The sequence below is a fragment of the Calonectris borealis genome, chromosome 18 (genome assembly GCF_964195595.1).
Source record: "Calonectris borealis chromosome 18, bCalBor7.hap1.2, whole genome shotgun sequence".
Lineage (NCBI taxonomy): Eukaryota > Metazoa > Chordata > Aves > Procellariiformes > Procellariidae > Calonectris > Calonectris borealis.
Genome location: NC_134329.1, coordinates 17040104 through 17184282, shown reverse-complemented (window position 1 = coordinate 17184282; position 144179 = coordinate 17040104). Strand labels below are relative to the sequence as shown.

Sequence of the window (144179 nt, the reverse complement as noted above, 5' to 3'; positions counted from 1 at the left end):
GCGGGAGGGGAGTGGGGATGGGAGGTGGCCGCACACCCCATGGAGCCAGTTGGCTTCGCTCCACTGCTGTGGTTCCTCCATACGTGTAAGCAAAACCATCTTCTCCGTGGTTCAACGGACATGGCAAGTTTGGGGTCCAGCTCTGAGCGTCAGGCTTCTTCCCTGTTACTTTGCACACGTGGTCTCTGTTTTTTCGGGCTTTCTTCTCTCGCTCTGAAATCTTGTAGTTGTGTGTGTCCCAGCAGTCCCGGTGTCCCTGCAAGCTGCCCCGCAAGTCAGCCTCTAACTATTTTCTTTTCTTTTGTCACTTCTCATTAGCTGATTTTCTTCCTATATCCTTGAAGCCCAGCTCCTTTTAATGCTAACTAGAAATGGCCTATCATCTCGAAATTTCTTGGACCTTGATTATGATTATTCTTCTTTTTAGACACTATAATTTTGGGCAATATGTGGACTGGGAGACTTGTTCTAGCACTGACTGTTGATTTTGAGAAGTTTGCTTGGCCTTAAGAAGCCCATCCTAAGACAATAGCGATTAACAGAAAACAAACCAAAAATGTGAATCACATCAAAACTAAACTTTGCAAGAACAATGTTCATCGAGCTATTTGAATTCTGTGCAGCAAGAGCAGGCCTGAAAGGCACTTGGATGCATTTTCCTGCCGTAAACCAAACAGGTTGTCAACTTGAAAGGTACTTGGTTATTGCTGATAAAAGACGTGGCCAGTAAAAGGCAGGAAGATACACTGGGAATAAATAACCTAGACTATAAACAATTGGTATTTGTTATATGTCTTTGTAATGCAGTGTTTTTGCAGACAAGTGTACTGAAATTTCAACTTATCAGATTAAAACAAAAAAAAGGTAAATAAATTCTGCTTGGGATGGGTGAGATAGTGTTCTGCAGGGTAATCGCTCTCCTCCCAAAGCGCTGTGGGAATATGTGAGTGTGAAGTATGGCTAAGCTCAGAGCAGCCCTGAGCTGCCGAGGGGCTGTGCTGGATCTGGCCGGGTGCCTGCAGCGCAGCCCTGTGCCTGGTGGCGTTGAGACCCTGCCCAAGGCTATCTGCCACTGGGAGGACCCATAGCAGCACGGGGACTGGGGCAGCAACAACTGGTTTGAATTGGTGTAGGGCGTACACGGAGCCTCCTTCAGAGGGGTGTGCTTGTGGCCATGTGGCTGTGACTGTGTGATGTGGTGATGGACAGCGCATCGTCCCAGGAAGCACTAATGGAGCAGCAGAAGTCCCCTTTGCTTTTGGTAACCCAGACATCAGCACTGCTTATAATTACCCCCACCCGCCTTTTCAGGATCTGGCTTTTAGCAGCTTTTAACTCTTATGGTAGTTAATCATTTGGGCTGGAACGATCCATGGGCGGAGAGATTGCTACTGAATTATGAAACGTCTCTCCCTGCCTTCACCATGGATTTGATGTGCGGTGCCAAGGAAATCAGTGCAGCCCACGCTGCCACGGGGATCTCTGGTTGCCTTTCCTTGTTCTCTGGCGTTCCATTTCGGCAGTCCCAATTTGCAGGCAAGCTGAGAGGCACCCTTGGAAGTGAAGCGCAAAGCAGCTGTGATCTGAACACATGCTGTTGTGCATTGGAAGTAGAGAGCTGGGTTTGAGGCACCCGAAATCATGTGCCTGGGATGGTGGATGAGGTTTTGGGCTTTTGCCTTGTTCCAGCTGTGGAGTTGAGCAGAAGCCTCACTCAGAGCTGTGTAAGGAAGATCCAATAAGGTTAGCTGAGCTCTGGGATGCAATGTGGTGAAAGCAAAGCAATGAAGAAATCAGCTGCCTTGTGCTCAGGGCAGCCCGAACAATGTGCTGGAAACAAAGCACTGACGGGCGAGGAGCGAGCGAAGCAGTGACTTGCAGCTCCCTGAGTGAGCACCCGATTTGCCTCACCCTGAGCGAGGTTGGTGGAAAAAGTCTTTAATTGTATCTAGACTGTACCATAATGTGAAGCCAAGCAGCTGTGCAGCCCTCGGCCATGTCCTCCCGTTGGAGCTGTGACAACCCCTGGTGCTCCCATCCCCAACATGGTTGTACAGGGAACCCTAATTTGTAAAGTTTTTGATGGCTGACTTACGTAACCTTAAGGTTGTTTGGTTTGGTGTGTTTTTTTCATTTTTTTTGTTTGTTTGTTTTTGTTAAATGTCACCTTGTGTATAATAATGGTGCAGCCTTAATTTAGGAGCAAAAGCTGCCCTGCAATAGAGTGAGAGTCCTGGATCGATGTCAGGTTTTTCAGTGCAGCATCTGCACACGATTGTATCTGCCATTCATTTGCACTTTGGCATGATCCAGCAGTGTCTGAAATGAATGCCAGAAGGAGAAGTCGGCGCATGGTTCTCCTTTTTTATTTTTAACTGATATTTACATACAAGGAGGATTTCACAGATCCCCCTGGCGGTATAGCAGCCTTGCAGAAAATAATCTGCTCTGTAGCGTGTGTTGTCTTTGGAGAGCTGCAGAGGAGCAATGAAGCCACATGTCCGTGTGGAGGGGCTGGTAAGCAGAAAAAAATCTGTGTAGGCTCCTGCATGTGGGACATGAGATGCGTCTTCATTTTTATTTCAAACTTTTGGGGTAGAGCGGGACGGGAGGAGAGGAGAACCAAGTGACTCATGTTCAAAATGCTCTTCAATGTTGATAGAAAAAGCAAGGTTGTGTGATGGTGCATGAGGCATTGAGAGTGACTGATGAAGCACTTGGGCCAATATATCCTGCCTCTTTTTTTTTCTTCTTTTTTCAAGAGATGATCTCGCTTCTGTTTTCTGACCTCATTGGGTATTAGGAACCATCCATCTCACTGGTTCCCACTCTGTTGCTGTTCTGAGTTTAGTCCTAGGTCAAAAAGTCCCAAGAACTCTGGCAAGAGTGGAAGGCAGAAGGGGAAAAAGCACTCTCACGTTCCCAACATACAGCTTAGCCATGTTTTGCCATGCGGCGTTGTTAAAAAGTGGATATGCTTTAACAACATACACAATGCTGAAGCCCCAGTTTAATTGCTAGTTACAGATGCTGCTTTTGATCAAAGCTAAACTTCTGAGCCAAGCTGAAGTTCTTACAGAGAAGAGTTTGTGAAATTCTAAAGAGGAGGAAATCAGCATTAAAATAGCGTTTGTAGAGAATCTTAAGCAAAATGTGCACTTTCAGTAAAGGCCTTTGCATCATAAATTAGCAACATCTGTCCTCCTATTCTATATGTTATTTCCTCTCCAAATCCCCTCCAGAATCTGCCATTTTTCAGAAGTATTCTTGGATACATTGAACTGTGGTTGAAGATGCTTCATAAAATATGCATAAGCACTTGTCGCTTGGATAATGCTTCTTGCCATTTTGCTGTATTTTAACAAATTAACCCACCAAACATGACTGATAGCCATGGTGAATATGGGTTGGGTTTCTCAAGGGCTTGGTACCCACCATGGGTGGCAAAAAGCTGTTGAATTAGTCCCCTCCTTTGTGGTGGCTGTGGACTGTTTTTCAGAGGACTCTTAGCCCTTGCATGTGCCACCATTCTGAAAACCTGCCTGGGCTTGTTTCTTTCTCTGGTGTGCTGGCTGAGAGCCCCTAAAAATCTGGTGGCAAGGGCCAAATCTGACTCGCAGCTGTGTTAGTACCAGGTCCTGGTAGCTACAGTTGGAGAGAGTCAGGGCCAAAACTCACAGGTTTTCTGCAATCTGCTGGAAGGGCAAGGACGCTTTTGCTATATCGTGCATTGGAGAAGTAACAAGGGGAGGAATTTTGGTGCAAAACTCATCAGGTTGTAGCAGTGTAGGGGTTGAGTTTAGAAAAAAACTTAAACCCCTTTTAAAAAAAAAAAAAAGCAGCTTGTGTGTGACCACAAGGGAATGTGTCCCATGGCAGAGGGGTTGAATGGTGTGGGCTCAGCTCTGTCTTGTGAAGTATTGAATCAACCTGAGCCTTGACTCGAGGAGAGCAGGGTTCATTTCTTCTGCGGGGTCAGAAGGAGGGTTGTATCCATGTTATCTCTCTGCCTGTGGATGTCTGACTGTAGGTAAAGTTATCTGGAAGGCACTCCAGGTTTCGTCATCTGTGGTCAAAGTGGTTAGTGAAAAAGAGGTGTGTCATCGGGGCGTCATCAGGCAGCACCTTCCCACAGTAAATCCAGCCTTTAAAGGTGCAGGAAGTCCAAGAGCCGATGTGCCACACTGCACTGATGCGCACAGTGAACCACGCTGACCTTGCAAGAGTTGCAGGTGGCATGGGTCTCCTGCTCAACATTTTTCTCCCCTTTGCCCGTAGGCAAAGACTGCACTATTATCTCCTGTCCCATCTCTCTCTGCGAGGGAATGGCAGTGCTGTTGCATTTTGTAACTGCACATTAGACTGCTGCATTTAATAACACTTTAGTAGCCAATTTTAGAAGTTGGTCATTTTGTCATAATAGAGTCTCAGAACTGTGCATGGGTAAATAGGTGTACATGTATTTCCAGTCTTGAGTGAACAGGCCAGTATCAGGAGAAGACTATATTGGACTCAGGAAATACTGTTGTAGATGTGTGTTCAGTTCTGAAAACTTGCTGCTCTTTTTGTACAATATATTGTGGTGACTGGTAAGATCTGAGAAATTCAGAGTATGATTTACAGATAAGCTCTGAGATAACTTTCTTGGTTGTTTCAGGTGCAGAGGGGGCTTGACTGCTCATAGAGAAATAGGGCTGGAGGGAACATGAAGGGTCGTCTAGTCCATGCCTGTGTCCCAAGGAAAGCTCAGCTCTACCTATGAAATTCCTTGCAGATAGCCTGTCCTTATGGACTCTCAGTGATGAACACCCGGTAGTGCTCCCAGGCAATCTGTTCCAGTGTTTCACTGTTCAGTGGATAATATTGAAGAATAAAGTTCAATCTTGGAAAGCTTCTAAGTGTGAATGAAAACATTTAAAAATCAATACTGTGCTTTACAAGGAGAAAATAGGTGTGCAGTGACACTGGAGAGAGATACCAGGCTGATTTAATGCCTGATCCTGGAGTCCTTACTTAAGCAGAAGTTTCATTTTATTCCTAAATTCTTTTATTTCTGCTTTACTGACTTAATGGCCGCATACATCCATTAGTGGCACATCCAGTGTTTTGGGCCACACTGAGGCCAGTTTTAGGGTGGACTGACTGGTGTTTGGGCTATTTGTTATGAAACCACCAGTGAGTATCCCTTGCTTTGAGTATTTGAGTAGGATGGAAAACTGTCATCGTCTCAGGGGCGAGCAGGACAGGGACTGCGCATCCTCAGTCCGTGCAGAGATAGTCTTTCTCGGTAACCACCGACTCCCTGTGTTTCCACATACCCTCACGTGTGGCCAGGCTTTGCTTGCCTCTGTTCTGCAGGTGGAAATAGCTTGGAGGTGTCTTTGTGCTTCCCTGATCCTTTGGCCCCGCTGGACTAGGCAGGCATGATCAGGAATTACATGACAGAAGGGAGAAGCCAGCTCTGAGCTTCACTGAAAATCCGGGCTTTGCTTTTTGGAAAACGCATTACAACTACTGCAAATCAAAGAAGAGAAGGCAGAAAACATGAAGTGTGTAATGTGTGCTACACTAGTCACTGAAAGGTCAGCTTGCTTCATGCGCATTAGTAACATGCATAAAAAATTAATGAGTCTCACTAATTGGCTTGTTGTGGTGGAATTTTATTAACAAGACACAATTGATTTTTAGTTTATGCTAAAAACATAATGAGGTGCAGTGAAAGCTGGTCTTCACACATTTCTGGTTCTCATTGATAAAATGACAAGGTTTGAAGCTGGTGTGGGCTACGCTGTTGGAGGCATCATAGGCACAGTCCCAGAGGTGGGGATTACGCAGGTCTGTGGTAGGGCACGAATTCAACCTTCACTGCCTCCGTTCCCCACTGCTACTCCAATCGCCCGAGCACCTTGATGCTTGCTCCAACAGCAGTACTGTCAGGAGCCCAGACTTCCCAGGACTTAATTTCCTGCTGTTGTGGGATATCTTTACATTCAGAAGGTGAAGATTGGCTTATTTGCTTTACAGGTTTTGTAACGCTTCTTGCTTTTGGAAAATTAACTAGTTTGGGTCTTTGTTGCAAGCTGTATATGCTGGAAACGTGATTAAACATTCAGGAAAGGGTAAGATAAGGCTGTTGATCAGTTAAAATTGTATTTTTCCTTTTTACTCCTACACTTAGAAGAAGGAACGGATATTTTTGTTTTTATTACAATCTATCCAATTAACTGCATGAATAAATACACTGCATTTCTGAAAACTAACACTCCTGAAGAAAACTGCAAACACATTCTGTTTAAAATATGATAATCTCTTGCGAATCCTGCACTTATTTATGTTCAGACAACAGGCCTCAAAGACACTAGTGTTACGGGGAAGACAGGGTGAGCTCTAGGGCTGTATGGGTGTAAATAAATTGGTTGAGACAAAACCTACTTGTAGTCCATGTCAGGGGTCCAGTTAAACATCTGCACCCCTCCTGGTGTGAAGAGATGAAACCCAATAAATCCAGACATGCGCCAAGAAGAAGAGGAAGAATGATACCTCTTCTGGGCTATCATCCATACCCTCACAGATGCCTCCAGTTTCTGTGGACATGTCCTGGAGAGCTCCCTACCATATGGACCTTGCATTCCTGGATTGAGTTGCTTTAAATTTGATGCTTTCCGAACTATGCTGTAGAGCCTCTCTCAGAGTGTGTTCGACAGCCTGGTGTTCTTGGAGCTTGGGGTGAGGGAAGACACAGGATCTCTGCATGTGCGGTCTTGTGCCCTGGTGAGATGTGGTTATGTGAGAAGTGCTCTATTTTTTGGAGAAACGATGTGCCAGGCACATAGGGGAGCATTGTGGAGCCTGTATCTGTATTAATCCTTTGTACTGTAATTTTTCTTCTCCATAACTTACTTGGAACTTGTTGAGAATTCTTTTGGTTACAGACTTTGGGAAGCCTTGATGGTTGCCTAGCAGACAGGTGCATTTTTCCTTGCTGAGTTTCAGAAAGACTTCTGCAGCATCCTTGTTCTTCAAAGCAGGCTGCTGACAAGCAGTCAAAGTGCCACATTATGACGGGTGGTCACTGCTGAGGTTAAACCGGAGTTTTGTTGTGGTCTTGCATTAGCAGCTTTGATTGACAAGTTCCCCCTCTTGAGCTAATTCACCCTCCGTCTTCATGTTTCTGTCTCGCCCAGCCTTGAACTGAAGGCTAGGACGGTGATATCAAAAGGGAGGTTCATTTATAATCTGGTGCCTATAAATATTTGGCTCTAAGTTTCATCTAAAATTCAGTGGAGATGGCGAGGTTCAAAGGGTGTGTTTGAAAGGTAGGGGCTAGGATTTTTGCTTTTTATTAAGTCTTTATTTTTCTACTCTTGCTTTTTCAAACCTTGCAGCAAGTTTCTATAAGAATTCTTAAAAGTAGTGGCTCTCAGAAGGGACTCTTGGCAGATTTTTGGGGTCTGGTGATCGAATTTTCCATGTCAGGCAACAAAGGGTGCTGGTCTGAAGCCCACTGTACAGAGCGGTATTTTCTTTTGTTTGCAGTTCTTACAAATTTTCTGTATGAATAAGAGTGGCAGAGCATTCCTTGAAGATTAGCCAGGAATAGATCTGGAATAGGCTGCTTTTGGGACGCAGTGCTTCCTGTTGAGTAATTTAGCATCCCACCTTGGTGATCCAAATGTACTTGGTGTGTATGAGATGTTGGGTGAGTAAAAATGGCAAAATAAGTTTTTTTGCCAACAAATGGATTTGCAGTGCAGGATGCATCTGGGGCTGTTATTCCATATCCAGCATTTGTATGTAGAGGCAGAAATGCCTGTGGCTTGGTACGTAAGCCTTGTTTCTGTACTCTCACGACAGGACAACCGAGTCATTCAACTCCTTACCCTGCGCTGAAACGTGGAGACGAGACCGTGTAGGTGGTGAGGGTGCCTGCATGGCCACGCTGCTTGGGGTGGGACTGTAGAAGTGGGGGTCTTGGTGGGGATTTCCCTACCTGGGGGGTTTGGTGTTCGTTCTTCTTGTCCCAAATTAAGTTTTTGTGTCTTATCTCTTCGCTGATGCATCTGACTGGCAGAACAGTGGTATGGATCAGGCAGTGGTTGTGCTTCAGGGCTGAACACAACATGGTCCCCGTGTAGTGATGGGAGAGTGTGTCCTCTTCTTCTCTTGTTGTTCCATGCCTGGTTTCTCACTCTGGCTGAGATCTGTGCTTGTGCCTCAAGTGGGAAGCAGGGGAGAGACTCGGACTTCTTGCCATGAAGTCCAAGTCCATCAGAATAAGGGTAATAAAGTTTGCAGAAGACAGTCTCCACCCAACTGGCATGATGTTTGCCATCAGTCAGGTGTTGATTTTTATGCTCAGGCAGATGTTGAAGCCAGCAGATAAAAATGCTGCCTGAGAAGTTATCTAAATAAATTTTCTAGATCAAGGCACTGTGCAGGAGAGGAACCAAGAATAATTAATCTCAGCATGCCTGGGAGAAGCAGCTGTTCTCCCAAAGCAGGGGGAGAAGCAGAGGTGGAAAGGGAGGTGAGGATGGTCCCAGGTGAACTGGTGTAAATAGTGCTCAAGACTGGCGTTCTCTGAGGAGCTTTAGCTCCCGGGGAGGATGCTGTGCTGGTGGGACCTCCGAGGCAGGAAAGCCTTTCTCCCTACCTGACCCAGGTGGGTTAAGGGCAGAACATCTTCATCCCAGGGAGAAGGGAAAGGCTTCAAAGTGGCTTTTAGCTTTTTGGACCAATGATTGTTGGTTATTTTTGTTTGTTGGATTTGTTTTTTTTTTTTTTTATTGGAAATAGCAAGTTTTCGATCTTTGTATAGTCAAGCTTCATTCCTGTTCCTGCTGCCTCCTCTTTGCTCACTGCTCTTCCCGTCGTGCTCTCCTGGACTGTTGCCTCCTGCTTTTCCTCAGGACTCTTCTCCCCACCTGCTGCTGTCTCTTTTCTCCCTGTGCTGATTCACAAGCCCAAACCTGTCAGCCTTGAAGAGTGTATGAGCTCGGGCTGTGTGTTGTGCCTCTCCTGCTATTGGCACATTCCCCCTAGAAAAGCATCCTGCTGCAGTTGGGCACTTGGCCTCACTTCACCTATGGGTGTCTAAAAGGAGTGGGCCCTTTCCTTGGCATACAAGTCAAGCCCACCCCAATTAGGAGAATTGGGAAGCATCTGCATTTCCTTTAATGTCAGTGGGGGCTGCAGGTATTCAGGCCCTTTTGAGAGCAGGGAACTTCTAAATGTGTGCAGAAGTATTGGATTTAATTTGGTTTTTGAAGTACTGGCATTTGAAATTTCTGGTCTTGCTGCCATGTATTTGTCAGCACAAGTAAATATAGCTGGGAACTTGTATGAGACCAGTTTCCCACCGAGCTTGGGAGTGTCTGGCTTTATGGATCCCAGCCTCCCAGCACGGCCCATGGCAGTTGCTGAAGGCTTGTTAATTCTGAGAACCAATCTTGAACGAAATCCTAGACTAGTATTTGACTGCATCCCTTTAAAGATTCAACATCTCGTGTTGCGTTAGTAGATTCCTGGCAGTTGCTTCTGATATAAATTTGAAATGCTGATGTTACAAATGAGCTCTGATCCAAAGTGCTCATCCTGCAGGTGAAAGTTTTAGCTCATAAATTCATTAATTGTCAGATCATTATCAAAATCAATATTAGTCTACCATTTTTTGCATGTTTATCTTAACAGTTGCTCCAGATTTACATTTCTGATCCATTGTGGGTGTTGTCTATATTTTAAATCCACATACTACAGCGAGGTTCCTATCCCAGCTCCGAAGGAAAATATAGGACCAATTTTAGTGACAATGTACAATTGTACTGACATGTCCCAAAGCCTGGGGAAACCTGTCTGTTAAAAATTAATGGAGTAGGAAGTCCTGGCATAAAGTAAAGCCTTGAGTGAAATTCCATGGCTTCATGGACTGTTAATTCTTTATTAGGTTTTCCTAAGACTGAGATAAAAGGCATTTTATCTTTTTTAAGGTTTGCATTAACATGTCATTGAGTTTTATAGATACATTGATCTTCATTTGGCTAATCCAGAAAGGGTAATAGAAATGTGTGTTACGTGCTAAAGCAAAGATAACTTCATAATGCTTCAGATTTTTTTGTTATTTTTATTTATTAAGTTTTCTTCAGAAACAGAACTGTGGTCAGTGTCCGGAGTTGTGAAATTCGCTCACTGTTTATTTTTATTGGCTATCCTGTCTAAGTTTCTCTCTTTCCTTTTTCTTGATTTTTTTTAACTACCTTTACTTTCTAGCTAATTTGGCAGTAAGGTTGATGTGTCTTCACTGAAAACTAGCAAAGAGGTTTGGCAGTATTTTTTTAAAATACTGTCTGTGTCTGTGATGGATTCTTGGCTTTCTTGGCTACCTGACTGTTTTTTTTTTAAAGTGTATTCCAGTCTGAGATGGAGCAATGAAGTGTGTCTTTGGATTCAGAGGAAGGACCTGAATCTGACTGATGTCAATAGTTTTTTTGCTGCTGCTGCCCATGAGCAAAGATTAAGCACTGGGTCTGCGAATTTCCAGAAAAACGTACCATGCGATAGGACATAGCTGGGACAACGGAGGCGGCATACGGAGCATCTGGGAAGATAAAGCCAATTCTTATCCCCTTACTCTAACAGTGAAATCTCGGCTTGGTAGAAGTCGGAGGGACTTGGCAAGTCAGGGATTTATCTGTGCTCTTTCGGTTAGCAGCCCTTGGTGATGGTTACTGCCTCGTGCAGCTCGGGAGGCTGCGTCTTCCTGCCGGGGGCTTTTAATTGCGCCTGTCTTCAAGAGAAATGAATCATCCTCACCAGAGTCACTATGTGCATTTATTAAGGAAGCCTCTATGGAGAAAACTTTATTAATAGCTGTCGTTATTAATGAAGATTGTGCAGTGGTCGGTGTATTAGCGCTATCTATAAAGATGTGTGAAAGGGGAACAAAATGACAAATGATTTTTGGCTTCTCTGTGTTGAAACTCTACATCCTTTCATCAGTTCTGCATGTGCATAAAGTAGGGCCAGAGGAAAAAAAGGGGGTGGCTGTGGATCTCTGCAGCTGGAGAGAGCTCAACCCCGGGTTGGATGCTTGTTCCCAGCCTCGTCAGATCTCTGCACCTTGACAAACAGGGGACGAATCAAGCACTGAATTAAGTCCCCTGTGCAGCACTGCGTGACCTTCCTGCTTGTTAGCTCTTGTTAGGTGGGAAATCTTCCCTTCCTCCACGCTGGATGGACTGTGAGGGCTACATTCACAGCGAAAGGGCACAGGTTGGTTGATTTTGGAGATGGTCCCCTTCATATCAGGGATTTATTTGATCCTTTCCTTGCCAACCAGTCTTGCCAAGCCAAAGCGTCAGAGCAGCTTAGATCTCACTCACTTCTCATCTTCGGCTGCCACTCTTGCAGCCTCTAGCAAATGCTTATTTTAGCACCAGCTGGCTGTGATCCCTTTGAACTCTCTAATATGAGATTAAATGTTAATTTATTATATATCATTATAGGATTATATGTTATCTGTAGGATAATGGAATCCAAATGTTAGAATAGCATGTTTGAGATTTAGTGCTTGCACACATTTTCCTCCGCTCAGGAAACAAGAATAGTTGAAGGTAGAAGACTGAAAAAGAGGTGAATTAATCTGACTGATTACAGCTAGCCAAGAGCTGAAGCCCTGGAAGAATGTAGCCAGAGGTTCATAATCTTTTTGTAGAGTTCAGAAGAAGCGGAGAAGTTGTTGACTGAATTTTCTAAAAAATAAATAAGTATGAAGAAATTGTTATCTGCTTTGGGTGTTCCATGGGCTAAATCCCATGGATAAATTATGCAGTGTGAATTATGTGCTCAGCTGTAGTTATAAACGCCAGACAAAGCTGAGTGCTGAAGTGACCTGTATGCTGAGTTTCTGCAGAATTTTATTCTCTAGGCTATAGGTAGGTGAGCAGTACTGGATATAATAAGATATGACTTGAACTTGAATTGACTCAAACTTGAACTGCACTTGTGATGTTTCCACACAAAGGTTTATAGGAGATGCCACTAAGCAGAAGGTGAACATGGCTTTTTTGCTGCTCCCTCTCACTGCCTGTTATGGCAGCTTTGGCTGGGTAAATGCTGACATAGAGCTGTGGTGGAGCTGCATCCTCAGCATGCACAAATGCTGGGCTGTTCCCATGCGTGACTGCTGTCTGTCACACATGTGCAAAACCCTGGGCTGGCTCCCTGGTGAGCTGAGGCAGTTGTAGGTGTGAGTTTGCAGCGTCTGGGGTGGCAGCAATCCTGCTGTCTTTGGCAGGAGCGAGACAGGCTCTGCGTTCAGAGGCACATAGATGAGACTGGGGTTGATGAGGTCACACTGGATTTATGGGGTCTTACTCCAGCCAGAAACTGGGCCTGCGGACTTGTGTTAATGTAAGAAGTGGCCCAGAGGAGCAGGGGGCAGCTGTTTGTATTTCTAACCTCTGCACTAAATTATTACTGGTCTAAATTCAGTTCCTGTTTCTTAAATGGCTCATTTTCCCTGAAGTAACTGACAACTGCTACTACAGGCTAGCCCTATGCATAAACACTCCTGGTGTGGAAAGGTTGTTCCCAGACTTTCCAGATATCTCAATCCTCAGTCTTCTTCCCAAGCTGCTACAGATTGCTATCAGTGAATTGTTTCAATTTGGAGGTAATAGGGCAAGTTGAGAAATACTGCTATAAATTAGTGTGCATCCAATTCACGCCCTTGGGGTAGTTTATCCTGGTAGGTAAGCGCTTTCTGCTCTGGTCGAGGCACTGGCCTAAACTAATCCTAAACTAATCATCATCCTAAACTAATCATCATGTTGATGATCTGAGTATACTAACTAGCATGCAGGGTTAGGCTATGATAGTGATGTCCTGTGACTCTTTCTCAATTTTGTAATTGCCCTATCATTGAGAAAAGAATTAGATCCAGCTTTTTGCCTTCTCAGGCAATCTCAAATCTGATCTAATTTACTTTTCTTGACTCTTCAAGAGTTTGAAAATGCTGTCAGCTAATGCTCATTATCTTTTATTGCCTTAATATATTAACACAAGTGAACCACACAGCAAGTATGACCTCATCCAACTTTGGTTTTTTGCTTGAGAGTTTTTATTCTTTGCCTATAAGTTAATAATTGTCTGTGAGCAAGATAACTGTATTTGGTGCATCGCAGTATGAAAGCCATAATAAGGTTTCACTTCACACACCAATATTTTGACAAGATCTCCTTGAACTGCCTCCTCCAGAGCTATTGGGAATTTTCCTTATGCTTAGAAAACTGAACTCTAAATTGCTAATCGGCAACAGACAGAGAAACAAACACCCAAGAAGTCCTGCGTGAGGCTGCAGGCTCCTTCTCCTCTCCCCAAGCGGAGCCGTTCTTCACGTGTGAATGACAAGCTGCAGCCTTTGATCATTGTAGTAAGAGAAGAGCGGTACCGAGGGATGGTTATTTTGTCCTTTCTGACAGCATCTGCCATGAATTTGTAAAATATATCAAATGTGTATTCATAACGTAAAATAATGCCTTCAAGCGTGAAAAATTACGCTTTGTTCTGATACCGGGATGTGCTTGAGCAGGACTGTTTCAATAAGCAAGGGAGCAGGGGGGGAGGTCAGCAATCACCCCAGGAATGCAAAGCTCTTTTACTCCGTTACAAATTAATGGAGTTGCTCGAGGCTGTTGTCATTCCAAAAATAAAATGTTGAATTAAGTAAAGGAATCTGAGAGAAGACAGAAGCTTTTGTTCTGCATGTTTTGGGTGGGGGGCAAAAAAAAAGCTGTTATTAGAAAGGAAGGATTCATGTTTTCATGTGCTGTTCCCTGAGAGGCAGCTATAAATTGATAACTTAATGATGTCTGAACTGGAGAACTAGGCCTGTGTGGTTGCTCCTATGAGAGTTGGAGAGCACATATTGCTTTGGGAGTCTGGTTAGTGTAATATTGGTTGCTTGTGAGAGCAATGCAAAGTGCAGGTTAAAGATTGGGTTCAGAGAAAAAAGGCGCAGATACCCCTGAACTAATAGTGGTGAATCTGTAAAGCCATGGAGCTTTTTCTGAAGCAGCTAAAAGGCCGGGTGGCCTCACACGTCTCTGTCCTGAAACTTTGCGGCTTGTGCTTAAATTTCGCCATGGGAAAACTCCCTGACTTAGTGAGACTGCACACACACTTGAAATGATATATGTTCATGCGTGTTTGCAGGATGGGGACACAAATCTTGCTGGAGGCAACAGCCTGCACCTCTGGAGTTCAGTGGGGAAACCTAAGTGAAAGCTGACTTCTTCCCACAGACCTAAACACTGCAAAGACTTAACCAGGACTTTAACTATCTACATTGCTAATGGTCCCAAAAATCAGCATGTGTAGTCAGGGTTGCTATCCAGGTGGGAAATCCAACAGTAATGGGGAGTGAAATGAGAACTGCTCCCAGTGCTCAGGCAGAGCTGTGGGGCTGGTGCCAGACCCAGGATTTTGCTTTGCGTGCCTCTGCATCCTGTTTTGTTTTATCGCAGTCCTCCAGCGGGGCCGTGCATGGCGTATGCTCTTCCTTGGATTACAGTCACAGTGGGATATGGATGAGTGCTGGTAAGACAGAGGATTTTCTGTGCATTCAAGACATATCTGTGTTCTTAATAACTTTACAGGGGTTTTATTGTAAGCTGCTTTTGTGGTTTCCCGCGGCTGTTTGGGCCCATAGGTTTGGAGCTCGTTTCCTCCAAGAGCTTTGAAACAACAGGATGGAGAATCCAGTGAAAGCCCATTGCTCTGGAGAAAGGCTTTGGACCAACCTTACCTCCTTCTGACAATGCCTTTGGAGAATCTGCTGCCAGCGTTTTAATATCCTGTAATTTCTGGCTCATGCAAGGAATTTTTCAATATCGCCAAAGGCAGAAGCTTCTGTGGGGAGGATCAGAAGTGCTATAAAATGACATACCTGTGTAAGGATGCAGGAATGTAGAAAGTCTGTAGTATGCAGAAGTTGCTTTGCTTCATTTTGTCTTTAGGTGTAATACTCGAGGCCATTGACTGCAGTCACAAGCTGGGGTTTGCAAGGGGAAATGCAGCCAAGATCCGGGTCCTCCAGGAGCCAAGGGAGAGCTGCCAGGGAAGGGTCAGCCCAAACTGGGGCAGGAGACTGGATCAAAGCTACTACTGCTTAGAGGCAAAATTGAAAATGCTGAAGCAGATTTAGGGGAAGGATCCTTTTCAAATGGCATTTTTTTGCTCCTTAAAATGGGAATGCAAGCAATGCAGTCAGCACAGTGTTTCTCTGTATTGTTTTAATGGTGAACTCAATCTGGGAGTAATGGCAACCTGCGTTAGTGATTTGGGGAGTAAAATAGTCTTCCTGAAAATTTGGAAAGTGGAGTTGAGGGGGACGTTCTGGTTCCTGGAAGGCAGCGTGTCATTGCGTCGCGGGATGCTGTTTATACCGGTGCCCCTTGTTCCCTGCCCGCTTCCTTTTGGGGTGCCACTTGCTGGGGTTGTGAGGGCATTTACCCCAGTCCTTTACTGCTGTACCAGTGAGTAACTTTGTGAGAGATGGGGATGCACTTTGCTATTCAACCTTAGCTGCTTAGATCAATATCTGCAGCGGGAGAGTGATTTTAATAAAAGGACTCTCTCTCAGCTTTCCTATCTCCATGACAGATAGACCCCAGCTAACATAAATCCTGGCCTTTTTCCTGTCAGTCTCTTCGCTTTGTGTGACATAGATGTTTTGACACTGAATACAAATATTTCACAGTTGGCTAATACTTTAGAGCATATATTTAGGAGATTTACTTTTGCAATCACCTGGTGCCTTTAGTGAACGTGTTTGCCTTGTAAGGCCTTTCTGTTGTTTGGAGAATATATCCACACACTCCCATACATGTATTCATTTTCTGTTGTTTATGAAATATCACTGAGGGAAAATGAGTTTTGCTTCGGATTACAGTAGTAGGAAGCCCTCTCCTAACCTCCTCTTTAGCAGTGAGAACCTCCAGTAGCTGTGACAAACCTTATTTATCAGGTCTCGGGAGGGATGCGCAGGGGTTTGCAATGCTGGCAGCTGGAAGTACCAACTCTGCACTGGGGTAAGGAGCAATGCCAGGACCAGTGCCGTGCGGTGGGGAGCTGGGCAAGAGGTCCGGCAGCCCTGCTGTGGCCCCTGGGACTGTCATCCGACTTAGCTTCACCCGAGGTGGCTGTGCCTCTCGACTTCCTCCACAGCAAAGGTGTGCTGCCCGGGTGTGCAAATCACCCTTCCTGAGTTGGTGGTGCCCAGGTTTTCAGGGTTGGTTTTGGCATCTCCACCTCCGGCCGAGAAGAGCTGAGGAGTGTCTGGAAGGGAGAAGAAGGTTTTAGGAAATCCTAACGCTGCTCACACATGGGGGAGCGGCAGCTTGAGGCAGGCTGTGGTGTTCATGGTTTGTGTTTATGGGGTTTCTGCCCACCAAGCGGCAGGTCGTGCAAAACCTCTGTGTGTGTGTGCATGGGTTTAGCAGTCGTCTCTCCCCTCCAGGTAACCAGAATAGAAACCCTCCTTGGTTAATCAGGTGTTTTTAAACTTCAGTTTAGCTTGCAATAGTGACTCTGTCATTCAGTTCTTTCAGCTGATGAATTTGTGACCTTTAGTCACTGTGCTAATGCCTCTAATTGTAACTGGCAGGACAATTTCCCTGTTGCTGTTGTAGGAGACATGCAGAGAAACTCGCCAAGAGCAGCCTGTGACTTTTAACTGCCATATCAACACCCCTGATTGAAACTAAAATGGCAAGTTAGGGCAGTGATCAGCCCAGCAGAGCAACCTGAAAGATTGCAATAGCAACATTAAATGAGAAAACTCATGGGGGATTTCCTCTCTTGGGCACCCTCCCTACATTGACGTTTGGGCAGTTAAAGCAGCTTTGTCAGTTACCTGCACTGAGGTGGCCTTGGCTGTGCCGAGTGTGATACGGAGGAAAACTCCCTTCTAGCACTCAGGGAATGAGTCTGGGCTGGAAAACCTGTATTGCCCCTCTCAGAGGAGGCGGGAGCTGGAGACGGCTGATGAAGACTTGAAGGAGAGACCCTGTGAATGTCTCATGTCATTTCTGCTTGGTTTTTGGAGAGGGAATGTTCAGTGTCTCTGTGCTCTCTTCATGCTCACACTTTCTCTATATAGGTTCACCCTCAGTATTTGTTCTGTGTCCTTCACCCATTGGTGACCCCTTCTCCTTAATGGAAGGAATATTTTACACCCAAGAGATTTGAGCAAGACCTCACTGGCCCTGGGAGGCCATGAACACCTGGCTTAGGAACACCGTTATCCTGTGCTTTGTACCATGTTTCCCGCTGTACAGGATTCAGAGGGAGCAATAAAAGCTTCTAAAACTTACCTGAAATAGCCTTCCTACAGTTACAGATGTCACAGGTTTAATGTCCTGTATCTCAGGTCCTTCCAGGCCTTGACATGATGGTAGCATTTGGAGGAAAGGGGATATCTCTTCTCCCTGGTGGAATAAAATTTCTACTTTATAACCTATAGAGATGCTGGATCTTTGGCTTAGAAGCTCTGATAAATTTAACTATAACAGCCCATGTTAATGATTCAGGAGGAATTTGCACTCCTCAGGCTTGGACAGCATAATTTTGGGCAATTTCATATTTGGGCAGGAATTGTGCTCAAGTCTGGTAGTTCTCAAAAAGAAATGATGGTGTTGGGGCAGCAGAAGGGTGTCTAAGAAGGTGAATGTAAGTTGTTATAGTGGTGTAGTGCATTACATACATAGTCTTATTTCATCCATAGATACTCTTATTTCGTACTAAAAAAAATTTTCTTTGGTTTCAGACTGTGTCACCTTTAAGCTAAAAGAACTTCAGTCTTTGGAAATAAACATACCTGCTTGGACAACCATTCTGCTGTAATGATAATGGTTCAGCTGTAGCTTTATACCTGATAAAATCTTCTTATGCAGGCAAATCCAATGTCTGCATAAGCTAGCACGGAAATCAGAGGAGGAAGCACAGTAGTTTTATTGCTTGGGTTGCATGCTGTTCCCTGGCTAGGATAAATATTTGGTCTACTTTGATAAACAAGCCTGAACTCCTCCTTCCCTGTTGTTAACAATCATCTTCCCTGAGAATGGCAAATAATGAGGTAGTGGCTTAACAAGGTAGTTCCTCAATCTTTTCAAGTAGAGCTTCGTTTCCTTGAAAAAAAAAAAAATCTCTAATCTACTGGGTATAGTGCTGCTATAAGGGTTTTTATTTTCACTAAGTGAAAAAATCAGGGTAAACTTTGTGTATTTGTTTGATGCATTTGATGTGCTTGCATCTGCTTGTGTAACATTGTGTCTTCTTGTTTTGCAGTTGCTTTAGGGATCACCTCTGAGGTGTTGCAGATGAGGGGGCGCAGATTAAGAATGGCCGTACCAGGTCAGAGCACAGATCCATCTGGCCCAGCAGTCCATTCTGATAGCACCCAAAAGCAGATACTCAGTAGGAAAGAGTAGGATCAGGCATGCACAGAGTATGTTTCCCTTAAACACGCTCTCAGCAGCCCGTGGCAGAGGTCCTGTCTTTGTATAACGCTGATTTAGGGAGTGCAGCAAGCAGTATTCTCTCTGGAGTCCAACACTTCACATGCGTTCCTTGCCAGACTAATGGCAGTTTTGAGCCTTTTTGCTTTTCCCCAGTTTTCCAAACTTTTGCTGATAGAGAACCCTGAATTAATCTTCAAGCCTTTTGGGTATTGGATTACACTCTGCCTCACTCCTTTCTGTGCCAGCAGTGCTGGAACTGGCATGGGATGCTAATCCTGCCGTGCCTATTCACTCAGTCGTAGAAGAAAATGTATGAAAACAAATTGCTAGTCCAAGCTAAATTTAGATTTATTCAGTTGGAGTTAATTATAATCTTTATTTAGTCCCAATTGATGCCTTCTTATCATACACTTATTATAGCTGAGAAAATTAATTTTTATTCTGCCATAAAGGTGAATGTAATAATCTGGGTTCAGGGAAGGGATTACTTTAATAAGATTTATAGGCAGCCTTTCAGACAGTACGGTTTTATTACTATCTGTAGGTGGCCTTGCTGTACGTATGTCTTTCAGTATGGGTGACTGTGCAAAATGCATGCAAGCTAAAAACTGTAGTAAGCACCAGCTCAGAAACTTCCACATCCAACTTAGTTTTTTGGCAACGGTAAGCAGGCAAAGCACTTGACTTGCTTTAGAACACAATAATACAATTTATTACTGAATTTGTGGCCTGATCAGGGGTTTCATTCATATGCATGGTTTAATTTTGCACTGAAAAATGTTTTTTAGTAGACAAAAGTTTTATGAGGCCTGAGAGGTTGCTTTCAGGCTTTTTGGAAGCAGAGCGATGGGCAAACATAGACATGCGGTGTGGGAAGAGAAGCTTTCACAAAGAGTGAGCCATCAGATCTGACGGGACAGGACTCCTTTGCCCATAGACATCCAAACCTCCAGCATGCAGGTCTGCACTGGCCACCTTTAGCAATCGAGTTAAGGGATAGAAATAGGCTCCTCCCAAGGGTCATTTATCACCCCTAAGATGTAAGTGTCTAGGAGAGGATGAATGAATTCTGGAGATACCCTTTTCTGTGATTTACTGAAAGAGAAGGCTGGAGTTTGGGCTTAGATACCTATCTAAAATGAGATGGGCTGGCTCCCGCGGAGGGTGGCCAGAACGTGTAGCTGCAGTGAAGTTTGAGTAACAGAAGTTTGACTGAGGCATTTGAAGATAAGTATGTGAGACATTGTCCCAAGCCTACAAAAGTTAATTAACCTCCCTTCAGTTTTAGATGTTTGGATTAAATAGACTTTTTTTTTAAATTGCATCCTTTTTCTTGGCTTTCAAAACAAGCTGCCCGACTAGCAATGTTTTGCAAAGCGAATCTCTGTCTCCACAAATGTGTAATCAAGATTGAACATAAGGACTGTAAACTGGTTGTGAGTCCTACATCAAGTCCTATCCTTATATCAAACTAGGATAAGAAGAAGAGAGAATGAGAAAAGCTTAAAGGGATCCTATCATTTTTTTTCATGCTACAATTTTTTATATGTTGACAGCTTCTGGGCTGACTTTAATTTAATGTTAAGAAAGTATTGGAAACTCTTCTTAGCTCTTTCTTGCTGTGTCATTTATATCTTCAAATTATTCTGTTACAGCTGAAAAGACTGTTTGTTATTATGTTTTTTTTTCTGTGCCAGTGTGGCTCACTGTATAACTGTATTACTACCTAAAGGAGTAAGGTTTGTTTTTGAATGGTGGGTGATGGAAGTTGTTCCTCAGTGGGACTATGGAGGGTTTTTCTCCTCCTTTTTCCTCCCTGTAAAACTGAGAAGGAGAGTCACAGGATGGACTCTGAATATGGGAAGTAAACTGTGACATCCTCCTTTTGTGGTTATTTTATTAAATTTTGCATGAGTCGGGGAGAGCACGAGGGTGTTCAGCTCCTTAAATCCTCGCACAACCCAAACTTATCCTACTCATAGTGCTCAAATGAGGTCTAAACTCGTGGTAGATTTTCACACTGTAATCATCCTCCTCATTTTCTTGCTGCCAGGATTAAGAGTCAGAGTTTCCTCAGCTGTAGCCAGGCCAAATCACCTTGCCTAACTTCTCACGGCTGGGGTCCCTGAACAGCATCAGGTCTTATCCCTTGCACGTATGAGAGAAAGTGACCTATACAGCTGGTCCAGAATTAATTATTCTCCTATAATTTATCAGTTCCAGAATAGCTTTCCTTGTGTAGACACCCTATACTGGGATACAGTGTGTTTTTATTCAAGGATAATGCCTGCATTTCCAGAGCAAAATAATTATTATGAATAGAGCCATTTTTATAGTGGAATAATGTACATGTGTAGTTTGGTCTTTATGGTCTTTAGTGAGGGCTGGTGGGAAGGGCTGGTGATTTTTCTCCTACACAGACAAGCCATTGATTGCCTCTGTATGAGTCACGGATAACATCATAGTACTTACTGGCACCACATTACTTGAAATTATTCCTCTTTTACAAAGAGGAGTGTCTGTATGATCTCATGCTACAATTCTGATGATGCTGCAGGAAAGATGAATTTTAACATTTTCACAGTTTTTCCACAGGTGCAGGATTGGTTTTCTTGTTTGTTTTCAGAGAAAAAGGGTATTGAAAAAGTTGCAATTTTAAACACTTCTTGTTCCTCGCACCTCCAACTTCAGAATTACTGAGGGCTTATGGAAGACTTGGCTTCTGTTAAGTAGCTAGCTAAAGTAGAGGGAAGATTTAGATGTGAAATTTGGATTTATGCTCCAACAGGAATTATTTTCCTTTTAGTTACAAAATGATTAATTTTAAAGACTTGCCTCTTACTACAGCTTAACATAGATGCATTAGTTTCTAATGCTGACCTGCCACTGCCACCACTACCTTCTAGTAGGATACTTGGTTTGCTTCTTATTAAAATGAAATCTAAGAAATGTAGCTTTGATGAAATCTTGAGTTACACGAGTGGCAGATTTTTACTGCACAGTGTGACCTACAGCTATGGCTTTGCATGTGCCTTAGTCCTGTGCTGCTTTTTGTGGCATCGGTCCAGGGTCAAGTGAGATTAAAAATAAAAGCGATGAATAATTTTATGGTTAAATAAAAAATTATCAAGACAACAGACAGGAAGATTCGTTTGAGGTCTGAGCTGGTCAAAGTAAAGACCAGGAAGGGGCATCTCCCTGATGCACAGCATTGCATGGTTGGTTTTGTGCATGGTGGCTTCCTCTCTCTCTCTGCTCTTCAGAAACATCAGAAGGGTGTTCCTTTCCATCTGCACTCTCAGAGTTTGCAGGATGAACTGGGTAATGAGGCTATTGCCCAACTCTGGAGAGAGGGGTTTTGGCATAAAATGGGAGCGATGAGATTTTACAAGTTGACCTGTTGCTCTAGGGGTCTTGGTATTTGGCTAGTCCAAATCAGTGTTTTAAAAGGGCAAAAGCACCTGCTGAAAAACTGTTACAAGGTAAAAGTTATTTTAGAAATTCAAGCTGAATATCTCAAGTCATGTCCAACAACGTGTTATTTCCATACATCTCTCAACGTCCCCAATGCCACAGCCATCTGAGAAACAGGCTGTGTCACTGGGCTCTGGGGATGCTCGTTTGACCTCCATTTACTTTTCTTCAACACTTGCTCTCTTTTGTTACATAATTAGGATTAACCCACGTTTTGATCTGATGTTCTGCCCTCTTTTGATCTTGCTGGAGTGCTTATTAAAAGAGCAGGTGATTTATTAGTTGCTTTGTTGCTCACCAGAAAGCTGGAAATGTATCCTGTTCCTGATTGTTACTGTAAGGAGATTGATGCTGTGGTGCTGACGTGCCGAATTAAAAAGGCGGGGTGTTGGCCTGCCATTGTATGAAGTATTTCTTTTTAGATGTTCCTACAGCATCATAAAATGCTGCTAAATTCAGCTATCATATTTTGTTGCAGGCTGGTTCTAGGACAAAGCCCAGCCCTGTCTACTGGTGTTTATGGCTTCCCATATAAGCTTTCAGCCAAAATTTGTGTCTCATTTTGTTTGAGTTACAGCAGGCTGATATCCTAGTCCTCGTACCAGTTCTGAGAAGAGGCACTGAACGTTGCCACTGTAATGAAATGGAGGAAATGGAAAAACATACCTTTTAAACTTCCTGTAAATCACTGCTTGAGAGAGATAAAATATCTGCATAAAGAATGGGGGGCAGGGGGAAAGTCCTATAATGTAAACACAAATGCATTTAAGCCTTGCCTCGGTTTTGGTTCCTCTTTAGGCTCAGGAACTATGTCAGTGTTTAACTCTTCTCTGCAATCTGGCGTGTTTAGGGAGAAGGCAAATTTAGGTCTTCTCCCAGAAATCAGAGGGTACTCTTGCTGCTGTCTGTCCTTTGCTTGTATGTACAGCTGCACAATTTTTATGATAAATGCAACTTCTCAGAAGTATTGCTTTCAAATGTAGTTCGATTTATCTACAATTAATCCAGGAACGTGCTCGTCTGCATTTGACTTCTCAGTGAAGAAACAACACCCTGTCTCCCCTCGCTGCCTCGGCTTTCACAGGAGCAAAGTTCACTTTCAGCGACCGAGTTGTACAATTGCACAACGGCACAGCAAGCCATGCTGTGTCAAGGTGCTCTATAAATAGCAGAGCAGTAATGGAGCTGCTAAAACATCCCTTGGTGACTTTGGTTCTAGAATTGGCATTGATCTTCTCCTTTCTCCCGTCTCCTCCTGCTATGAGCAGGACGAGGTTTGACCCGCAGCGTGTTTCCCGAGCGCTTTGTTATTCAGTGGTGGGATAAAAGCGTTGGGGCTCCCACAGAGCAGCACCGCAAGCAGTAGTGGGGCATTGCCTGACCCCTGCTAAACGGTGGTCACCAGTCTCTGCTCTTTGCCTCCATCCCTGTTGTAGGTTGCTGTGGGTTCCTTGCCTTGTGCAGCCTCCTGTGCCCGGTGCTAATGGGCAGTGGTGTTCATCTCTGCTACACAGCACCTACTGCTTTCCATGGTGTCTGTCTCACCTGCCTCCTGCCTCTTACACTGCTTGTAGCTTGGTTAGCCTCTCGTCTGGAGAGACTACCTCTGTCTTCTTCCAGAATTGCTTATTACTGCTCGCACCCTATGACTTCCCACAGAGAATTGGGGTCTTCAGTTTCTGCGTGCTGTAGGGAGTGCGCCAGCTGCCCATTGTTCACATCTGAATGAAGGGAAGGGCTAAAGTCAATTTTCTCCACTGGAAAATCGGTCGTCCCCTATGATACCACAGCAAGCTGACCCAGGTCAGTGCTCACACGGGGAAGGGAGGAGAAAGTTTCTTGTCATCTGGGTTCCTGCATTTCAGCTGGGTGCCCAGGTCTGTGGCTGTGTGCAGCCGGGGGAAGGTGTTTGCTGCGCTGGTGTGTTATGAGAGATGGAGTGTTTATGCATGGGCATAAGAAATGAGAGGACACCCCAGTGGGGCGATTGCATGGCAGCTGCTCTGCAATTGCATTTGCTTGTGGAGCTGAGAGGAAACCCTGATCTGATCCCCATGTGGAGTAGGGAGAGAGGAGACTGTTAATACTGTTTCCTGCTGAGAATTTTTTTATGCTTTTGTATATTTTTGCATATTTACTCGTTCCCACAAAGAATACTCCAATGGCTGTGGAAAAACCTTGGCACAATTAAATATACAGCAATAGTAAAGGCAGAAGTATTGTGATGAAATGAGCAGCATTTAAACAAGTGTAGATAATATCAAGCCATCGAAAATAAATGAGCAGAATTTCAACTGAGAAAAGAGCGGAGCAAAGTCAAATGGATGAGATTTGCCCTAGAATCTGTCTTCGATAAGTGTAGGCTTTAAAAATACACAACCTGAAAAAGTAGCTTAAATATTAGAACTTTTATCCGTGCTAAATTGTGGCTGCAAGTATCCGAGTTATCTGGCTTGTAACAGATGTAATGGTTTGTGCGGTTGTCGCGTTGTGTATCTGCTCTCCCCAGTCCTGACAAACAGTAAAATTGCTGCTAAGCTTCAGTGAGAGACAACAAGAGCTTTGACCTTAGGATCTGTCATTGTTCCTTTATTATCTCTGTGCATTATGGAACAGCTTCATTTTAATTCATTTGGTTTCTGTTTATTTCTTCTGTGGCAGTCCCGGGAGCTTGCATTCACCGGCTTTTTGTCGGAGCGTATGAATTGTTAGTTTGAAAGACCCACCGTTTCTTTCTGGTAGAATCGCAGCCCAGATTGAATATATCTCACTATTAATTAGAGATCGGCCCAAACCAAAGATGTCTGTTTGATCCCTCCCTCCCTCTGGAATCTTTTCTTGCCTGGGAAAAATTGCTCAGCGCTGGCTGGAGGATTGACCATTGTGTTGTAGAGAAACTTTTGTGGTTTCCAAATGTGTTTCATTCTCCTCTGGAATTAAACCAAAAAAATCCTTCTAAGCATCTGCGAACCTTCTGCATGTAAAGGATTTCTCTCCTTCTCTCAAGTTCACTCTTGCCTATAAATCCATCCCACTGAGACCTCTATCAAACTCTGTATTTTTTTGTGTGAAAAGTTTTGGTTTCAAGACACAAAGCTTTTATCAGTTTGCCGCTAACTTCCAAACTGCTGACCTGGCAAAAGTGGATTGGGAGTGATGCAGATTTGCAAACCCCCATTGCATTGTGTGTTAGACTAAAGAAAATGGTCTGGTTTACTGCCTACTAATATTCAATATGCCAGTTTCTCACTTACATTGAAACACAGATGAGAAAAAGTTGTAAGTTTTATCTGGCAATAAAAGAACAAAAACCAACCAGTAAGAAGTTCTGGAACTTAGATTGGGATCTGGCTAATCGATCTCCTCCTTGTTTTGTCTGATACTTGATTAAAGGCTTTCAAGTAGATATTAGATTGGGGAAGGTGGAAAGGGAGCTGTACAGCTGATGCAATGGGATGTTTCCAGTGCATGAGCTTTGAGCCAACAGTGTTATTCCATGGTACCTGTGTCAGATTGTTTTGTAATTGTGGCTAACAGTATTCATCTCTGGTAATACATTGCTTTTGAGAAAAACTGAGGGGCATGATAAGCAAACATTAGAGTTGTCTTTCTGTTTCCTTTTATCTTTGGCCTGCAGTGGTGGAGAGCCGAGGAGGGATCATGGACAGCATACAGAGATTTTCAAACCTGCCAACGTATCTCCCCGCGAGCTATCACATCTGCAATGCTGATGTTTTCTTCTTCCTCAAAGAAGCCAACCAGGATATCATGCGTAACTCCAGTTTGCAGTCTAGGGTGGATTCATTCTTTATATACAAAGCCAAACTGCCACCTGTCCTAAATGCCACGTATGGACCCTTTTCTGTTGAACAGGCTGTTCCCTTGGACCTCATGCTGACTTCTGCATCTTTTGGTTTCACAAATAAGTTCACTTTTAATTGGAAATTAAAATCTCACATAATCGACAGCTCGATCTATTCCAACAAACCTAAAATACAAACTTTGTTCTATATTGCGGGGAAGGACTGGGATGACTATAATTCTGCAGAGAGGTTGCCTTGCGTGAAGATGTTTGCTTTCCTGGAGTCTAGAGAAGTTGTGGCCAGCTGTCGATTGACAGGTCATCTAGGATTATGTGTTGCGGAGCTGGAATTATCTTCTAGCTGGTTCAGCTCCCCTCCACCCCTGGTTTCAGAGGAAACAGCCTCCCTGGAAGGGATTACTGTGGAGCTCTTCTATAACATTTATACAGAAGATGGGGAGTGTTCTCCAGAGGATGAAAAATGGGAAAACAATATCCATGCAGGTCAAGATAATGAACACAAGGCTTTGCCAGCTATGGAGAGGATTGGTAGCATCATTGTTTACCCAAATCAAGACAAATTAAAACAGTCTTCACTGAGGCTAGATGAGAATGTCGTTATCCGCTTACCACTCAACCCGGTCAGAGAAGGTGACGTTGTGACCTTTCATATTTCCCTGGCTGATGACTCTCTAGCAGACCAGTTTGTATTAAGGTAAGAGAATTTTTGAAGTGCTGTATGCTAAACAGTCTACAAATAGGGACAAATTGATGTCAGGTGTAATTTCTTTGGTTACATTCAGTGTTTTCCTGAGAGAACTTAAGCATTTCCCCTCCAACTGAGGAGAACTATAAATAGTCTTGAATTATGTGTGTGGATGACACTTTTTGGAACATGGGAATTGATTTTAAAGTATGAGCTATAAATGTTTGTATGATTATTTTTTCTTTTAATTCTATTTGCTTCTCATCATAATTCTGCCTCTTAAATTATGCCTCTGTAAGTCAGCCAGGGTAACTGCTGCGATCCATTTTGCTACACCATTTGCAGGAGAGTTTTCTATTTCTTTGTTGAAGCTTCCTTTCTTATAAATTTTCTTACCATCTTTCCAAAGTTCATGGGATACATCTTGTGCAGGTCATATGTGGTGAGGAACTATTTTGTTGCATTGTACAGAGGGTAGCTGAGAGGCAAGAAAATGAGTGGTTCAGCTTGCGTAGGAAGTCTTTGGCAGAGCCAGGATTTGGATCCAAACTTTGCAAGTCGTCTTCGGTTTTTCTGTGAGACAGCCCATCCTGCTTCCTCAAGCTTTTGTCTGCTTGTTGCATGGCCCATTTTTGTTTTAAGTTTTGAGACTTTCTGGTGACCTTTACTTGTGAATCTGCCTGTAATAGGAGAATTCGGGCATTTCTAACCACCCCGAGGGTTAGTGCTGCATATTTGTTATGTCCTTAACTGTCAGACTCTGGGTTCAGAGCTGCATAGAGACCAAATGCAGAGAGAAATGTGAGCCAGACTGCGGGAATAAAAGGGCCAAAAGGTAATTGGAAAGTGTCATATGCTGTGAGAATGGGAGACGCTTGGGAAAGGAGGAGTTGCAGCTTGTGCTAACAAACCTCAAAACAGATTCGTGCCTTACTTCTAACTTTTTGATCCGAGAACGATGGGAGCAGAACATGACAGAAGTGCACTTTGGGGACAGATGTTGAGAAAACAGACAGCAAAACTTATGCAGCACTTTCAAATCATTCAACTTTTGTGAAGTAGCACATGCATATTAATAAACTTACGGATTGCGGCATGAATCAGGACAAGTGGTTCATAGCACAGTGCACAGGCAGAGGGAAAGAAATGGTCCGCAATATCCCAAGCACTTCCATCTACTCAGGGTGGGGGGAAATATGTGAGAAATATCATAAGGTTTAACCAGACTTTAAAAGGTTTGGGTCAGGAAGCGTCTTCCTGTAAACCCAACCTATTCTTGCCTTTACCTGGGTTTACTGGTTTTTCTTCGTTAAATGTAGTTTTGGCCAGCAGCCACTGTCAGTAGATGGACCAACCTCATGGAGCAGTCAGGTTTCGGCAGTTGTGCATTGATCCTTAGTGCTATAGCAGAGAGATTATGGAATTTGCCTAAGGCTCTGCAAGGATTTAACATCAGCTCTTAATTCTCAGTTTTTTGTTTTCTTTGCCACACCATAGATAAAATTCCCTTGGTATTAGAGACAACCTAAGATGAGGATGTTTTCTTTCCATTGGAATTTCTAAAATAACATTTACCTTGTAACAAACGGTGCAAGGGTAGAGGTTTGATATTTCTGCTGGCCAGGAAAGCACCAAAAACTTCTTGCAGAGAGAGTTTTGAAATGCTGTCTTTCAAAAGCAAAATAGTTTTTGGAAGCACTGAGCACAGTAACTAACCTGGGGTTTCAAGGAAGTAGAAACCGAGGGAGTTGAGAGCCTCCAAAGTGAGGAGCCCCAGGATGAGCCTCAAAAGCCTGGCTACCGCCAAGACCCTTGTCTTCTCCCGCAGGCCCCCATGACTTGCATGTCTCCAGCCCACAGGCAGGAGTCACTTTGCTCTGCTCTCCTGGCACGTGGAGTGTGCATCTCGGTGCTCCCAAGCTGCTGGGAAGGCAGTCATGTTTCCATGGGGATTTCCTTCTTTGAAAATTGTGTGGAATCAGTTCATCTCCAGGAGATGTTTCTGTTGCAAAAAATCAGCATGTTTTACGTGCCCAGAAATATTTCCTTGGAAAATTCACTATCTGCTCTATGTAGTCTAGCCTGTCTGGTCTTTTATTTGCTTGCATTGTGCTTTTCATCAGAGTAACTGAAAGTATTTTTATTTAACCTTCAGTTGAATGCTGAAAGTAAGAGGCAAAATGCAATTCTGCTGATGGTTCACCCGTCCTTCAGGATGGAGAGAGCACCAGCAACTGTTGCTATGATTATTTTGAATGACATATGTGGAGCCCAAGGAGAGATTATTCAGCTGAAGTTTACACTGTAGGCAGGGAATTACGTCGAGGGAAATACAACCACTATAGCGCCTGCATCTAATTTATGCAGTTTCCCTCACAGGCTTTCCCTGTTTTTCAGCTCAATGCTAATGTCCATAAAAACCCAGAAGGTTTTTATATACATAGAATTTCTGTGTGTTATAGCCAGAAAAAAATACATTGAAGTGAATGTTTGCCTTGGGAAGTATATTTTTGCCTAATATAACTGATTGTTTTTAATGATATCTGTTACAAGTGTAGCGGGGTGAATTGCAGTCTGGCTCATATGAGACGATAGATCAAAATCAAGTCATTCTCAACACAGCGTTTGATGCCAACCTCGAGCTCTGACGGTATGCAAAAGAACAGATATGCTCAATTTTATGCACCTCTTTACTATTTCATGCTGTGTTATGTAGTATTTTATTTTATGTTGGATTTTGTTCTAGCAAAACTGACTTCAGCTCTCATACGAGAGCAGATTCTTCCTCGTTTTGGTAAAATTTGGGATTCTTAACCAGGCTCAGAAACTGTGAAAAGCAATTGGAAACTGTTTCTTGATTCAGCGATGTGCTGTGTTGAAAGATACTCACTTGTTAAACCCCCGTCCTTCCAGTAATGACACTTACAGAGCGATGCTGCAGGTTATATGTGAAGCTCCAGCTATCGCTTCCAGTCCAAACTGGTTTTGCTCTGCTTAAGCTTGGTTGTTTGTTTTCATTCAATAACTAGAATTTAAGATTGAGTTGGAGCTCTAGTTGTGCTGTGGTCCGGGGGATTTTCTTTTCATGCTGCAATCCAGCCAGAGCGGCTTGGTGTAATTGAAGGATCCAGATATGTCAAGGGGCAGAATTTGGAGGCTAAGCGTGCATTTAGTGCTTTTGCTGTGCCTGACAGTCATATTGCTCACTTTGTTGCCAGATGATCTATACATGTGTGCAATGAAATTCTTATGACACTGGAGATTAATTTGTGGCCTTGCCGGTTTGGTCTGTACTGTAAAATTTACCATCTGTGAACATAAATTTTGCCCATTATGTTAGGTGGGTTGCCACTAAACATAGTTGAACCATAAAGATAGGTGAAATGGGCTATGTTGCCATGATTAAACTTTTTTATGCGTTACCTAGTTTAAAAAAAAAAAAGGAGAAATGAAGCACAGCTTTGAGATTCCAGCAGGACTAATACGTGCATCAGTGTCACAAATTTTCAGGCACTTTTTGTCTTCTGATGCACAGGCTTATCTCTGTTACCTTCTTTACTGATAAACTTAAACGAAACATAGTTAATGAGGGAAGATGGACTAAAGAAGGGGTAACACCAGCTTTTGTACTATTTACTAAACAGAAGTCGTCTCCTGATATACATGGAGGAGTTGTAAAAGAGACAGGAGAAGACAACTCTTGCTTAACTGGAAAGTCGGCAATCTCATCCAATAGCACTGGGAATGGCTTGCATTTCTCTTGTGGTGTATGTTATTATTTAACTCCATCTTGAGACTCAAAGGGTGTATTTAAAAGAAAAATGGGAGTCATTTTGTACAGCAGGAAAACATGTAATGGAATAAATGGATAATTGCCCCTTGGTTATAGGAAAGAAACCAGGACACTCTCTTTATAAAAAAATGGCAGAATTTTGTCCCGTTTTCCAAGTCTCCCCATTTAAACTGTCAGCGAGGATGTGCTGGTAATGAAGGCTAATAGCAATTTGTCGAGTCACAGACAAAAAGTGGGTTTGTTGGCATTCATTACATGTCCCTAACACGAACGACCCATCCTTCTTTTATGCCCAATCGGAATAGAAACAGAGATTGGAGATATTCCAGGAATAATAGTAAGGGGCTGAAACAAGGTAATGAATCCCATGCTAGAGAAATGAAAGCGGCTGCGGTCGGGATGCGGTCCTCTGTCTGGAGGGGAACGGCGGGACTGTGCAAAGAAACCTCGCTGTCGTTCGGTGCCTAGGCAACCTCAGGGAAAAAGATTATCCGCTTCTCTCTGCCATGCTCCACATATTGCAGGGCAAAGATTACTTTTTGATTTTTGGAGGAACCACTACAAGGTGTAGTACACACTGGTTGGCTTTTACTGATTATTCTCACTAGGAAAAATGATATTAAGGATTTATATTAATAAACATATATCCATATGGAGGAGGTTATGTCTCCTGCTAAGGAATAAAAATTGCACAGGCCATTAAAACTGACTTACAAAGCTTCTGTGTTAATAATGAAAGATCTGTAGAAGTCTGAGCAGTCGTCTAGAAGGCCAGAAAAAGATCATTAAGAGGATGTCTCCTGCCAATAGCTGCCAAGAGCAAACAAGGGAAAGAAAACAGAAGGTTTTAGATCTGAAAATGCAGAAAAAATGAGAGCATACAGACTGTGGAGAATGCAGCCTGGGTGCATGTGAGGAGGCGGCTCTGTGTGGCCTTCATCGCTTGTAACCAAGCTGGTATGAATGGGGAGGCAGGGCGGATTATTACTGGTGGGAGAAATAAATAATTAACTGAAGCATCATTTTAGGATGAAAATTCAGCAGAAGTGAAAGTGTTGAGAAAGGGAAAAATATACTCCTGAAATTAATCAGAAATGCTAGTTCAGATTTAGAAATAATTACAGAATTAAAGCATTACTGGTGACTTGGGTAAAAAACAAAGATTGGTTTTTACCCAAAGATTTTAATAAACCCAGAATGAATGTTTAAATTTGTTATTTCTTTCTTTTCTCTGAATGTACCTTGAACAAAATATAAAATATGAAATAGTAATATGTAATATTAATAAAAAAATATAAAGCACTGCAAAATCTGGAAATGCCAGAGATGTCTGTGCAACCTTAACTCAGTCTTCATGTATATACGCATTATATCATATTCCTCAAAGACAAATTCACACTATTTTTTTGCAGATCTCCTGCTTCATTCGATGAGTACATTGTCTTGCTCCCACTGTTCTCTTTTCTTTTTGTCACTGAATGGGAAAGGGAGTAACTTCCTTTCAGGACCCTCTTGCAAAGCCTGGGGGAGCTGTCACCAGAATTTTTTTTAGCTTGGATAAACCATTTCTATAAATTCTCTCTCAGAAAGGGTTGAACCATTCTTTCACTTTTCTTATTTTTGTTTGAGACAGGTATGTGGCTCAGAAAAAGTGGCTTCAGCTGATGAAAGCCTGGCATGATGGTATGGAGTTACAAAATTCAAAAGGAATGTTGTATGATGTAGTTAGACATGAATCTGTGTTGACTGAGGAGAAAAAGACATCCTCCCTGGGTATCTGCAGGCAGTGCATGGCTGCGCTGCGCCCACGTGCACGAGCCAGCCCACCCTGGAAGCAGTCTTACCACACTGCCAGGTTTTTTCTCCTTTTTACGTGCTGTAAGATAACCTTCTCTGCCCTAGGCACACTGGAGAGGGAGAAGAAAAGAAACCAATCCCTCATACAGTCTTAAAAACAGTTAAAAATGACAAAAAAAAAAGCTTTTTCCTAGAGCTCGAGCAGTCCTAAAAGCTTAAAAACCGATGGATATCCGACAGTGAATAAATGACCCAGTGAATCCTGAAAGACCCCGCAAGACTACAGTCAATAAAGCTTTTTAATGGAATTTTAGATAAAGGTCAACTATCTGCTACAATAATCAGCTGTCCGCGATCACTCTTCACAGGAATAAAACAGGCAGAGCAGCAGCCCCACGCGACAGCGAGAAGCTCTTGTTAGTTGTTGGATATTGGCTTTGAAGCACTTCCAGATGGGATTGCAGTGTTGTGGTGATAAAACGCTCTTTTTTTTATTGAGACGTTTTCTGACGGCGACTTCTCTTGCCCTGCAAAAGGGGTCCTGAACGTGCCGCTTTGTCCAGAAACACAGCTGCTCGTTACTGCGGCGTTTTTAAGGTGTTGTTGAGGTAAAGGAGGTTGAGACAGTGATGGGAGGCTGTGGTGCTGATCTTGGGTGACCGTGGCAAGTGTCCCCGCTGTCTTGCCCCTTCCCTCGCCCCCCCGCAGCCCTGGCTTAGGGATGCTCCCTTCTCCCATGGGAACGGGGAAATGTTCGTAAGAGTTGGAAGGGAGGGGTTGACCAAAATGCATAATTAGATTAATTAAAAATATTTAGCCTGCATGTGTATTTCACCACTGTTTTTCACTGAGAAGCTGAATAGTTTGACTGCTAGTTATTTTTAATTTTGACAGTTTGGGAATATGTCACGTGTATGGTGGGGGAACACTGAGTACAGCTGGAATGAAACAAGGACCCACTTTCCATTGGAAAAGGTGTTTGGTTTGCCTTTTTTGGTTTGCCTACTTTTTCTTCTATTCAAGTCCCGCCAGCAGCACAGCTATCTCATTCATCTGCCCATCTGCATCTATGAGCGCTAAGGGATGTGGCAATGTTATGTAAATTAATTTGCTGTATCTCGTATTTGGAACCATAAAGTGGAAAAAAAGAGAGTTAGTTATGTTGATTTTAAGTCAGTTGGTGTGTGAGCCGGCATCTCGTCTCTGCAGTACTGAACTACAAGTGAGTAAGCAGTGCTGTGTGTAACTGGTGGCAGTGCATCTTGTTTGACACATCAGATTGTTTTGCACGTGTGTGACAAATACGGTTTATAATAGGAGCCCCGACAACCTCTTGTCTGCCAGTGTGTTAGCAGACACTGCTATACGCTGAAAACAGAGATGATATGAAAAGCGTTTCCCGTGGATTTGGAAGGTGCCAGTACGCCATGTGACTTGACACAAACTCAGCCTTGTTGATGGTAATGGAAAGAGATTTTACATTTTTAAATGGTTCAGGTTCTACAAGCTTGTTCCTAGGCTGATCTCCGTCTCCGAAAGCTTTGACATGACAGTTCCTGCTCATTAACTCCAGGCAGCTCCTGCACAACTCAGTGCTTGCTTTGGGGCCGGGTGCGGATCTGTAGAGCACTGTCAGCAGATGTGGCACGGTTGCACCAAGAGCAAGGTACTAGCTGTGGTTAAAATGCTTGTGACGCAGAGCGTGCCTGGGAAGGAGAATTTTGGAGGAGACCTCTGTAAAAGGATGCCCTTGGTTTGTTGCATCTGCTCAGACTCCTTCTATGCAACGTGAAGGTGTGCTGGGTAGTATCCGTCTTGGATGAGGAGCTGCATCTAAGGGGCTGCCGAAGGTTCAGCCTCTCCAGTCTGCACAGGGCATTGCCAGCTCTTCTCCAAGTCTTTCTTTTGCTGGGGGCTATCCTGTCTGTAGTTATTGCCTTGCAGGAAGGGACAGATGATTTACCCCTGCTGTGATTGACATTGGTGCAGATATGAAATGGGAAGGGAAAGCCACTGAAGACAGATTAGGAGTTGAGTTTTGCCTGTGAGCATCTGGCTCTGAGTTCATTTACCTCTGTTAATGAATGCAAAACTGCCTTCAGGTGCAAAAGTGCTTAAATACACAATATCACAAAGGGTAATTTAAGGAAGACAGCTGCAAGATAAATATTTTCTTCATCCATTTCTTTTTGCACCTTGTACTCAGATTGGGAACACAGGTCAGAAAAGGTTCCTGTCTTTGAGTGATCATTTCAAGTTTGGGGACACGCTGTGGCTTTTTGCAAACTGTGTGTCCTAGTGAGCGAGTCCCTGGCGGGGAGCTTGCGGGGGGGTGTCTTTGTTTTGGACAATATGCTGAGTGGTCCCTGCTTTGTGCTGCCAGACAATGATGGCATTGATCAGCTTCTTGTACGGCTCTTCATTAGCTGGCAGCGCAGTAAATCACGGTCTTGTTTAAACAAGTCAGACACAACAGTGATTCGGTCGTTGATGCAGTTACTTCTAGTATGTAATGAATAGTATTAAAAGAAAAGTATAAAAATGTGTCTACTTTGAAATGTACTTTCTTCCCGAGATAAATGTTTTGGGCCGTGCGTTGCTGTCATTTTATCCTGCTAAAAAACAGATTACTATCCCATGAAGCTGATGAAGTATTGCTTTGAGTGAGCACATTGATCTCAATTTCTTCATATTCCTGCTGATGCAACAGAGTTGCTTTCGTCCTTGTGTTTACCTGTAAGTTTTTGCATGGTCTGATAGAAGAAGGCCAGGGTGATGGTTAGCAGACAGCTTTGTGGAGGGAGAACTTTCAGAAAGAGCAGGACAGAGAATACTTCAAGACAGTTGTCAATGCATCTTCTTGTTTTGGGTGCTCCTCCTGCCCCCCCATGCAATTTATGTCAATAAAGGACTCATAAGAAATGGTTTTGGACAAAGCAGAGCAGGGACCTGTGCTTTGTGTGAGGTATCTAACGCTTCAGATAGCTGCCACGTGTGCCTTGGATGCTGTACTCGGACAGGGTATGAAAGAAATCATATTAACAAAGTTATTGGATCCCAGATGAATCAAAAGAGCTGCAGGAGAAGAAAACAGTGACAAATGAGTCTGCCATCCCGAGGCACAGCAAATGGTGCTTACAGTTAAAGCTATTTCACTACTTGAACCATTCGGTCGCAAGCCCTCCAACGCTGTGTGGGCAATGGGGAGTGGGACCGTGCGAGGAAGGTGATGCCTCGTGCCAGCAGAAAGCCCCCACGCAGTGGGGCCAGCGTTGCTTCGCATGGGGGTACAGCAGTGGCAGCTCTTCTTGAGCTTCCCAGAGCCCACGAGCTGCTCCTGCGTGGTGGGGTTCATTTCTCATCTCCCCCCAGCTTTCGGTCTGCCGCTTAAAAGCCCCCTGCCCTGAGCAGTGCTGGTGTCAGTGCCCTGTATGGAGCAGTGCTTCATCCTCAGTGTTGAGAGTTACATACAAATACAAAAGAGGAAAATGTCTCTAAAATATATTCTCTTTAGGATCCCTGCAGACATGCTGTGGATATTCCCAGCAGAGGAGGAATTGGCCAGAGTAACAGTATTTCCAAGGGTTTCCCAATGAGGAGGGTGCCGTTCGGAGGGCCGTATTCAAGCAGCCCCATATTTGTGGGGCAAATTTATCACTTTTATCACTCTGAGCCATCAGGCGTGGCTCCAGCAGGTCTCCCTCTGCTCCTGCTGTGCTTTCGTTTAAGTTGCTCACTAGGACCAAAATATACCTTCCCCTCCCCACTACATCCTTTTTTACATTTTCTTGCCAAGTGAACTTTCTTGCTTGCTTTCTTCTCACTGTGTGGCCCAGGCTTTTGTGGTATTAATGAAGGAGTCCTCAAATGCATTTTCATTGAATCCCCATCTCTAATTGCGCTGGTCCTAGAAGACACCAAGTGGGAAAGGAAGAGAAGCAGAAGTATGGGATAGACAGTGCCTTGTTCAGATGCTTTCTAAGCATCTGCTCAAGTTAATGAGGGTCTGGGCAAGAAATGTGCCAAGTGGCCACAGGAAGCACACGTATGAGCGCTTTGATGCAGATCCCTGATGGAAGGTGGTGATAAAATGCACCAAGTGATGCTTGGGGACAGTCTGAAAAGTTTATCCGTCCTGGGAGGTGGCAGAGGGTGAGGGAGAAGCAGTAGCAAACTGTGAGAATCTGGACCGAGATCCAAATGTATTGTGAGTTTTGGGTTGTTTTGGATCTGGGAGTTTGGCTCTGGACCACCTCTAATTTAATTTGCCTGGCCAGAGTCTCTCTCTTACACAGAAAAGTGGGATGATTTAATTGACTTCCGTAGAGTTGCTTAGGATTTGTGCCAGTAAAACTATTTGAATTTGTTGTGTGCAAGGCACGTGTGTGTGGCAGTGTTCTGATAATTACTGGGAAATTTGTTAGGGGCAGTAGTAACCCTCGGTGGGTGGATAGGACACAGATGGATAGGGAATGGTCATGTTTTGGGTACTGTTTTTAATGACACACAGTAACATTAGTAGTACAGTCTTAATTATGGCATTTCCTGCTGTTATCTCCATAATGTGGCATAAGTACCTATGCTCTTCAGCTAAGATGACTTTTGACTCATTTGCCAAAGCTAATAGCCCTTTAAAAATAATTTAAACCTTTTCAGAAGTATTTCACTGATGCTCTTGGGACCACTAGTCCTTTATTTGCTATGGAGCAGATACAGAATGAATAGCAGTACTGTGGACTCCCTCAAACAGCGACCTTATGTGAGATGTAGTGATTACAGCAATTAAATCCTCTTTGCCAAGGCAACCAGGGCTTTATTTCAAACTGAAGTTACGTTTTTTTCCCCCCAAATGAATCTCTTCTGCATGCATTATTAATTTTTCTTCGGAACACTTAGCCTGTACGAGTTGCACGAGCTCAAATTCAGTGTTATTATTTATTAATTATTGCATTGAGGTAACGTCTAGGACAGCCTGCCTCAAGAGGTCAGAGGGTGGAGAGTTCCCCTGTGCAGTCAGAAGCAGAACAAGGCCATAACCCTTGTCTTGGGGTGGGGGTTGAAGACTTAACAGCATTTCTAGAACAACTTGTGAAGAGTTTGCATTTGCTTTTTGCTTGATTCCGTAACCCATGCCAAAGAAGTTTGGGGCATTTCGGTCCAGTGGATGCATACGCCAGTACAGTTTTGACCATACTCTTAAACTTTTTTACTTACGTATTTGAAAAAAAGCAGGTCATGTCAGCTCAGGCTTTCTAAGTCCAACTAAGTTTGGGTGACCTGAACACTGAACTTCTTGTCGCTGTGGCTCTTGCTTGGAGAGGGGAAGGTCAGTGATCCGAAATAATGGTTGAGATGATGGAACATTTTCTTCAAGAATTTTGGAAATTCTAGCTTAGGATGGTTTTTCAATTCCTTTTTCCTCTTTAAAGAAAAAAAAAGTTAAAGAAGTGCCTATAACCCTTGCCTTGAATGTGCGACATCCTCACTTTAAGATTAAATGAGTTCATTGTCTGTTTCTGCTATTATATAAATAGCATCTTGATTGACAAGAAAACTAAAATGATTCTGTTTAAATCTGTACTGCTCTCCTAAGAAATCTACATTCATTATTCCTGGGATGACTGAAAGATTTACAATAGTTTATAATCTGGTATCATTTCATTCTTCTTCTTGGTATTATTAATCACCTTGTCATAAAACGTCAGGAGAACTTTGTTCAGCTTGCATGATTTGGGATAAGAAAGCCATACTTTAATATTAATGTTTCTTAGGAAATTGGGTAGATATCTCTGCATTCTGGGAACCATAAAATGGATGAATGATGTCCTTTGACTAGACATTAGATGCTTGCAGGGTGCTGAAGTTGAAGAATGGTTGAAAGAAACCTGCAGCTGTACCACCTTGGGAAGAAAAATGACCATGCAAAGCAGATCTGGTTCAGGTCAATATTTGGTTGTAGAGGTCTGAAATCACGAGTACAGTGGAGTGTTTGTGGGTGATCCTTCTCCGTGTTAGTGCCGGATGACTGTGGTGGTGTGGCTGTGTTGATGGCGGTGTCTCGTTGGCGACATGAAACCCAGGTCCCAATTATTTGGTCATTTAAAGATTCCGGGTTGCATTTCACAAGCCCAGAGGCAGTCAACTAGGATCCTGGCTGGGTTTCAGCTTCAGTAATTACAACTTGCCAGCGCAGATTCTCTCTGCCTCTTAAATCACATTCGCTATTTTTCACTTCCTTTGCTAAACTGCTGTGTCCCCCATGCTGTTGTTGATGATAATAGTTCTAATGCTTAGCCTATTTATGTAACGTTATTTTATCTGTAACTGCTCACGGTGTTTTTACAAGAAACGTCTGTCATTGCTTTCATTTTACAAATTACTATTTTTATTGCTCGCGTTCCAGTGATACACCTCAAATATGAGATGCTTTCCAAAAGGGGGGAAGGCAATGCCCCTTCTACCCCCGAACTGTTATTTTTGAATGAGGACTGTGGGGCCAAGGGGATGTTCCTGCCCTTTCCTTTAGCTGTCTCATTAGGGCAAATGTATTTGGGATGGCCAAAAGAGTACCCAACTCAAGGGTGGTGAGTTTGGTGGGCAGGGAGGCGCCATCCTGTGCGTGCATTCTGTGCTGCCCCCCGAACGGTGATGCCCAGCCATCTTCCCTGGGGCTCTGTCCCTCCGTCTGTCCCTTGGAGGCCTGGGCTTTTCCCAGCCCACCTGTATCTCCTCCATCCCGGGCCTCCGCACAGGGGAGATTCGGGACGGCTGCACAGGCTTGGATCTGTGTGCAGGCCAGGAGAGGGCAGAGTGGACTTGTGTCTGGCTTGTGTCTGAAGCAGAAAACCCAGGCAAAAGTCAACAGCAGGTTGGGAGGGGAATAATTCTGGGCAAGGGTGTAGCTTGGTGCTGGTGCAGGTGCCTCGGCTGGGATGGGAAGCTACTTCACCGGCTGTGATCCCCCTGAATGGACTCAACGTGTCACCTCAAAAATGTCTCTATGGGGGGAGATTTAGCAACTTGTTCACCCAGTGGTGCAAGCCCTCTGCAAAGGGTCGGAGACCTGGCAGCCTGGAAGGCTCCCCCAGGTGTTATTTCTTACTGAGGAGGAGTAGGTCTCTGCTGGGGTGTCCTCCACACAACCGGGGGTGCGCCCGGGCAGTGGACAATGGCTTATGCTCATGTATGCAATCTTGCTACCCGAAATTGAAATGCATGTAACATGTTTTTTCTTCTTTCTTTTTTCCCCTTCCCTTGATTTCTGAAAGCTGTGCATTTTCTTTTTATGAATGCACTGTGCCCCTTGTGTGTGCTGGACATTGCAAATGCGCTTAATAAAGCAAACTTCTCCGCTGGTGTGTAGGTTAAGAAGCTATAAGTGAGCTGGTCTCTTTGTAGAGCAACTTTCTTTTTGGACTTGAAAAACAATGGAAATGTAGTTAATGTTCAGCCTGACAGAGTCTTAGCAAACATATTAAGGGCTTCATTTAATAAAATCATATTTCACTTTCATAGACATGCAGCAGAATAGAGTTGAGTCTTTTTTAATGAATAAAGTCCTTAGTAAGGCACTTGCAATCTTTCTTTATGCGAGGCTCATTCTCCGTTTTTTTATTTTGGGAGCCAGGGAGATTTAGTGCAGCATTTTCTAAATTGTGTCGTGCTTTCTTTGGAACAAAATGGAAAGGGAAATGTATCTTAATGTTAAACAGACGTGAAACAAAAATGTAGTTTTTCCCAAAAGAAAAGTTAAACATTTGCAAGAAAAATGTTCTTCATGGAAATTTCAATTCTGTTAAAAACACATTTACTGTCAGAAAATAATGGTGCTGGATGAGCTCTAATAATAAACCAATTTGTGTGTACCACGGGAGTGGACTTTTTCAGTCTTTTGTTGTAAGTCATGCTGGAAGGGCTGCCACTGGGCTACAAGAGCACAGATATTTTCACACTGGGATTTGTGTCTACTTGAATTATGTGAATAACTCTATTGAAATACAACTGGGAAAAAATTCATCATGTGACTTATTATGAAAACATTGCTTTTTACTCTATTCAATGATGTTTGAGCAGCTCCATGTATTTTTCTCTCAGATTTTTTTTTTTTTAATTCTTTTTTCTTAAATACCCTCTTTGCACGGTGCCTCAACTGTACTGCACACAGACCATGCGACAGCAGACTCCTGATTTCTGGGTAACTAGACTGCTGCAGCTAAGGAATAACATTAATGGGCTGGGTGTGAGCTGCTTTCCCAGGGCACTGGGGTTGCACAGTGCCCTCCTTTCCTTCATTGATCCAATTTGTTGATATCAGCAGGTGCACCAAAGCATGCAAATTTAAAATTTGCTTTGAGGGAAATTGAGTGGCGTTTTTCCCTGAAACGAGCTGTTTCTCTAAATATGTCTGCTAGCTAGCTTGCTTGGGAGAATACTTGCAGAAATGGAATGCAAAAGTGGTACAAACGCAGCCAAATTGCATACGTTTACAGATGTAAAAGGCTTGGCTTTTTTTAGGCTTGCAAAACTCTTTGGGGTGAGGACTGTCACTTTGTGTAGATTTATAGCGTCTTACATAATAGGTCCCTAAACACATTGGCCTTTGGGTGCCACTGCAGTCTCATGGCTTTAATAATGGTGACAGTGACACCGCTGGTCCCACCCAGCTTATAGACCTGCAGGTTTCTGAGACAGTGCAGATACTTTTTATCCTCTCTGGTTCACAGTCAGTCATGCTTGATAACAGTGTGAAAATTGGATTTGTCAACTAGTAATCCCTCAGTGATCGATAATTAGTTGTAATTATGCGCTGTTTAAGTGCTATGGAGAGAAAATTGAAGTTTGTGGCTGGAGTAGGAAATGAAGAATGGCAGGTACACCAAGCCATTTGGCGTAAGAGAAATTCATTTAAAGAACTGAATTTGCACAAAGAATGGTGAGTTAGGCTGCCTTCTGTAGCCGGGCCATATCACACAGCTGTAGGGGTAGCAGTGTTTAGGCTAAGCAGGCTAATGTAGTCCTTAGTGAGGTTGCTGACCATGAAGCTTCATAACACGAACAACAAGGAGGTTTGCTTTTTATTTGTAGTCTCCCAAAAATGTGCCCAGCGTGAAATGTCATGAACAAGCCCTTATTTGTGAGGAAGTATCCTTTGAAACTTCTGTTGTGTTTATAATCAAAGATCCTCCCCCCATCCTGGTTTAAATTTTTGTCTAAATGGTTTGGTTTCGGATGGAGGAGGAAAGGTCTTCGTTTGCTTCTTTTTGCTTTCTTCTCTGCTCAAAAGAGCCCAACAGACCAGGTTTCCAGATGGACAGAGATGTTATTCCAGCTGTTTCTGTGGAGGTTCTGAAAATCCAGTTGTGTGTGTCCTGGGATTTCTGTACAGACTTTCCAGTTAAATCTGCCAGTGGTAATTGTTCTCAGTCGAGGAGCCAGAGAGGGTCTTTGCTTCTTTATCTGTATACCCATGGGTAATTTCTGCTACCTCATATGCCTGATTGTCATTCTCTAAATAGACATGCAAAATGAAACTGTTTAACTGCAGGAGGTAGGAGTGAAATAGCTGGAGTAGACCAATGGTATGTGAGAAAGAGCCAGCAAAATTTATGGTTTCTGAAGGGCCAGTGTATTTTTAAGCTTCTTGTATTCCTACACTTCACAGCAAGATTAGCAGATTGTTGACAGCTCCATGATATATTTGCCGTAACCTGGCTGGAGTCTGAAGCAAGTGATAAATTTTTAGTTTGAATGAGCTTGTGTGACGTGCAATGACAGATATATTTTTGTTACTACAAGTATGTAGCATGTCCTATGATTGGGGATTTTAGTGCTATTCTTGGTGTGGCCTTGAGTGATTTGCTTGCTTTCCTTGTGCTTCTGTGTCACCATCCAAGGAAAGATGGAGAAAATGACATATTCCTCATATGCTGTGATGGCTCATTCTTTTTCTGCAATGTTGGAGCCTGACACAGGCTCGTATCATTTTCATTGAGTTCAGTAAAGACTGTCTCCTGGCAGGAGGCAGTAAGCGCTCTGCAGAAAAGAATCCAACGTTTCCAGTTGCTATTGCTGAATTCCATGTATCTTGGGTATATGTTGCATGAACTTAGATTCAAAAACTCGGAGTGTTTTTTGAGTGATAATACTATGTTCTGGGAAGATTCCCCTCCCAGAAAACACATTAAATATGGGAGAAGGGACAGTGTGAATCAATTTTGTCCTCACATGACTGAACACCTAGCGGAATTGAATTTGCAGATTTTGGCATGCAGGTAAAACCATAGTGCTACGTATTGGCGAACTCTATTCAAATGAAGAAGAAAGAGAAATGATAGTTTATTGGATTCCCTCATCTTTGTAGTTTGTGGTGTCTAAATTATCTCAACAAAGCGAAATCTGTCTTCCCTAGGGCTTTTAAAAGGTCTCACATATATCAGCATTAATAGGATATAGCTGCGTTGAAGCCGGTATTCTACTGCTTGAGAAATACCTGTGAGACGAACTGGCTTTGCTTGCAGTGGGATAAGGAAGAGAATTACAGTGTTACACCCCAAATCGGGGGCTTCTGTTTGCTGGGGGAGCTGGAGCTGGCTACGGACTGCTCTGGAGAGGTTGTCATCTGTGGCAGATCAGCGAGGGAAATGGTGGCACAAACCATGTACAAAACCACTGCAAAGTGTAGCTGAGAACTGGGAGGTCTGTTTAGGTCTAGAAATTGTCTATCACTTGTAACAGCAGCTTTTATCAGCTTGAAAAACAGGAAGTTTGAAAAGCAAGTAATTATTCTATTCCCTGGAATAGGAACATTGAATTTTCTCACTGAAGACCATTCAGAAATGTATGCACGCTAACTACTTCAGTTCTTCACCTGGAGGATAAAAGCAGCAGTTTCCAAGCCGGTTAATACATGTCTGTTTGATGTGACTGCTGGAAGGAAGCAAGCAGAGAAAAGAAATTCTCTGAGAGGGCTGCTGAGTCTGCTGGGGAAGCGAACGGCCAGAAGTGCAACACTGCAGTGCAAAGGCATTTGAAAGCAATTCTACTTGTGTGTGCAGCACGGGGACTATGGGAAGCCGTCCCTTCCCTTCAGTCACACGGTGAAATGGGGACCCGCTCCTGAGGGTTTACATAGCATATGTGTGGCAAATGGACTCGTGCAGGGCCCCATTAGCTTGTGCTGTCAGCTTTCCATGGCTGGCGTGCTATGGGGGAGCTTGGCAAAGGTTCATTTTGGTGGAAAACAGTGCTCTGTAAAGGGATTTTACAGTACGTGCATATGTGGACTCCCTGGATTGGGCCTGATTAATGGATTTGGCCAGAAAACCGAAGGGAGTAGCCAGTTTGGGAAGTGGCACTGCTGTCTGTGCAAGCCTCCCCGAGAGCTCGAAGCATCTGTGCCCGCCAAACTGCCAAGGAAGGAGCAGCAGCAATCTTACGAAGTGGGTAAAATAAGAAGCTATGCATATACAGTAGGTATATGTGTAAAAGAGCAAAGCCCCCACCAGTACTGGATTGTGTATTCCTGCTGTTCTGGAGAAAGGTTCAAACTGTATCTAGAAATGGGTCTTTCTGAATTTGAGAGCAGTTTAATGGTAGAACGTAGCAAACAAAAAAATGTGAATATGCATAAGTAGAATACATACTTTAAAGTTCATGTCCTGTGGGTTTAGACTGCCTAGACAGTTTTCTGAGGTTTTAAACCCTGGACGCTTCCAGAGAGCAAGAGATTTGGTGCCAAAAGTCCATCATGTTATAGGGCCTATGCCATTTTTACATACCTTCGTGTGAAAGGTACAGGAATTCATAGATTACAGGGATTAATACTGTTTCTTTTAAGTGTAAGTATGCAACGCAAATATATTTGAAACAAAGGAAGTATCCAGGTCCATACACAGTTTACACTGAAACAGCTTAGTTGTTTATGTAAATTATTTTGCCTTTGTGTTGTAAAAATGGAGTTGGAGGGTGGTGCTGGGAAAACCAGAAGAGGACAGAGAAGCAGAATTAGCTTGAAAACACAAATCTTGGGGGGTGGAGACAGAGAAGAGACAGGGAAGCCGGCTCTTTCCATATCAAGGAAATTTTTTGCTTTCATGCAGGCAGAGCAAGGAATTAAGCCTGGGCAAAAAGCTTGAGGATTCTGTCTATTCAGCAGTACCTTGAGAGGTGCCACATGTGGAGCTGGCATCCTCTGTCTTGTTTTAGTGTAGCTATATTTCATTGGGGAGACAAGGGGCAGATGTCCGGCCCAGAAGCACCTCTTGTTCGGGTTTGATTCTGCCTTCGTGGTGGTTCTCTGCTGCCTGCTTCTTGCTCAGCTACACATATGTCCTCCTCCAACAAGGGTAGAGACACTCTCTGAAGCACCTCCAAAACTCTGATGTGTTTAGACATCAAGAACGGAAGGTGTACCTCTCTTGATACAGAGTTGTGGGGATCGCTTGCCTTAGGGGAGAGAGCATATGTACAGCAAATGGACACTTATATAACCCTATTAGCTTATACTGTATGATTTCAACTGTTGGATTGCCACAGGGAGTTGGAGAAGAAGAATTAGGTAATATAAATAGAAAGATGACATCCTCAAAAAGAGCGCCATTCAGCACATATTGCTGGCTGGCCTCATGGTTCAGGGCCGATAAGCAAATTTGGCCTGAATCCTGTTGCAGCATTTTGCGATGGCACCAGCGTAGCAGAAGAATTGGCAATATCAGCAGAGGTGGATGCTGTGGATGTGATTCCTGCCATCCGCTGCCCGCAGCTCTGACTGTGGGAGCCTGCCTCTCGGTGGCAGAAACCTAGGGCCAGATTAATTGTGATTAATTTTGATTACGGACCATTCCCTTTGAAGTAACTCTTGAGATGAATTTGTCCCGTGCGTGCTTTAAATGGCAGGTTGCTCAGAAGTGCTTCTGCTAATGCATCCTCCGGGTTTATTTTAAATATCCCCTCCAGGTTTATTTCAAATATCCTTTTTCTTTCTTTCAGCGATTGGTTCCTGGTACAAATGCAGACACTTTGCATTAATTCACCACAGGGCTTCTATGCCATATTTTTAGGCTTTTGAGTGGCAAACATGAAAGCATTATGGTAATGATCAGGGCCAATTCTTGTGTTCTTTATTCAGATACCAGTTAGGAAAATAATCTGTGATGCTTAATAATGCAAAAATCCTACTAAGAACTCCTTTAAGGGAGGGTTTGAGTGGGGACCTCAAGATTTGGCCCATAGTGCCTGATGGTTTTTAGCAACATCTAGGTAGTGATTAGGTGGAAGAATCTAAGTATAAATGCCTGAAGTGCTGGAGCGAAAAAAGAGTTAATAGTATTGTCCGTTCAACACCACAAGGAGCTGTTGCATATTATTACATTTAAAGAAAAGGAAAGTACAATGAATGCACTTTTAAGCCAATTCCTCCCACTGTTCTTTTCATTTATCTTGTGAATATTCTGTGGAACTGACTGAAGGCTTTGTCTGGTCTAGCAGGAGCCTCTTGGCTGCCTAATAGCAGTGCAGAAGGTATGGCACAGCACCTTTTCTTATTTATTTATTTACTTATAAAAAGGAGTGTTTACAGAAAGCTGTGCTTTCACCCAGGCTTTAAGAAAAGCCACCTGTGCTTTACTCCTTGCAGTCTTCTGAAAGCTCACGTGTTGAGAAGCACTTCTCGCCACGAACAAACTGCCAAATGCATTTGACATGGAAAATTTCTGATTGAAATGGGCATCTCGGAGCTTCCAGCTGCTGGCGACCGTATGGCAAAACAATTGCAACGTTTGCAATTGCTTTGCAGAATCTGCTTATCTAACAATCAGGACAACTTTAAATATTTATTTGAAACTGGTTGGTTTTAAGTACTGAAGAGCACTGCTTTTTTCCACTCTGTCTAATTAAAACAGGGTGAAGGCAGCCAGGGATCCTGTTTACCCACGTCATGAATGCTGAAGATAGGTCATTTCAGGGCCTTACAGGTCTCTGCAGAGAAGGAAAGGAATTTGGAAATGCTTAGGTTCATTTGAGAGCTGTATCTTGAAGACCTTTCTAATCGAATGTGAAAATTTCAGAGGAGGGATCAGGAGCAGAGGAAAACACTGCAGATTTTTTTATCGTAGATTCATAGGCAGAGGTTGAGATCGGGAGGGAGCTGCCCATTGCACGATAGGCAGCAAGCCCCAAGGCTGGGGCACTGGCCAAGGGCTCAAACTTGAATTGAGTTTCTTCTTGTGCCAGTTTTCCTTGTCGTCTTTCCCCATTTTCAGCTAGGGTAGACACTGACCTCTGTTCACCCTCGGGGAGCTATGCTCCCTGCTGTGTCCTCTGTTCACCCTCGAGCTCTGTGGTTGGTAGTTTGTACTTGGGAGACTTTTTGGGTGGAAGGGGTGAAGGAGAGCTTTGCCCCTCACTTGGTCTCCAGCTTCTCTTCCACAGCTTATTCCTGAGTCTCCAGCGAAGCTTTTTCTGACTCCACAACTGCATGTCTCAAATGCAGGACTTTGGAGAAAAAGGTATTGTGCAGCCATCGGGATGGCTGCAGCCAGCTGCCATGTCACAGGCTGATGGCAACTGGGAAGACAGAGGCTGTCCATCTCTGTGTCCCAGAAAGTCCTGCACGTAGGTGGAGAGGCTCTTTGGTGCAAAAAGACCTCTGCCAACTAGCAAATGTGATTTTGAAAGTTATCCTTACAAGTCCTTCTGACAACTGTTCCTATTAGGAACTCAATCAGTACAGCATTGTGAATTCAGTCAACTTTTCCCTTGACATGCAGTGAATGTATTAAGTGATGAAATGTCAGTCAATCAAAGCAAATTTGCACTTATTCCAGAAAGAAATCTGAATATGTAACTGTTGTAGTGGTGATTGGGTGAGCAGAGATTTTCAGTCCTTTTGCTGCATGATGAAAGTCCTGAATAGATGGGTTGACCTCCTGGCTAGTGTAGTGGTAATCCTGCCATAGCCAAATTGTTTCTCATTTCTAACCATTTTTGTCCAAGTTTGAATCACAGTGTTTCTGTCTGGTTGGTCCTGGTTTGCAGCGGAATGATTTAACCTAATAAGGGTCCTGACTCCCCTGTCGTATTTGCATGTACTCTTTGCAGAATTCTCTTCCTGAGCTGTAGAACGTGATCAGGGATGAAAAGGGGGCCTTCTGGCATCCAGCAAATCTCTTATTGTTTAAGCAAACCGCCTCTTGTCTTGAGTCACCTTGAAGAAAGTAAGCTTTTCAGTAAACAAAAGGGAAAATCTGCTTAGTACATTTTTGGTTTTGATTAAGACCGTAACTTCTAGCAGGCTCTGCCGCTAATCTGCCTGATGTAGAAATGGGTACCTTTTAAGAAGCTGCAGCCCAAAATTAATTTCTGCAAACGTATTTGCTCTTTGAAGAAACTCTACTAAGGATTTGAAATCTGGAAATACTGAGGCTGTTGGGAAGCTTGTCCGGCTCAGGAAGAAAGAACTGAGATGTGGTGTGTGTTGGACATGCGGTGGGATTGAGTGTATCGGGGTTGGCTGTGGCAGGCAGACATCACGGCTGAGCTTGCGCTGCTTTCCCCGGCGTGCACCATGGGACCGTGTGCCGGGGTCGCAGGGTGGGCACGGAGCTGAAATGCTGCCTCTCTTCAACCCTCTTCAAGTCCTTTCCTGGCAGGGAGATGACAAACCCATTATCCTCTCCATGCGCTGAGGTCTTCTGGCTGCTGAGCCATCAATAACACATGCCGTCGTTTCCCAGACAAAGCTTTTCTGTTCTTTGTTTTTGTAACACATTTGCATTTGTCGCTGCCACTTCAGCGTAGTGTTGCCCGGCTGTGTGAGCCTTTCGCAACACATTGCTTTGCTCCGCGGTGCTCGACATCGACAGTGTCGAAAAGCAGCTCTATGGCACTGAGGTCTGCTCCTTGGCTTGTTGCAAGCCTGTGCATCCTGAGATTTTTCCACAGTTTTGTTCATGCCAAAGAAAACTTCCATGGAAGGAAGAATCTCAGGATTTGGCTTTATAACCTAAACGCAGCCGACTTTGCTACATAAATACAGGGTGGTTTATCTGAACGAGGGCTGCAGCGTTGGCTCCTTTTAGGGGCTCTTTTCTCCCTCATTCGCCCTCCCCCTCTGCAGTGTATAATGCATTTGGAGCTCTCCGAGGCCATTTCCCTAACGTTGTGATTCATCGATAATTATACTGCTTTAAATCTATTGTTCGTTTACTTTTCATAAAAGTCCCCAGCTTTAAAACCTGCTTTTAAACTTACATTTTGTTCAATTTTATATTGGTCTGCTGAAAAAAAATAAACCTATGCACTTTTATTGTCTTTTAGCATCTGCTTCATTATCCATTACATTTCAATACTTATTTATTCCAATGAAGGAATATAAATGTTGAAAGATTCTGCAGAAAGCTAAATGAACTGCCAGCAGTAAACAGCATTTTTGATCAATTTAATAATTTTCCTTTCTGTTTGCAAATCGATTGTAAATATGCCTCGATTTTTATAACTATGGTTGCTATTTGTTATTATTCTGCAAAGAGATTACTTGAATTGTTTCATACTAGGTGGGCTTGCAGGATTTCATCTGATCAGCTATAAGCTTAGTGGTATTTTTTTTAAGAGTAACTCTTCTGTTTATGTAGCACGCTTTGGCTGGCAGCACGGGCTCTCCTGAGGCATTGGCTTGCACGCTTTCTCTCTCTGGATCAGATTTTAACTAATTTGTAGGAGCTAAATGAATATTAATGACTGTGCTGTTTTATTCCTAACTTTGATAAAATTTCAGCCCTTTGTCCTTGTGTTTGTTTTAAGATTCAAATTCTTGGTCTGCATTCAGATTGCAATTGCTTTTTTCCCCAGTATTTTCTAGCTATTCTTAATGGGTATGACCTGCTGTGTCCATTTATTAGCCTCTTCTTTATAAAAGGTCTTTAATCTAGCACTCTCAAAAGCATGTACAACACAGGAAAACCTGAAAACCCTTCTGCTAAATTTCCCTTCAGATTTCTTTGCCCCATAGAGTAGAGCTGACTTGTGCACAAGTTCTTAAGGTCAGCAAAATTGTTCTTTGTGAGATATTTAATGAAAATGAAATATAAAATCAATGGTCATCTGCTGAGACAGCATCTTTCTAGAAATTTAAGATTTGAACTTACTAGTACTTCATAACTGACATCTTTGTATGATGGTCTTAGGGAATTCAAGGACTTTTGTCCCTTATGCATACTTTCCCCCCTTATGCAATGCTTCACCTGGCTACGTAAAAGTAATCTTACATCAACCGTCATGTTCAGCGTAAATCGAGAATGTGGAGGAGGCTGCACTTTTAAGCCAGTGGCAGGAAATCACATTAAATTCAATGTAATTACATTGTTCTAGAAATGTGATTATGTGTTTCAACTACCAGCCTCCCACTAAATTACTTCAGATCAGTCTCAATCTGTGGAATGAAATCTGCCTGATTTAGATGTAAAAGATGTAATAAATATGAAGGAGTGCATTTTGCATTTATATTTTATATTGACCTGTAACTGTTTATTACATTCTCCAAATCTAGCCTTTCCCAATGCATATATCTCACCTGCTGCACGCAGGGGAATTGAACCTTGACTTCCCTTAATATCATGATTTAGTCTTTGCAGCACCACGTGTATGACATTAGCTACTTAATTTCATGTAAAACTGTGGAGAGATCTTAACTACAGGAATGTTCTGTAAAGAAAAGCCTTCCCCATGTGAAAATAAGATAAAATGTTCCCAGGAGTAAGTACAACCTTGATTGTAATGGTACTGCTGAGGTTTCACAATTCTAAAAAGTAAAGAAGAGGGATAATATTGGTATTTCTGATAGATGAGCTTTAGACTATAGCTTGAAGGTCCACTTTTTGAAGCCTACTGCTATGCTGGCAGGCAGAGTGTTATACCTGAAAATAGTTGTGCCTGAAGTTAATTGAGGATGATAGCTTGACAGTGAAGATTCAAGTCAGGAAGGCAACACCACCAGGAAAGAACGGAACACTTTCTCAACGCCACTTAAAATCAAAGTCATCCATATTCTTAGTGATTTTTTGAATGGTGCCTTTGTAATTTGAGCTCTTCATCAGCAAATCAGATAATTTATAGCCTTACTATCAGATTAGAAAGTAATCTCAGCCCCAGTAATATACTGGCTTTGCTTTTAATATCCACAAGCTATTGATGTTAGTAATTGAGAATAAGGTTTTGTATCAGCAATTACTTGCACAGAAGATATTGTCAGGATTGTCAAGAAGATCTTTAATGCCTTGGTACTTGACTCTAGGATAAGGTCAGATATAGTGACAGTAATTGCTGGAGGAAATAATTACAACCACAACCATGCAGGCATCGACAAACACCACCTTTGCAGGAGACTGGTCTGAAAGCTGAGCTCTAACTTGATGTTAGTGTTGCAATTTGTAGGTGCAAAATTATATCTACAAAAATATAAGGCATGTTTCTTTGCTTTCCCTTCTTCATCCCTTGGTTCTTCTGTAGGAACAAGCAGAGTCACCCAGTCGTCGGAGCAGGCTGCATTTCTCAGCCCTTTAGTCCAAATAGCATCTCCTGTGTGGAAGGCGCCACAAGGATAGGTGACTCTTCGAGGATGGAGAGTTTGATTTACGAATAAATCTTCTCCAACTGTCTCTTTAACTTAAGTACAAGATAACTTTAAGCCTCCCTCCCTCACCTCCTTTCCATACTAAGTCTCAGTGAATGGGACTTCCCCTTAGGTTTAATGAGTCTTTGAATATCTCAGCAGTACAATCAAAAGGACCCTGGAAATAAAAGTCTAGCAGCTGTAGAAGCTGCTCAGATGTGCCATGAAGATGAAATAGGGAGGAGCATAATTAATCTTTCTGTCGTCTTCAAGATGTGTTAAGATCAGACCAGGTCATTTTCTCTGAAGAGCTGGGGAGGAGCTGGAGGGGAAAAAGGGCTTGCCTCCAGGAATTAATCTCCTGGCCTCCAGGATTAGCCTCCTGAAATATGTCTGAAAGTGACGGCTGTAGCGGAACAAGGAATGTTTATTCCATCTTGGTGCATTTTATAAACCATTTCAAATATAATTAAGCTCCCTCTCTCCCCCCTGAATTATTTCCGAGTATTGATGGGCACGTGATGGGTGATTTTATTTAATGAAAAATACTGTCTTTTATTTTTTTCACTGTTCTATTAGATTTTTCATGGCCTGGGAAATATATTTTCTATTAGAGTCAACAAGAAGGCTGGGCTGATGAAACTGCATACAGGGCTTTCTCTAGCCCTGCTATTAAGCCTGGAGTGGAGAGCTGTCCTGCCTGTCCCCATGTCCCCAGCTGAGGAGATAATCTGCTCTTCTGGATACCCTGGGAGAGGAGGACTCCCAAGGGACAGTTCTTCCCTTCCAGGCACAGGGAAGAAGAGCCACGAAGGCAATCGTTTTACTTGTCCCCTTGAAGCAGGAGAGCAGTGGTTGCTGTTTTCCTGCTCAAGCATAACTAGTCATAATTAGTTTAGCCCTGGGTCATTGGTCCTTTGCTCTATTAGATCAAAACAGTGTGTGTGTGGGTGTGTATGTGCACGTTTCTCATAGTTAAGAATTGTGGTGGAAAACCACACTTGCACCACCCTCATTTCAGTCACAGCCATTTTCTGACTGGCCCCAGCTTTACAAGCAGATGTTAAGCGTCCTTAACGCATGAAGATGATTTTGTCCCCCGATGCCAAGCTGTGAGACCATTGCGTGGCACCTCAGAGCCGAGAGCGCAGCATGCTGCCCCTTGTTAAAATGACTTAACAGCTGATTTCCTTTCTTGAAGGTTTGGAATCCCCCCTAAGCACAGCAGATTCCCTTGCTGAATTAGATCATCTTTCTGTGGTTAGAGCCTGTATATCAGAACAATTTCAGTATTCACATCCTCTAAACAAGGCTCATTAATCGCAAATTCATGACTAACAGGGTTAGGGACTAGTTAGAATTGAAATGCGTAGTGGGACACAGTATCTCACTGTAACTGTTTTTCACTGAAAACCACTGAATATGTTATGAAGCACTGTAGCCATTTTATAGGCCCCCCAACTCCCCCAGTGGAAAGCCTGTTTTTAGAATGTTTGTTATTGCAAACACACAGGGTATGCTTTGAAATGCTGAAAGTTTAAGCGACTGTTTAGTAGCTAGGACCTAGGCATGTGTAGCCTTCATGAAACTTGAGTTGTTTCTTCTCCCCCTTTTTTGTTCGTGACCTTTTTGAGACATGATTTTTCATCTGGTTTCTGAGGATGTGTAGGAGCTTGAATCATAAAGGCTGGTCAAGAAAACAGAGGCTAACCAAAATCAAAACTGTGAGAGAGTAGCTCATTCCTATCCTCAAAAGCGCTGTGTGATGTCTCTTGCTATCTGTCTTACTGAAATTCCCCGGGGGCAGTGCTAGGTGTTGGAGCCCGCTGTGCTTGTAAGATTCAGCTCCTGGTGAAGGACCTTTTTCAGTCCTTCACCCTTGACCTGCCAGCTAATGAATGAATGTTGTCTGCCCCTGAACTATTGAAGTAGCTCATTCAACAAGGATGTCGTGACTGAACCATGATGGAGGATCTGCCATCCATACAGGGGCAATGCCAGTACTGCAGGTAAAACCAGAACAGAGCAGTCCTGGTGGCAAAGAGACCAGTTGCAATGAAAAGGAAAAATGCTAAAGGACAAAGGAAGGTTTAGTACTGGTGTTAGGAAGGAAAGGGAAAGCCACAGAAGGAATGATCCTATCAACTCTACTGATGTAGGAAGTGAATTGACCCCCTATACCTCTATACTCTCCTGCATGTATAAACCAAATGCGAGCACCTTCCTGTATCGCTTAGATCAGTTGTCTCCAATTTTTGATTATGGCCTTTTTGTCCTGTTATTTCCCCAACTTTTTGTTACATGCACAGTGCCAGGACCTAGGTCTTCGTTAGAGATTAACAATCTGGAAATGGATTTGGCCCCTGCAAATCTGTAAACTTTTTAAAAAAAGAAGTCAGAAGCACAGTGTGCAGCTGCCTTTCACTCTGTTTTATTGCTGTGCCAGACCTATCTGCCCATGTGCTATATTGTGTTTGAATCCATCCTGAAGCAGGCTGCTGCCTGACTGGTCTTCAGCCCTGCGAACACTAGAGTTTAATTTAAAAATCGCCGCAAGGATTAAAGAATCCTTCCCCAGTCCTGCTGGCCCAGGGTGAGTAATTTCTTTCGACAGGCAAGTAAAATGCCATTAGTTTCTTGCATTACCATCAATCACTGTGGTAAATGGCAAGCAATTTTTGTGCAGTGGCTGGTAAATTTTCCTGACAGCTTTGCAAGGCTGGATAAGCTTCTAAGCTTATTCACAGCAGCACTGTGAGCAACAGACTTTGGAGGGCTGAATCTTCCTGACCTCTTTGCTCATCTCAGGCTTTGGGCCTGCCGGGGTCTGTCGGTCAGGCACCAGCTCACAGAATGATATTTTGGCCACATCTGCAGAGCAAAAGCTGGGACCTGGAGCTTCAGGGTGTCTGGAGGGGAAAAACTGTCTCCTTGTCTTCACGATTAGAAATATTACAGGCAAATCCAGCGAGCCAGTGCTTCGGCACCATCCATTTGTGGGGCTGTCTCTGGACTTTATTGCAGTAGATTATGGACCCCGCCAGCCTCTGCTGCACACCCTTGTCAGCTGTGCTCGGAGGAGAGACAAAGCTTGGGACTTGCAAAATCCTTGCCAAATCTGCTGAGATCCGAAGGGGGATTCAAAGAGTCGTTGGTGAAAGCTCAATCTACCTGCAGAGAGTCTTCAAAAAGCTTCTGAGAAACATCACTCAAAGAAACCAAACTGGGGCTGTCAAAGATACAAGCCTGTTGGGACAGTGGCCAAAGGGCTAACTAGGGCTACCTGAGCACCACAGTGGGATAATTTTATTGTGAAGTGCTTACTCTCTAGGAGAATCTTGGAAAGTTACTGTCTGCAGCTAGGAAAAAATCTTATAGTAAAGAAAGCAGAATGGAAAACAAACCAGGGGAAAAAAGTGTTTGATGTTTTATCCCAGCTGGAGGGCTGGTTCTCATCAGAATTCGCATGTTATTAGCCTGCTTGGTGGTCATTGGTGCCTGGAGTACAAACCACATAATCATAATGCTCACTAAAGTTTTCACTAGCAGCAGAAGAATGCTTTTTTGCTGTAATATATGGTGCCACCTTTTCAAGAAAAGTACTGGTCTGAGCTATACTGGAAATTGAATTCTATCTTGTGGAAAGGGAGATTATTTTCTGAGCTTTCCTTATTCACCATCCTAGCACATACTGCTCAAGGTAAAGGTGCACTCCAAGATGATTGATTGGCAAGCGCGAGAGGACCGCTGTTCCATGTGACAGGGATATAAAGAATGATATTTTTATTTTTTGACAGTGAAGGGAAAATGGCATTACTAGCAATATTCAGCAATGTACTCCGCAGCCCCTGTTAGCTCTGCATATTTTATGGCATCCATTTTCTTTCTTCGATTAAACAACATAAAACCTCATAAAATAATCCAATAAAAACAACAAGTACTAGTTCAGGCAAAGTTCTTGTGGCCTTTTTAATTCTGGAAGGATTTTCATTGCTGTGCTTTTTTTGACTCTTCCCTCTAACTCCATCCCTTGTGCTCAGGCCAATGTCTCCTTGCCACAGCCTAGGTGGAGTTCCTAATAACAACGCTTTCTGTGCTGCTTTTTTATGCAGAGTACTGAGCAAGCGTGGAAAAATGTATGATAGATCCCTTAAAGACCACTTTATGCTGTTAAGCAATTGTTGGATGTGCCAAGGGTTTCAGCAGAAGTTAGAAGTGTATACATGTTTCAAAAATCTGCTCTTTTTAATGTTCTTTTCTTGTTCATTTTTTTACTGGTGCAGTTTTAAGCAATCTTTTAGGTAAAGATGACCATTATCGAGTGTCCTCTTGCTTTTAGCCTCATCTCCTAAGAGGAGGAGACACGTCAACGTGTTGTTGGCTGATCAATCGCACTGCTGGTCTTCTCCCTTCTATTTTTTAAACCATTGAAAGAGGTATATTAGCTGTGTGAAAGTCAAGGTGAGACCCCATTCAGTGCATGCAGACTGCCTCTGTTATGTACTTTTTTGGGCCAGACTGTGCACACTGTCTCAAGACTAGCCACAGACTGGCTACCACTGGGCTCTTCTGGGCATCTGCCAGTTGGGGGATTTGCAGTCACAACCTGCCCTGAGCTGAGGGATTGTGCCACAAACAGTCTGACGAATACAACAGGCTCCACGGTTGACTGTAGTACTCAGCAGCAACCCAGGAAAGTTTTTTTGATCCTAAGTTATATACATTGATGTCTGATAAAAGATAATTAATTATATTAATTAGAATTGTAATTAATAAACTTTTTCCTTAGAGGAAGTGTATGAGTCTTCAAGGTGGTGAGCGAATTTAGCTACAGTGATGGACTATTTTAAATGCTGTAAACCCTCATGCAGTGTTGACCAAGACAGTGCTGTGGAGCTCATTATCTAGTTGTGCAGGGAGAGGGATAGAAAGTTTTTACTTTCTTGTTGTTTAGGTGCTTCCAGAAACTGTGACCTTCAGGGCTTTTTTTTATTTGTAGAGGTAGAAAAATGACCCCTTTATAAAAATTCTTTGTCTCCCAGGAGGCCTGAACTCTATTCAGGCTGCAAACATTTTTGCAGTGCTGATTTCTGAAAGGAGCCTTTCAATAAAAGTAAGTATCTTTGTCTTTGCAGGAGGAAACCTCTGACTTACTTTGATTTTTTCATTATAGTTTTCAAAGCTGTGTTTCTGCATGATTGCAAGAATTCCAAGTTCAAATACTTTGGACACCTTCAGACTTGGTAATGCATTTTCTCCTGTACTTCTAGGCTTTAAGGAAGAGTTTCATCTATTATAGCATTGCATTGGTTTCAAGGTAAAGGACATAGTCTGAGTGTTTTAGATCTTTCAGAGAAAGGTTGAAGAGACTGAGCGGGCTTTGATTTTTGTTCTGTAGACATGTGTTACAGAAAACCACTCCAGCATTTTACCTCTTCTCTCTACAGAGAAGGTATACCACAGGTGGTTGTGTTGGAGAAAAGAGGGCACGTACATCAATTCTTGGAGATGTCTAAGGGTGCATGGCAGCAGGCACTCTTGAGCTCTTTGAATAATGATCAACACATCATAACTCAGCTAACCGAACGGAGGCAGTGGGATAAAGGAAAATTATTTCTCCTCTTTCAGGGGAGGCAGAGGTGTGAGCTGATTGTGCATCCAAATGAGAAAGGAATGTCATGAGTTGTTTGGTAGCACAAGGATCATTTAGAGTTGGAAAAAGACCTGCTGTCTCCTTTTGATCAATAGTAATAATGGTGAGTTCATGTTTATTGGAGACTTTGTAAAGTATCAAGCGAGAGTTAGGAATTGTGTATTTATTTGCAAATTATGGGCAGTGTTTCCTGCCCTCCAGGCAGGCAAAGGACAGAGGACCTGATCTGCTTCCCCGTGATGGTGCACCAGGAGTTGCTGGAGCCATGCTAGTGGGATGCCAGGGTTGGCAACCCACACATTAGACCTGTTCTCCTGGTATGAAGAGTTTGCTGGAATTTAAGAGCTTTCAGCACTATCTAGAGCCACATTTGCTTATACTATGATTAAAGTAATTTGTATGTCAAAGGCACAACAATGTTTTCATGTGGACTCAAATAAATTTTGGCTTTTAGTTTTATTAAGAAAATGCCAATTGCTACAGAACTCTTTGACCCGCAGTTTTAAGTATGTACTGGGGAATTACGGAAATATATTGAAATACAGTATCTGCACGATATTTAAGTATACAAATGCACAGTGTCTCCATAGAAATAGTAATTTTTTTTTCTCCTTGGATGAATTTCTGAGCAAAGGTGAGTAAACATCCTTATTCCCATTTTGAAGTTGCCCAGACAGTTAAATGGTTAATAAACTGCCTTGAGTCATTAGATTTGGACCAGATGTCTCCTGCCCCAGTGCCTGGCAACCCTTTTTCTCCCAGAGGGACAAAATTCCACTGTTGACATATTTCAAAAAAAACAATGTTCACTGTGGGAGATGGCGTTTTCATCTCATATTACATAAAGACTTCAGAACCTCACAGGTTTCCATAGCAGTGTTAGAAACCCATATAAACAGGTCTGGTTTGTGACAGGAATAAATAAGAATAAAAATTAATAGCTTTAATTTCAAGCCAATTAGGATGTCTTTCTGCTATTTTTTTTAAGCTCTATTTGCTTACCTGAGTGAGAGAGAGAGCAGATTGAAAAATGGACTTTCTGCTGGAAGAGGAAGATGAAATCTTAAAATGTCTTCTTTCTTTTTAAAAAAATTGGCAAAAAATGGGAATTTTCCATTGGATATGGAAATACAACATAATGTTAGACTGCTTTGAAGACATTCACATACTCTTTGCTGATTTTATGAGCATAGTCTTATATCTAGAAAATGATTCTGAGACAACTTCCCCTTCCAAAAAATTCATAAGGGGTAACACGTCCTTTTCTGACCTTGCTTCACAGATGTGAAATTTAACTTTTCAGTATTAAAGAATCGCTATAAAATTCCTCAATCTCTGGTGATTTAGACCAGCTGAGGATCTCTCCTAAAATGTTTAGACATCCTTAGGAAAAGTGGGGGGCTCTCGAGAAAATCTGCTGCACTTTTTCAGAGAAGTTATACCTACATTTTGATGAAAAGGAAGAGGGAGGATTTTTGATAAAATATTCTCCCCATCATCATCTCCTATTTTTCATCCTGCCTTATTTTGATCATGCTTCTGTAAAAGCTTCCTCAAAATCATAAGCCATCATACTCAAGGGTAGGTTGTGTTAATTTGTCTTCCCTAATAGTTAATTTATCACATGGAAGGCACTTTACTGTCAGAATCCAAATTAAAATCCTGTTTACTCTTTTCACTATTCAAAATCCGGTATGCTAGGGAGCTTGATGCTTAGCATATTTTGAAACATTTGGTGGGCTGAAAAAAAGAAAAGGTTGATAGCTTCACCTTTTTGGGTAGAAGAGTGGTAATTGTATCATTCTAAATCTTTAGCATTGATCTCCTCCATGATTTCAAAGGGTTTTCTGTTCTCCGAGTTGTTGGGCTTTTTTCATGTTAGCCACCGTGTCTGTTGAGGAACTTTGTTCCTGCCTTGCATTGCGCTGGTCGCTGTGCCTGCTTTGTCCTACCCGGTGCTTTGGCATTGACTTTCTTCCTTGAGCGCGTGTTGGATAGAGGTATTCTGATATACGACAGTAATAACTGCTTTCATAGAAACTGCATCCCCAAATGCTTGACAGGGTTAAGTGAGACAGCTACAAAAGGTTATATAAAAATAACAGCTGCAGAGAGAAATTGAGGTATACCAGAGGGAGGGAAAGGCAAATTTCCTGATACGATGTAAAGGTGAGAGAGTGCTGGGGTCACGAGATGCGGAAAGGGTATTTCCACGGGGTGAGTGGCGGCTGAGGAAGCTTTGGCCCTGCAGTGGGGAGGCGTTTCAGGGGGAAACGGGGCCAAGGCAGGCAGAACACAGCATATCCATGTCTTGTTTTGAAAACAAATTTGGGCCAATTATGCGTTGGACTTGCAATGAAGGGGCAGTCACAGGAATAGTTTTTAGCATGGATGAAATGCGGAGGTCAAATCTTAAGTAAAACTCCAGTTGACTTTGGAAGTTGCTGCCTCTACCTCTAAGTGTTGAGCTGTCTTTATCCCCAAGGGCAAACATGCTTTTTTCTGTCCCACTATGAGTTCCCACCTTGTTTCACTGGTAACACCTATTGCCACTGGGTTTATACCAGGCCATGTTGAGTTTTTTTACCTGCCAGTACCATTTCTCAAACCCTTTTTCTTGGGGTTTCCTGTTCTTTGGTGCATTGCAGTTGCCCTCTGTTCCACATTACCATCTAACTGCCATCTACCTCCACATCTCCACTGGGCTTTGCAGGCCGCTTGTTTTACTTCGCGATAAAGCAGCATATTATTTGTGCTTCTACACTTGTGACCTTTTGGAGACGGCTTGGTTTATCGCAGGATCTTTGTCTATTTTGATGTGTATTTTACATACTTAGAAAAATAGCTTTACTTATAGTGACATTAATATGGAATCGCAGAAACAAACACAGCTGGCCTAGTGTTGCTATTTTAAGGAGAATTTGATGGGGAAGTAGTTTGAACATAAATCTGTGACAAGTCTTTTAAAATATAAAAGAAAAAAGAAATAAAGCTTTTTGAGAAATACTTTGGAAAATAGACACTTGCTTAGCTTATGAAGATTTAGGACCTGATCCCTTGAGTTGTTGTAAATCCGACTTCCATAAGAAGTGAGGGTGCGCAGGATGATTATCTGCTAGGTGGGGCACTCTCATGTCACACGCACTGCAAGCCCACAGCAGCAGAAAGCGTGTTTGCCCACAGGCTGGTCTTGCACGGGCATTGCAGGACACGTTGTCTGTTATTAGTGGGTCTAGAGTAGGAGCAGAAGAGCTGTGTGGGTTTATGGTGAAGATTCCAAAATATTCCTTGGCAGCTCTAGGCATAATTCCTGGTTCTGCCATGTGTTTTCTGGGTGACTTTGCGTCACCTCATTTTCCTCATATTTCTGGATTACCCACAGAGAATTTTGGCCCAGAAGCTTAGAAAGACTCAAAAGAGAGGGATGGTGCCTCTCTTGGAGGGAGGTCTGGTCCCACCTCAGCCCTCCATCTGCTATAACAGTGTTTCCCAAACGGTTTTGCTTTCATACATTCACACCAATGAACTCCTGACTGTCTGTGCCTCCCTCCCAAATGCCATGGAATGCACTTGGATGTGGCAACTATGAATCGCATACCCTCTTCTCCTTATATCTCCCAGCAAACTCCACTTGCTTCCTCCCCCTATACAGAGATGCTTCTATTCCTTCCTATACAGAAACACTGCCCACCTCACCCACGCCCCAAAAGTCCCCAGATGTTATGTCTGAATTCAGTAATTATTTTAAGGTATAGTGCTTGGCTTAATGTATCTTAAAACACACGTATTTTAACTAGGAACTCCCCAGGGACCTCGTTCAGAACTAATTGCTTGCTGTTTGTGCAATTCTTCAAATATGTAAAATGCTCTGCGAGGGCTCGGAATTACTCAGCTCTGCTCTGGTTTGGTCTTTAAGATGGGTAGGGGTGTCTAGCTGAAGTGTAAGCCTGGGAATCAGGATGTATCGACCCTCATTCTGGCTCTGCAGAGACAGTATAATTCTAGGCAAGTTAACTAAACTGGCCTACAGCTTGGATTTCCTGTATGGGAAGGATAATGATTTTATTTTTAATTGGGCTAAAAATACATGTTGAAGGGCTGAATACAGAAATGGTTGGAAATTACAAATGAAATTTATTATCATAACTGTTATTATTAGTACGTCACTGAAAGTGAATTTAGCTCGGATCATGTTTTCCCTCATAATGGGGTGGGGGGAGATAAGAGGATTGCTAAAATAGCTCTGAAAAAGTCTTTTTTTCTCATCATTTTTTTCATCATTTTCTCAGCATTTTCCATCTGCTGTGAGCACATTCCTGTTTCATTTCCTAAATATCTTTTCCTCTGTTTCTATTTTAAAGTTCCTTTTGCCAAGATTTTACTTCCCAATTACTGCTGCCGGGAGTGTTGCTGGGGGTGTGTTGCAAGCAAGCATTTACCTTTCAGATTTTGCAGTTAATTGACTGGGAGGTAGTGGAAGTCCCTGCACCACTTCCGCTAAGTGCTCGGCTCTTTAAATCCCTCTTGCAGCCCTTAAGTTACTTGCCCTGGCGATTACTTGTATCTTCTCCTTTCCTTCTGTTGTGATAACTGAGAGAAGAGGTTTAGGGTGGCTGAATTTATGGGGTCACATACATTTAAGGCTGGGATTGCATGTTAAAATAGTTCCCGGTCGTTCCAAGTTGGCAGGCTGGGGACGCTTCTGCTTCCCTGCTCCATTCAGTCTATCATGTTTCCATCTTTATATTCCACAGTAAATGGAGGACACGCTGTTCAGGGAAAAAACCACTGCCAGGGATACCAAATGTATTCTGCAGTCTAAATTGAAAGCAGCTTCCTGTATTCTGCATTTATAGCTGAAGAAGAGGGCTAAATTCACTCATGAAGCAGTTGTTTCATTGATTCCCTGTTCTGAATAGCTTTGACGCTTCCCCCCTCGTCCCCAGCTACCTCCTCTAAGATCTTATGGGCATAAGTGTCACAAAAGGCAGTGCATGAGGATGTCACATTCCTGTTGGACCTCCTCCACCCCTAAAGAAGAGAGTATCATGAATAAATAGTGATCACCTCATTTGTGATATAGGCTCTGGGTGCAGGCTGTAACGTGGGGGCCCTGTTGCAGGCTAACTTCTGGTGAGCTCATTCAGTATTCCTCTCTCTCATTTACATCTCTGCTAATTGCATTATCAAAATGTCACGTAAGTTGTAATGTTTTAAAGGTGGGCAAGCGCTTTTTAACAGGACAGTTTTCTGTCTGAAAATTCTGCTTTCCAGAACGCAACTATTTCATGGAAATGAAATGTCAGTTTTACCAAATTTCCAACTGGCTCTCGTGTTTTGTTCCTTTTTTCCTTTTTTCCTTTTTTTTTTTTCCCCTTTCTTTCTTCATTTCACAATTATCTTTATAAAAAAGGAATTAAGCCATCTTAGTGGTAACAGTTACTTCTCTGGGTCATGCTTCTGTGAAATACTTCAGTATATTGTTTCCATGTTTTCAAGCCCAGAGATGGCAGAATTTTTGTCAGCTGGTAAATTTAAAGGACATCAGATTTTTCTCAGGCAATTCTATTTATCCTGACAGCTCCCTTTGAGTTGGAAGAGCAGCACTTCCCAGTATTTTATATGTGGGGAAGGGAGGTATAAGAAAACTAAATGATCCACCCAAGCTTATAATTGAAGCCTGGCACAGAGCAGGGCAATAAACCCAGCACCTGGGCTCTCACACTAGCCATTCACCGACCTTTCTCCAGTTAATGTCAGCTCTGGTAGGAATTTCTTATTCTTTTGCAAAGCCTCAATCCCCAACACTTACAATAATTTTTGTGCCTGTGGAGTTTGGGGGCAGATTTAAAGATATGAATCACTTATCTGAAGAATAGTAGGCTCAAACCTCCCATATGTAGGCTGGTTTAATTTGAATTTCTTGACTTTTCCTAAGTGAGAAGCTGAATTCAGTTTCTTCCTTCTTTCAACCTTCCTGGCTCTACCGATATCCAAAAATGCAAAATGACATCTTGTCTCAGCCCACCAGAGCAGATGCATTGCAGGGGATTAGACTGGAAATTTTCCTAAAATGCAGCGTTCTGAGACATTTTTGGAAAATGTAGCTGGGGAGCAAAGTGTGATGTTCACTTGATGCTAACCCAGCAAGGCAGTAGATATGCAGCAAGCAAAAGCTGTAGGCACAGTCAACAAGACAGCATTGCCAAAAACCAGAAGGCCTCCTGTTAAGGGACAGTGCCCTGAAGGAGAAGCCAAGTGGTAAGCCAACAGGACAGGCATCAGGAAAGTCTCATCTGCTGTCCGGACAGGCCAAAAGCATCTCGTAGCTGTGTTCAGACACAAGAGAAGACACAGCAAAGCTCCCTGAGTGAGGGAGGTAGACATAGCTGAGGCATCCCCCAAGAGGGATGCCAGCGTTTTGGGGTGCAGCACGTCTGGAGAGGTTGGAACAGGCAGGCGTGTAGATAGATGTGGATATTTGAGGTTCTTGCACCCTTACCCCTACTGTAAGCTGTATGGGGACCGCTGATGGAGGTAAAGAGGAGCGGCAGCTTCAGCTTCCATGAAGAAGGAGGCTGCACAGGGGTCCTACATGGCTAAAGCCTGCTCAGGTGGGGCAGGGAGTTGTGCCATGTTGCTTTTCATCCTCGCTGGGGTAAACCAACGTGCTAGATTCGGATCAGAGCAGAAGAAAGGAAACGCTGCAGGGTGAAGATATCTGTAGCGCAAAAGCTGTGTAGGAGGACATAACAAGCTTCTGACAGATGGAAAAAGGCTGATGAATCCTGAAATCATGGGCGAAATCCAGCTGTCCTGCCCCTCTTCCCCCCCCTCCTCAGCATCCCCTGCCCTTCAGTTAACCTTTAATTAACCAGGGCTTTGACTTGGGTGGAAAGTTGGCTTAGAGGTTTCCAGACATGTTGTCAAGAAAAAACATGAGAATTTGAGGGGGTGGTGGGGAGGCAAATTTGTTAAAAAATACAATTTTGACTGGGAAAGAGAAAACTTAAAAAGTGGTGTGGCGTGTTGGTTGTTTTGGGTTTTTTTTGCCAGGCCATAATGATTTTTTTTTTTCAAGAGTCGTTGACTAAGTCTAACGAAAAAAAATTACTGAATCCATTGCTAAAGGCCTAATTCTGTATCTCAGGCAGTCTGAAATGAAGCCATGTAGGTGTCTTGCAGGGATGATTGGTCCAGTGTAATTACTACAGAATAAATGAATGTTCCCCTGAAAAAAGAGGAGGAGATGATAAGAAAGGGGCACATAAGCTTTGAGGCATGTTGTTTGGAGATATGAATGTCTGTGGAGAAACATGAAGGAGACAATTAGGAAAATATCAAGTAAAATTCTCTCCTTACAGGAAACATTTTTCATCAGATTGGTTGTGCCAGGCATGGATCTGGTCCATCAAGTCAGTAAAGCCTTACAGGCAAAAATAAGGATATCATAAAAGCAGGATGAATTAATTCTTTCTCAGAGGAAAAGACCACCCATTGAGCCTTGAAGTTACTCTGATCCAAACCCATGAACTCAGCTAGAACTTAAAGGAAATTCTTAGTAGTGTCACGTGGGCACCAACTGGCCATGAGGCATCAGGGCAAATCCGTCACAATTCACTGTTAAGTAACGCTTCAAGTCTCAGCAGTGCTGTTTCATTCCACCATACAACTAAGAGGTCCCTCTTGGCTTTGCTTTTAATTAATTAAGTCACAGTAGTGGCGAACGTGGCGCTACAGCAGTTGCTTTCTGCCTAATTGTTCTCCAGGCATATTTGCAGCACTCCTGTGAAAATCCTAGGCTTGTTTCAGGAGTCAAGCTGCACAAATGAAGTTCCTGCTATTAAAAGCAGTTTGTTTCCTATTTCTTGGCAATCTGTTCCTAACACTAAGCCCCACTGGAGCATGGACTTTTTTTTTTTTTTGAAAAAGCACATTATTTTAAAGCCAAAAAATGGTGACATTTACCAACTACCACACTGCTTTCAGACTCTAGCCATGCTTAGGAAATCAAGGTTTTCCATGTCAGCGTCATACTATTTTCAGCAGCAAGAGTTTGATGTGCCCAGTTTGATAGATCCCAGTACAATGGCATAATTATTTTCATCTCTCAGTCCCGAATCTAGGATAACGTATTCCTTCTCTCTCTCCTTCCTGCAGGGAAACACATTTTTTCCATTCAGATTGCTCTAATATTAAAAGGCACCTTGCTCCCAAAGGTTTGCAAGCAGGAGGATGTATTTTATGTCACAGTGCCCTGATTCTCCATCTTAAACTGGAGGACAGACAGAACAAATTAAATCAACTTATGCTTAGTCACATCTGTTTCATTTGTATCAAACTGGTGCCACTGAAGCAGAAAGCATTCTTACTCTCTCCACATTGTTCAAGCTGAAAATTAACTGGCTTTGCACATAATGAAACTCATACTTCATCTCTTTAAAATGATGGGACCTGTTCTATATTTTTAAAGCAGAGTGACTTACAGTTGCAATGTATCAGTCTATTACTAATGGAAGAGGGAATATTTCCTCCTTCATCTTCCTTGTTTACCTCCCTGGATTTCTTTGTAGGAGATCTGTAACTAAAGCAATCCCTCTTATTCCCCAACAGAATTAGGACAGCCCCAGGTGTGAAGATCATGGACATCAGAGTCAGTGATGCAGACCAGTGGGGGGTTCAAGAAGAGACGGACAGCGCGAGGACCACTGCCACGATCACATGTGTGCACAACGACCCGAACGCAGAGAACAGGTAAGCCGCCATGCGCTTTTGTGCATTAACCCTTGCTAAAATTCTGAGAGAGACGTACAATAGCTTGTCTAATGAGTCGTTTTGCTCTTTTAATAGAAGTATTTTTTCCTCTTCAGCCTCCTTGGAAAAGCTATAGGTGATCTGATGAGAGCTTTTTTCCTTTTGTTTCACTTCTGAGCTTCGGAAGTAGATGATCTAATTAAACTGGAGGCAGCCAAGTAGTCCTGGCTCACATTTGCTTTTCATGCACCTTCAGGGCAGCAAGAGAATTCCTGTTGCCAAAGAGCCAACAGAAAGAAATGGATTAAAGTAGAGAAATATGAAGAATAATTGAGAGCAATATAGGACGATGCTGTCTTCTTTATTTGAAAAGCTATGAAAGTAATAGCTATTAAGTGTTGTTCATTATTGCTGCAAAACACCTATGAGTGTCTATGAACTGTCTCATGAATGCTGTGTATGTTTGTTATGGTAATGCTCCCACAAGCTGTATCAAAGGTAATGAGAAATTTACATTGGTAGTCAGAATTATGTATTTTACAACACAAGCAATTTCTCTTCATTATCATACAGTTACTCTACACTTAAAGTACACTGTGCATAAATTTAGCTTGAAGTTGTATCATCATTAGGAAATCACAAAACTTCCATGTCAGAATTTTTATTTGAGGAGCCTTTTGCATCCATCTTTTTCTGAAAGCTCCTGTAAGGGAGAAAAATGGTTGTTAGTAATTGTTTAGACCAAGGAAGCTTGTTGCCAGAGGTTTGGAGCACAAAAGAGTTTTTACTCTGTTTAGTTTCTGAAGCTGTATTTGAGGAACAAATGAATGCCATCTAGCTCTGGGTACCTGCGATACAAGTGTCGAGGTGAAATCTCTTTATCCATGGGTTTGCTTTTTAGCAACAGGTATAGATAGACACTGTTAAGGTGAGAGTCCTCTTGGATGTGTGAAACAGGCCTGATGAATAGCAAGCGAAAAGTGCCTGTTTCTCTCCAGTAAAGATGCAGAGTGGAGGCGACCGAGTGGGACGCAGACATTTGCATTGTAAACGCGTGAAATGAGGGGAGGTGATTCCCCGCTCAGTGTCTCTAGTTAAGTCAAGCGCTAAAGAGCTTTCTGGCATGAAATGCCAAGGCAAAACTTTCAGTTCATTAGCTGTTTCATGCACTTCCTCCCCATTTAAAAAAGAAAAAAAAAGGGGGGGGAAGTCCCCTCTTGCTTCCTAAGTACATTTGTCAAAGTTTGCAAGTCTGAGGTTGTGATGTAGGAAATTCAAGCCACCTTCCATCATTATTTTGCTGGGGTTTCATGGGCTACTGTACTGATAAAGCAGAGCTCTGGCAGCTGGGTTTGGTGCCCTATGCTTTGTCTCCAAATCCTTTGTCTCTCGGCAAGATTTCCCAGTTCCTCCAAAAGTTGTTAAAGAAGCCAGAGAGTCCCTTTGGGGGGAGAGCTCAGCCAGCAGAGACGCTGGCTCGGAGGGGAACCTTCGCACTTGCTCTGGAGCTGCGCGATGACACACGATGGCTCCAGCAGTGAAATCTCAACCCGAGTTAGCTCAGGCGGCTGATCTGGGTGGTCGTGCAGTATCTGCTGACTGCTGAACGTTGCAGTCAGGTTTTTCACTAAAACAACTGTGACCTCTGTTCTGTTCACAGTAAGGTGGAAAGCCATCAATTTGAAAGTGAAATGCTGAGGTTAAAGGAAAACTTAAGATCGTTTGGTGTTACAGAGGAATCTCTCTATTGAAATGAAATAACTGTTTTTAAAGTTAGACAAAAAATAGGATGAACACTAAAACTTATTGCCTTGTACGTGGTTTCAGTAATCCATGAAATTATACCTGTCACAGTAACCTAGTTTTTACTAAAACTGATTTTTCCATTGTGTTGAACTGTTAAATTGCACAAAAGCAACGAATCTCAAGTTAATTAATACTTTGACCCTTTCCTTTGTGAGATTAGTTTAATATTTTTGGATTAATTAAAGTATGCAAATAGAAACTGCTGAAAGATCGTTTCCAGATTTGCAAGTATTGTAGTGCTTAGAGTAAATATTTAATTTTGATCTTTACTTTAATTTGCCTTTTTGGTCATAATGGTGGCCCTCTTGTTTCTTTTGAAGAATGTTAAGTGCTCATGTGGGGGTTCTGCTGTTTCATTTGAATGAGCAGAGACCTGAACTTGCTTCTGTTAAGGTCAATGTGGCAAAACTTTCACTAGACCCGATTCATCTGTTCCTCCTTTAGGTAATTCAGGGAGCTTCATTAAAGGCAGTTTATGTATGAGTGAGAGTGCAGGATCAATCTCTTTCATTGCAGAGCATTAGCTATTAGTAAACAGAATCGTATCTATCTTGGGGGAGATGTTTTTTTCTCTCTTGGAAGTAACTTCAGTTCTGCTGCTCCTTTGTTCTGGTGTTACATTGGTAGTAGAGAAGTGGGTAAGCCAGGACTGAGCCTCTGAGCCCAGATACTTTTCTCTGAGGAAGAGACAGCCGAGTTTGCTATGGTTTTGCAACCCGCCTTGGGCTTTGTGAGGCGGTGGAAAGCCCCGGCAGCCCTGCAAACCGGCTGGGCTGGCACAGCTCCGGGAGGTTTGGTAGCAAATCACAGCTGCATTTGCCAAAATCTCTGACTATCCTCATTGCCCTTAGCTCAGAGAGAGGTCTGTTCTCCACCGCTTTGCACTTCGGTTGCTCTTTCTTTCCCAGTGTGCAACTCTGATAAGAGCCACTGACAGACACTGCCTGCAAGGAGAACAGTGGCTTTGGACTGTGACATGTTTGTAATCTAGTCTGCATTCCTTTTAGCCAGCGTTATCGGCTGCAGCCTTTTCAAATTTGCTTACTTTTCTAATCTTTCTCCTTCTCCCCGCTGCAGTGTTATCGTTATCATGAGTTTTTCATCTCCGTTTCTCACATTTCCCTACGCAAATTGAGTGTTCATTAAAATGCTTTAAATTAAGACCTTTCCTCCTTTCATGCAGAGTGCATCATGCCTTTTCTGTGCATTACTTAAAAAAAATTTCCTTATCACAATGTTTCAGGCAGTTTACATTATATTCTATTAAAAATCCATTTTGTCCAAGGTTGTCACAATTCATAGATTAAAGCTTTCCAGAGTGTGTTTTGTTAGGAATACATTAATAAATTCACCTCTTTAGTAGTCCCATAAGCTTGTATTTAAAACCTCTTTTTGATAATGTAGTTGAACAAAGAGCATAAAAGAAGAGATTTATTTTAAATATATGCACACAAATATATATGCACGCATCTATTCTGATCTGTGTGGATCCTTGCTTTGCCCTTATTGCTGCCATCTCAAAGGACTTTTTTGGTAGCTCATTGAGCGAGGAGATTGATTGTTGCCATCTGCATTTATTCTCCCTCGTATTCTCTCCTTGGGGCAGAACTCTGTGAATCTCATTTTGGTAGGGGTAGTTGAAGCAGCAGTGTGTTTTGTTTCAAAAAGACAGAGTTTCTACTTAAAGCACAAATACCTCTTGCATTATGCCTGCAGCTGGGACCCAGCACTTCTATAAGAAAGGACCTTTACGGATTTCTGCATTGAGTGCAGACTGCATCTTGCAAGCAGCGGAGGAAGTCAGGGCTGGTGGGCTTAGATAAAAATCAAGCGCTTTCAGCCTCCCATGCAGAATAGCTGTGTTTGTGAAGGACTGGGATCTTACTCTATGGTGTAGGGCTGTGTTTTGAATTATTGCAAAAAATGCTTTTGAAATACAAGGCCAAAATTTAGGAGTCTACCAGACACAAATCCTTCATGGTTTCCAGAAAACTGTTCCTATTTTTGTAAAGACCATGCAGGCTTTTTCCACTGTATTTGCCAAAAGATGGATTGAGCCTTGCAGTTCTTCTGTCCTTTGCACCTCAGAGTTCTCTGGAAGCATCTCAGGAACATGCCACAAATTAGGCTGCAGTAGGACTAGGGCAAGAGGGCTTGAAAAGATGCGCTGAGAGCATAGTCCATCTTTGGCAAGCTATGGTACTTCATCACTCAGCGCTGATATCCAGAGGAATGGGATTTCAGGAACTTTGCCAGAGTGATTTAGCATTTTATAGGATTAGGTTATTTCAAATCATTGGTGAGTAGGAGCTGAGTTTCCATGATCTCATTTGAAAGGCCCCACAATACAACATATTTCATGGTGCTCGGTGTCTCCTTGCTGGAAAGCTGAAGAACAAAAACTTTGTGACCTGGCCTTTGGGTCAGGAGAGGCAAGATGGCACAAACACAAAAACTTAGGCCAGAGCGTTGCAACTCTGCTTTGAGAGGGAGTATATGAAGAGATCATTTTCCTTACTCAGGAAAACTGTCATTAAATTGTATTGGATTATTACCCCGCTGAGGAGAGTCTGATTCTCTGACAAACTAGTATTTTAATGAGAAAAGTTATATTTATATTAACTGGCAAAGTTAATATTTATGCTAACTAGCAAAGTTAATGAAATTGATTTTACCTGCAGTGCTGGGTATAGTGTTATTGAGACCAAACTGGTTCTTCTCACTTAGGGATTATTTTATCTCCATGTCTATAATACAGCTTCCATCTCTCAGGATATCCATCACTGCATAAATTAAACTTGCATGAGGAAGACTCAGAAGTAGGGAGGGTGAAATCCTCAGAGGGATTTTTTTCAAGTGTCCTCAGAAGTATTTATTCAGTTGCCTGGAAATTTATATTTTTTTAATTGATGCAGACCAGCTCAGCTGTCTGGCATTTGACATCATCTATCTTTAAACTTGAATAAAAAATTAAGATTCTATAATGATCCATTTCTTTACCATTTTAAGAGGTGTTCCCAGAATTCAAATAAATTAAATGACTTTATAAAATTATAATTGTAGTGTGTGTGTATCTATATATCTTTAAATCAGGAAAAGCAGTTATTTCATGTATTTATAGGTATGCAAATAGATCCTCCTATTTTAAAATAATTAACTTCTTTTTCTGTGCTTGGGAGTACCCTTTGAACCAGAAATACCACTCAAAAGGAAGATGTAAAATTGGCTGCCAGTTAAGATATGTGCATATATTTATTTAAAGTAAATATGTGTTATTGGAGCTGATGATGAACTGAGCAAAGATGTTGTCTCATTTGTTCTTAAAGCTGTGGATATGTCTCGAAAATAAGAGCTGAGGTTCTCTCCTCTCCCTCCTCACTTTGACAGACAGCTTTGAGACTCTTACCTCTTTATTGTGGGAAATACCATTTTCCCCACTACATGTTCCAGTCCCCACTTTGCTGAGGGCAATACGCAAACACTCCACCTGGAAGCCCCGTGGGTGCTATGAGGCTTCCTGGCTGTACTCAGCACGGGCTCTGCCAGATTTGAGCGCTCTCTCACAGCTTTTTGGAGGTGTTTCTGCGCTGAATTCCCCATCACTCTGCTCCAGAATGACATACTTGGGTCCTGTGTTGCCTCCAAGCTCATATGCCATCAAAAAATGGCAGCGTGGTGCAGAGATTCCCACTGTCTCCAAAACGGAGCCTGCTGCTGTCCTGGTTGTTTGATGAGATGATTTACTGCAGTGACTTGGCCTTCCTGAGGATGCAGCTTGGTTGTGTCTGGAGTGTCGGTGCAGCACAGGGCATGCTGAAGCTATGAACGAGGAGTTTGGTTGCTTCTGTAAGATAAATAAGCCTGTAAAGATGGGTGGCTGCAGCCTGCTGTAGCACACAGCAGTGTGCTGTTAGCCACACTGGGGAAGGCATCAGGACATGCAGTGAAACGCTTACTGATGCGTTTATTGCCAAAGGAACTTGCTTGGCCCCGGGACGCTGAGCATGTAAAGTGCCATCAGCAACCACAGTTGGCTGACAGAAGATCAATTGCCTGTGTTGCTTTACACAAAAGAGCAGTAACTGGTACAGACAGAGAGCCTTGCTCTGTCTTATTTTAGGCCCATGCAAAGGCAGTGGGCTGGATGCCATTAAGTTCCCATAGTACGAAAGTGAATGAGTAAGAGGAGCAGAGGGAGCAAAGAAAGGCAAGGAGATGTGTAAAGCAGACAGGAAAGAATAGAGAAGAGCTGAGGAAAAAAGCCGGGGAGATGGGGAAGGGAAAGCTGATGGCTGTCACTCCCTACCAGGCTGGTCTGATGTAGGTGAAGTAGTCGGACTTCCTTAGGGCCTCTTTCCACTATGAAATCCATACTTCCATGAAGCCATACTTCAGCTACTTTGAAAAGGAAAGTTTTGACTTAAAAAATAAAGGAGCTTAAGGTGTGGGAAGAAGTCATAGACTATGTGGTGCAGTGTACTGGCTTGGGTGTTTCCCTCCTATTCATATGCACTTGCTGCTTTCCTTAGGTCAGAGGTGTCACCGGCAAAGAAATGTGCTTTGAATGTAGAGTGTGCATGGCCTATAGATCCTGCAGGAGTTCGTTCTCTGGCCTTTGGCCAGACCCCAAGACAGCACCGTCTCTTGAGCCATTGATGAAAAGGATTTTATCTTTAATACACCAGTTTTAAGGTTGTGACCTCTGTTATGAGTGATGGAGTCTGTTCTGCTTTGTGTAAAGTGTGTTCCAGTGAGAAGCATCCACACACGTTTTCAAACATAAATGACTCAACAGAGTAACAAAGAAAACCCAAGTTTATAAGAATTTTAACTAACCTTTATTCTTTACATGTATGCCTTTTTGTATAAAAGAACCCAAGCCTGCTTGGAAATGTTTCTGTAAGATAAAAGCACTGACACCTCTCAGTAGCTTAGAGAGGACATAAAAAATGATAGACAAATTAACAGCGCTGGGAAGAACAACTTGCTGTAGAAAACCGTGGTTCTAGGATCAAATAGGAAAGTATTGTTTCTGGAGGTATTTTTTTTTCCTCTCTCTCTCTCTCTTTTTTTTCCTTTTTTTTTTTTTATTCAAGGCCAAGAACAATGAAATTGTCTGTCCATCTCCTGTTGGGAGCCTAATAGCCTGGTAACCATATGAATTCTCTCCTGGCCAGCCAGATCTTCCAGATGGCTGTTTCTTCCTCTTTCTTAGTTAGGCTCACTGCTGCTCTGGTAAAGACTCCAGTAGAGATGGGTCAGAGGGATTATTGACTGGTAGTCCAGATAATTGCTTCCTGGCCCCAGTTCACCAGTCCAAGAAGGTAATGACTTAGTGACTCTTCTTATTCCATCCTTGCTGTGCTGGTATGGTACCTTTATTATGACCCAAGGATATCTTTTTGAACAAATATACCTTCGGTAGTTGGAAAAACCTATTGCGCAGTGCAACAGGGAACCCTGACAAATTAGATATACTGTTGTCTTGAAAATTTGGAAAATGATGAACATCTTGTTGGAAGTATAGTATTCACCTGTATTCAGTAGAGTAAGATGATACAATACAAAGAGAGGCATGAAAATTACTTTGAAAATTAACATTTGATAAAGTTCTCTTAACTTGCCAGACTAGTAGCAAGCTTTGTGTAAATCCCGAGAAATATGCAGAAAATTCCTTCTGACAGCGTTTGTTTAATTGGCATACAGTGAATGGGAAAAATATTTTTTTATCTTCTAAAAGTTGCATCTTGCTTAAAAGGTTTGGTTATGCCTCAAAAAATATGTCTACCTACCCTGCTAGGTAGAATAGCCTCTGATTACAAACTGTCTTTGTCCAGGGTAGGTATGATGTTACATGAGAAGCTTCAAACTTGGGCTATGTGTAGCATATCTTGGTGAGCAAGGGCCTGAGGCATTAAAAGAGTCAGACTGAGGAAAAGAGAAAATTCCTTGGGTGTAGAAGAACGTGTGCTGGGAATTAGCAAGTCCCTTCTTGCATCCCATCCTTTACCTTTTTGGTAGGAATGGGAAGAAAATTATGACAAATAGCAGATTTATCATGAGAAAAAGAACAAGTTTGGCCACCTGGTCATGTTCATGCCCAGTTTTGATCTTCGGCTCAAAAAAGCTAATTCTGATTCCTTGGTCAACTTGCTTGATAGATCAGGCAGTTGTTTGTCAGCTGTGTTTGTGACTGAAGACTTTCTTCCAGAAGTCTGGTTCCTAATTCTAGAAGTGGCTTGACAGGCAAATTTTTAGCTTATAATTTAAGCCCTCTCAATTTTGATCTCCTTTTTCTGTATTGGCAGTTTAGGTGCTATAAGGAAAATGGAAGCAATTTTTTAATACCTGACTTTGCTTTTGTATATAATGTGGGGTTAAAGAGCAAAAAAAATAAATTAGTGAAACTCCCTGATCCTTTGGTCTCTTCCTTGATGCAGCAATGAACACGTAAAGAAGTGGCTTAAATAAACTCTTCACAAGGGTGGTCCACAGAACCTGATCCAAAGCCTATTCTGAGTGAAAGATGAACCAAATAATTCTGAAATGAGTCTTGTTTTTTAATTTGACCTAATTAGCTTCATTTTGGGTATATCATTCCTAGATGTGAAACTTAATATTGATGTAACAGTTGGGAAAGTTTAATTTCAGGGTAGGGTAGTCTGCATAATTAGGACTGCAAGAATATAGCAGAGAGGCTGGAAGCAAATTTCAAATGCATGTTGATGAGTGAATGACTGTTCAAATAGTTTCTCATCCATCGGTGCTTGCATGCTTTTTCCATATTGGATGCCAAAGGGAGTGATGACATATTCAAGAGTCAATAGGCTTCTCTGAGTGTCTACCGGTTTACTGTCTGTTATTTCCTACGCAGTATGTTTTAATGGTCATGTGGATGATTGCACGTGAGTTGCCACAGGAGGTCCATGACAAAAATCTGTACAGTTCTGGAAAATTTCTAAAGCTTTATACAGATCTGTATGCACATTCCAGCCGTGCTTAATTGATAACTTAAGACTAAGTGATAAAGCCCAAGTAAGCATGGCTGCTGAACTCATCACTCTCATAACAGATGTTCTGACTCAAGGAACAAAAGCGAATGTGTGTTGGATTTTGGGGTTTTGTTGCTGTAATTTAATCACCTTTTTTTGCTTCCTTAATAACTTAGACTTGAAGAAGCCTTTTTTTAAGCGTATGCTGATCTGAATATCCAGGAAACACAATTCTTAGTCACAGTTCATCTTATAAATGCGGGATCTGCACATATTTAGGTATCTGTGCAGCACCTTTAGATATCTAACATCACCTTACTGATGGGAGAGTTTCAGTGAGCCTTATGGAGATTACAGAAGGGGGAAGAAAACATGATCAAAACCATTATGCCACAAAAGAATTACCTGATTCTTCTCTAAATATTGTACGTACTCATATAGTCCCAGTTTAAAAACCCATTCTTCTGGCAAACTTAAGTCTAGATTCAGAAGAGCACCTGTATGTAGGGTGCCACTTAAGTACGTACTTGGTTTTAAGTACCTACCTTCGTTCTGTTGATCCAGGTATAACGATAAAGGAGGTACGCAGAGTCAGAATTAGAGACAGCAATATGCAGAAAATGTAAGTCTTGACGGTAAGGCATGTTATATATAATGAGAAGCATTAGTTGTCACACCTGAAAATATTGTGGAAATCAAAAACTGAAATCTTCTGTAGCACAGAAACCTTTCTGAGTATGTTGGAAGTGTTGCTAAGGAATTTATTTTTGGCAACTGTACACAGAGATTTAAGTACCATAATTGGATTGTTCTTTGATATAATAGGACTGGAAAAGATTATTGAATGAATGTGAAATCAGGGAGCTGATATTTGAGATATGTTTAATTCCCACTTTTACCAGTTTATGAGTTTGACTTGTAGTGGAGCCTACTGCACAGATTTGAATTCCATTCGAGATGTGTTGACTTGCTTACTTAACAGCTAGTGCATTAAAGTACAAAAACTAACAACTCATTTATTAGGCATTTAGCCAAAATTTAAACTCATTTTATTGTTAGGAGGTGCTGTTGCTAGACAGGCAAATATTAAGTTTGTTACTCTGATTTATTTGAATCCTCTGTGCCAAATACATTATAAAACATCCCAGCATTAACTTTGCATAAATTATTTTTTGTTTCAGTTAGAATTTTTCACTCATTTTGCCATTGATATTCCTCACCTATGTTTATAATGTAAAAAGTTATAAACTTTTTATAACTTAATTTATAACTTAAAAAGTTATAAACTCTTTTAAAATGAAAAAGTAAAAATTAGCTGATGCTTCTGTCAGTGTCAGCATATGATTTTTGTTTGTTTCTTTTAAACTGCACTGTTTCCTTGAGGAGAATGTTAAGTCAGAGTTAAGCTAAGAGCCTTCACACATTTGTTAGGGTAATGAATCTGTAAACTGAGACTTTTGCAAGATCCCTGGTTCTCCGGGGTGCCCGAAGGATAACCGTGTAGGGGTTATACCGCTCCAGGGGTCAGCTTGTGCCAGTACAGAAGGGCCAGGGATAAAACGGACCTTCCAGGGAGCACTAGTAATTAGGAAAGCTCTGTGGCAAGAGGCAAAATACTCGGGAGCACATTCGACCATGGTAGCTTCCCTGTTGGAGGGAACAGCTTGCGTCAAGACTGTTTACCAGCTCATCTCACTTGGCCTGTAATAGGTGAAGAGTTATGTCCCCCTTGTCACGTGGCTGAAAACGTAGGACACCGTTTTATTATAAACTTGTACATACTGCCTTTGGGAGCTTGCACACAGGTACTTGAAAGCTAGCTGTGTTTGTCCTTTCTATACAATTTGGTCTATGTGGATTTTCCCAGGATACTTGTTAAGGGGTTTGCTGTGAAATATTGCAGTCATTAAGGGAAATCGCTAAACCTTTAGCAAAAAAGCTTTCCTTAAAACCAACTGCCAATAGCTTGATCTCGCAGAAATTCCTTTTTTTTAACTGGCATAATTAATGAACAGGTTTGATTCTTCAGAAGTTCTTGGACTCACTGGGCTCAAAAGCTTGGCACTTAAAAGTCTCGTGAAGAGCTTTGTTGTTGTGGTGTGCTCTTCTGCATGTGTCGTCCGGGTGCTGCATTTTTTGGTTCTTAGCTGTGCCTAGACTGTGAGCAGCCCTGAGCTGGGGACAGGCAAACACAGATCCTCCCTGATGTTTGCTAAGGTTGCGTTAGGCTGGTCTGCAATAGCAGGACCGACAGTGTTGCACTCTTTCTGATACCGTATTTCAGTGCTCCTGCAGCTGCCGGGATGAGACTGAGACTGCCGGGCTCCCCCAGGCAAAGGTCCCTGTTACTGTCAGCTAAGAAGGTGGCTACCTTGCATCACCCACATGCTTAACACGTTTTATCTCTTTAGCCAAGGGAGTACTCAGCATTGCACAATCAAAAAGAATTATTTGGTCTTTTCTCTTAGGATTTTTCAATGCAGAGATTTAACTCTAGAAGTTATTGACCTCAGCAGTGAGTGGATAGTGGAGGTATTTGGACATACGGATTCCTCTTTTCGCTCTTGCTCTTAAAAATTTTTGTCCATGCTGGTTTTCTAAATCTGTGACTGGTCTATCTTTTTGTTACACAAGCACTCTTTTTAATGGTGTACCATTTAATTTCTCTAGTGACAAGAGGAAAAAATAGGTTATTCCTCTTTTAAGAAGAGTGATTTAAGTAGGCAATAATGAATGCAAAATGCTGTCATTAAAAATCAGCAGATAAGCTGATGGATCATCTGTTACTCCGAAGCCTTGCCATAAAGGAAAAGTAGATAATAATTTTTTTAAAAAATAAAAATGGTAATGATGAGTATGGAACATGTTGTCTTTGAATGCCTTCATGATGAAAACTTATTTATTCAGTGAACAGCACCTTGCGACTCCCTGCTGACCAACACATTGTAGGAGAAAATAACTTCTTTCAAGAGCCTTCCGAAAAGGGTGTAGCATGAGAGATGGGATATTCTTGTCTTCTCTGTATTTCACCACTTTTCTTGTGGCAGATATTAATTCTATACAGTAGCAGCATACTAGCATGAAACTGGATTTGCCACAGTATATACTCAACTGTTTTGAGTGGGAATCATGTGTCTATGCTGGAAGAGGCATTTGGGCGCCTGCAGTGGGAGATGCCTAGGTCTGACCTGCCTGCATTCAGGTTCAGTGCTTCCAGGTATGATTCATTTCAAGGGAGGTACCTAAACCAGACCACCAGTAATTGTGCAATAAAAGTGCTTTTTCTCTGCACAGAACATACAGGGATGCTGCTGGGATAGCTTAGATGCATACATCTAAATTAGAGAAATATTAAATGGAGTGAGATCAATCCAAGCCTTTGTTTCCAAGAAACTTTTTGCTTCCCTTTTGATACCATTAAGGAGTTAATAATTTTTGGGATTCCTCAGCTGGGACTGTTATGTGGGATACAACAGCTTTCCCCTTGGCTCAAGACATGGCTTAGCTGAGTGATAGCCCTTGGCAAATATTGACTCTGTTTTGCTCAGTGTGTCCTTATTAACCTACTCTGAGCTACTGAAAATGCATTAATTGGGTTTTCCTGTTTCTTCTATATGAACTTAGTGCTGCTGTAACAATGCAAAAATAGTGACTCGGGTAGTTCACAGGTATGAGGCTGGTCTTCCCACATTATAGGTGAGTGCCTTCACCCTTGGGCTGTTGAGGAGATGGATCTTGTAACCCTGCAGTTTTCAGAAAGACAAGATTTTTACTTGAAGTGAAAAGAATGTATCTCTTAAAAACAATCTTTTAAGGAAAATTGTTTCCATCCTTATTCTCCTTTTCACTTCTGAGATATTCTGAACATTTTCATTTGATTACCAGTTGTCATCCTATTATTGTTGTTTATGAACTGTTTATTAATCAATACTACATTATTCCAAAAAGTCTTTTCCATCTCTGGCATCTGTGTTAGGCACTGAGTGCACGTGTAGGAGGCTGTCTTCAGAAGGTCTCAGTAGACTTGTACTTGGTTCAGGGCCAGGCTTTTGGAGAGTTCATTACAGAGCCTCAGCTGAACTTCACAAAGCCAAAGAGCAGCTGTCCGCTCTGTTTTGTATGCCTTTATTTAGTTTTTTTAATGGGGTGCTCAGCTCCTCCGCAGTGTGGCCAATAATCTAGATATTAGACTGAGAGTTGTTTGGAGTTCAGTAACATTCAAAACTTGCCCCTTATTTACTTGCATGAAATAGGACCTGCCTGTCCCAGCCCAGCGTCTGATTTAGCCACATAACAAGTGCTCTGTTCCTCACTACACACCCTAGAACATCTATTTTTCTCATTCATTACAAGGAGACAGGGGAGGAGAAGTTCAAGCCCTCATCACAGTATATTCTCTATCCCACAAAAGCATTTCTATCGACTGTGTCCAAAGCTTTGTGAAATGATGCTATCATTGGGGTAATATCAGCCCTTGGCCTTTGGGAAGAAGGCTGTCATAGATACAATATAAAAAATACTTTTAGTCTTGCTGGTTGCAACCAACAGCACTTCCCTCCCTGCACGTTCTCAGGTTTCTCAGAATATTCACTCCAGCTGGGTAAAGGTGGTTCACATCACGGCACGTGACGGAGCAGATGTGGTTGGTCTGGCATGGCTGCAGGAACTGCCCTTTCATTTTGCAGGGGTAGCAGCAGAGCAGAACGGGTCAGGTGCAGGCCTGCAGCTCTCTTCCTGTTTGCCAATCCACAATTAGCTCAACTTTTCCAATTACTCATGTTTTACAGGTATTGATGCCCCAAGCCACGTGAACTTATGCATGTTCTGAAAAGACTATGGTGGAGGGAAAAAAATGGCACATGTTCTTGCAGCTAAAAATACCAGCAGATTTCTGTTGATTTGGAGATGCACAGGCATTTGTACCTTTATTCTTTGCACAAGTGTTTAAAAACACTGTAGGGCTCCTTTCTTTGTGTTTTACAGAACAAATTCTCTGATTTTTTTTTTTTTTAATATATAATAACAATATCATAAAGAGCTGGAGAACTGGATGGGTGGGAGCAAGATTTCTATTCACCTAGTTGAATGGAACAAGAAGTTGATCACCTGCAGTGGGACAATTTGTGCTTTTGCCTCTTGTGATTGAGAAGTCGTGAAGCTTTTGGGTTGATGTCAGTTAGTCCTTAAGTTTTACTTTTTTGATGAGGGGATGTCTGCTGGACTTCTTCCCTCCACCTCTTCCTCCACCCCCAAGCTCCAGCGGAGATCAACAGAACTGATGTGGTGGTGTGAGCTGTAATTCTGTTTCAGCCATGATTATATGTCAGTCTGCTGCACACCGTAAGTGGTACTTCTGGATTCCTGCTGTGCGCAGTTGATTAGATTCTAGTACCTTTTATTCTATACATAAGGAATTTTTTTTTTAACAAAGCACAGTAACACACAAAAGCCCCAGTATATTCTTTATTCTCTTTTTTCCACTAATACCTCATGCTTAAATACAAAACTAAAATGTTTTTTGGCGTGCCTGACCTTCCTTAACTCCATTTGTCCTCCCGTTCCAAATAAATTCAATTTAAAGGTTCATGTTGACCCTAAATTGTAGGATAAGTCTGTGACCTAGGTAGAAATTTCCTACAAAATGTGAATCTTAAATTGAATTTTGAACTCTCTCTGACAAAATGAAATGCTAACTACAAGGTTATTTGTAGTCCTGCTTGTTACATTTTTCTTTGTCAGCACAAGCTTTATTCCTCCAAATATATTACTGAATGAAAGAAAGAAGCTATTCTTTTATCTGTTAATGCTGATGCCTGTAATCCATCCTGTTCATTTTCTGTGCTGCTATTTTCTTTGTATGGTTCTTCTCCAGCTTATATAGCAGAGAAAAACGTAATTGCTTAAGTCTGATGTACTTTTCTATTCCTGGCAACAGTGTAGGTTGCTAAACCATTATGTGGGAGATGCCTTCTGGAATATGAAGTGTGTGTTGCAGTTGGGATATGGCAGGGTTAGGGCCTGGTCTAGGAGGAGCCTTTTAATTAGCTTTTTGGATATTTTCTATAGAGCTGCCAGTTAGATTGTCATTTCCTGAGCAGTTTTTGCAAGTGGAAAGTGTTCTTTCTGAAGGTTTAATGTTACAGGACTTTCCTAATGTATGTGGTACCACTTAATTCTCGGAGATCAGGAGTGAAACCCCTGAATTTATATCAGCAGCTGGTGTTTGACAAAAGCCAGGAAACAACGCTTCATCTGATGACATGAGGACAGACCTGTTTCCCTTCATAGCTAATCACTTTTGATTTATTGCCGTTCAAAGTTTTATTTGATTGTTAATATTTGCAAATAATATGCCTGGTGCTGGATAGCACATAACACTGGAGAAGGATTGTGCCCCAAAAGGCTAGGGCTGCTTATGTTTACTCATTTGCACATATACTGTACCTGAGTCTTAATTTTCTTTTAAACAGAGGTTTAATTGGGTCTCTGGTTGAACACTTATTTTCATTTCTGGCCAGGTGCAAAATGGTACCTGTTCAGAAGCCCAGACCCTGAGGTCGGTCAGGATTGAATTATTCCCCAGTCTGCACCTGGCCCTTGGGCAACTGGTTAAACTCCTCTGAAGTTTTCAAAATGCTATAGAGGAATGACTTGTGTGGTACATAGGCTCTTTGTGATTACATGAACGAGGTTAATTTCAGCTGTAGTTCTACTTATTTACCATAAAATACTAGGACAATGCTACTACTCTTATGTACAGAGGAGTCTTATTAACTGGTGATGCTGATGCATATTGACAAGTCTTACAACTTTTATCATGTTTTTTCAAATATTTACATTCTAAGTCACTGACTCCTGGAGTCAAGTGATTTTGAAGAAGGATTCCACTTGCATTTAAACGCAAAAGTGAGATTCTGCTTGTTGTGACTGATGAAAAATCTTGAAAATTTCATGAGACTCAAAAGATGAGAAATTAAAAAAAGAATGCTTAAAAACGTTAGGAATCCTTAGGATGAGCTCATGAATGTGCAGGATCTGATACATGATTTTTGCATGTTGGTGATGCAGAAGAGGGCTGCTCTTAGAGCCCTTGCATTAGGAACAGTTGGACTGCATGCCGTGGTAAGGAGGGCTTCCACGTTTTCTGGCATAAGTTATCTGTCTTCTGAAAGTGGTCATTTGATTTCCTGTCTTGGCAATTAATGATGGAGCAGACAGTAATTTTAAGATGAGCATGGTCAGCCTACTTGTTAATACACCATGAACATAAACACTGTAAGTTCTGAGGATCCCTGCACTGCTAATTAGTATTTCTCTGGTTTCACTAATCGCTTGAACTGGGAACTTGGCCAAAACTAACAGAAGAGACTTCCAGTACAATAAATTGTTTTAATTTTGTGATCTGATCTTATGCATGGCTCAGTGTTTCTGAAGGCAAGGGTAGAATAAAATCTCATTTTGCCTGATAACATATGCAAATCAGAACTTTTTGGTCCCAGATGAAGCTCCGCTTCTATTGACATGGTGCTAGGAAAATGCTGTTAAGAATAAAAAACCACTAAAACTTTATTTTGCCGATAATATTTCATTATTGCTTTGTAAGCTACCTTATCCATAGGGCAAAATCTGCCAGAGAGATAAGATCCCATAACTCCTGTTTGCTTGTATCATTCCCTTTATGATTTATAGAGTGCCGTAGATGCTCATGGCGTTTTGCAGACATATAAAAGATTGACAAGTTCTTGCCTCAAAGAATTTAAAAATTCTGCAGTTTAGCAGCAGTCAGCAGTTCTTCCTATCTGAATTCTACTTTTAATGGCACTGTATAAAATCACTATTACACAGCCACCAAATGAAATGGCATTTTATTTTTAGTTACAAATGCAATGTTTTAAAAATGTTTGCTAAAGGTCCTAGACTGTCTACATGATGGGCTAGAATACTCTATTCCCTGGCCTGAAGACAGAATAGAAAGGGTACAAAATAGCCCCCTATCCTCAGTGACTGCTAGTAAGGGGGCCACATAGCACTAAACATGGTAGGGACGTTTATGATATGGGTAAGACTCACTGCTGAGGAGGTGAAGATTCATAGCTCCTTTCACAGCAGGAGCCAAACTGCGTTCCCGTGGTAATGACTCCCGGCCATCACTGGTTTATGCGAGATTTGAACTAGTGACCGAGCAATGAAACGCTCCGTATCCCGTTATCAACTTCTTGAGTCTCAGAACAGACACTGCAGACTACTAGCAAGGGGCTTGGGATGATTTCTGTAGCTCTTACAGAGGTCAACCAGCTAATTCCTCACAAACTACCCTGAAAATCTTTCCATTAAAGTTTAAGGATCAAGGTGAGTAAAATTTTTGATGTGGATAATACTTACATGTCCCTGTCTGAAAGAGAATACAGTCAGCTGCTCAACTCTTTACTTAATTGTATATAAAACCTTTTCCCACCATTGGCTTGAAACAATTGGATGTCATTTTATTACCAGTATTTGGAATGTCGCTTTGCTATTTGACGCATCTTTATGTTCTGCATTATGTCTTTATAGTAAAATGTGAGTGAAGTTCCGCCTTTATACATCCAATTTTAGGATTTCCAGGCAGTCGTGTAAAGTAAAATCCTTCCATATCCTGCCCAGGTAATTTAACAGAATTATATATATAAACATAACATTAAAAGAATTTTCTGAGCCTCGTGATTACACTGATTTTGTTTGTCACACACCTGCATGTACTGACTTACCATATTCTGTCACTCATAGTAAACTCTGTCCCACAGCATAATGTGACAGATGCTAATGAATATGATACATCATAATTTTTCAAAACAGAGATACTTGGAAGGATCTTACTTTCACTTTACTAAATGCTTTGAAATTTAATTTTATTGAAAATGAAGTAAGATTCTGGGGGCTTTAAAGGGCTGTACGCTTGACTCCAAGCATAAGTGAAATTCACTTAAATTTTATGGATTGCTTTGATGAATTCCAGCCTAAAAGATTTTTGAGCAGCAGACTGGTGGGAGGCTGGAATTATTTGGAGGGGTTTTGTTTCTAAGGAGGTGAGTGAAAAAGCCCCCACTAATTTCAGCGGGAACTCGAGCAAGCTGTTACGCTGTTGTCCAGTTACATTTTCTCAGCGCAAGACAGCAGCAGGGGTGGTTTTGTCTGGATTCTTGGGTATAACATAAGGCACTCGGAGGATCACAAGGTCAAAACTACTCGAGTTTGTCAGACACCCTGCCTTTCTCTTTGAACAAAAGCTCAGCAGAGAGCTCAGTGTAACAGAATTAACAAAATACACGGTTTCAAAGACAATAAACTTTCTTAAGGACTTTGGGAAAGGAGGACTACCGTTGATTCTTCTGTCAGCCTTGAAGTGCAGCACTACACCAGTACAAATATTCTCCCGTGGAAGTATGAGGATAGAGACAGGTATAACAACTCTCTTGTAATTCTCTGATACACAGGTTTTTGTTCCGTATTTGCTGTGGGAGATCAGTGCGTGTGCATTGTGATGGGCAAACACAGGCTCCAAATCTCTCTGCATCCACAGCTCTGCTCTTCCCTTGTTCCAATTTTCTCTCTTTGTATTTCTTTGTTGTTTACCATCTCTGGTTGCCTGCAACAGGTAATCATGCTCTGGTATCAGCTTTTTATGTTTCACTGGGTGGCATCTTCCATTTAGGTTGGTTATCTTTTTCAGCGCAGTGAGTGCTGATCTTGTTATCTGCAGGCTGTGCTGTGCGGTTAGGGAGAACTTGCATGGGGCAGGGCTTGGTTTTTACCCCGTCTCTACGCTGGTGAAACACCTTTTGACTCCTGGTAGCAACTCAAGGTTGCTCAGCTGAGTCCTTAGTTGAGGAAGAAACAGTTGAAATAGGTTTTAATAAACATTTAGCTGCTTGTCGCCTGCTTTAACCAGAAGCGGGGTGGGGTGAGGGGGGCGAGGCGCAGCCGAGGGGCCCTTTTGCCTGAGTGGAAGAGGTGGAACATTCAGGAAACAGGACGCCCTGCTTGCACAGGCTCCCTGTGGCGGGAGTGCCTCCCAGGGACGGCACACCGTGCCCCGCTCTTGCCCCGGGGATTTGGGAAGAAGCACCAAAAAGCGCAGAGGAGGTGCGCGAGGAGGTGTTCACGCTTGGCTGGGCCGACGCACCACCCTGCGCGGCACTGAGGTGGGCGCTGCCGGCACTCCCCTCTGTCGTCCGGGGCGTCTCGCTCGAGGCCGCCATGGTATGAACCAGATCAGTGTCTCTCTGATATGCACAAATGCTTTAAACTACAGGGATTGTCGGCATTTCAGTCACACGCTCTGCTGGGGGGAGTTAATATCCTTCCTGACTGAGTACATTGCCTAGAGGGACCGTTTTGTGTGTAACACTGGTAGAGAGAGCGATACCAGGCGCCGAGCGGCACAGGGTAAAAGACTAATGTGCGCTGTGTTAAATGGTGTCTTGGGTTTTGCTGGGTCCCTATTCATAAAACACAACAAAGTGGCGACAAGGATAAACCTTGTCAGCTAAAGGAGCTGCTGGGAATACCAGAGAGTACTTAGTGACTAAAAGAAATAAAATTTTGAAATCCTCCCTTCCAAAGGAAAGCACAGAGGGGATTGAACAAGAGTATTTGCAGTGAAATGGCAGCGTGCGCGTGAGCGGGGTGGGGGGAGAGGAGGCTCTAGGATTAGCTTGGCCGCACCAGGGCAGAGCGCTCTCTGACGGGGTTGATGTGGTGGCTCCAGCAGGCGCTTCAGAAGGAGGGATGTGGAGAAGAAGGGCTGCCTGGCAGTTGCAGGTGACCATCTTGAGCAGCGAACCCGGGGCCTGGGTTATCGCTGTGCCCTCAGCCCATGCTGTGCTAGTGGCAGTGGCAGTCAGCAGCAGGCACTTTCCAAAACCCTTCTGGATGGTGAGACCCTGCCTGCTCAGTGTAGGGTCCTGCTGTAAGGGGTTAACTGTACATTGTGCGCTGCTACCCTATTTGGGTCTGGGAAGATTCCTTTTTAATTGTAATTAGGCTATCCTTGTGTTCATGGCTTGTTTCCATATGGGAATTGTTCCTGACAGAAGCTGTTCCAGGAGTTTGGCTGCTCGCCTGGCGCTGGGGAGCTGGGCTTCAGCTCTCTGCTAAACCAGATGCTCCCTCTGAGACTCTGGCCAAGTTGCTTAGACTCTCTGTGCCTCAGTTTCTAATCATAAAATGGGAATATTAACATCTACCTGTCTCACAAGGGACTTAGGAACACAGTAATCAGATCAGAGAGAGCGTTGGGGGGAATGGTATATGTTCCTCAGACAGGCAGAGAGCAACACCCATGGATTTGACTCTGGCTTGGACCGTGTCCTTAGTTGAGGCAGGCTAAGGCATTAGTTGCAAGTGTTGACTTCAGTTCCACAGCAAAGCTTCAACTGAACCTTAAGTCTTTGATAGCCGTAGAAAGAGAAGTAATCAAGAGAACACTGTGAAACAGATGCTCTCTTCCTCTGCCTAAAAATGCAGATAAACTTCCTTGGGATTTTCGGAAATACTTTGTATCTAACTCTTGTTGAAGTTTGCCGCAGTATGCAGCAGAAAATCCCACTAGGCCCTTACTGTTTATGTCTTCTGGTACTTATGTCACTCATTTCACCCTTTAGTCAAGGGCTATTTATTTCCTTGCAGTGTTGCCTCATGAGCCTCAGTTGCACCACCATTAGTCACCTCATGGTACTTGACTGAAGAGCCTCTCAGTCCTCTCTGGCAGCCGTTGGTTTGTCCAGCACAGCCCGGTCACTGGTATCCTCGTGCTCTGGAGATGGAACATGCGCTGTGTAGGTTGGGACACTGAAGTCCTGCCAGGGTCAGGCCCTTTCTTTGAATGGGCCACAATGGTGTGTCATTACTTGTGTATCACCCAGTAACCCAGCATGCTGGGCTGAAAGTCAATTTGTATCTTGTTTTGATTTAACCTTTCTTCTCTTTCATTTTTTTCTCTGACCTGTAGCATTGTATCCCCTAAGGACAGGATAGGGCCTTTGCTCTATGACATAGAAAGTTACTGAAAACTTGTGAAAAATTATGTTCCCTTTCACCATTCTCTACTATTGTATTAACTTGTTCAAAGAGCTCCATCAGATAACTGAGTTTTCTCCAGCAGAGACTCTGCTGCCTCAAGCCTATCATGTTAATCTTCCCTTAATTAGATCCATCATTCCATTCTCAGGAACAGATGGGAGGCTCAGGGCTGTGAAATAGTTGGGATCTCCTGAGAGACCTGAAGAGCATCCTCCACGGTCCTCCACCCCGTCACAAATTCAGTCGTCAATACCATCATCCCTGTTGAGGTTTTCTGTGAGGGTCCGTTCAAGGGCAACACGGATATCCTCTCTGCTGCCTGTGGAGTGCTGCAGGCTCACGTTGGCCTTACGGTGTTCCCCTCCCTTCTGCTGCCTCCATCTTTCTGCCTGCACCTCGGCAGCCCTATGGAAGTGGTGGGGTGAGCTGCCCTTCTTTCCTACAAGGATTTCTGATCTTGTAATGGATTTTGGCTTAGCAGAGCGCACACCATTATTTAATCTCCTGCTTTGTTGCCAGGGCAGGTGTCATCTTTTCACATGGCTATGAGAACCGGTTTCTGTCCATTTTCCTTCCTCTCAAAAATGTGCTCTTTCTATACAGTTCCACATCACAGCTTCAATGGGTACTCTAAGATCTTTCTCATGTAACACATACAAAGTCACTGATACTCAGTGGTGCTTGCATCTTCTAGTAATGTCCTAATATCTTCTAAGACCAAGTGGAGAAATCACCTCTCTCATTGCTTTAGCATTTGCTCTACCAGTCAATGTTTTACAGGACTGATAAAATGGGAGTCTTGTACTTTTCTGCCTTGTGCTAGATGTTGATACTCACAAGCCTGTGAATGGGTACCAGGCAAAAAGTAGTAAACCGTGCCTTACTGGGTATACTATATGGCAATGCATAGCCCACATTATTGATGAGAAATCCAATTACCACTGGATTTCATGAGCTTTTCTACATGCTTCTTTGGTATAACATTGGAGTATTCTGCCAGAAATTCATAGCAAGGTGCACCCCTGTCATGTGTCCATAAACTAAGGTGGGTACAGCACAGCTAACAAAAAGGGAATGTTGACAAGGGAGGGAAACTGAAACACAAGAAATCTGACCCCTTTTCTCCTGGATATTATAAAAGAAGATGTACTGCTGTGTGCTCGTGGTGACAGTTATTTTTTGTCATTATTGTAACCTGTTTACTTTCTTAGCTTGTCAGCCAAACATGGGCTAGTCAGCAGTCATCCCTGCCTTTGGATTGGTACTTGCTAGGAGCTGTAGTTTCTCTGATAGAAAACCTGATGTACAGTTTTGTTGGTTTATCCCCTCTTCATTCCTTCCTTGACCTGTCTAAGCCTTTGGTCCAGCTTTGCAGATCCTAAGGGGTTTTAAGTGAAACACCAGTGTGTTTGGATTTTAGTCTGGAACAGAACATGGCAACCATCATTTGGAAACTATGGGAGATGGTTCAGATACTGAGCTCAGCCTGTTAAGGTTGGGTACATAAAGGATGAGGAAGAAGCTGTGAGTGAAACCCCTTACGCGGAGGGGTTTTGATCTGTTTTGTTTGTTGGGCCTTGGAATACAGACAAACCCATTAAAATGAGACCATAAAACAAGCCACTGGTTTTGGTATATGTGCAAGTTTGGCAAGACCCAATGCAGAGGGCAACAAGATTTAAAGCAAGTATCCTTCTGAAATTATAGTTTCGAAAAGGGAGCTCCATGCCAATCGATGGGAGTCTGCTTTTGTTATGGTCACAAAAATCGTGAGTCTGACTCATGCTATTACAGTGATGCACAGTATTGTCAAGGTAATGGATTTGGGCACTTGGCATATACAGGAAGGGTGTAAAAGGCAAGAAGGTATTCTGCAGGCCTCCAGGAGCAAGCTTCATATCAAGGATTTTTTTTTTTATGGCTGAGATAGAGAATACTCAATTTTTGTTGTAAAAGTGAGGGGTTTATGCCCTGGTGTATTGCTGTCGTGCACATCACCCATGGGAATGCTGTTCTTTCTCATACGTAGCAGGGTTTGTGGACTTCTGCTGCCTTGCCTCCTCCTGCTGGTACCTAAGAAGCTTCCCTCCACAGGGCTTAAGTGGAAATTGGAAAGGGGGGGGGAGTAGAGATATCATGCATATTTCAGTTCCTTAGGAAAAGAGCTTGGCTGTAAAGGAGTTGTTGGGCTGAATTCTGAAGAGACTGAGGTAAGGAGTAAGCCTCTAAGGACCATGTTTACAATCTATCAAGGCCTTTTTTCCTTTTCTTTTCTTTTTTTTTTTTCTTTTCTTTTCTTTTTTTTTATACTAGCAACAACATTTTAAAGCACTGTTTAAAGACAAGCTTGACAAGATCAACCAAAAAGGCAAGCGAAGTGGAGGTTCTGTTATCAAAACTTTGCAATCCAGTCAGCCTACTTAATTGTACTTTGATAAAGAAGGAAACTGATAGGTGGAGGGGAAAAAAAAGAGAACAACTACCTGTTAAAAATTATCAAGATGAGGGCTTACTGTCTGTAAAGCTTCTTAGGACAAATCCTTCCTTACATTACTCGTCTTTCTTTCACTAACTTAAATGAAATCAGAAATTGACAGTAAAAGCAAAATGTCTGCACTAATGAGATAATCTGATTTATAAGGACCAATAAGGCAAAAGACGTGTTAAGTACTTGAATAATAGAGCTGAAGACTTGTCTGGAGAAGGGAATGCAACGCGAGAGCAGAGTCAGGGGCTCAGAGGAACAGCAGAGAGTAGTATGTGTTAGTATGTATGCCAAAGTCAGTTCAAGTTGTGGCTGGGAGTAAAGCTGTCCTGACAACAGGTTTTGCCTACTCTGTAGCCTTTTTTTTCTCCTAAAAGAGACAAAGAATGGCAAGGGATAGGAAACCCCGAGAAAGAGAGGAGGGAATCCATCCAGAGGTTTGGAAAAGGAATGTTATCTGTTTTGGAGACTAAAATATATTGACATTAATTGCTAAGAGTAAGTGGCCTGTTTATCCAAACTCTGTGTGTGTTCCTCTTCTGAGGATCCTAATCCAAACCCCAGCAAAGCTGGTGGGAAAGCTTCCACCGATTTTTAGTTGGATCAGGCCTTTGGTGGGAGAAATCTGGAATCATGCTTTGATAAAAGACAGGACTTAAGTGGAAAGGAAGTGTGAGGAAAGCACTTAGGCCTGTGTTTAACTGCAAGCTTACAGTTAATTATCAGGAACATCATGGCTGAGTGTTTATGAGACTTCCTTGAACAGAATCCAAGGTGATGTTTATTTTTATGTGGTACCAACAGCATGCACACAGGTTCTCTAATAGCTTCTGGTTCTGCCTGAGATGGGAGATAGCTAGGGCTAGCATTTGTTGGAGATTTATCTTGTGAGGTGCACTTTCTGCACCTCAAAGTGGATGAATTAATTGCAGTTTGAAATGTCAACCTTTTCCATGAGCGTTTAGGATTCACAAGCACTTTTATATTGTAAAGCCATTTTGGGGAGGTTTGTGTTCTATTTTGGCAACAGAGATGTAGCCACTTCAATCCAATAGCCATTGTGCCTGTTGGTGGTGAGGCTCTGGAATACTTACTGCTCCCTAAGGAATAGTCAACCAACCACTGCTAAAACAGAGCTTTCAAATGGGGTAATACAGCGTGGTAGCCTGTGGTAGCTAGCAAATGGCCTAGATGATTCAGTAAGTCACCTCCCATCCTACTTTGTCCTTTCTTGTGTATTAGGAAATTTTGTAGTCAATTTAGAGTGTCCTGAACTATGTTAGCAGTGACAGCATTTTTACCTTCCAAATCACAACACACAATGAAGTTGGATTATATATGTAGCAATTCACTGAAGCTAAATAAACTGCTGCTTAAAAATAATATGGTGGTGGACATTTAATCATCACAATCTAACTGTAAGATATAGCAGTAATCCTTTTGTTTCAGTAAATTAAGTGCCAACAGGAAAAGCAAAAGGAAGTGAGGCTGAGGCACCATGAGAAACATGGCACAGTACATTAAAAACCAGCTATGGAGAAAGGTGATTCATTAAATTAAATGCCAACTTTGAAAGAATGTAACAACCTATTACTATAAAACAATAGCTTATACATGGTCTTTTGCCATCCCATATTCTGTTATTTCTCCTTTGTTAGGGAATACAGAGATCTGACAGCAGTGATGGAAAAGTTCACAAGGGGCAAACTTTGGATTGTTTGGACAGTGTCAGCATTTGTCAGCTTAAGTAAAGATATTAAAAGTCAGCACGCTATTTTTAGAGGTAAAAGTTTGATGTTCAGGAATCACTCTGAGCTCAAAGTTTAACCAGTGATGCCAAGACTCAGATATGTTGCTAATTAGCTTTGCAGAGCTGCAGGGACCCACTAAGATGTACAGCAATTGTAGGAAGCTACAGATTCTATACGATACTTTTCTGATTTTAATGTTACTTGTGCAGGAAGTCCATTTCTGTTTATCTCAAGACTTGATTTTTTAGGTGAAAATAGTTTCTTTAGCCAAGAAATAAATAAATCCTTAAGCTCTTTACTTATGTTGGAATGTCAACTTCAAAATGTATTTTCTAAGAGGAATGATGGCACACCATAATATCTACATAAAAATGTCTTACAGTTCAGTGTCTTTTATTTTGAAGGATCTCCAAATCCTTTACAAACTCTAATCCACGTTTCCTTCTCTGATCTGCAAAGCGTATTTCACAACTTCTTCTGCTGTGTTCTCTACAGTACTCAGAATGCTATCGATGTTGATTTACCATGAAGATCGTAAGGGCTGAGTTGTATGTATAGGTTGGGTCTCTCATTTCCTTTGCATACCGTATATATATATATATATATATGAGCACATGATAAATACTTATAAAGCATCTCAGTTTCACCAGAACAACATAGAGGGACAGTAATTGGTATACTCTTAGCTTTGTTGAAAAGCAGCCGCTCTTTAATAACAGATAGGAAACTCTGCGATAATCCGGCTGTCATCCCAACGCCTTAGGAAGCAGAATAATGCAGAGTACAACAGGCCAGAAACGCAGCAGATACAAATCGGCATAGTTCAGCTGAAGCTGGGGGAACAAAGTTGACGTGTGTTCCTTTCGGTTGTCGTATTGAGCTAATCAACATAACATTTTACTGCTAGCTGAGATTCTGGCCCAACATCACAGTTTCCAAACCATACTGGACTGAATACAGTGTTTTATTATATGTATGTATGCATAAACACCCAACTTTAAAGAGCTCTTCTCATGAATTTGTTGTGAGGGAGTGAAATGTAATCTCTTGTCCTGGGCAACTAGGTACAAACTACTGATTTAAATGCTAGCAAGTATGAGGAGTCTCTCAGAGAAAACCAATATCCTGTGGAAAGAGTTTTTCTTTCTTTCTTTCTTGAGTCTGTTTTCCCTATCTTGGATGCCTTTATTTCATCACCTTTACTATCACTATATTTGACATATAGTCATAGGCTTTCCAAGGCAATGGAATATTAAATTCATGGTCACATAAGAGAGCTTTTTCCTGATTCATCCTGGGCACATAGAGCATCACGATGAGTCTTTCCTGGCTCTTAGCTAAAAGGGACTGTGGGAATGGCCAGAGGGAAGGGAAAAAAGTCTCTGCTTTGCTGCCAGCAGACAGGCCCTTTCCTTTCTGCCACTGGGAGGAGCATGAAAACAAGAGAAACCTTGTGTTTTCCTCCTTAGGAGCAGAAAGCTGCAACTCCCAGACTGGAAGGACTAAAGTTGACATCTGTATTAAATTTCCTGCTGATATGTGGGAATAAGTGGTCTCATCTTTTGGGATGTCGGTGAATACAATTTTTTTTGGCTTGAATACTGAGATTATTGGGGCATTGTGCTTTTGTTTCCTCTTTCCATCCTTACAAACTGCATAGGGATGTTGGATGTTTAAGTATGCCATTAAAAATGGACTGGTTGTCACTGTTACAGCTCCCGGGCTGGGCTGTAGCTGTAATCCTGCCAGCCTTCTTTTGTTTTGGGGGTTCCAGAACAGGTTTGTGCCTTAAACATGCCCTAAAAACTTCAGAGGTAGAGGGGCGTAGAACGGTTTTAAAAATTTTTTGAATTATTATTACGTGTTGCTCTGTTTTCCTGTCTTTAATTAAATTAGAGGAGCGATGCTGGAAGTGACTGTAGTCCTGCTGTGCTAACATTTATGTTTCTGGACCAAAAAAAAAAAGTCAAATTGCAGGAAGTGAATGAATCCAGACCCTTTTCGGTGCATAGGGGAAACACTAGCTTTCCCTCCCTGTGAAATAAACCCACGCTGATTATTTCAGACCTGCCTGTAAGGTCTGAAGTTTGAATGGCTGCCTTGGATACAAATGCACATGTATATAAGGGAGTGTAATGACTGGTATTCATGATGTGGAAACACAACAGGATAAAATGTCAGTGCAGTACTTTGATGTTCAGTACAGTAACAGGGCAGCACTACAGGGATATGATCCCATAAAATGGAGGTTTAGAAATGACAGCAAGGGTTTCTGCCTGATGCTACAAATTAACAATAAACCTCAGGGGCATGGTGTAATTATTTACTTTGCTAAATAACACAGAGGAACTATGGTTTAATTACAGTAGTTTAGCTATGCAATAGAATTGCAGAGACTGAAGCTTCAGTGCATTGCATTAATGAGCCTTGCTAACGGTTACTTCTAATATTGGATAATGTTTCTTTTGTTTTAAATCATCCTTTTTAAATGAGTTCCATGCAGATGAGAAGGAACCTTTCCAGAGCATCACAATGGATTGTTTTTGTTTCCAAAAGACACAACCCAACAAGGCACTTGATATTACAATTATACTCAGTAAAGCCAGATGCATTTGGCTCTGCTCTTGTGTCATTGATGTCCCTTTTGTACTAGCTTTTGATGAAATTTAAGCGAAAAATGATGTAACTGGGCATCTTCAGATGGCAAGAGTCTGTATTTCTCAATCCTATCATTAATCCAATCAACTCCTTTCATTTAAAGAAGATTGGAAAGGAGAATAATGCACATTAAGTAATAGCTTTTTCTGAACATTTAGGGCATACTAATTAATAAATAGTTCATTACAACTTTAAGGCCCAATTTTATTTTTATTGAAGTCAATGGCCCAGCTCCCTCAGCTGAACAAAAATAGTGTTAGCCATTGCTGTGTAGTGTCCCAGAAAATAGATCCTTCCTCTGTTGTTACTAATCCCTCCTCTTTTCTAGCCTTTTCTCTAGCTTGTCTATCCCGCCTGCTCTAGGATGATCTTTCTCCCAACAATTACAAGCCTGTAGATACTTCTTTAGGTGCTGGTATCCCACTGACAGTCCAAGAAAGTCCCATTTCAGTTAATGACAATTTTGTACTCTGTGGTGGAAGACGCCGTACAACCATTCGTATTGCTGTCACCGTATAATTGTTGAAGGTACTTGTGGTCTTTCCTCCCTTTCTGCAATAATTTGCAGCTCCTTGTTTTTAACTTCCGGCCTCTCTTCTTACTCCGAAAGCTCTGCTTGTCTTTTGTTCTCTGCTCTGAAGAGTCTCTTCTAGATTATCCTGCATCAGTTTGCCATCCTGTACTATTTATTTTTGAGGAAGGAGAGGGTTGTTTTGGTTTTCTTTGTTTTCCCTCTTCATCCCAGCTTTTATTTTCATTATTATCAAACACTTCTTATGAGCCCAGAGCCTCCCTGCATTGTTGCAGCCTGAGAAGTTGTTCTGCTTTTTTAATGATCTGTACTGTACAGAAGATCGTTCTTACCCAGCTGGTTTGAGCTGGAAGCCCTCTTTTTACTGGCCATGATCAAAGCCGTGGTTAGAGCTTGCTGAGGAAGGCTCAGGAAATTGTTCTGTGGAAATGAGAGCAAAATCTTTCCAACTCCAGAAATCAGTCATTACCCTTTAATTAAATTCCTCTAAATTCTAGACCTAAGTGGCATCTTGGGCCACTCTACAACAAATTAAGATTGAACTATGTACAAATAAAAATATTTCTAAAAGACTGTTGCCTTAAGTTCAATTACATGTCCCACAGTTTCTTGTGTTAGGAGGAGGAGTCTGGTTTTTTTATTCATCTATTCGGTGCTATTCCTCATTTTATGTAGTTGTGCCCCATTCTTTCTTTTCCATACCCTCATCAAACTTTTAAGCTGTGACAATATGAAGCATGAATAGTGCATGAATGGAGCGGGAGATCGCATGTCAAGAGCGGTTACCAGTTGGGCAGGATCTGGCACTGATGAATGTCTGCATTTCTCAATCAAGTTGGCTGCCTGGGAGATGTAGGGCCTGGGGGAGTGAAGAGTGTACTTATTTTGAAGATTTTTTTTTTTGTTTTTTAATAGGCTTTTCAATTGCTCTCAGAGGAACAGTTTAGTTGCCTTTCTCATAGGTGTTACAGTGAGGAGCATTTGGAAGAGAGAAGGAGATTATGGTTAGTGCCTGCAATTCACACCTGACAGGCTGTTCATTTCATTTTAGTTATGGATGCTGATCTAAGCTGTGCATCTCAACTATGCATGGTAAATTCATAGTTAGGCAAAATGTGCTTTCTTTTTCCTGCTTTATACCTCTAAAGAGATCGAATGCTTTTCACAGACAAGCTGATAAAATACCTGAAGTGCTTTGTGTTGAGCAAGGTCATATTAACATGGAAATCTAGGTTGTTCACTGATACAGCTGTCCAGGCTTAGTTAAGTTTCATGTACTGGGAGCTGGTAATTCTTCAAACTGTCAATTTTGGGGGTGGATGAGTGACTAAAACAGATATATTAATGTCTGGCAGTTGGAGTACTGTAGCCTGTGGTTATACAGACTAGGTTAGCATCTTGCCAAGATTCAGAAAATAAATGGAATAAATGGTAAAAAGGGGAATGCTATGTACACCAGGAAAAGCTCTGGTGTTTCCTCTCAGGAAGAAAAGGAAATAAAAGACTGGTTTAGTGCTAATTTTTGCTGACGGGTAAAAATAACACTGTAATACTTAGAGATACAAGGGAAGTTGGCATTTGCTTCTCAGAAATGTGGCTGAAAGACCCCGTGTCCTGGCCCAGTTGTGGTTTGGGTAATCACATTTTGGAGATCAAAATTTCCATTGTTGTTTCAATTATCTGAAGCTATTGATTGTTCAAGGTTGTGAAGTTAATTTTCATTTCAAAATGCAAGTGAATGACACAAAATAACTTCTTTATGTTCTTGCTATTGTGGTTGTGAAATTTGGCATGGAAGGAGCATGGCAGGCACTTGGGAACTGCTAAGGTATAATGGGAGCTAGGGAGAAGAAAGAAGTTCTCTAGTCTCGTACCTTGCTTTGTTTCAAAACAAAATAAACAAACCAAAAAATCTCATCCGTTCTCAGTTATCTGTAGTTACTTGTGGAACTGGACAAACATTTATTTGTTCACTGAAAAAAGTGAATCTTTGTGTCAACCAAAATTAGTTATACGTACATACCATTTAGGCTAAAAATGAGAAAAAACATTTGATCCATATTTTCTCTAGACCTTGGAAAAATAGATGGGTTGGGTTTGTTTTTGTTTTTTTTTTTTTAAATATCTTTGTTTTGAATTGTTACTTTCTTTTAAAATTTTCTTACTGTGCCTTTCAATAGGTGCAGGCTCTGACTTTCCAAGAATGAGATAAAATTTTTAATTTTGGTTGATCTGATTTGAAGAAATACTGCAACTTTTTTCTTTTTCAGATTCAGTCACATTAAAAAAAAATCAATTCTTTGCCCAGCTGTATATATTAGGGGCATACAGGTCCACAAGTCTTGTTTTCAGCGAACCTGAGTCTAGGAGCCATCTAGGTAAGACAACAATGGCACAACAGTAAATTGAGCGCTGGTATTTCTGTCAGGTTTGCCTGAAGAAATGCCAAGGGTTGTGTACAAGGAAACCTTGTGCAGACGGGAAGGATGTCTGAATTCACTCTAGCTCAGGAGCAAATACAAGCAACAGCAGGACTGAAAATGCAAATAGCATTCAGACAAGTCTAAAGAAAACTGCAGCAGAAGTGGTTAAACCAGCCTGTTAGTCACCAGGATCCCACTGTATGCCCCATCCATTTCCCATTCTTGTGACCAGCACACTGTATGTTCAGAGTTGCAGAAGTCATGATCCATAAAATGTATAAATATAATAAACTCAGACAGCAGCAGCAGTGTTAGAGAAGCCTCATGCCACAATCTCCTGTGTCCTACTGTTAAAGACGTGTAGCCAGAGCATTGTTGATCTGCCTGGTACAATCAAAGATGTTTGCATGCTGCACTGAACATATGCTCTAGGTACTCTCCACAGGGGCTGGCAGATTGCTTCCTCTGTGCAATCATTTCTGTTGCTGCTGCTGCTATTCTCCTGCCCAAATGCAGGTCTGAAACCAACACAGTAATTTTCAGTTCTGATTTAAGTATTCCTGATGCTGGGACTCTCAGAGGACTGCACTTTGAAAAGGTACTATTTCTGGGCCAGCCCTAAAAAGCAGAAATGCCCAGAGATCTGGGGACTTGTATTTTGAAAGTTTTTTTTCATTATTTTGGGCTAGAATTTTAAGAGTATAGCTTACCAGCTGTTGGAATAAAAATTCAAACTTAGCTCTGGTTTGGCTTTAAATGCGAGTTTTCCTCTAAAACTGATCTTGGCGCTGAAGACAACCCTCTTTATTTAGCTCCCCTATGTGTGATATATGAGCAGCTTATGAAGCGTAGTCTTTGGTAACAGCTTGATGAAAAATTTTGCCTTATATAAATAGTGTCATGAACTCGGTGTGCCATTTTGCCTTTATTAGATGTATGTGGGCTGCTCAGATCTGCAGCATGCACTCTGTGATCCCAGCAGGTCTCGGAGGTCCCGTGTTGTAGGAGGTTGGGCCCAGAGGGGAGAAAGAAAGAAAAAGGAGTTAGAAGAAATTGTTGTGCTGTGTCTGTTCAATTCCCAGCCGCTGTATTGTACAGCAGAATGACAAACTTTACGTTTATACTGCTGAGGTGTTAATCCACTTTCTGCACTGACAATCCCTTTTTGCTTCCAGCAGAAGCAACTCAACATTTTACTCTGCTCCCCCCCCCCCCGCCTTCTTTTTTTCCAGCGGCCATATGGACATTTTGGCTTTGAGTTAAAGCACTGGACACTATGGTGCAAACAAGCAAACTTTGCATATGGGCTGCTGCTTTGTTACGGCAGCTAATGTCTGTTCAGCTGTGAGCAGAAATCTGTTTAAAGAGGCTATGAGATAGCAATACAGCTGGTTAGGCAGAAGTTTCAACTTTAGAAAATTCTTGAGAAACTTCTTAAGAAGAAGAATGGAGTAGGTGCCAGAAGAACAAAAGAATGATCCTAACTGACATTGTGTTATTAGGATAAAATCACTCTCTGGATCCATTCAGGCAATGATGGATGGGATGTGTACACAACATTGATCACTGCACATTTTATTTCCTTAGCCTATTACCTACCAGGAGGGTGTACTACCAGATTCTTAAGCAGTTTCTGCTTATCTGTGAGAGGCCCAAATTTCACCTACACTGAGACTCTTTTCCACTATTTTGGTAGCATGAAAGAATCTCTGTATGGCTGAGAATCAACCCCAAGATCTTTGTGAAGCTCCTTTTCCTTTCCTATCCAGCATCAAGCCAAAATCAGAATGTGTTCTTCTTTTCTTTGTCAAGTGTCGGTATCTGTTGGACCCTGGGGTTAGTCTCCTATCCCTGCTTACTGGGAATGGTAAGGGAGCTTCAAACCACAGAGCCATTGGACAGGCAGGCACGGTAGGGAATGCTGCATCCTACCTGGATGAAACAGATTAGAAGTGGGAGTTTACACAGGGTTTGGGAAATCAGATGAAATAGCAAGAAGTCTCTCGCTCAAACATCCCTCTCGTCCTATTCTGAAAGTTGAGTTTTTTCAGGTAGTTTTTTTGTCTTTTGAAAAATTATTTGTATTTTCCTGTTCCTTTTGGAGGCCTAACCAGTAGTGATCCCAAAGATCACCAGAAATTGTTTCTGCTGGGAACAAGAACGAGCTCTCCCATTAAAGCATGTTTAGAGGTTGGTTTTCTAGGCTATGGGTCAGTTCCTTTTCAAACAGACACTTCTGTGTCTACAGGGGACTATAGGATATCTTTTAATTGATACTGTTGGAATATATTGTAAATTCTCTAGGGAGTGAAGAGCAAATTTTTGGGTACTGTGCTGTGAGCACCACAGAAAATCAATGCCAAACAAATCCAAAATGTGCCAAATCTAGCTGCTTTGCCATTTTTCTGCTTCGGCCGTCTCTATATATAGCACTGCCGCTCGTCACGTGATACTGAAATAATCTATTGAATTTTAAACAAATGCAGAACTTCAGATTGTGGCTCTTGTTCAAACGAAAGCCACAATTATCTCCTCTATTAAATATGCTAATGAAGCCAAAATGAGGTTGGGTGGGGGGCAAAGCCATTGTTTGATTTTAATGAAACATATTTTCTTTTTACATTTTATTTTAATGAGAGACGTCCTATTAAGCTTAATACAGTCAAACTTCTGATAAAAGTGCTTATCAAAAACCATGCCATAGGAAAATAAATTAATTTAATTGTGGCAGCTAAACAAAATGGACCATTTTCTTGGGTTGGAAGTAAAAGGGAATATGATCTAATAACACCACACTTATTAGTATTTCTGATATGTAAATTAAAAGCATTAAGTGAATAGCAAGATGATCCATAGCTTCCCTAGACAGAGTAATAAATGTGAGCCAGTTTTTTTTTACACAGAAAACTGATATAATTAGAAGACTGTTAACTTTTTTTTTAGCTGCGTGAAATGAACAAGCCACAGGAGACCAGTTCGTCATAATAATTAAAGTACGGGAATAGTTTTATATTACCATAAGTGAGATTTGATAGATATCTTTTTAATTTACTGTAAATAGATGCTTCTTGGTTTCTTTTTTTTCCTTGAGAAAACCTTTTTTTTTTTTTTTAAATATATTTTTAACAGAAATATGTCTCATCTTTGGGTGATGATTCTGTTTTGTTTCAGATGCTCCATAGTCTGTTATTTGCCAAGGGCACACATTAAATATCTTCCTAATGTGAGGAACATATGGGTTACCACTTCACAACAGCAAACAGACACAACAATTTCTCTCTCATGCAGAGTACATACTGAGCATGATCATTGGATATTGCTGAATTTCAGAATTTCTTTAAATTCCAAAAGCATTCTTTACAATAAAAGTTTATGAAGTGTTGAGTACGAATTAATGACAAGGAAATGATGTCTGGGCTAGGCATGCTTTGTACTCTTTGGAATTTAATAACATTTACTAATCCTGTTATTTTGGTGTGGCTGGCATGATTTGCGTAGTGCAGTAGGCAAATACGACCATGCAGCACGATGAGACCACGTGTCAGACATGGCCATTCCTCAGCTTGGGCGTTGGATCTGGCCCCACTACGACACATGCTGAACAACAGCCAGCAGAGGAGCTTGTGAAGTTCTTGGGAGAACATTGTAATGAGAGACAGAGGAAATTACATCAAGGCTTTCTGTTTCAAAATGTTACTGTTTTGGGCATTATGAAACCAGCAAGATAGTAGTTTTGGTTCGGTCACTGCAATGAAAAAACCTCTTGCATGGCTCTCATGGTTGTCCCTTTTGAGAAGGGGCAGCATCTGCTCCTCAGATCCTCTGGTGGGTAGGGGGGCAGGATACTGCCCCTTTGGCCCCCTCTCTGCTGACTTCGTTTTCAGGATACGCCTTGAGCTGTACGTCCAAAGAAATGTAAGACTCGTGTCCTAAACCCTGTGTAAAAAACATACCAAAAAGGGAGGATCTCTGAGACAGGAAACCCTTACTAGCTTGAACTTGAATTCAGTCCTTCAGGAGCTGTTAGGGTCTCTGAAAATCCCACCCCAAGTACCCAGCATCCCCATAGCCTGCGAGACTGTGTGATCCTTCTGGCTGGTGCGTGGCCTGCTCTGAAAGTGAAAAGTATCTTTGTGCAGTGCTCATTGGAACACTGGAGGCAAGATAGCTCTTCCATTCTAAAATATGTTGCTTTCTGCACCCCTGGCTCTTAAACCTAGTCCTGTCTTTCCGTATTCAGTCCTAAATCTCTTCTTGATATATTTGCGGGCTTTCTTTAGTTGTTCCTGCATGGATGATTTAAGGCCAGCAAATAACTTTTTCCCAGAGTATGCAAGTGTCTTCTCCAATAAATAAAAACCACATCTCAGATCAGTGGCACCTTGGGACTTGTGTAACAATTCCACTCCTGTTTAGTTCAGATGGTATGGAAGCACAGTCCAATTGTGTTGTATGTCGCAAAGGCCTGCCATTTCAATGCAAGACTGATTTTCCACTTTACTTATAATGGACAATAGGACATCACTGTGTTGGGAGGGAAAAAACAAGAAGCCATTGTAATCTGCTTTAGCTTGTGGCTATTCTGCTCTATATAGGTCTCCAGCAGAGTTTAAGTAACTTTAGTTATGTAGTGCAAGTTGTGCAAGAAGCCAAACCTAGAGTGAAAAGGATTTCTCCACAGTCGTTCAGAGCACATTGGGTGCTGTGAACCCATAGCTATTGTCTATTCCTAAACATTGACATGCGATTTATTTTGGCTTTCGATCATCATTTAGAAAATACATATCTGTGTCAAGAATCCTGTTTTCTCAGTAGTGCCCAGGGACATACATCCGGAAGCACGCGTTACAGACTATAGAAATGGAAGTGGAGTGCAATCTTTCTTCGTGACACTCACAACGCTTTCTAGATGTGAGCTAGTGAACAGCCGTTCTCTAGGAGCTGTATCTCAATAGCGTCTTTTAGCCCTGTTGTGGAATGGAGAGCAAAGAATAGCATAGATGGACCATAAATAAGAGATGTGAGTTAGTATTGCTTAGGAAACGAGCATCTGGAGAAAAGGGTAAATTCAGGAGTCAAAGAAAATATTACTGGCAAACAGAAACTTTATCTGAATGTATTGATTTATCTGTAGATCATAAATAAGCTGGCAGTTTTGATTTCTCCAAGCACTTTAAACTTGTCATGATTACTTTTCCAAATTCCCAGAAGAGGCGTTAAGAATTGGTCAGGGTTAAAACTATAGGGAAAAGTTGAAATTATCTGGATTAAATTCCTGGATCTGTTGTGGACTTAAATGCTACGCTGAGTACGTCACTAAATTATTGCGTTTTGCCTCGATTCTCCATCTCTACAATCAGGGTAACAGGCCTTCCCTGAGATAAAGAGCTGGCACGATAGGAACTGAAGCCATGCTTGCTAGGCTGATAGGAGCTAATTGACAGAAATGTTGAGAAAAATCTCACAAGTTGACTTAATAATGCCTGTCCTCAGTGAGGTAAAGCCAGTAACTCAAGCAAATGTTTGTGGTGAAGTCCCCTCCACTTACTGCAATGGTATTTGTGCTGTTAGTTTAAGTTCTGTCAATGTTGTAGCCCTTGCTATAAAAACAGCTGTAAAATTTTGCTTTACATTAGAACTCCTCATAGAAAGCTGCTGCTTGGGAGCCAGTAGACCTTGATTTCAGTTCTCAGCTTTGAGAAGAGATGAAGCTACAAGGCAGGGTGATAGCCCTTGCCAACTTCCAGGATGATTTCTATGTGTACGTAATCACTGTGCTTTACAGTAATGAAACTTGTGGTGGTGCAGAGCTGCTGCTGGTGCTGCACCCTGATCTTTTTCTGGATGGGACCTAATGGTGGAGGGAAAAAGGATCTGTAGAGAAGCAATTGTCGGTGTGGGGACTTGGGGACTGAATCTTTGAGAGAGCACAGGGGTTTCTGTATGCTCCACAGGACCAGGTTTTCCAAGGGGGCTCAGCACAGTTGTGTTATAGGTTCAGATTTTTCGAAGAAAATTCATAGCCACCATGTTGAGTGATTTTTTTGAAAGCACAGCTCTGGTAATGAGTGCCAGGCTCAATTTCCCGGTAGACCTAGTATTACTGTTAATGCTGCTGCTACCTGATTTGGAGGATGATTGTGAGTTTAAATCTCTTCTTTTCATAAAGACTTGGAAGTTTAGGGATGACAGGTGTTCTACAGTCATAGTTGATGGGATTAAGAAGATACTTTATTGATAAGGATGTATTTGGGGAGGGTAACAATTTACTTCTGAGCTCCCATACAAACTAGCCTTAATTTTCATCTGCCATCTTGAGGCACACTGGGGAGGAGAGTAAATTCCTACAGTCAGACTGGAAAGAGCATTCCTATAATTCTGATTTAGTACCACTTCCTATTAGTCCCAGCCTCTCATCAGCTATACTCAGATGATAATTTATGTTTTAATGGGCAGAGCACTTTACTGCCCACAGGGTTCTAAACCAAGCCAGAATTTATGTCCTACGCCTCTGAAATACCATATATTTATTTCCCTGGCACTCGGGGGTGGTGGAGTTGAATCTGTAAAGAGCCTAGCTCTGTCCCTGTGCTTTGCTGGGAGGGAGCCTCAAATGTGGTTTTCATTTGAAACGAGACACAAGTGGCAGCAGATGCAAGAGAAAGCAGTTTAGTCCTGTAATGAGGATGGAGGAGGAATCATGGAAGGAAGCGCTGTCACAGGATGGTTATGCTGTTTTTACCTCGGCTTACCTGTAAACTTATTCTTTTCTAAAGGTATAGCCTTCTGGCTTTCCTCACGGAGGGCAGGGAATTGCTGCACGCAGCGGCCGTGGGAAGAGGGCCCTCCTGGAGGCACTGTGCTCGGCGCTAGCTGCGAGCCGGGGCGCAGGGTGCTGTGCTGGTGCTCTGTGCTTGCGCCTGCCCTTTGCTTGCATTGCAAGGAGTCCTGGGATGATTTTTCTCAGCACAGGAGTAACAATGTAGCAGAAGGGCTTTTTAAAGAAATAGCAGTATTATGTATATTTAAAGCTATTTATATGTATGCAGGCCAAAATCCCGCGAGAGGCAGAGGCACTGGGAGAAGGCACTGTGCAGTGCTGAAGCAGCGTGAGGGTGAGTGTTGAGAAAGGAGGGAGGCGGTGAAGCCCGCTACATCTCCTGGTTTTTCAGGCCTGTAGCATGCCAGCCCTCTCCATCATGTCAATTTAGAGCATCCAACCAACATTTGGAGCTGGGCTGGGAGTTGGTGCAATTCTCAGAGCACATTTAAGCATTGATTTCTCTTTCCACCTGTTTTAGGGCTCAGCACACCCTGATGGCAGGGATGGGGAAAAGCTAGCCGTATGCCTTGCCTTGGTCTTTGACTCTGCCAGTTTGCTTCTCTCTGTCCTGAACAGAACAGAAAAGTTAATTTTCTTGACTATTCTAAAAGTTGGAGAGGTTTTCCCTTTCCTTCTAGCAAAGAGGTGTTAGGAGGATTCCCATTTTTAGTGCTGAAATTATCATTATTGCTGGAGCAGAGTGAAGGTGAAGCTCTTGCGGCCTGATGCTATCAGGAAGGACAGTTTGCTGATGATTGCAGTGATACCAGTCCTTGACAACTTGTGACGTGTGCCAGTCAGAACTTGGAGCTCTGCAGTTAAAATTGTTTCAAAATTATCTGCAGGCCTGTATTTCCTGAATCTCCAATTCTAGTAAGTCTCAATTAAAACTTCCTACTCAGGCTATCTGACCATTAACTGCTTTCAGTAAATCTTGTTCCGCTAGTTTCCAACTAGTAAACTCTACTGGGCATTTAATTTAAATGTGTCGCGGCCAAATTTCTTTGCTCTAGGTGTGGGGTGGGATTCTTTTATATAACTTACAAAGGTAAGTTATATAAAATCAACAGTGGCAAGTTTGTTCCATTTTATTAGACACAGAAGCTTTTCCCAACATTTGAAATGCTGTCAGGCACTTGGTGACAAGAAATGTGTGTTTGTGTGTGCGCGACATGAAATAATTACTGTTTGTAGTGCAGAAGACTGGTTTCATCTAAAAGAATACACAAATTTTTTTCTTAAGAACATATTACAGCTGAGAAATAGATGAAATTTAGGAAGTTGGAAAGAAAAATAAAAAACAGAAAAAGAAGCCACAAAGGAGAAGGAGATCTATGGTAAAAAAAAAAAAAAAAAAGTATCGTTGGAATTAGTATTTACAGCAGATAGTGATTCCAAACCCTTGGAGAGGTGAGGAATTATAAATGACAGGTGCTGTAGAAACAACAAAATAGTCCCTACTGCTAGACTTTTGTGAACTTGGTGTGCAGCAGAATGAAAGGAGGGGACAAAGCAGGCAAATGGGAAGAGGAAAGGTGTAGGAGTGCTAGGAAAACAAATTACAGCTTGCCACTGACAAATATCAGCAGGGGCTGAATTGCAGTCATCACAACTTGAACTTTTCAGAAGTTTGCAGAAAAACTGGGGTTTTGTTCTTGCTTAAAATGAAGAAGTGCTGATGCTCAAAGTAAGAGGTGTTGGAAAAGCTGACCAAAGCTTCGACAGACTGGACTAATTCTGCAAATCTGAACTTGGTTCTTTCTCTAAATGGCATCATTTATGTGCTGTGATGCACAGCAGAAAACACAAGTTACACCATGTTAGATGCCTTTCTGTTACCCTGAGGACTGGTTGGAGTATCCCCACTTCTCATGGTCTGCTATCCGTTGGCAATCGTGTGTAACAAGTTTTTGCTTTTATTCGTCTGCCTTGTGAGTGCCCGCTATTGTACCGGGCTGGAGGCAGGCAGCTGGCCCTGCCGATGAGATTGACAGTGCTCTGTCACAGTAATTCCTGTGCTGTAGAGGACGTTGACCGATTCTCTCTCACAGACAGGGCATCTCCTGACCTGAGAGATGCTTGAATTAGGAGGTATGGTTATCACTACTTTGTTAAAGGCATTTCAGCCACTGAACATCCCATTACTGTTAGCAGCTCCTGAGGCGATCTATTTAAAACTCAGTAGTTTTGTAGATATATTTTTAACATGTGCAAACATTTTTCTGGCTTTGCCCAGACCCAAATCCCCAGTGTTTGCTTTGTATTTCACCTTAAGTGAAGCCAGTAGCAAGGTTTAAATAGGGAATTCTGGGAAGAATTTTTTGCATTCTAGCAGAAAACCAGTCAGCTGCTTTGTGTTTTACTGGCTCTAAGGCATGGATCAATTGCCTATTGGTATGCAACCCTGTAACATTCAGATGGATATGTGATGCAGGGGAATGAGTCAATCGAAAGCTTGTGGCTAGTTTGCTGTATTTTTTCTGCAGAGAACATTTGGGAGATTGTTTGTGCATAAATAATTGTTAAACCAATCATTAAGACATAGACCTCCCCAGCTAAAACACTGGAGTGCATGATTCATCCTTGCCTCCCCCTGCACCTGACTGCTGCAGCTGGGCCCAGGCAGCCATTCGCTCTGGGGTGAAGGGAGGATGCTATCTCCATTCGCCAAAGACACAGTATAATAGCAACTGACCAACAGAAGGCATTAATGAACTTGGCTCTTTTCTTATCCTTATGTCCTCTTCCCAGCAAGTCCTGTCTACCTTAGGAGCTGTGCTGGCTTGATAGTACCTGTCCTTCCTTGAGGGAGCACTGTGTTGATCTCGCTGTTGATGAGCTTTGGGTTGCTCCTTAGACTCCTTTTTGGGGCTGGATGCTGAGTCTGACCTGTCCTGTGTATGTTACTGTGCTCAACGTAGATGCTTTGAAGCTGGAGTTAAAAGGAAGTCAAACATTTCTTTCCTGACACAGGATCATGCCCTTTTAATAGGAAACCATTTTACATTTATTTAATCACTGCTACCTGGAGGAATTTCTCTGAGCATTTAATACACATTATTGTTGAGAAGCTCTTAAAGAGGTTTAATTCATTTATATTCATTTATGTTATATCACAACAGAACATCCACTTCCCTCTAAAATTACATTGTGCTGAGCACTGGAATTCCTTTCTTGTAACACTTGGTTGAAGGCTTATTCAGTCATACTGTGGTTACAGGTTTCATAATATTTGCAGTCATTGTTACTCCAGGTTTTTGCTGCTGCAGTATGGGACTGGAGATATCTGCCTCTTTTAAAGTATACTAGCTTATTTTAGCAACAGATATCTTTCCTTTTGGGTCCTCCAGTTCTTTGCAAGACACATTGCTTGTTTGTCAAGTCAGCACTGTGTTAGCCTTGCTTTGTATGCTAGTATCTCATCTTCACAATTGCAAAAAATAAAGAGTTTAGCTTTTGAACAGGTAGAAAATCTTTTTCTGCAGGAGGTAATGGTGGCAGTATTGATACAGGTCCTCACTGAGATCAACACAAACTTGGCTGTTTGGAGAGGTGGTTGACGTACCCAAATGCACACATGCTGATAGATAGGGTTCTTGGTAAGTAAAGTCAAAGCTACTCTATTTCCTTAGATGCAAGAGCCATTTAGTTCTCCATCCTTACATGAGGTCCAACAGCATGAGCTGAATTAGCTGAAATTGTTAGGTTGACTGCCTGAAATGCTTCCCTGTAAAATAACATGATACGATGTCTTTTGCGGCCACAGAAAGAACCAACTTTGGAGTGCTTTCTAAATTTGAAAGAAATTATAATTTTTAACCATTTAATTTCCAAGTACCATAATTTCAATTTACTTTGATGGATATCTTTCTAATATTTATTATTTAAAGAAATTTACCTACTTTCTTCAACTGAATTTCTATAAACTGCATTACCGTCAACATACGGGACATTTAGTTATAAAACTAAGGATGCAGAAGGTAATTTCAATTAAGAGCAAAGATAAAAATTAGCAGTTAGGAAGGCAACATCTGTGTTCTTCTGCAGGAAAGGGAATATATCCACTGGCATGAAGATGCCTATCTCGGTGAGAATGAGTCAGGTCTGAAGAAATTGCGTCAGGTGAATAGGGAAATTACTGTCTTTCCCAAAAAAGAATTGGTGACATCACTTGAAACCAGCAGCTGGCAGGTTCAAAATGAAAGGAGGTACTGCTTCACCAACTGCATAACTTGTGGAAGTCCTTGCCAGAGGGTGTTGTAGATTATAAAAGTTTATGTGGGTTTGGAAAGGGAAGGGGCATCTTTACAGAAGAAAAACCCATTCAGTAATTTTTTTTTTTTTTCTTCGGAAAGTCCCTGAGCTGTATGCTGCTGCTGGCTGGCTGAGGGCTTGGGATGTGTGTTGCTGCATGCTTGCCCTGTCCTGACACTCTCTCTTAGACATCCTTCCCCAGGGATCTTTGGGATCATAGTGAGGAGAGAGCTGTGCTTGTGGTCTGACTCGACTCCTAACCAGAACAGTCGCACCAGCACAAAGCTGATGTCAAAGACATCAGGCCTAAGGTAAAAGGAATAGTCCCTATTCCTTCCTCTGTGCAGCACTGCCTGTTTCTTAATTTATGTTGAGATGGTGAAGTGAGCTGGGACTGGGCAGGGATGTGACCTGCTGAACCCACAGTGTTTCTTGTTTTCAGTGCCTCCAGAAAGAAGGAGCAGTTCAGCACATGGGAGAGTCTGCTCCGAGTGGGATGTTTTCTCTTCTTCACCCTCACCTCAGTCTAGCTGAGTAATGGTTATTTATAGTGTGCAGTTCACTGGCCTGCATGTGTCCATTTGGCTGCAGAATCAGGTCTTGTCTTTTAATATGTCCCTTAGCTAGAAACCATCTGATAAACTGCTGATATAGGATTTGAATTTTCCTAAGGCAAAGCCTCTATCTAATTCTAAAACAGAATTAGAGGTGGTGTGAGCATGCCTTGGTCAATGTAAATCCCTAGAAGGAAAGCTTAAACTTTTCTGGTACATTGTCATTGGAAGATGTAGGCTGCAAGCATCGAAATGCAAAGCATCAAAATGATTGCTTGCTTTAAAGCACTTAATGTATAAAGCAGAGACAATGCACTTGAGTGAAACTACTAATTTCCATTCCTGCTCGCCCCCCCTGCATAGCAGGCTGCTATGGAGATAAGCAGGGGTCAGCTTGCCTTTATTTTTGGTTACAGCACACTGCAATCGCATCATTCCTGTTTCCGACACACCCTCTATGGGGCCTTGGTCTTCCACCTGCCACCCAGGGAAACAGTCTGTCAGATCACATCACTGCCATGACTTTGACTTCAAGCTACTCCATTTTCCCCATTAACTCTCTATGTTACACCCTCTTTCAAAGCCTCCCTGCAATTTTCTTCTCTTCTTTTCCCTGGGAGTTAAATCAGCAGATGTTGTATCATCCACTGGAAATTTTAATCTGCCTTTGCTTTCAAGATATCTTGGTCACTTAAGACTGAGTTAAGTAGAAGCAAAGGAGAAGGAAGAAGAGAAGGAGGAGGAAGAGGAGGAGGAAGAAACAGATGGTCACTGGTGTTGCTGAACACTATCATCCATGAAAATCTCAAATTGGCAACCACAAAGCGTGGTGGTGCCAGACTGCAGAAGTACTGACATGGGCTTCAGGCTTTCCATTTACTGTGAAGCTGCACTTGCAACAGTAAAGCCTTAACACTAACCCACAGAGACCGTATGCATCATCCTCAGTAGTGAGAGAGTAAGCCAGAGCGGGCCTTTTTCTGCATGGCATTGTGTGCGTGCTTCAGATGACATTCTGAAGTTTTTATGGTCCTGTTGAAGAAAGGTTAAAACAAATTGAAGGTAGGTGTAGTTTCTGCTTTTGCTCTGCTACAGTTCCTGTGTGATTCTGAGCAAGTCATGAGAGGCCTGATTCTGCAGCCCTTGCACCTCCTGGGAACTGTGTTGGCTTTGATTAGTTGGCCATCCATGTGAACATCAGGTAACGATGGCAATACTGTGCCCGTTTCCCTCAACTCTCTGGAGTGATGCAGTTCCTTCTGCAATCGTGTGCAAATTGTGCGGTCTAGTAGTACCAAGTCATTTCTGGTTTTGATAGTACACATCAAGTACTGATAAATTCCGACCTCTCTGTCTACCAGTACTTCATTCTCTAATTCTGTTCCCACGTAAGTTCCTCCAGTAGTCAACTACTTTTTCTAGATTGTCTGGCTTTTCTCACTGATACCCCCAGTAAAACCTGCAACCTTCTCCTTGTGGTCCTGCTTCAGTCCTGTCAGGAGAGGGATTGGTACAGTTCTGCGCTGTCAAACGTTTCCCATTTGTGGTGCAACCTTTGCACCAGCTTTTTTTTTGGCCTGCTTTCCTAAAGAGATGAGGTGGAGAGGTGTGTGTCCTGTTTTCAGCCAAATTTGGCAAAGGTGGAGTTTTCAAAGATACTGAATTCCTGTAAGTTTCATGAAACAAAAATGCTAGATAGAGAAGAGAGTCTGTATTAGGGCTCCTTCTGACAGAAAAGCCACAGTGTCATCTCCGTGCCAGTTGGACACCAGAGAACCCACCAAGATGTTGCACATGAGTGGTTTTGAGGCAGCTTAAAGAATCACTGGCAAAGATATCAGCAAAAAGTGATTTTAATAGAAATTTGTAAAAGCGCATCTTAACAGAATTTGATGACGAGGTTCACTCTATTACTCATTACATGGATTAAGTATACACAGGGAAAATCATGTCAGAATTGTGTTGGAATGATTTATGCAGAGATTAAGGACAAAAGGGTAAGGAAGACCCTCCCGTTGAGTCACGAGGTTCAGAGAAGACCCGATTAGATTCAATCTTAGTGTCAGACTTGGACAACGGTTTGTGTCTAATACAAAAGGGATAAGGAGACCCTCCCGTTGAGTCATGAGGCTCAGAATAGACCCCCTTGCTTTCTAAACTCCTTCTCAGAGTGAAGTCTAGGGGCGGCTGGATCTACCCCCTAACGTCAGACCTGGTCAATGGTTTATGCCTAAGGAGTTATATGCGTTTAGCAGCAATTTAAAGTGCATTCACAGTTTTAAGATACATCATAAGATTTTGACAGCACTTAATCATTGACTAATTTAACAGTTACAAAGTGAGTTAATCAAGTTTACTACAATTACTAAAGTGACTTGATTACAGATTATGCTTATTACTGGTTATCTAAGTCAATGCACACAAACACACACACACGCAAAAGGTCTAGATTAATTCACACATATAGGCCTAAAGCTAGATAAAGGTACTGTTAAAAATCCCCCTCGAGTCTGTGAAATAATCAGGTTAAATGTCTTGGTGTTTCTCAACGGGCAAAGGGGTGTATCGGCCGAGGAGTGTTTCAGCCCAGGTCCCGGCAGTCCTCCAAATATCACAAACTCGAGAGTTTGTGAACTCTGAGAGGTGTCCCAGTCAGAGGGAGACTCTGGGCGCAGCCCACTGTGGTCCAGGAGAGCTCAAAGGGTCTCGCTTGGGACCGCTGTTTATAGGTTTGCAAGATGATTGGCTTTAGTCATCAGTAAATTTCCATCTTGGCCACTATCCAAGGTGGTCTGGGATAGTAATTATGGTATTGCTCCACGATAACAATGGTATCGTTTCACTTGAGCTATGACCCAGGTAGGAATTGCTTTAGGGCTGTCAGAGATTATGAATTATCCCCTGCTCTTGTTCCCTACTTTGATCAGGTAGCTGGTGTTCCCGGTACGATCGGTGTCGCTCCCCACCTTAGCCATGCAAGAGTGCCTGGTATGGTCAAGGGACGCTCAACCGCCCAACTCGTTACACAATGGCTAAGGCCTAACAGGAGTTTCTGAGATCATAGCGTGGCCCAGGGGAAGGGGGGAAATGCACCACCACACAAGGAGAGCTCCTTTCACATTACGAAAAGCCAGCATCAGGAAATGTCTCACTTAGATCTTAGACCTTGTTAGATCCAAGTCTGAAGCTCAGTTTCATTAGTTTTGCTGCTCCCCGAACCTCTTGGCATTATTGTAGCATATTTTACACAGATATTCCTGAGATGTACCACTTTATGTTTATTTTTCCATGTGGATGGTTATTTAGTGCCTATGTATATCATCTCTTTATGTGCTTTTTTCTGATTCTTTGCCTGGCTAATGTTTGGATTTCCTTCCAATGTAATATTGTACATTTAATATACATTTTTATAGATAAAAAGAAAGAGACTAAAATATATTACGGATCTAACACCAGTCCTGTTTTTTTCCAGAAGCTGAACTAGTTTTTTAAAACTGAGTTAATGAACTGAGCTTGTTTATGCAACTTCTTAAGGGTCTTCTGTTTTAATAATTACATACTAAATGTCCTTACAGTTGATATTTTCTTATAATTTCAATTTGTGTCCCTTTATGGTCTTCAGAAGCATCTTTATTTCAACTGAGTAACAAGCATGTGTCTACCTTTTCTGTTTAAAAAGAGTGGCAGTTTTCCCGACAGTACCTGTTTTATAAGACTGTTTATAGCGATCTATATTTCAAGCAACAGGAATCATGGTCTATATTTCACCCGTGACCTACACCTGCAAACCATATACAATCATTGCTGAATGGAACTCTAAATAGGATACAATCATTCTTCAGCAAAGATTTTTTCTCTGTGCTGTATCATAACAGGTGACAAACCAAAACGTAACAGTGAGTTATTCAACCTAATTTCTTGAGCTGGACGTACAATTTATAGCAAAAGCTTCGTTTTGCTTCTGCTTGTTTTGAATTGCTCACAGGCTGTTTGACCATATTATTTAACATTTGAAATGATTTGCCAAGTAACTTCCACAAATTACTTTATTCTGTAGATTTATGTGCAAGTGAGATACTGTGAGTTTTCTTACTGCGTGCAGTAGTGATCTTGAGCAGGTAAGTTCATGGCCAGTGCCATTGCTTATTGTGGTTCTAAATAAACCGCTTCTTGAAAAGCTTTTCACACCTAGAATATGAAATTCTTGTGAACGTGTTGCACAGGCAGTAAGCGTGGTGAGAAGCTCTCCTGTGGGTAGGAAGGGTCCTGCCCACATAGGGGCATAGGGTCTTACTTGGTGCGCACAGGTTCGTCCGTCTTGCTCATCCGTGTCAGATCTGCTTGTGGCTGAATGGCAGTGATATCTCCTCCTGGCACTGTGATAACTGCTTTTTTGGTTTGCTGGTGACAACTCCAAAGCCATTATTAAAATGGTGATAAGGGGATATGAAGTGACGATAAATAGATTTTGAAGGAGTTGATGCCCAAATAGGCAAAAGTTTCCATTTTTTTAACTGCCAGTGAAGTTGAAATTAAATGGAAACATACTCAATTCAAATAAAAAGATGAAAATGTTTGATTTTTAAAGCATAGGCATTGTTTTAAAACAGAAAAAATGGACTTTTTAATTGATTGGGTTTTTCTTCACTGTAACAACTGAGGTGCAGGCACCTGCAAAATGTGCTGCTGCAGCTGTACTTTTGAGCCCAAACAATTATTTGCTCTACATGGATTTTTCTAGCTTTGAACAAATTTGCGTGCACCTAGCTGAGTAAAATGAAAGCACGTATGCACTGTTGTCCCCTAAATGAAAACTACTACAACATGGTTTAAAGATACATATAGAAGACATGATGAGTTAAAGAGAAAATACCATGAGAGCGTGTTATTTGTAATGTATGCAAATAAATTTACTCTGGCAAAGCGGTGCTAAATTTTTAATTCATGAGTTTGTTAAAGTAGCGAAAGGTAATTATCCTTTTAATTATAACAAAACAGTTTCCAGATTGCCATGGTAATAGTTAAATGTATTTCCCATTAATTTATTACGGTGATTGTAGTGACTATTATCTTTAAATCCTTTTTTTCTTTTTTTTTTCTTTTTAATTACAAAGCATATGATTTTTTTTTTTCTGAAGGTTAAAAACCAGAAGTAAAGGTGCGCGAAGGAAATATGTTATATGTGAGAGAAAAAGTATCATTATGCTACTGATTGTAATACTGATGGTTCAGTTGATAGTAATTGCTCAACTGTTCCAGAACTGGAGCAATGATCTGGATGGATCAAGGACAACTTCCTTATAAATCAGAAGATGAGGGCCTCCTGACTGGTTCTCATACCTATAGGTCTCTAGTATTCTTTGCAGAAACATTGCTATTAGTTCCCATGTCTGATTTGATTGAGTAGGCTCTGTCTCCCTAGACTTTTTTGTATGCTCTGTGGGATACGATTCACTTCCATTCTAAATTTATGTCGACTATCGTAGTGTGGCTGTTATGGGGCTGCTGCCTTCCGTGTTAGCGAGTCCTCTGATGTTTCCATGGCAAACGGAGAATCAAAGTAACAGTGGGCATCAAGACAGAAGACCAGAGCCCACGTGCCTTAAAGTAAATAGCCAAGCCCTGCGGAAGGAGCCACCTCTGTAAGAGCCCTGTGATAGCTAGAACTGCTCAGCAATTTGGTTTTAGAATGGTTTCCTAACAGGAAATTCAGGATATCCTAGCTCTTACGCAAGTGTTTAGTGTTCACCAGGAAACTATTAATGCAATGCCTTATTTCAGGTAAATTTGCTCTGGAGTATTTCATTTTATTGGACGGGTCTGAAATGTTTCAATTGAAATCCATTCAATAAAACCATTAAAAAGCTTGATCCCAGCAGGACATTGCTGTACTTGGTTCCTGTTTTCTCTTCTGGTTCAATAATTCCAGATGCAAAAACCTTTCCCATTGACTTTCTGGGTCACCTTAGAGTCTGCAAGACTTTTAGTTGTAGCTAGTACATCAGCTGGAGGGCCAGAGAGATCTGGTGTTCAGCTATCTGGCCAGGAGTCCCTGCAGAGAGGCCGGTACTGTGCTCTGTACGGCAGAACCGTCTCTTTCCTCCGTGGTCTGAGACGTTGGCACTGCAGGGTGCTGCGGGCGCAGCTTGTATTCATGTAGCATGAGGGCTGCCGCGAGCGTGTGCGGCTGCCGCCCAGCGTGAGCAGGATCAGACCTGCTTTGTTGTACGAGTGGGGTCTCAGAGGATATAACTGGATGGGGACTCAATGTAAAGGAAATAACATTGTGCATGTCTTCAAGAATGAGAATAGCATCGGGCCTTATCTGATTACTCTGCTTTATGGAAAATATCCTGTACCTGCTGGCCTTTGAAGCAGGTGGCCTCGGTTGTTTTTGCTTGGCAGCTAAGGATGTGAGTGCATCTATAGAGACCATTACCAAAGCAGAGGAATCGTTCTGAAGAGATTATTTATGCATTTACCTTCATCAAAAGCAAAACCACTTCATTAAGCACCCAGGGAATGCAAAAGTGAGGGGAAAAGTGGTTTTCTTGATGAGATAAACACATTACAAGTTACTCATTATACATGAAATAATAGCATATACCACATGTTCCAGGGAGTTCAGGCTGGAAGATGTGTCACCATTGCCATGTTCCTCTCATTTCCTGTGTATTCATCTAAAAGGTACTGATTCAGCCTCTGTAATTGGCTTGTTATACACTTTTAAAAAAAAAAGTCCCCCAAATCCACAACAAAACTCTTCAAACTTTTACGCTGAAAGCTGTGCCGTGTGCTTGTATGTGTTTCGATTTGAATATGAATTGGAAGAACAAGAACTTGAATTTTCAGTACTCCAATGGGTAGATGAATAGATGAGTGAAGAGAGAAAAGAGAGTAAATTAAAAAACCCCAAGTAAAATAAAAGGCTTGTAACAAGCCTCAGTTTTGTGCACTGCTCTGGGAGCAGAACCATCTGTCCTTTTGCCTCAGACACCGTCCCTTTTATTCACATGGTCCTCTCAATTTTAAATTAAAAGAAAAAAAAGAAGAGTTTTTAGGGTGCCTCAATATCTGTATTTTCTTTATGGAAACAACTCCCAGTCTAACTTGATGTTTACTTCATTGCTAGTATCTGAGCAGGGCTGGATGGGAAAGCAAGCCTTTTGGATACATTTTGCAGCTTGCTGTTTTAATTAGAGTATTGTCATCTCTTGGCTGCTTGCAGATCTCCAAAGAAACATTGTGGCCTGCTGGGTTATTCGCTAGGCATTTGTGTGATTGATCATCTTGCAGTTTTTTCCTGTCATGATTCTTTCGTTTCTGGAAGTGGGCTTTGGATGCTTGGTAAATAAGACTTGAAATGGAGGGGGGAAAGACATGGTCCTTGCCCAAGTGGATTATTTGTCTTTTCTGTGCCACAGCTGGATCTGGTCAGGGCTTGCGGCCAGGGATCTGGGCTCTGCGTCTCTGCTTCATGCCAGGGAGCTTGGTCTGGTGCTCCTGGGGGCTGACCTGGAGATGAAGCTCTTGTGTCCCACACAGATTGTGTCACTTGTATGGGACATGGACCCCTGTTTTCTTCTGAAAGGAGAGGATGGAGGGAGCTTGTTCTCAGTGAATTCAAAGGGCCCTTTTGAGAGATGCTGCCAAATCCGACATTGCAGCTCACAATATGCTGCTTTTCATCATAGGAAATACTTTGTTTAGGGCAAGGCAATAGAGAAGTAAAGTCTAGGAGATACAGAAAAAAAATGAGGAGACTCCAAGAAAATGAAGGTTCAACCTTAGACTGGTTCCATAAAGACCTTTGTGTTCTCAGTCCCACAAGCCAAATGCAAACAGTTTGTACAGACCAGTATTAAAGGTAGTTTAAAACCAATGTGACTTCAAGTACTGTGTAAGGGAAAAGGGACCTTTATTTTTTTTCTTCTGCTTTGTAGGTCTCCTTGGAACACTTGCATTTTAACTTTCAAATTGAAAATTGTTTTATTTTAAATTAATTTAAAGTAATAGCTCCTGCATTCACTCACAAGTGGTAAAAACCCCTAGTATTAAGACAGTTTGATGAAAACAGGTGTTAGTAAAATGCTCTGTAGACTGCCGTCAAATGTGCTTCCTGATTTTAAAGGTTTTTCTGCTTTTTTGCATTGCCTCTGCTGAAAATGAGATGCAGAAGTACAAGTCTTGCAGCTAAAGCTGATAATCTACACCTACCTCCCACAGTCTGCTTTGTTTATGTGATGCCCTGGTGAGATGTATTTTGAAGGGGTTGGAGTTCTGAAGGCAAAAGGTTTGAATAAAAAGGTCTGCTGGAAAGTACTGATTTCCTTTTTTTTTTTTTTAAAAAAAAAAAGAATAAATTCTAGTCTCTCTTCTCCTTTGATTCTTCACTTGAAAAAAATTTTGCTTGATTTCTGAAATGTCTCATTCTTTTCATAAATTCTTCCCCCTCTCCTCTGATGTTTCAGTATATCAGAATTGCCAGACTTTCTTGATTGTTCCACGGTCCTATGCTAAAGATGTTATTGTTTCACCCCAAAATAAATAATATGGAATTACTTTATTCTTTAAAAGAAGCAGACTTATATGCATGCAATGTCTGCTTCAGTGCCTCCAGTCAAACTGGATAAAACTCATTAACCTGATGTTCCTGTGTTAAAAGCAATTTAAAACCAAATATAACTCAGAAACCTAAGAATGCTGTTTAATACCACGTTGTGAGAAACATGGTAGAGGTTACTTTTCTCTTGTAACCCAGTTTCAATATTCAGCTTATGAACAGAGGAAAATACCCTCAAGGTTTTTTGTCTTTCAGAAGTAATTTTTGAAAATGGAATTATTTTAAAAAGAAACCACTCCTCCTGCTCTTCAGGCCAAATCTATGTCAAAAGTTAAATTTGAGCCATGGTACAAGATTTAGGTGCTGTAAGCAGCTTCACAAAGCAGGTAAAAAACCTATAACTTTTAATGTTTTGTTGTCCATGTTAATTGCACTAATAATAATTCACTTTATGTTTGTGGTCAAGGTGTGGCAGCCAGCACAGCACTTGTGTTTGCTGCTGTCTCTGAAATCATTATTAGAAAGTGAGCTGATAAGGATTACCCTAAATTCTGATATAATATTGAGGATTACTGTTGATTCTTCACCCCGTTTAGCTTATGCAGTTTCTTGTGTTATTAGTGGTGTTTCCCTCTGCGGTTAGGATCCTCCGTATTCTGGGTGATGGTCATTAAGTGTTTCAGAAAGCTGCAATTTGGTAACAGTGATTATCAGTGAGATTGTAGGGGGTGGCGAAGGGGGTCAAGCCAAGGGGACCTGGTGGTGCTGCTGGAGTGGCAAAGAGGTAGCAGGGTGGGGACGACAAGATGGGGTTGGCGTCAGAGGGCTGCCAAATGGCAACAAAAAGGGAAATGGAGGTGAGAGGCCAGGGAAGCAGCAAAGAGAGGGATGCTGCAAGGAACTGTGGGTATCTTGCGGGACAGAGGTGGACTTTAAATGAGCAAGAGCAGAAGAGAAGCAATTCCTGTGCGTTTCTAAGGCTACTGCAAAGGACCAAAACCAGAAGGGATAGATGTCTCCTTCTTTTCCTAGTACGTGTTGGAATCCTTATCAAAGCAGTTTATCAACTGATCTCATTTTCAATTATAACCTGTAGAAGCATTCATATAATTAGAAAACAAAATACGGGCATGGTGCAGCTGATACATTGAAGTAGTAGGGAACAGCTAATATACATTTTAATAAGCAATAAGTCTAAAGTGTGTATCTAATGAAGTCTAATGGTATCTTGTTTTTCTTAAAGGCAGAAGTAAACTTTGAACTTGATATTCTAGCCAGAATTTATTATATTTTGATTATTACTTTTTTTAATTTATGGTCCTCCTCAGGAAAAAGGATCAGATTTAGATGCAAATAGATCTTCGTCTTCTGCCCACTGAAAGCAGCTGTAAAGCTCACACGGACTTCAGAGAGTTAAACTTCCTGTGTGGTCCTTGCCCCGTACATTGAGCATCTACTGTAGGGAGTAATCTCCTAGATACTTCCTGGTCAAATAACTAGTAGATCTTACTTTGGTCGGTGTTCTGACCACAAGAGATTTTACAAGGACCTGGACGCTGAGCTGGGAGGCCATCGATATAATTCAATAAGGGGGGCTCAAAACAATGAGCTGGCAGTGAGACTTGAGCATGCTCTGCAAAAAACCTCCCAGGGAAGGGAGGATGTGGCAGTGTAGAGGGGCCACGGCATGGAGCTGATCACCGGTGGCTGGTGCAGAGATGCGCAGGGGAGCAGGAGCAGGCAGCCAGCTATGGGAGGGCATGGAGGGATCTGCCTGGGGACCGCCAGGTGTGGGGCAGGGTTCGCTGCAGCTCGGGAAGTCTCTAGGTTAGCTGGGACCAAGTGTGGAGGGCCTGCCTGCAGTGACACCATGATCTAGGGGGAGAGCTGGGTATAAGCCTTTTTATTTCTCTTCTGTTTGATCTAGTTGCTTTGAGGTTTCCCTGTTTAATAAGTTACATATTTGAGGTTTATTGTGATGAAATCTGGCTTTGTTTGAGTTACAAAGGCTTTTGGTCTTCTTTAGGGAGCTCATTATGAAGAAAAATAGTAGGCAGTCGATGTCGAAGCTCTGGCTGACCCAGGAGCTTATTATACCTGGTTTTAAAAAAAAAATTTAAAAAGTGGTCACAGCATGAGCTCTCCCTCCTCGTTTTGCAGGGGTTACACAGGAACTGGAATTTCCTTCCTGCATAGAGAATGATCCTGCCTCTTTGGGCATACGCATTCTGAGCTGTTCATGCTGGCTTTATGTCCCTTCTCTCCAGAGATGCTGGGGCATCATGGTTTTCCTTCCAGTGGGAAGAGCTGGACACAACTCCTTCAAAAATCTTGCAGTAAATCCTTTAGTAAATAAATCCTGAGCAAACATCAACACCTAATTTTCCCGCTGTGGGTGGAATGTGAGAACAAGAGCGATGAAAGCTGAGAAACAAATGAATTTCATTCTTCAAACAGTATTATTTGCAGGGCTGTGGGGTGTTTTCCACTCTGTCTCCCTGCCTGGTTCAAATTAGCTGGGAAACATAAGCTGACTGGTTGAGGACCATGCAGGAGGATGCCAGGACCTACGGGGCCACTTCTATGGTACAATCTCCCCGACGATTAATTTACTTTAGGGCTTACCTCTTGGAGTCTGTTAATTCCCATCATCCTTTTTTATCCAGCATGAAGTGTTGGACTGCTCAGCCAGGATGCCAGGTTTGCTTTACAATGGTTTTGTTACTGAAGTGTTTTATGTTCTGTTCTACAATCAGGTTGCCCTTTGGATGATCCCGCGTGGCCCCCCCCCCCCATCTACATTCAGTAAACAACTTCAAGTTGTTCTGTCCTGCTATTTAGCAAAGATAAATTATTTGGGAAACTTAATTCTACTAGTTCAGCTGACTGTCCAGAATAAAATTATAAACACGTGAAATAAGATTAATAATAGCACCAGACTGCTGGGTGGATATTCCCATTACTGTATACAAGCTAGACAACATCCTCCTCCACCAGTTTCCTAATTTGATAAATGCCTTGAGCTGATTTTAAAATGTGTAGGTTATTTTTAACCATGGTAGCAGAGCCATCTGTATTGTATCTGATGAAGTTCTGTGATAGAGCAAATTGATTTATTCTATCTCCTTACAAGTTATACTAAGCTTTATGTTATAAATAAGCTGGTTTGAAGTACATGATGTCATTGAGCTTGAAAGTCTCTAGATAAATTTGTACTTAAAGGGTTTGTGCTTTCTGTATGAATTTAAATTGGTGCAGATTGTTATATCTCTTTTCTGTCTCTGTCTTGCGGGCTGCAAGCTCTGTGGGGTCAGGACTGTCTTTATAGTTGTGTTTGTATGAAATACACAGAGGGCCCAAATCCAAGACTGGTGCTCTCATATGTTACAGCGATAAAGTAAGAGCAATCAACAAAAACAGAACCACACATTTGATGGCAGGATTTTCAGAAGCACTGCAAGGAACTCTGTGCCTAAACCCTAGCATTTGTTGTTGTGAAATACAGGGAATTAACGAGGAGCTCATTTCACTTGAGGTATAAACAGTCCTGGCTATAGCAGGGGCGAGCCTTGTGCCATGGCAAGTCTGAACTGAGGTCAGATTTGAGATCTCTGCTTTGATATCTGTTCCAGGAGGTGAGTGGGGCTGTTGGCGGCACAGACCCGGCACTTCTTCCCTTTGCCTTGCTGAGGTCACTGGGGCTTCTGTGAAAGTCCATGGGAAAGGTGCCCATAGTAGTAAGAAGAGGGAATTAATCAAATGCTGGGAAGAATACAGTAGGTCCTGTCTTAGTTGACTGCTTACAGGACCAGCAAAAGTGGTGGCTTAAATAAGGTAGGACTTATAAAAGAAGTGGACTAGAATCACTGTCCCTGTGTTTAAGGATAGTTTTTGAGAGACATTGAAGACAGGATGTTGCCTAATGAGTACCATGTATGGTGCAGATTTTGCTGTAATTAAAAAGAAAATGAGCAAAGCTTTAATTGAGATCTGGAGATTAAAAGTTGAAAGCTCAGTATCCTCTATTACTTATTGTCAGATAGGAATTACGTTGCATATGTGTAACAAATCATTGCATTTTAAAAATGGAACCATAAAAAAGCTGCTGTAATTTAAAAGCAGCCAATTTACTAGGAGTACAGTTTGCAGCTCTGTCACTTGCTAATCAGTCTGTTAAACATAATAGCCATTCTTGTCTGGAGACAGTTAATCATGTTGTGAATGCACTTATCAGCACGTATTAGAAATACAATACAAGACATTCCGACAGAGGAATGGATGCAATTACTGCAATCAGTATACATTTAGCTACTGTCTTATCATACCATGTTTTTCTTTCCATTTCTTTTTTTTTTTTTCCTTTTAAGTAGTCCAGCAGAGACAGATTTTCTCCTAGAAAAATATAAAGGACACACTTGAAAGTGTTGTTAAACTCAGCAGAGATGCTCAAACGCAACCTGTTGATCTAAATGAGAGATGGCTGCTGGCTGGTTGAACCCTTACTGGACCCAGCAGTGTTGGAAGCTGCTGTCTTTGAGTGTTGTGGTGATGGTTTTCAAGGCCTTTAAGCATTTTCACTGACGGACTGGGAACATGTCTGTGGAGGCTTGTGTTAGGTGGTGGGGAGCTGAAGTTGCTGCATTTGAATTAGACTAAAGGAGCTCAGCATATGGATGAACTCTTTTTTTTTTTTTTTTTTCCTGCACTTCTCTACATCTAAATCAATAGCAGTGAGGGATCTCAAAGTTTCTGAAAGGGGATATTGAAAAAGCATGAAAGCTAATTGCTTCCAGCATGACTACCCACCAGCAATGGGTGTAAATACAGCTGTCTCAATGTCAGGACTCAAGAAAATCTAAGGATTTCAGCTAAACTATTTTCCAGGGCTGAGCATATTCTTGTATGGCGAGGCAGGGAGTTGGGAGGGGGGCAGGAGGAGGGAAGGGATTATGAAATCCTGAAAAGATTCAGAAAAGAGAGGAGTAGAAGGAGGATGATTTTGTAAATTCTGCTTTATATTAACCCTTAACGTTAGGGATATTTTATGCAGCTTAGCGTGATTTGCGGTGCTTGCAGGAACCTGCCTTCTTTTTCTAGAAATCCTTGTATCTGACTCTTTGTTCTTCATGACAGCTGGTATTTTTGCTTAGGTAACATTTTTAATTGTAGCAAGGAAAATGAAAAAGCAAAACAACCCCCAAATTGTGTGGCTATTACAGTGGGTAATCAGGAATCAATATAACATCATATCAACCCCACCAGTATTTTTGTTACTGTTCTTTTTGGGTCACATATTGCTCAGACTCCCTGAGAAAATGCGGGAAGTCCTCACTGCGATGTCTGTAGCGGTGATTCTTCCCAGTGGCGAGCAGCTCAACTTGCTTAGCCCCACTCCAGCTGCAGGTTGTTAAAACCTTCATTGCTAAGGAGATTCATTGAAATGAAGAACTGCGGGGACGTTTTATCATACAAAGAGGGGAGTGGGGAAGGCGGGATGGAACACCACTTCTCCCCTTTCCATTTCTAATTATTCCTTTTCAGAGCCTAAATGAATTAACCTCACTTATTACGCACTTGTGCCTGAACTCGTTTATTCATGGTGTGACCTTAGCTCTGAGCAATATCCCAGCAGCCCCCCAGTGCATCCCGTTAGCTGTCACTACATTTGAATTCATCACGTGTTGGGAAATCATTGTCTTGCAAGTGTGACAAAGTAGTGATTACCCTTTGAAAAGGTGACCTAGAGACATTATGTGGTGACCATTGTGTTGACCTTACTTTCATGCCATTAGAAAGTAATTGTGGAATGATTTTTAAAAAGAGAAATACTCAATCCACCCCTCTGCTTTTTGTTATTTGGAATTATCTTTGCACTTCTAGAGAAATGTGGATTCATTTTTAGGATGAAAATAGGCTTTTAATGGAGTGACATTATAACTGCTTGTTTCTCTCTTGCTTTTAGTTTTGTTGCAAACATCAGGACTTTAAGCTGATCTCAACTAGCAAAGGGTGGAGGTACACAGAATTACTGCAGATGGCTCTTTCTGTTCATGCACTGAATGCAGACCCTGATCCCACCCTGTGTTTACTCAGCTGGATGAATTAATCTTGTTTATTAATTAAAACATGGAAAACTGATGGTTTTATGGCAGTTCGCTTTCACGTTTTTGCTGTCTGTTCAGTGGGTATCAACAGTGAGAGGAAAAGCTTAACTCTTTTTTTAAAACATAATTATCAGCCTATAAAATAAAACAATTTTATGCACACCATGTGTCTCTCGGGGAAGTGGGGAGAGAGGAGGTCCTGTTTGTGGTAATGTTAATGGGCTACACTGATCCCTGCCCTAACTTCTTTGAGGATGTTGTCATGGCCATTTATTTCTTAGCAGAAGTGTGAATTAGCCACAGGACACCCTGCACATTATCTCTGCGTTGAAGAGTACCTTAGATTCGAAGGAGGCTAGGTCTAATTCATTAGATGCTTAACCTTGTTTAAATCTGAAGAGAATGTAGGAGGAATAAAATCATTCTTACCCATGTTCCTATTTTGATTTGTTCTTCAATTATTTCATGCAGGTGGTATTACAGTAGCTTCTACAGCAGACTCATGAATTTGTGCACTCTTAGGAAGGTTTAGAAAGAAAAAAACCTGACTTTTAAAATTTCTCATTGTCCTTGCTAGCTGCTTGGCATTCTGTTATTTACTCATTTACACTGTCTGCCCATTAAGCAAAGAATTACGTTCAAAAGGTGTTGAATTAGGCTTTTTAAATCCTCAGGAGGAGAGCACCATTTGTCACTGTTTTCATGTATCCTCCAGCACATTAGGTATATTCGTGTCACAGTCTGCAGCTTGTCTCCCCTTTCCTTTCATTCATAAACTCAGCGCGTGGGGAGTTTGTATCTTTAGATCCCCTCTGCTTCATTTTTCTCCCCAAGGAGATCCAGCTGTCAGCCTCTGAAATCAAAACAGGAACTGGATTGCTAGTAACTTTCTCCTAGGTCTAGTCGTGTTTTTCTTTTCTGATGCACTTGGTGTATACAAAAGAATCTGATCACTTAATGCTAATGTCAGGCATATAAAAATCATAAGGTGTTTAAAATGCCAAGGAAACATGTTGTTTGAAATGTGGTTTGAGCCATTAGGGTACATCCAGGTTACTTACCCAAGCTCTTGTCTCTGTCTAGGAAGATGAGGAAGCTGCGTACGTATTTGTAAACATAAAATTCAAGAGCTTTACGTAATTGTATGAGTTCAGGAGCCGTCACGTAGAGTCAGTCTTCCTGAGACTCACAATAAATTTAGAAGAGTATACAGGTAAATTAAACTGTTGCACCTCTTCCATTTCATAGTTAGCTGGGGAAGAGCAAGACTCTGAATGAAGCATCTTCAGCTATGCTGAGCTGGTAGCCAGTAACCCAAGTGTGGGGATAGTGGAAGAGCTGAATTGAAGAGTGGCCTTTTCCGACTGGCTAATTACCTGCAAGAAACTAATTTCTTTGGCTATTATGTGGTGGCGTTATAGGCAGACCCAGAGTCTGTCCCATTGCATTGCAGTGTTTCACCAAGGATTTCCAGCAGGTAACTTTTAGGGTATATTCCCTGTCTCCACCATCGAGTCTCTGGATGCCCCTGACCATCCAGTCTGTTTTCTTTGAGTTCAAGTGAAATGTTTGCTGCACTGACTTCACATGCAGCTTGGCTGAAGATGCCCATGCCTTGAGTTATTCAGGTACAGCACAGGCCATGGTAAAAAAGTGCCTCCCAGAGTTGTATTTTTGTTCTTTTAAAGGTCTTTTGAGAGTCTGTGGAGGGAGGGTCTTTGTAAATGAGTTCCTGCACTGCAAAGAAGTTCTTATATCGCTGAATTTATTATCTTGAATTTTCAGTCATTGGTTCTTTAAAAATCCATCTCTGCTTTATAATATATTTCAGCTGCTTGCACAGCAGTGTTGAAAATACACCATGTGATTACGGTATGTAAATATGTAAGAATTTCTGAATAGTTGAAGAAAAATTATAAGCACCATTTAGGCTGTTGATATTTATTAACTGGTTAGGATTCAGCATAAATCTTTCACCATAAAATCATTTCTTATTTTTTAAACAACAATAGCTCCTTCTATATTTGCATCCAACATCAGCTAAACCCTGGCCCCAATTTCTTACTGGATGTGTTTGTTATATTCCCCAGCAAGATGCTTTCTCCTGGCAGAGAAGCTTTATTTTAAGAAGTACACAGCACAGCAATAAAGGGGTTCTAAATAGTAGTCAGAAAAATATTCCAGTGCAATCGAAATGCTTTTTTAAACCCCAAAAGATTACATGCTGTTTCAAAAGGGGAGAGTCATGACAAAGGAACAAATGGAGTCCTAGTGCCCAGCAATACATGTTACCAATGGAGCGCACCAGTTACACCCATATTGAATTTGGCCCTCTTTTGTTAAAGGTTAACTAAAATAGTATCTAAGGACTCTTTTACCAGAAGAATTTCTGTACACTGTCACAAGGGTGGAAGCAAATAAAAATAATTGAAGCAATTGTTTCAGTTGTCTCCAGGGTTGTCATGATGATGTTGATAAAATCAAATAAAGTGGAAGTTATTGCAAGTTGTTAGTGAGCAGCACAGTTGTGAATTGGCAGTGGAAGAAGCTGAAGAGCTTAAAAGGTTTGCTCATTATCCAGATTTATTGTTTTCAGTTGTGGGAAAATGTTGGCTAAGCAAAATAACATGAATAATATCTGGTCTTGGTGGTGTGTTTTGAACAAAAATATTTTTTTCTTGTTTTTATGGCTTTTACTGGATTATTAAAAAGTGCTGTGTCAATCCATACATTATTAGCAGATTTAGCAGCTTGGGTTTATCCTCTGTAGCCATTTACATTGCCCATGCATCTGTGAAGAGCATGGATTTTTACGGCAGTGAAAGAAAAACAAGATCAGGCACCAAGAAATGTTTTGAAAAAGCTTGTAGTTGATACAAAGTAAACGTGACAACAGAGCAAGTTCTCTGTTAGACAACAGAGCAAATTGTAAATTGTGATTTTTAAATGCAGACTTTTTCCATCCCTGCAGATTTACTTGCAACCTGCCATCCATCCTGTCTTTGTTCTATGTTTGGGACTTCTGCCTTGCACTTCTGTGCTGTGGCATGGAAGAAGAGTGAGCAGGGCTTTTTTCAAGTGTTTGTGCCTGCCTTGTACGCTCAGCTGTCCAGTTTCCCTCAGCAAAACAAAAACCTCTGGGGGCTACACAGTAAGGGACAGTGGCCCTGTGTCATCTGAACGTTTTCGCATTGATGCAAAAGCTTGCAGAAATACTCAGGACGTGCAGGTAGTTTGCCCTGGCTTCTGGGGACATTCATCCACACTGCAACACTCGACAAGGATACCTGCGCTTATTTATGCAGGGCTCCAGCCAGGCCCATCTCCAGGGCTCCTCAGGATGAGGCCCTTTCCCAGCAAACTACTGTGGGAGAGCAGTGTGAGTAGCTTGTATACAGCTTTGTGTCCTAATGAAAATGATACATGGTGGGAGAAAAGGGGTTAGGCTAGCAGGTTTTAGCATCCATTATCATCAAGTCAAACTTCGTATGTAACACGAGGTGTAGCCATTCCGCCCCAGTAAGTTGTTCTCTAGTAGGATCTGTGCTTAAGGATGTTGTAGCTGCTAGAAGACATCCTGGCTTTAAAGGCGTTAGCTGCTGCCAGTTCCTGTTACCCAGTGCCTGCATTCAGGAAGGTGGCACTCAGCAAAGTGTAAGGGCTGACAGTATGCAAATCTTTGTAATCCAGAAACTATATGCTGCTCTGTTAGTAGGTATTTACTCTCACTTCCTTCATCTTGGGCTGCTGGAATCTTAATTTCCTTAGGGGAAGAAGGTCAGGACCTTTAATCTGGACCTTTTCCCCAAGAGGTCCTGGCCGTCTGCTGCTTCATTTGACTTCAGCAGGAAATTAGGGTCTTGAGCACTTCCAATCAGTCATTGAAAAGCTTCCTCTTGTAAGTGTTTGCTCTTCAGTAAACCATACTTATGAAATTAATCCTCGTGAGATCAAAGGAGTGAGACCTGTATTACTGAAATATTTTATAAACTAATGTACCTTGCTTATATAATCCTGTTCCCATTGAATTTGGTGACAATTTGTCAGAGGGAGTAAGAATTGACCATTATTAACCTTGAAAAGATTTTCAAGCAACATGATACCAGACATTTTATTATTTGCAATTACCTAGTATCTGCTCTATTTTTTTAGAGTTTTGTTTACCCTGCTGTGGGTCTCATAAACAGATTGCCATTTATGGAAAACATTATTTTATGAATGAATGAAACTCGTGATTTCCTGTAATAGCCAACTGCACTAATAGAAGGGTCTGACTTTTATTGACTAAATTGTTGATGAATCGGCAGTGGGAGCCAGCAAACCCTCCGTGCGCCAGTGGCACACCCAGCTGAATGCACCACAAAGTGCCCTGCACTGTCATCTTTCACTGTGGCGTTCTGCATATTTCATTCTCTCTAAAAATACATAGGGCAGGCTCTTCAGTTTGGTTAGCAATGTAAATCTTTCTTAATAGCTAATAATAGGCATTTGTTTATTTAAGGTAACTACTAACTATTTAGACTGTCACTGCCATCATAACATCAATCACTGTGTATCATTCCAGTACTTAATTCAATAATTCCATGTTTTGCTTAGAGAAAAATTAGGAATAAATTAAATTCAGTAATATTTCAATGCCAGGTGATTTTGTAGTACTTACTAGAACCTCTAACATTAGCGCTATGGTGGACCTTCACAGTAATCTATTATTTTGAGAAAAAAAGCCTATGCAGTTCCATGTAAGTACTTAATAAGGTAATAAATACAGAGAAACAAAATCTAATATTGGATTTTTTTTCGATTCAGATTTAAAATATATATATTTTTCCTACTGTTTGCATATACCAGCAGATTCAGGAAGAAAATCAATCAGAATATATGTAACAAGGTAACGTGATAGATAGCCCTCCAACAACAGTGTGAATCTTTACAAAACATCTGAATGCAATAATGCAAGAGTTCTCTACGGTGCTTAGGAGCACTTGAAGCCCAAGCTTTATTTTTATAGTGGTTTGTGCAGTGATTTGTTCCACTGGGAGAGTTTTCTTAACTGAGGAGAGGCTCTGCCTCTGGGTGGAATGCTCACTCCTTTGTGGAGGAGGACTATGTACATTCAGAGGAAATACTTCAGGTTCAGCTTGGCAAGCCGAGCAAGGCAGTCGGGCTTTGCATGCCTGCAGCCGCCCGCCTGGATGTGTCCATTGCAGGACATGAGTCCAGTTCTGGGACACGTAGCAACATTTTCCTGTCCTGATTAACTCTTCTGATTCTGGGGTTGGTTGGAGCTACAGTTGGCTTTACTTGGCATGGATTTACCATTCTGTGCTAAAACTCTTTACACATGGATCACAACCGTGCCTACTAATGCTGTGTACAGAAGGAAGACTGTATGTTAGAGAGCTTGACAGGGCTGTTGGGGACCTGGTTTGAATGCGTTAGATATATATGAGGCTAGACAACACGAAGTTGTGCAGAAATCTCAAGGTTTTGGGTGTTCTTCTAGCACCTAGCAGAGGCAGTATTGTGAAAGTACACAAATAAGACTATAAATTGCAATTTGAAGAAGAGGGCCTACTTACTGGAGTTTGCGAGAGGAAATAAATCCAAGCCTGTGGTTTCTTTTTCTCCTCTCACCAGAAAGAAAAATGTGTAATGAATGTCTCATGTCTGAAACACTGGGCTGGATTCATCAAAGGGAGTTAGTAATTACCAAATTGAGAAAATCATGAAGCGCTTTTCTAAATTTGAAAGGCTCATCAAGAATAGATCAGGAGCAGGCAAAATTAATAGTTATGAACTCATTTCCATAGAAATGGACTTATTAGCAAGCATGCCAGCTGCCTAAAATTATAAGGTCTTTTCCTTGTGCTTGCAGGAAATAATCTTTTTTTATCAAAGGAATTTTGACTTTTTATTTTTTATTGCTCCTCTAAACTAGGGTTTGGCAAAATCCTTCTAAACAGGGACAAGACTTCACTGGACAATAGAAATATTTAAATAAAAAGAGAAGAAGGATGTGGAAAGGAGAAGTGATTTATAGTCCTTGGATTCCATCATACTCTTCCCAACAGCGCAAACTTATTTAAGAGAAAAATGGAATACGTCTCAAGAAAAAGCTGAAAAATCTTTATACGATAAAGTTTGGGTTAGCAGGATTTAATGGCTGATAACAGCATGAGTTACAGTCACTGTCTTCTCTGCTAGTGGATTTTTCCACTGGTACCGTTTTGTCTTCACCAGGCAGTTGCAGATTGACAGTGACTACAAAGACCAACATATTGGCCACCAGCTACAAATCAGACTAAAAGCAGATTTGCCATGGCAGGGTGGAATGACTCCTTTTAAAAAAGGTTATAGTGTAATGCTGCATAGCCAGGAGAGAAGTTTAGATACAGGTGTTGCGATGTGGATTTATCAGCTAATGGAGCTGACATAAGTAAATGCTAACCTTTAAGGTCTTGATTATGGTTTAATTTATCTCTGGTTTTACTTTAGCAACCTCCATCAATTTCAGTGGAAAAAGGCAGTGGTCTCCCACACGGTATTACAGAGGATGGTTAATAAATTGCAAGAATTATGAATATAGTACCAATCTTCCCGCTAGGAAAGAAGCCCCTATAAGATAAGAGATACAGTGGCCAGTAGGAAGGCACTAGTCCGAGCAAGAAAGAAATTCACTTTTCAGGTTTTATCATGGGTTCGTTATAGTTGTAACCTGGTAAGAGACTTAGAACAAAAAGAGTGGATTAGTCCATGGGGTACTCTGTGTCCCAGATACTGTAACACTTGGCATTGCTTGAAGGCTGAATCTTCGTCCTAAAGAGGAAGAAAGGGAGACCATAATTTTAGAGAAAATTCATTGACCTGCTGTTCCAAAGGTAACTGGAAACCTGCTGGTGAATAAAGGAGTCCAGAAAGTTGAATACTCGTTTGCTAGAGCTATACACTCAGTGGAGAAACTCTGTAAGTGGAAGATGATTAGATACAGTAACTCCATCTCTTTCAGCAAAAGTCCAAATGAAAAGAAGGGGATCCTTCGGTAATCAATATTAATATGTCATGTACATGATTTGCTTCTGAGACAAAGCAGAAAACATTTGACAAGCCACGTTGTTTTTCCAGGTGATGACAAGGATTTTCTTTGGAACCAGGACCTAGGAAGTCAGCTTTGCTTTAGTTTGTACGTTAATATTAGTTAGATCTGGGGAAGGTTTATGTATGTGAGTTGCTGCTCTTTTCTAGATGCACAGAGACTCATTTCTAATCCAGCAGTGTATAACTATGTCTGCCTTTAAATGAAACTTAGGTCTTTTATAGTTATACAGCCATGCTAAGGATGCAGTGAAGGTCTTTGCATATTTACAGGCACAAGAGTTGTTTTACTCCCTGGCAATTACTTCAGCTTGCTATATAGGCAAGACACACACATGCTTTTCTTAGGCAGGTCTGAGTCCCAGTCCGTCTTAAAAATATAAACCCACTATTATGGTTACTTCTTGGATGTGTAAAAAGAAAAACAGGAAAGGAGTAATTGAAGGCATGATAGACCGAGCTCAGAGAAGTGCCAGTCAGTGGGACACGTGGAATGGATTTATCAGTGCAGACTAACCTGACATAATATTTCAGTGGTGAATCTAAAGCAAAATCCTCCATCAGTGGTTTTGTTCCAAACTGAAACCACTCGTGGGTGTTTTTGTGAGTGGCAACTATTGGCTCGAACAGACTGAACTTAAATTGCAGATCTAAACATACCTTGAGAGGCCCTATATCTAGATCCATAGTTAGTGTAAAGCTCATCTCTAAATTTTATTTCTGTGTTGTGAGCAGATTAATTTTATGTAATTTAGATAAAACAAACTGCCAGAAGTGATATGCAGAAAACTATGAAGTTGAGTGCCCACAGTGGTTATGTTTTTGACACAAATGGTTTAATTACATCCCTAGCATTGTGTAATAATATTTGTCTTAAAAGGTTTTTGCTGATTGTCTGGTTGGCCACGCAAAAGACGCCTTAATAGCTTCTGGTTTTGCCTGGAGGTGGATATTATCTTCTGTCAGCATGGAAAATATTTATCCTCCAGGCATTGAAGCATATGTTTGTGGTGTTTGGTGTCAGAAAGAAAACATGAAAATCAATAATTCCTGTTCAGATTTTTTTCCTTTAAAATGCGCCTTCAAAAACACATGGCAAAAACAGATTCTGCCTCTGTGCAGTTGGGAAGCGGAAAAGGATGTTTTGAGCCTGTTCTTTGTAGCAGCAGGCTAAAACTTTCTATGAACACAGCTCTTGGAGTCTCTACTTTAGGGTAAGGGCACACAAACAATGTACTGCAGGACAGGATAGAGGGTGAAATTACAGGGGGGGGGGTCATTACTGAGGGGTGCCTGCATGCACAGGGCACATCCCTAGATCGGGAACAAGCTACCTCACGCTCGCAGTAAAAGCACATTCACGTCATTACAGAATGGCCTAACATGCTGCAAATTCAGATTTTAACCTGTTTTATGAGCACGTACCCTGAAAGTTCAGTAGTACTGGTAATATCGGTTGTCTCTTCAATGGAATATGATTGAGCAATTGGGTCTGCAGTCAGGTTAGCTGCCCTTCCATCCCGCCTCCGTGTTTTGTAAGCTGCGTCAGGTCTCCACACTGCAGGTGTCTGTCTGAGAAATTGGGGCAGGAACTTGTATGCTGCTTTGGAAAGTACCTTAATTTTTGTGGAAGCAAAGCGCTGGATGAGCAAAGGTCTGTTTTCTAAATAGATCCCTGCTGTGAATATGCCGAGTGCTATTGATGAAATCTTGGTGTCTGTTTTTTCCTCTGTGACATGAAGATAAGATCTGTCTTTCTAACCTGAGGATTAATTATTAATATTTACACAGTGTTGGACCAGAGGAGAGTGCTAAGTGTTGTTGTTAACAAAAGAAGCAGAAGTAATTTTTAAATACAGTTCTGAATGCTATGCATTTACATCCATTTCTTTACCTTTAAACTTTTATTTCCAGATGAGAAATATATAACGATCGCCATATAATTACAAGTCTGCCCCACTGACGAGAAGAATGTTTTCATGAATTGAAAATAAGGATAACCTACCCCCCATTTTTTGTCATGTATAATTTCTGCAAATCCTTTTTTTCACTGAGATAAAGACAAGTTTGGTTTGAAAGACTTCCCACCACACCCCCCCCCAGGAGCTCATTTCTGATACAGCATGAGGAATGGCCAAGTATTCTGTCATTTCGGAGCATCAGTATTTGCAGCAACAAAATTATAATAATGCTATATTAAATAATTTAGCAACATCTGTGCAATGCAGTTCCCAGGGTTTGGGGCTTATTCTGTAAGTTCATTGTGATTACGGAGTATGAATGCCTGAGTTTAATGGGAGAAATGCTTCCATTTCAGGAAACTAAAAGATACAGTGTCGCCTTATCTATACGGTGTAGCTGTTGCCCAGTGTGTAGTTTGGTTTAGCTTTCTGTCAGTGTCTTCAAGTCTGCATGTTGAATTTAATGGTAAATCTTCTGGTGAATAGAAAAGAGAAATCAAAATATATTTTGTTATTAACATCCTACTGATGTTATGGGCAATTTTGATTTTTTTTCCAGAGCAAACATGTCCTCCTACGAGATCCTGCAGATGGACTTTGAGATCGACAACACTAGCAGCCTGGCAGGGGCCCAGCAAATTACCTGGCAGGTGGAATACCCTCGAGATGACTCTGTGAGCGAACTGGTGGTCTCCGAGATCTTTGTCAGCCGAACAATGTTTGTGGGAATTGTTCCTCTTGCGATGGTAAGAACCTGCTGCTGCTTCTTTTTGCTAAATGTTTCTGCTGATTCTCGTTAGTATTCAAGGGAATGTGAGCCATTTTATTATATGCTACTTCCTATGCACCTGCTGCAAGTGATTTAAATGCAAAAAATACATTTCAATAATATTTTATTTACCTGATATGCCATAATGGCTCCTTGGAAACCATTTGAGTCTTTTGTGAAAATCCTTTACCGTTTGTGGATTATTGGCCTGGTACGTGGTAATAGCTCCTTTGGAGCTATTGTCTTCTGGTGTATTAATGCGACTGCCATGCATGTGCTCTAAGGGTACATGTTGCAATTAGTTGGGACATTTTCAATGAAATAAATTAGCATGCATGTGTGGGAAACTTCATTGCTAAACTAAACAACTGCACTGTTTGCTGCTTTGCTTTTCCCCAAAGAGCCACACAGTTGAGTGAGCTGAAGAGTGTCAATTTAATAAAAGGTCCGTTTTGAGTTATAGAGAAAGGACAAAATACGTTCTGAAGATGTAGGTGTCTGCCATATTTTCCAGGCAGGGTTTAAGGTGTACGTGTGCAGAAAGCTCGAAGCTGATGGTTGCATTTAAAAAATGCAAATATCTCTTTCTAAAATCAAATGCACCTTTTCTAGGAGGGACTTTTGGTCTACATTTGGGACAGATGGACTTTTTAGTACTAGAGCTTTAAGCTTACACATGACCAGTGATTTCAGTGGGGATATGCTAGTGTAAAACTAGAGAAACAGCCAGGGAGCCTGGATGTTACACCAGTTCCCTCAGAAACACTCTGGTAATTTTTGTTTATTTCTCATGAACATTTGCCCTTCCTTTCCAAGTCAGTCTGTGCTGGTTTTCTTTCTATTACACCATATAACCAACAAATACTGGTGTTTTCCTCTGCATGACTAAGAGCTTCTCCCACTAGGACAGAAGCAAGGAAAGATACTTGTAAGGTAAATAAAACCCTAAATAATTTTAATTTCCTGTTCCTACTGCCAAAGGCTACACTTACTGGCAGCCCAGTGATAGAAGAGAAATTATATGCAGAAAAGTCAATAGAGAATTTTCTTCTAGTGCTTTTTTTTGAAGCATGTAGGAGATGAAAACAACCTCTAACTGTGTGGATGGAATATTATCAAGTAGTAATGGTGAATCAGATATAATAATGACAGAATGTGGTGCCTGAACAGGCTTGCACATAGCATTGCCAGTTTCAAACAGATAGCATGAAGTTTGTGCCATGCAGAGCACCACAGACAGAAGAGTGAATCCAACCCAAAAGCCTATTGTGACTGTTGGATCAGAGCTTTGCTGCTGCCTCTGCCAGGGTTTTGCTGGGGTTTCACTTCATCTCTTTGCAGTTATGGCAGATGTTGGCCACTTCAGCTGTCTCTAAATGTCCTTGGACAAAATCTGAGGCTGAACCTGAATTCAAAGTGGAGCTAATCTAATCTCTGACACTTTGTCACTGTAAACTAACCATGGAGTAAAGGAAAAAGCTTCTTTTGTGAATTTATGACCTTAGTCCTTAAATGGGGGTCTCATGTGGGCTATTACTTTGCTGTTGCATGTGAGCATCCTTGACTGGCTTGGCCCAAGGCTGATAGGAGAATTGATGACAGCAATGGCAGGAACAACAGCTTGTATTTGCATTTCTTTCCCTTATGTTTGCCAGTTCGCAGTGCTGCTTCATTTAACAGTCACTAACTGGTGCAAGTTCTGGCACTGCATTGCCCAGTCAGGAGCAAAAAGTAATTGCTCTATGCATCATCCTGAGTTGTTCAGAGAAACATGTTCCTGAGGCCCAGAGTTCCTGACTGAACTAAATGCATTTTAACGTTCATTCCTCTTCAAGATTTGCTTGGCTTGTTGGTAAAGCAGTCTCCCTCTGAGTGCAGGTGGTATCTGTAAAGGAGAATTTTGTCCTCCCTTGGACCTTGGTCCCCCAGAATAGCACCACAGAAGGGCCCAGAAACCAGTGTGTTTCCATGCCTTTGCCATTGCACTGAACATGAATTACTTGCTGTTCCTTTTCAGTGTATCCACTCTTTCATTGTAAACATTGAATATTTATAGATGAAAACAGAGTTCCTTGGAGAGTTTAAGGTTTGAGCAAAACATTTAGTCCTTGATTTGCAGGAGTGAACATTTTGATGGGATTACCAAAACCTCATGGTAGTTCAGTGGTAATGACGCCAGCATTTGCATGAAGTGCAGCTCAGTGTCATGAAGAGGAAAGATTTCTTTCCAGTAAGAAGGCTGAGGTGGAATCAGTAAGAGCTTACTGGAGCAGAAATTAGCTGTGAAATCCTGCAAAACAAAAATGAACTTTAACATGTGGATCTCTTTCTGTAGGGCACTTTGGTTCTTTTAATATAAGGACAACGTCTTCCATACGGTTTGGAATATCGCTGTTTTGTTGCTGCAGCTCGTCATGAGTTTATCTTTGTTCTCCATGCTACTTTCTTAAACAAACAGGAGAAAATCGAAAGAGCCCCCAGATAATTTATTCTGTCATTGTGCTGTGGTGACTCTGGAGATAGCAGTGGGGATATTTTTCTCATTAGTAGCTTGGGTTTTTTTTGGTAGATAAAGATATGGTAGATAGCATGGTAACATTTGAATAATAGCCTGATGAAAAGCGCTGATTTTTTGCTTTAGTGAGTTCGTGAAGCCCTTAACATCAAATCTCATGTTCTTAACATTTACATTTGGTAGCAAGCTTGAAAGGCATTTTTTTGGTTTTTTGCTTTTGGTTTTTTCTAAGTGAAGATACAGCTGATTTTTGCACATTATGTAGCAAAAAATAGCTCCTTATTAGCAGACAATCTTGCTGTAATGAATTGATACTGCAGATTATTTCTGGCTAGTCCTTTGGTATCAAATCAGCAGTGCATTAATAAGCACTGTTCTGAGATGCGTAGAAGGAAGCAGGGCCAGGGAGAGTCTACAGGTGAAATCCTGGCCAGGCTAGCACCCGTCAGCTGTGCTCTGTGCCTGCTCTCAGCCTGTTCCTGAGATTAGGTTATCCGGCATAACTCGGTGAAAGACCATTATGATAAACTGCAATGCTTATATGCTGTCACTAAAAAGGAACAGAGATTTTTAAGCCTTGATAGGGACACTAGGAAGTAGCTGGAAACTTGTTAGCTTGTGAGAAAAGTACAAATATTTAGTGTAGCAAAACCAACTGTTCTTCCTTCTGTATGATAACTGTAAAAATACTGTGGTTTGGGGGGGGGGGGGCGGGTTTGCATATTTTTTGGAAAAGGACTGAAGTACAATGTTGGAATATTGAGAATTCCTCCCAAACTATCCATCTTAATTTGCATGATCCTCCATATAGTAAATCTCAGTGTTATTTATTGCCAAGTTCAGTGCATTCAAAATAAGTAAATAAATAAACATTTGCATTAATGAGAGAAAATAAACCAAAATTTCGTATTGAAAGAGAGCCTGCTTTCTGCATCATCTGACAGTTCTCCCCAAATCCTTAAGCTCCTTCTAATTGAAACATCCAGTTTCAACAACTGCACAGGGCCAGACAGTTGGGATTTCCAAGGGAACTACATCCAGATGGAAACGGCACAGTCCAGTAATTTAGGATTTGCTTTCTGAAAGTCGTATCTCTACTTCTGGGTGAGCAATGCAGACTCTGTGCACAGTGGGAAAGTGCACAGAGAGGATGTGGTGGGAATGCAGACCATGCCTAGCTGGCATGGCAAAGAAAAGAGCAAATATCAAGGTGGGTGATCACAATTGCATGCAGCCTACACCTCTCCCAGAAGCTGATTTGGATGACATCTGTGATAACCCTACTGCTGTGGTAAGGGTTGGCTTTCTTTGTGGAGCTGTTCTTATGGCTCTGCCCGTAAATCAGATGCCTGCTGAGAGGCTTCAGTCCTATAGCACTTATTATAGAAGAACATAGTGGGGAATGCTCTCGTTAAGCTATACTGTCATTTCCATCATTCCTAGCTGCTGAGAAGAGTGTGGAAAAGGAAGCGACCCAGTCTGCGTGTGTACAGCCAAAGTCGTATGGGAAAACACATTTGGTTTTACTTGAGGAATGTTTTGAGAAGTGAAAGGACATAAAAGGGTAGACTGTATCTTTCAGCCTGTTCCCCCCCCCCCCCCCAAAAAAAAAAAAACACCCCAGTTTTTGTTTAGTCCAAATGTGGCTTTATTACCTCTTAGCAGGTGACTAGAGCACCAGTTCAAAATCAATTCAGAGTGCAAAGCGCTTATTGTCTCACTGGCACCGTTTCCAGCCTCACGTACAATCTGATCCCAGATGGTATTGCTGTGTGCATTTTACACCATTTTAAAAACAGATTGTTTATTTTGTCTAGTATTCAACGTGACATGCTGAGATGATCAGACAGGATTCTGGGCCTCCTATCCTACCTAGCTTTTGTTTTATAAACTAACTGCTCTCCCAGAGTGCTTATACCAATAGCCTGCGTTTTGTTCCTGGAAGGTTTTGTTTCTGTAGATGAGGCTAGATTGGGAAATTCACCCCTTCTGAGCACGAAAATTGGATATATGCATAATTGTCATCTTGTATAGCTGTAGAGGTATAAAAATATGTGTATTGAGACAAGGTGTCATAAGATACACAGATATAAATATGTGGGGAAATACATGATTCTTTCTTGGTTACTTTTTGTCAGTCTGCTTTAGAAGTGGTCAGTGAAATTCTAAGTTCTTTGGACAACAGGCTGAGAAAGCTCAAAACGTAGCAACCTCTGAAATCCTTCAGAGTGCTGCTGTTTTAATCCTGGAAGCTGTGCAGCTAGGTTCCTGTTAGGAGGGAAAGTGGATCTGAAAATGAATGAAAACCATCTTATGTTTGTGTATTCCTCTATAAGTACAACTTTGCAAGTCATTCTAAATTCATTTTCTGTGAACTGTGACACATAAAATATCTGAAGATTCATTGTCCTGTAACTGCTAGAGCATTTTCTGATAGCTAAAAGGGATTGGATGGGCCTGCTTACATAGGGAAAATAAATAAATGCTAATTCCTAAAACTCCATGCAAATTAACAAATTATTTTTTCCTTAAGTACTCTATTAGTATTTATGTAGTGTTTTATGTTTTCAGAACACTTTACAGACATTAATTAATCAGACCTGAATAAACCAAGCTTGATGAGAATGAAAAATTAAATGGAAATGAAGTCACATTTATTCAGTTTTACCTGTTTCTGAATTATTTGTAAGTCACTTTTCATACTCCTAAAGGTACTTTAAAAAACACTTTAAAAGAATCCTACAATACTATTGCTTATTGTCTCTAAAAACTGTTTTGGTTAGAAAAGAGGCAGGATTTATACCGTCAAGAGCTAATGACAGCACAGATGAGTGGCTTTGAAGAATGTAAATGCTGTTTTATCACCTAAAGCTGTGCATAACTATTTAAGCCGATTTAATTCAGGTAAAAATGCATGGGTAGGATTACTCCCTTAATTTGAAGCCTATTTAGAAGCTGGAATATTTGATTCCTGGAGGTTTCTTTGGAGGAGAGTGAAAGGCATATTTAGCTTTATCTAAGTTTTTGCCATAAGCTTTTAAGATAAAAAACTGCTGAGAAATTTTACCTGTAGAAAATGGATGAGACCGAACACCGTACTGAGGTGGCTAATTGGGAGATAGCATGCAGGCTTCTAGCTTGAGTGTTACTGCACCGTCCTCTTGCAAGATACAAACATGTCCCTAAATACCTTTGAGGATCTGGGCCTGGCTGTTCAGTTTAACGTTCCACCGTGCATTGAGTGTCAGATGAAAATGTTTGGTCCTGTGAGGCTTATCTTGTTTTCTGTTTGACAATAAATGTCTCTGATAATTGATTCTTCCAACATCTGGTGTACAGATTAATATGTGGAACTAATGTCCCAAAAAGTAGAAAGGTGATCCATTTTCATCGTGTTGAGTAGAACAACAGATCGAGGTGAGGAAGTGGAACACAATCACATTTGAAGCTCTTTTTGGTTCCACTCTTTTGTTATGTTACTGAGTATCAGGAAAAGAATCTGCCTTCTGATACTACAATTACTAACTATAAACACTACAGGTGATTATTTAAAATAAGTTTTATGGCATTGAAGTAGGATGTGAGTTGTGAATCTGGTTCATGTCTAATGCATCAGAAGGTGTGTTTTAGGCATCCAGCCGATCTGCCAGAACATTGTAAAGCTGAATCTAAACTAGATGCCTTGATTTGTCTTAATATAATAATCTTGTGATATAATAATTTTGTGAAGTGGAAGTGTATGTCCTGCTAATTATAGAAATTGATAGCACAGATAAATCTGTTCTATCCAGTGGTGATAACAATTCCCGTAGTTATCTCTCATGACCTAAATAGACATAACCTGCAATTTCCACAGTTACGGAAGTTGCTGCGGCAAGGTAGTCAGTGGAGTCTGACTTCTGGGGTACAAGAAACAAACACTTCAGCTCTGAGCCTGTCATCCAGGTTTCTGTCACAAATAAATGTGATGGGATTAATTTGTTACCTAACTAACAGTTGGGGAAAAATAATAAAAAAAGAAAATTCCAGGTCTTCTAGAGAGTTTCTAGGCAACCAGGAACTTAGTCAAAGTAAAGAACAAGACGTTGAAGAAATGTATTTGAACTGTTTTTTATAAGAAGGCTCCAGCTGAGGCTGAAGACTTGAGGAAGAATAGGTTTAATAATAGACAGATATCTAGCATTCTCTTCTTATCTAGGAAAATGATGGCTTGGTCTGTGACTGGCAGCACTGGTGTTTTAGATATATGTGCCACAGATCCTTTTTGTACAGTAGTAGAATTTTAATTCCCAGACAGTCATTATTCTAAAATGTTTTTCAAATGCAACAATCAGTATTTCACCAGTGCTCTGAGCCCCTCAGCCTGAAACATTTCTGTATATCCTAGAAGTATTTAATCTATGTCTTCAGAAATCTTGTTTCCTCCCCAAAAATGTAAGCTGTTGGTTGACTAATGGTGCACTAATGTTGTGAATCACTTAGAAGCACAGATGGCTGCATATACTCTAGTGAGGTTTCTTTTAAATAGGAGGCTGAATAATAGCATATCCAGTTGCTGCTGGCAAACGTACTGACAAGAACACCCAGAAAAAGCATCCTTTAAAGATGCCCATTTCTATAACTCAGGCTGAAAGGGAATTGCTGAGTGCAACACTTTGCTTATTTGTTTTAGAAAAAGTAGGAATGCAGGGTGAGGGTGGTTTGTTTTTTTTTTTTTCTAATGTACTTCTAGCTTTGGCTGCCGAGTATCCAGTGAGGAAAAGGAGGGTAAACGCAGTTTGGGATGAATGCCACCAAATCCCCATTTGCAGAGGAGATGGCATGGGCTTGTGCTCTTATTCATGGAGAGTCCACTGCTGTCCTATTCTGATACGTCTTTCCCAGTAAGGGCTGCCTTTCCAGCTTAAAGGTTCGATTAAAAACGTAAAATATTTTTGTGGGAATGATTGACTAAATAAAAAACCCTCTCTAAAATATTTGTTTTTGTCTGCCCTGCATAAAAGAGACAGGACTTGGGTGCCTGGCTTGTGCTGGGAATGTTATCACATGCCTGGAGAACAGTAGTCTCCATATGCAAGCCCTCAGGCAAGCTGAGGCCGTGGCACAAACTCAAGACAGATCCACATGCATCCACATCCAGCCATGGTCTGCAGTGATTCTCCATTCTGAGTTGATGCCTGTGTGACTCTCTAGTCAAATAAGCAGTCATTTTAAAGTTTAGAAATCATGTGTTTCCTGGTACGACTTCTCCTGTTTTGTAGCTTTTGTCTACGAGTCTGCTGAGATTATGTCCTGTTCCATTATTCAGATTCTGCCACGGCTTTCGTTCGTAACAATTCCTGTGACCTTCTTTGGGGAGAAAGTTTCTTCTGTGCATTCATTTTTATTCAGAACAAGTTAAAAGATGTCTGAAGTAATGTGAATTTGAGTGTCAATGTTCCTACATAGAACACTGTTGAATCCAGCTATCAAAAAGGAAGTGTGTAAAAAAAAAAAAACCACAAAAAACCAACCTGGAAAGAATTTATTTTTCCTACAGAAATCGTTTTTGCTAATGGCAATATAGTTTATATTCAGACACCAATTAAAGGAGCACATTTACGCCAAGATGGAAATTGATCCAGACTTAGAAGGAAGCTTACCTTCACCTTAAACTAAAATAAGAAAATGTCAAGCTTTAGCAGCCTCTTTTCTTCACTCTCTCTGGGGTCAGTTATAAAACCCCAGAATGCTTAATCCTGGAGTGTCAAAAATATCAGAATAGGATCAGTCATTTCTAGCAAACCCAGATGATTTACATATTTTTAGAGGTTGGTTAAAATGTATTTCTGTGCAAAATGTCCCATATGTGTTTATCCATTGCACTTAATGCATATTTCTTACTTGAAATAATTTTGACCTTTGGCCTTCCAGTTCCCTTTAAATTATACAGTGCATTTCTGTTTTACTTTATGTGCAAAGTGAACTACACAGAATGTGATTTTGTCATTCACAGAATTCACCGTTTCACAGGAAAAATATTTAAAAGTAAATTCAATATAGAGTAGATCTTCATCCCAGAAATATCAGGGATTATCAAGATTTTTTTTTAAATAAAACCGGAATCTATGTCTCTCAGATCACAGATTTCAGAGAAACATTAATTAATGGAAGCCTTGAGCTTCCCTAAAACCCCACACTGGAAGGATGGATTTTAAACTCAAAGCAAATTAACTACTGTGGAGAGAGTACAGAATAAGAAAAAAGAAATTCTTCTTTTGTATTATTATATTTCCCATGCCCATAGCGAGTGTTTTATGTCTCTGTAGCAGAGTTAGTATCTTCTGCAATTATTACCACCTTCGAATTAATTGTCATAGGAAATTAAATGGTTTCGTTTTGTAGGGCTGTTCTGACAACCACAGGGTGAATTTTATGGAGAAAGGTGAAATTTTAAAAGATTTCTTGAAACATATTAGCCAAAATACAAACCACTGAAGATTTTATTAAGTTTGGTCCAGGGGAAGACTTTGACTCTTGAAATACGCTGGAAGAGAAATGTGTGGGGAGCGCATGTCATGAGGAATGCCCACATGGGCTTTGCTCTGACTGAACAAAGCCGGGAGATCTCAACGTGCTTTGTGAACAGACATTCAGAAAAGCTATTTTGGATTGATCAAAATTGTTTAACAGCGGAAAAACATTTTTCCTTGTAGAACTGAGGTGTTTGATTAAACTTGATTAAATAATGTGCAAATATTTAATTTTGAAAAAGAGCTTTTTTTTCTTAAGTGAAAATGTCCCATTCTGAATATGGCAGAGTAGGACCATTTTGATAATGTCAGCCTTCTTTCTCGGTGTTCTTCCAAAAATGAAATTCCAGCCAAATCTCCTCAATTTCATGAAGTGTTTCAATTTTAACTGGACTGTCTTTTCCAAAGGATATCACATTTTTTCCCTTTCAGTCTCATTCTGGGCATCTGAACTAGGTCTTGAAATTGCTCATTGTGAACCATTATCCCTTTTTTCCTCTGCTCAGTTAAAATGCTCTACCATTTAATTTTGAGAGTAAAAAGGAAAGAAAGAAACAAAAAGAGAATTTGCTATTGGTGGGACAAAAATAATGGCATTTTAAGTGTTTCCATGAAAGCAATGTGACATGACAAATTTTAAGAAGCTCTGTGAATACTATTAATATTTATGATGCACTCAAGAAAACAGCTACTGCGTGCCACATCCGTCAAAGATAAGAATTGTATTTAACTGTGTTGGATGATAAACATTGAATGACAATAGCTAGAGATTATATGAGGGATTTCATACTCATGTTTTATGCCTGCTTGAGTAAAAGTACCATGTTATTCCACTGTGAACCAATAATTTTCTTTCATGAAATTAGATACACTTGCTGATACTTATTACAACCATAGTCCAAAACATTAATGAATATGCAGGGAGTGCTGATGCCAAGTGCTTCGGAGATCCTGTTGCAAGCTACTCAGGATCAAGTCCCAAAGGCAGCATTTTCCACTAATCCTCCTCTTGGAAATCACTCTGAAGCTTACCAAATTGTAGTGATTTGACCACATATTGCTAGTTGTTTGCAGTTTGGATGAATGCTAACAATTACCCCATGAAACGAAGGGCCTTCCAGCATAGCAGGCTGGCTTTTTATATCCCATGTTTCTCTTTAAAAAAATTCCATCTCTCTACCACCAGGAATGGGGCAGAACTGCCCATGCCGTGGGAACGCCTGCTCTGACCCCACAGAGGCCTCTGTCTTTAGATAACGTGCCCACGAATGTCTTAAGTCTGGCATTGCTCTTCTTCACTGTCATTGCTGTAAAATGCAGATTTGGAACTAATTTATGATCATCCAGGCAAGCAACTGCTGGGGAGAGATAAAGGGGACATCCCTCCCTACTCTTGCTCTTAAACACTGCTCGTCTCCTCCCTGTGCTGTGCGGCCGTGCCTGGCAAGCTGCATGGCCTCGTCCTCCCCCACTCCCGGTTGATGCTGTGTCTGCTCCTGTGATTAATCTCTTTGACACAGAGGCTGCATGCATTGCCACTTCCATGTTCTTTCTGCCCTGCCTTCTTATTAAAAGTGTAATACTCTGGAGATACTTCTTTCTGAACCTCAGACTAATAATGCCTGGATTCTGCACTGCACACCCCCGTCTTTAGAAAGAAATTGTAATTCAGAGTTGATTGACAAATACCTGTAGCATCTTTGGTCAGGTGTTTCTAAATAAAGCTGTATTTGGAAGACTTAACATGCTTTCCATACATCAAGGGTAGGAGGACATCCAGGTACTCTTGCAGCCAGAGCGATCTCGAGTCTCTTTGTTCCATGTGGAGAGTTACTGTTCTTAGAAAACCCTCTCCAAGGATGCACAGGCACTAAATTCTTGTTAGAAGTAAGTGATTCCAATAATAAATGTGCAGAGGAAAATTCTAAGAGGTGCTCTTCTGCTGAGCTGATACGGCTGTGCTGCCTCTGGAGGGCTGTTTGGTTACCTCGGTTCCTTTAGGTTTGCGTCTTCCATCTTTATGAAAAATTTGCCGATGGGAGTTCAGTGCAAGCTGATGGAGGGATCCCTTGACAGACTATCAAGAGTGGTAGGACCTCTTGCAGGCCAGGACTAAGGGCACAGCGAACCTCTTGACAGAGTGATTGCAAGAGGGATGAGCTGAGCCAACCTGAAGTGATTCTGTGAGCAGTATGGACCATTAACAGGATCTAGACTGGGAAGCACCATATGCTGGAGGGAGCTGGAAAGCTTTTACTTTGTCTACCTAAAATGAGACTCTTCTTGTTCCTTAACAGTTACCCAATAATTTGGCTTGCCTGTAATTTTTTCCAGAGTGCTCATTCTGGTTTTATTGCCAATTAACTTAGCATTCTAGTCTTGGTCTACAGCTGATTGGCCAGTAATTGAACTAAAACCCTCATCAAAAGGGCATCGTTTGTAAAACAGAGAAGAAATCTCAGAGATACTGAAATTACTGTTAATTAAATCAGCACATGAATATAATGGGCACATGTGAACAAAATTATGTTTGTTTTTGAGCTGTTCTGCTAACTGGAGAGTAAGTCTTATTAGGACTATTTAAATGTCAGCCTGTATTTATAAGATGTACAGCGAGCTGAGTCCCTTCTGCATGAATTAATTTTGTATTCTGTATACATGTATGAGTGATACATACAGTTCTTAGCTTACGCAAACAGACGATGTTCTTGCAAAGCAGATGCTTGTACAGATCTTATGTACATGTTGCCCTGAAAGCTTTTCTTTTTAAATGGTCATTTGTATTTAACACAACTCTTGTTCAAAGCTGGCATTGACCTTAATGTAGTTACTTCTGATTTATGTGGCCCCAATATCAGTTAGGCTCAGGAATTATTTTGCATATAATTTCTATTTTTTTTTAAATTCAATTAAAACAGCATCATAAAGATGGAGCAGAGCAGCAATCAGAGAGCTTTACAAGTTGTAATGTAGCCTATAAGCAGCTATTGTGTATAAAGAAATTTCTTCCAAAGGTGCCTCAGCTTTACTGAAAATGCTAAGCTACAGCGTTATTAAGATATTCCAGATACTCTTAACACGGTGCTTTGGGACAGCCTTATAATATTCTGTGTTGCTCAATTCTGAAGTTCTTGAATTAGCAGTTTCACAACTCTGCCTCCTGTGGAGCTGGAAGGCAAAACTGCACTTTGTGCGGGTTGGCACTTAGCCGTGAGCTCTTTCAA

General features: G+C 41.7%; 1 protein-coding gene across 1 annotated transcript; it reads left to right on the top strand.

Moving 5' to 3' along the window:
• The first annotated feature begins 25633 nt into the window (after positions 1-25633).
• Positions 25634-132029, top strand: LOC142090368 (transmembrane protein 132B-like). The gene is made up of 3 exons (XM_075168150.1): positions 25634-26509; positions 64961-65101; positions 131719-132029. Exons 1-3 carry the CDS (start codon positions 25653-25655, stop codon positions 131957-131959), a joined length of 1239 nt encoding a protein of 412 aa, XP_075024251.1. The 5' UTR covers positions 25634-25652; the 3' UTR covers positions 131960-132029.
• The last annotated feature ends 12150 nt before the right edge of the window (positions 132030-144179 follow it).

Bases quoted from the DNA above. Each gene is read 5' to 3' on its own strand.
- LOC142090368 (XM_075168150.1), top strand. From the start codon at position 25,653: ATGGACAGCATACAGAGATTTTCAAACCTGCCAACGTATCTCCCCGCG. The intron at 26,510-64,960 runs GTAAGAGAATTT...ATTCCCCAACAG, and splicing joins GCAGACCAGTTTGTATTAAG to AATTAGGACAGCCCCAGGTG. The intron at 65,102-131,718 runs GTAAGCCGCCAT...TTTTTTTTCCAG, and splicing joins GACCCGAACGCAGAGAACAG to AGCAAACATGTCCTCCTACG.